Here is a 144,179-nt window from a genome sequence, read left to right on the forward strand (position 1 = left end):
AAAGCCAGAAACAAATTATTAAAAGCAGTAAGAACTGAATTACAAAATCAAAGAAAAAAAAGGATTGTATACAGATTCATTTATTCAAATAAACCCAAGATGGTTTAAATGACCTGAAATGGACACAATCTCTGAAAAGTAAAACTGTGGCAAAAGCAGTGACTTATAGCAGCTATAAAAATCACAGGCAACACCAAAGGAGTGCTTAGCCAGGACTTTGCCCGGGATGTAAAAGGCAAATGATAAATAATGACTAATATAATTTAGAGAAAATAACTCTGACGAGCTAGTTAAATTAGCACACTACCAAGAAAAATAAATCTCACAATATTACCAAAAAACGCTACCTCAAAGATAAGATGTCCAAATTTCCCCATCACAACTCTTACACAGCACAGTTCAAAATTATGAATACAAAACTTAGCAAGATCACTAAAGACACTGTGAAATAACTGACATATATTACAAGATTAATGGCAAAAAAAGAATACTTACACTGATTGATTGATACCAAAACTGCCAAAGGAAGCTCTTTAAAAATAACCAGCAGCAGCTGCAAAATATTTTGTCTCCAACTCCAAGTGGGGAAGAAATCACCAAGCTTGGCTGCACAGTCCCAGGAAAGCTGGGAAAGAGTGCAAAGGGCCAGGACTCTTGACATAGTTTATTTGGATGGGGAGGGGGCATGAAATTCATCAACATCATTGACTTTGGAATGCACAACACCCATACTGGTTCTAATCAATTTTATTCCAAACGAAACTCTCGTTTGGAACTTACCAGCAACTGCTGCAGAACGTCTAGTTTCCAGCAGCAAAGCGGGGAAAAGCCAGGAGGCTTGGCTGCGGAATTTCAGACCGACTGGGAAGGGAGTGCAATGGGCTGGGACTCTGCACAGAGTTTCTCAGGGGCACAACAAATAGTGACTGAAGTTATACCCTACTTACAGGGTGTTCATTTTGACCAGTGGGTTACAGTAGCATAATGTCAAGATACTAAAGGCTAGGAACTGGAGTCTTATTTCAGGGAGGTCACTCTGCCCAAATTACTAAAATGCCCCTAATCCCCCATGTACATCAAGGAGGAAGGCAACCTAGACCCGAGAGTTACAGGGTAATCAGTCAAATTTTCCAGCTAAAGGTTCACTAATGCCAAGTGAGAAGGGGCAGAGACCTTGCCCTCAATTACAGGGGGTCACACTGCTCAGGGTTCTAAAGAGCTCGATAGCCCCCATAAACCGCAGTCAAGTGATTTACAGCCTCCTTAGAGAATAGTCACTCTCACTAGCCAGCCACAAGACCTTAATATCAAGAGGCCAAAAGGGCCAATCTGAACCCTCGTTACAGGGCAGTCAAACAGCTCAAGGTACCAAAGAGCTCAATATTCCTCAGAAGTGAGGGGGAGGCAACATGCACCCTCATTACATGCTGGTTGCTCTCACTAGCCAGCCACAAGTGCATAATATTAAGAGGCCAAAAGTGCTGATCTGAACCATCATTACAGGGCGGTCATACAGCTCAAAGATATGTCCCCTGCCTAAGCAAGAGAATGGCAACTCTTACCCTAATTACAGGGTAGTCACTGTGACTAGCTGAACAAAGGAGCATAATTCCAAGACACAAAAGGAGAGAGACCTGAACCCTGGTTACAGGGTGGTCACACAGGACATGGTACAAAAGAGGCCCTACGCCCTCATTACCAGGAGATGTGACCTACACCCTAGTTACAGGGTTGTCATGCCGGCTAGAATGCCAACGGGGCACAATGCCAAAAGATCAAGAAGGTGGAGACCTGAACTCAAATTCAGGGCTGGCTCCAGGCACCAGCGCACCAAGCAGGTGCTTGGGGCGGCCAATGGGAAGGAGCGGCACGTCCAGGTCTTTGGCGACAGGTCCCTCAATCCCTCTCGGAGGGAAGGACCTGCCGCCAAATTGCCACCGAAGAATGAAGCGGCGGCGGTAGAGCTGCCGCCTAAGTGCCGATCGCGGCTTTTTTTTTTTTTTTTGCGCCATTTGGGGCGGCAAAAACGCTGGAGTCGGCCCTGCTCAAAATTACAGGCCCTGCTCAAAATTAGCAATGGCACTAAAATATCCCTAATCCCTTATAAACAAAAGGGATTTGACCAGCATCTCTATTACGGGCGCTCCGTTCAGATTAGCCGGCTACAGGGGCCTAAGGCCAAGAGACCAAAGGCAGACCTTCTCCTGAATTTCAGGGAGTTCACATACCTCAAGGTACCAAAGGCCTCAATCTGTCCCATAAAAGAGAAAGAGGCTTGTGAAATGCACCCTGGCTACAGGGTTGTCATGCTGACTAGACTGCCAACAAGGCATAATGCCAAAAGGGCAAGAGGGCAGAGACCTTACCCTGAATTACTGCTCAGGGGTCCAAAGAGCTCAATATTCCCCACATAAGCGACAGGAGCATGACTTGCACTCTAATTACAGGGTAATCATTCACACTAGCCAGTTAAAGGAGCACAATTCCAAGAGGCCATGAGAGCACAGAGCTGAACCCTAGCTAGAGGGTGGTCAGACTGCTCAAGGTATTAAAAGGCTCAATAGCCCCACACGACCCGAGCCTTAACTACGGGGAGCTCACTCTATCCGAAGTCCCTTTCCTTCTTCTCCACCTACAGTGACTTGCTTTCTTTCCTCCTATTTTCTCGCCGCTTCTTAAAGGTTTCCTTCTTCTCTTTCTTGGAGGTGTTGAAAAGAGAGCAAGAGAGAGAGAGGTTAAGACCACCTTGGGACAGGGCTCAGCAGGCTCCATGTCCCCAACACAACCTGAGTGTGAACAAGCAAGGTGGCCTTGTTTTCCCTGAGTCTGCACATAACCTGGAAATCTGGCTCCAAGAGAGTTCCATGGCACCCTCATACTCTGCACTGGGATTCCACCACCTCCCAAGCCTCCCCTGGTGAAAACACTACCTAATAAAGTACTACTTCAAAGATAAGATCTCCAGATCTTCCTTTGACAACTACTACACTAAGCTTCTCTAAATTGTTAATACAAAGTTAGTAGAGGTCAGGTGATTAAGGCAACTTTGAATTAACTGACATCTATAACTAAGTCAGTGACTAAAGCAATATTTATGCTTTCCAGCCTGAGCCTCCACTCCACTTCAGTGTTTTCTGAATTTTCCTGGTTCCCCATTCATCTCCTATGTCAGCATTTTCTCTCTTCAGCCTGGGATCCCCCCATTGCTGTTGTGTTAGCATTTCCTGCCCCTCGCCTGGGTCTCCATCCCTTCCCTCACCTTAGAACTTCCTAATCTGGCCCTCTGCCCCTTCCCCTCCCTCCTCACCACTAGCCTTGTTCCAATCTGCTTCAGTGTTTCCTGCCTCAGCGTTAACCCCATTCTCCCCAACCTAAATATGAGCCCTGTACTCCCTCACCTCTGCGCTTCCCACCTCATTGAGTCCATACATCCTTAGGGGATGAGGCAGGGGCTCCAGGCCTGGGCCCTGGGCCAGGGTGGGAGCAGGGATAGCCCTGTGCAGAGGTGTGAGGGCAAAGCTGATCCTGACCACCACATCTCTTCCTGCAGAGAACCAGGCCATCGCCTACTGCCCCAGCATAGCTGACCACCCCACCTCTTCCTTCGGGACTAGGCCATCCCGTGCTAGCCCAGCCTGCCTCTACTTACAAGGACTGGGCCATCACCCATGGTGTCCCGGCACTGAGCCCATCCTGCATCTTCCTTCAGGGCCATGCCATCCCCTGCTGTGTCCCTTGCAGTCCTTGATTCATTTGGGCAATGATGATGATGGATTCTGGAGAGTGTCCTTTGCTGGCTGTCCTCTGGGGTCAAGCTTGACAGCTATTGTAACTGTGCCCTGAAAAATCAAAAAGCTAAGTGTTGTACCCAAGGATAAAAGGTATCAAGTGAATTTAGGATATAGAGGTAAAATATAAGAATTAATGTTTTAACACAGGGCCTACAGGGCTCAGGCTTGTATAATATTTACCTTAGCCAAACTAGCATTTAGGATAAATTATCTATATTGCAAAGATAAATTAACATAAGTAAGTTAATAATTAAACTTGCTGCGCTTGTGTCTATGTCTGTGATATGCTGATGTTTTGAAAATATCAGCTATGTTTGGATAATAATGTCCATGAGAGATCAGTAGACACCACAACATGACTATTGGTTGCAGGGGTGAAATGTCAGAGACTGTTACTGTCGTGATAAGGTGACATAATTGTTAATGAGTAGAAGAGAAATAACAAGCTAGCCTATGAAAAATGGGGCACCCAAAAAGGAGTGAGGTGTGGAGGTTCAAATAAGGAAAAGGAGTTAAAACTTCATAAATATGGATGAGCCCCAGTTGGTGTCAGTGTAACACATTATAAAAGCTGTATCCTGGCCCGCATGCCTTGGTGGGGGAGACACCATGATGATGACCACTGGTGGTGCTGATCATGGTGAGAATAATGATGAATACGTCAGGTTTTTCCACAAGGCATGCCGTAAATAATGCAAACACAGTGGAACTTGGTTTATCTGATGTAATTGGGACCGGGGCCAGATCGCATAATCAAAAATTCAGATAATCAGCAGAATGAGCAAAGAGGTTATTTTAAACTGTGGAGTTGCTTTAAAACTAGCTGACCCCTTCCAGGCAGCAGGGCTCGGACTGCAGCTTGTAACTTGCCACAGGGGGCCATGAAGCTGTGGGGCCCTGGGCAATTACAACAAAAAGGATGAGAAACACTGTTCCTGTTTGTGCGCTGGTGGTTCGGTTAATACTGAGAGCCAGATAATGGAGGCTTGGATAAACGGGGTTCTACTGTACTAAAATAAAAGGGATAACTGGTGCAAACACACAGGTGGGGCTACAAATATACATCACAAGTGAAATCATAATTACACTTTCATCACAAATTTCAAGTAAGGGTGTGGAAAGAGTCTTTTCCCTTCTCCTCTCCAAATGTACATTATGGGCTAAATTTTGTTTTGGCCAGAATTAGCACATCTCCACAAACTCAGCCTGCTGGTCAGAAGGAATGAGGATTAGCCACACCCATACTAGCTGGCCTCACTTTATCCAATACAACTTTCAGAAGAAGAAGAATTCCAGATCTGAAATATTTTGATTCTACTTAGCTCTTCAAGATGGAAGCACAGCCTGGAACGCACTGAAGCCACTTTGAGGACACATGAAGAAAGTGACCAACTACCTCTCGTTTTTTAAGTGCTTCCTATGGTTTGCAGACATAAGGCCAGATTGTCCTCTACACTGGAAAAGTACAGGAGACGAGATTTTACATGCTGAGTTTTCCTATGACTTTTGCACAGCTTTGCCCCGTATGGGCAGAAATTTGGCTCCATACACCCTCAAATCTCCTGCACAACACTGCATTCTGGCATCACAGCCTTCATGATGACACAGTTCCTAAAGAACAATTTTTTCCCTTAGGAATGTACTAGACTTCACTGTGTTACTTATATTTTATAAAGCTTCCCCAGAGTAGACATTCAAGATACCCATAGATGGGCTTCATTCCCCATTTCTTCTACAAATTTCTCCATCTAAAGACCAATAAGAATAAGTTCTTTTGTGTGCAGAATAAATAGTGTCCTTTTCATTACCTACCAACTTAATTAAAAAAAATTCATAAAAGCTCTCCAATTCTCTTTTCATAGAAAATTTTCATAAAAATATAGATTACTAAAATACCATTCTGCTATTCATATAGCAGATATATCAATACAAATTTGTTCAAATTAGAAAATAGAGATTCAAATGACCAGATTGAAGTACTACAAACTTTACTAAAAACACATAGAGCAGTTATTGCTTTGATGAATTTGAGGAAATATTTTGCGCTGACAAGATCCTTTATTTCTAAAGACTGGATCTGTGGTCAGTATAAAAAGAGATTTCAAATTTCTGCAACACCAGCATGTTTAATATGCAGCTAAGTAGCTGATGCAGGCACTTACCCAATTTACTGTTTCCTCAAAACCTTGAAGTGTACTTTTGCCAGGGGGTGTTGTTGGAGTCAAGCTCTGAGTGAAAGAGAGATAATTCTGGAAACCCAGAGCTACATGAAAGTCTGTTTGTTTGGTAATAGAGAGCAATATATGAGGAAAAAATGAAGCAACATTTCCATTTGGCCAAACTATTAATAATCTGAATTACAGAAATTAACGATGAAAAAGAGCTGTTAAGGTGTTTAGTTTACCTCTTGTCAGGGCACGATTCTTCCCAATTGCCTTTAATGTAAGCAAACAAACAAAAGCAGCAGTAGAAAAATGTATTTGGTGGTTCTAGGTATCAGTATCTTGTGATAGTGCCAGATTTGCAAAAGCTGGCCTCCCTTTTTATGATGGCAAATATGGGGGCACTGGGTTGCAGACCTAATTTGTGCCATAATTATGCATGTGTGTAATTATTTGGGCACAATCATTGTCACATGGATGTCTGAGTACCTGACCTGCAGGAGCAATTAGATATTTAGACATCCAAGTAATGTTAATGCAGGTATAAATAACTATGCTGACAATTTTACAGGTGGGAAAAAAAAAAAGAGGCTGGTAAAAGCCAGGAAGAAAATGCTGGTGATTACTCTTTAAAACTAACTTAAATACAGCACTAGAAAATAATAGTCCCATATTAGGAGGAGGAGAGACTAACACGGTTTTAACAGGTCTTTTCCATCTCTAATATATCAGACACACCAATTGAACATATTTTTGGCAAATATTCATTCAAATTGTATTCTGTCTTGGTCAGTGGTGCAATTATTAATTGAATTATATTCATTTTTTTCTGTCACTACAGCTGCTAACAGACCAACTGAATTATACTTACTATACATTAAAAAAAACAAAAAACAAAAAACATTGGTCAGTCCAAAGGCCAAGCACCAGAAAGCCTTTTAAACTCTGAAATGTCATACACCATCCTAAATACATTGTCAGTGTCTTTTGGAAAAGGAAAAATGGTTGAAAGCCGACATTCTAATGCCACTGCTGGAACAGACACACAATTATCTTTATACCTGGAAGACAATATCGTCAGATAGAGATTCAGATGGACCATAATTTCAAATACTCATTTCAAGAGAATATTAAGAGTGCTAATGGTCCACTATATTTCCATTATAGACAAAAATTATGTAAGCAGCTATGTCATCAACTGGCACAAATAGCGGTGTGTCCTAGCTACTAGGGAGCACCTTAATTCAAGGCACTGATGCGCAATAATGAGTTGCAAGACAGAGCTTTATCAATCATCTGTACACGAAATGAGCATACACATGGCACTGAATCCATTCCCAAGCTCTTCTCCCATCATTCACTGGGCTCAATGCAACACCTGGAATAGATTTTCTGAGGGCAGACTCTTCTTTGGACTGGTCAGGAACTGGAAGGAGCTACCCCCAGGGCATTATGAGTAGACAAAACAGATTTGATTTATTCAGATGTTCTCAACTGGCTGAAAATCAAACAAAAATACTTCACTAAAACCAGTCCTTATAATCGTCTGCATTGATTATTGCTGTTTGGTAAATAATGCTCATAGCAGAAAGAACACTCACCAAAACATGCCATTTTCTCTGCTACTTTGCATAGGAAACTCTCTTACTCTCAATTTTTCAATTAGAATCTGTGGAACCAGAAATATCCCCAGCATATTTCTGGTATTTTTGCACGTAACCTACTCTTGTACAGTTCTATGGATCGCTTGACTGATCTATATACATTTCACTGACCTTCAATTGAGGTCCAGACTGTTAGGCTGAGGAAAACATTTTAATATTTATTCTGTGTTTTTTTTTAAACATTTTAAAAGATGTTTATTAAAGCCACTGTCTTGGAATGGGTCTCTGAAGAATGACCACTTATTTTTAAAGGAAAGTGACCTGTTTATCCGCAGCAAGACATTGATTTCTACCTTGAATTTCCAAAATCATTCTGTTCATTTAGGATTGATTTTGTTAGATCTTAGATGGCAGTCAGGCCTGTCAATATTTATTGGAGGCCTCCAAGGAAAGCCAAAGTTATTGTAGGAAGTAGTATTGGCAATTTAGAAGGTGTCATTCCCCTTCTAAATCAGGACTGTCCCAATGCCCAAACACACTATAAAGAAATATTATGATGCTAGAAGTGATGTCTTGCAGATGAGATGCAAACCCACAGTCCTGACTATTTTTGGTTATTAAAGAGCTTACCATTTTCACGAGAGGGTCTACAATGAGAATCAAGGGCTCTCAGCACCTCTCAAAAGTTGTTTGGTACCTTCCAGAATCAGTCCTCACACTAGATTTGATCTGAGGAAATACACATATTACATAAGACAAAGGAAAACTGAGGAAGTAATGGGCTTAGAAATTACATTTGGGGTTTAATTTTTAAAAAAATATTTGTTTTTATCTTGCTGTTCTTCCCTACTGTTATCTAAATTTATATTATCTTCAAATTCTCTAACTATTGTTATAGTTTGATACTTCAAGCTACTGTTTCTTTTTAACTCTCAGTTCAGCATCTGTTGATTATCACTCAATTTTAGTTCCCAGGAGAGAGGAAGCACGTGGAAAATGCAGAAGGGAAGGTCGGTAAATGGGAAGGAAGGTCAAGTGATTAATAGGAACATACTGAGAATGTGAAAAGAAAATTACACAAAAAGATGTATACATGATTCCGGTTGCATACCCTAATAAAAACTTTATGGACTATTAATATGCTTAACACATGCACGCACAGATTATTACTTACAAGCATTAGTGGTCTTCACAAAAGCTACTGATGTGGCTTGATAATTAGGTGGTTTCTGCCGAGCTTTTGCAGATGTGGTACGTTTGGGGCGAGGATGTGCTTTCATCTGTCTGGAACTGACACAGCCTACAGAAAGAAGGAAGGTTTGATAATATTATGGAAGTTAGAGGTATAAATTAACTATTAGATCATCAAATCCACCAACCCTACAGCTGATGCTACAGCTACAGGGCAAAATTCTCTGGTGGAACTCCCTGTGAATTAAGTTTAAGTATCTTTGGAGTCCATTGTATTAAATGCAAAGGTTATGTGTTAGTGGATCAAAGGACTATATTGAACAATGTGGTATACAAGATCTTTTGGGACAATACACATAAAGTGGATTTCCTGGGAAATATCGAGGAGGTGGTGAATGGAAATTCTCCACCCCAGGTTATGCAAAAAAACAACCTTTTTAAGCTATACTCTGAGGAGCGGGACTTTGTCTGCTGATGACATGTCACATGAGGTCAAGATCAAAGGCTCAAACTGCATAAAGAAAAGACTGATCTATTAATGTGTGTGCTTATTCTGAGCTAAGACTGTATGAATGAGTAACCACAGAAAAAACCCTATAAGGGGTTTGAAGGACTGATTCCCACCAGAGCCTTTGTGATCTCTGGTAAGTTGTAGGTTCTTTATTGTTTCAATATGTTTTTGCTGTAATTCTGTCACCTTAAGAATAAATGTGCTTGCTTTTAACAAGCTGTGTGGTAACTCATAACCATTGGCAATTGCATTGTTTCTAGCCTTCTGAAGAGAAAGCAAAGTGAAGACCTGGCCTGTTTAGGCAGTCTGACTTGCTGAGAATATCACAGTACAGGCAGGGATCTGTGCAGTTGTCCTGAACTGTGACACTCCCTACCACCAGAAATGAGGATGAGCCGATGGCTCAATTCTGTCAGACCAGGGGTTCTGAAACTTCATTGCACCATGATCCCCTTCTGACAAAAATTACTACACAACCCCAGGAATGGGGACCAAAGCCTGAGCCTGCACAAGCCCCACTGCCCTCGGTGGGGGGACCAAAACCCAAGTAGTAGGGCTCAAGCTTTGGCTTCAGCTCCAGACCTCAATAAGTCTAATGCCAGCCCTGGCGACCCCATTATAATGGGGTCACAACCTCCTTTGGGGTCCTGACCCACAGTTTAAGAACCGCTGCATTAGACCTTGATTAAGCAAGGTACTTAAACACATGCCTAATTTTAAGGAAACAAGTAGTTCTACTAAATTGAACCACGCTGACTAAAGACCTTACATTGCAATGCAAAGCACACCTCTTTGCACAGAAAACCTCCCAATAAAATAGCCTCAACATGGCCAGAGAACTTCCTTCACCCAAAGGTATCTTCCCCTAAAGCATTCTAAAGCATTGGGGGGAGGGATAGATCAGTGGTTTGAGCATTGGCCTGCTAAACTCAGGGTTGTGAGCTCAATCCTTGAGGGGGCCATTTAGGGATCTGGAGCTAAAATCTGTCTGGGGATTGGTCCTGCTTTGAGCAGGGGGTTGGACTAGATGACCTCCTGAGGTCCCTTCCAACCCTGAGATTCTATGATTCTATGAAAAAGATGCAAACTAATGGAAGGAGAGGAGACAAATCAGCTATGCTTTCTCTCTCCAACTAGGTTCTCAGTTGCACCCATCTTCATAGTGTCTGAGTGCCTGACTAGAGAGTAACTGTCTCTAGTCTTTGCCCAGATACTTCAGCAGGTTAAAAATATGTAGGTGATAGGCACAGAAGAAATACATAGTTAGACAGCTACTAAAAATAGGATGTGGGGAAAGGGCAAAGGAATGAGACCTTTTGATCCCAAACCTGTCAGCTTACTCCTCTTTCACATTAACTACATGAGAGTTATTAATATATTGGACAACTTAGATTATGATTTGCTAGGAAAGGAAGAAGCCAAATTTAAAGATCAGCCACAAGAAAAATATAGTTTAAGAATAGCACCACATGAAACCATATACTACAGCCAAAAACAACATAGCGGGACAAGGAGAAATGCAGTGAAATTTTAGGCCTCAGAAAATCTGTAAGTTCCTTACAGAAAGAAACACTGCTGTACTTCTTTAGACAACTGCTATTACTGAATCACTGTATGATGGCAACTGATTGCATTTCTTGAGCATTCATCCCTTAATGACCCTGCAACATTTCTAGTAAACACAGAGGTCTATTGAGAAATAGGTTGAGTGAGCATTTTTAGCATATCACCAGCATATTTGCATTGTTAATATGGGATGGATTTCTGACACCATACCAGGTTATGTAACTTATCTAAAGTGAAAGTCTAATTTGTGCACTCATCATGAGGCTATGCACTCTGTGTCCAAAAGCAAACTTTATGTAGGTATCTACCAATAGGAACATGTCGATCATAATCAGCTTTCCTGCAGACCAAAAGCCATGCAAGCAGAACAACAGGAAAGAAGTTTAACATGTAAATCCAGATATTATCATCTTAGTGAAATCTTTCACTGAGTTATTGAGATAACAAGAATTGATAGACTGGAGGAAAGCTAATGACTGGAGGAAAGCTAATGTGCCAATATTTTAAAAGGATAAATGGGCCTTTATAGTTATAGGCCTATCAGTCTGACATCAATCTGGGCAAGATAATAGAACAGCTGATACAGGACTCTATAATTGATTAATGCCAATCAACATTGGTTGATGGAAACCAGATCCTGTCAAACTAACAATCTTTTTTTGATGAGATTACAAGTTTGTGCAATAAAGGGAACGGTGCTGATGTAATATATTTAGACTTCTATACGGCATTTGACTTGGTACTGCACGACACTTTGATTAAAAAACTAGAAAGATATAAAATTAACATTGCACATTAACTGGATTAAAAGCTGGCTAACTGATAGGCCACAAACTAATTGTAAACAAGGAATCCTCATCGAACAGATTTGTTTCCAGGGGGGTCCTGCAAGGATCAGTTCTTGACCCTAACATTTTTATTAATGACCTGGAAGAAAACATAAAAAAGTTACAGCTAAAGTTTGCAGATGACACAAAAATTGGGGTGGTAAATCATGAAAGGGACAGGTCACCTATAAGAGTGATCTGGATCACTTGGTATGCTGAGTGCAAACAAACAATATGCATTTTAATAGGGCTAATATAAATGTATATCTAGGAAGAAAGAATGTAGGCCATACTTACAGGATGGGGGACTCTATCCTGGGAAACAGTGACTCTGAAAAAGAGTTGGAGGTGTGGTGGATAATCAGCTGAGCATGAGCTCCCAGTACGATGCTGTGGCCAAAAGGGCAATGTGAACTTTGGATGCATCAACAGGTGAATCTCAAATAGGAGAGAGGTTATTTTACCTCTGTACTTGGCACTGGTGCAACCACTACTGGAATAATATGTCTAGTTCTGGTGTCCACAATTCAAGAAGGATATTGATAAATTGGAAAGGGTTCAGAGGAGAGCCACCACAAGGATTAAATTATTAGAAAACATGCCTTATAGTGACAGACTCGGGGAGCTCAATCTATTTAGTTTAACAAAGAGAAGGTTAAAGAGTTAACTTGATTACAGTTTATAAGTACCTACATGGGGAACAAACGTTTAATAATGGGCTCTTCGATCTAGCAGAGAAACATGTAACAGCCAAATGGCTGGCCCCTGAAGCTAGACATGTTCAGACTGGAAATAAGGTGTAATTTTTTGAGAGAGAGAGTAATTAACTATTGGAACAATTTACCAGGGGTTGTGATGGATTCTCCATCACTGACCATTTTTAGATAAAGATTGGATATTTTTCTAGAAGTTCTGCTTTAGGAATTATCTTAAGTTCTATGGCCTGTGTTGTACAGATCAGACTAGATGATCACAATAGTCCCTCTTCTGACCTTGGAATCTAGGAACCCAAGCAAGAGCAGGAAGCAGCTGGAAGAGGAGCACTGTCCTTCTTGCTGACCAGAAGAGTGGAGGGGGGGAGTAATATCCCAGCAAGCCCCCAAGAACCCTCTCTTACCTGGACTGGGCTTGCACCCATGACATTTGCAAAGGGACCAGCTTTCCTCATGACCTACTGTGGACATTACCCTAGTCACCCCTTTCCCCTGAGGGTCCGGGAAGGACATTTTCCCCTTACAGTCAGATTGGTGGAGGCCGGGAGGAAAGAAAGGTTCACATTCCCCACAGAACGTCTTGGACTCAGGGGTTAGGTTCTAGCATTGCAACTTAGTATTTAAAACCCATGGCAGATGTCCAGTACAGGTACTCCTTGTGGAAGGGATATAGTTATCAGAGAAAGTGGATCAGAAAAGGATTTGAAAGAAAGCATTTCTTAAGGGAGTTGAGGGAAGTTGGGGGCCCTACATCTGGTACAGTGGGAAGCTGACTCCCTCCTTTTAGAGCCCCTTTTTAGCTCAGACAAAGGCAGAGCAGCAGGGCACCCGCATTGGGATGGCTGGGACCAGGTTTTGCAGATTATGTAAAAATGATTAAGGAATGATGATGCCCTGCACTGTAAAATTCATTGCCAGGTTTTCCCAGATATTTTAAGGGAATAAACTTGCAGCCTAATTAAACCACATCCATTGCCTACTGTCTTTCTTCCAGAGTGGTCAGACAAGGCTCTAGTTGTTCCTCCTTTGTTCATTTGTGCTCATCTCAGTGATGCACAGGGATAAAATCCTGGTGCTGAGTGATCCCACTGATAAATGGGATAAGAATAACATGTTTGTTATGTGAAATTTAAAAACCAAAAAGCACAAATCATAGCTCATTAATGGATAGGGCCTTCAGCAAGAGAATATGGTATATGCCAATGAAGGTGTCCCCAAGAAGATGGACAAGGTGGGGAGGATGGGGGAGAGAATGAATACATAGATGACACACAAGGTAGTAAATAAGTTATCCACATTTTTAATTGCCTTCTAAATTTTTCTTCCAAGGTGAAACTCCCCAGGTCTAGTATGGGGCCATGGAAAGCCCTGTGTGAGTGATCCCAAAAGAAAAAAATAAGCAGTGAGTTTTCGATATGATCATGGATATATCAAAACTGTCAAAAATATCCAGTCTGCAGCAGCCAAGCTCCATGGTGACTCTCCATATAAGTGGTAGGGGTCAGTGGCCACTGGCCACAAATCCTGCAGAGTGAGTGTGTAGAAAGCTATGTCTGCTACTAGATCACAGGATATAGTAATGGATACAGGCTGGCTAGGCAAGTGCTTCAAGTCCGGCCTCTGGGCTGGGAGAAGGGAGGATTCCAGCTCAGTCCCAATATTTGTCCTCCCTATGCAAAGCCTGTTTACTTGGGCTTCGGGGAGAGTCGTGATGGGTATCAGAATTTCAGCCCTACTGACTATTATCCATCTAACATCACTTTTCTCATAAGGAAGAGGAGAAGATGACAAAGAAAAAGGAAATGGCAGGGGAAGTCATTAAATCCCCATAATAGCAACCCATTTCTCCTTTTATTAAAGTCACCCTTTTCATGTGTTTTTAATTAAAATATAAAAAATTAGAAATAGATTTGATCCCTTAGAATAGTTACATATGCTATTTCAGAAGAAAGTTCAGATTCTGGAGTCTAGCTAAACTCCCCCTCCCATTCCACTATCAAAAGTTACATGCTATACACGCATATTTAAAATATTAATTTACTTGGCATATCGTAGATCTATCTTCCCTGTAGAATCTGCAGTGCATTTAGTCTGAGAGATGCAGTCACCACTTTACTGGTTATTGATTCATATACCTGAAGCTGAATATTTTGAGATATATAGACCATCTTCTTGCTCACATCAGCTGAGATTGGTTTTTGTACACATTGTGATCTAGATCAGGCAAGCAAAAATTGTTGGAATAGTATATTTTTTTATTTCCACTTACCCATCCTCAGAAGCTAATGTGATTTAATACTATGAACTGACAAACGTATCGCATAGGTTTGTCGTTACAGCTCCCAGTAAATGGAAGACAAACATTTAACTGAAATCATACCACTGATGTTTTATTAAACTTTTTAGACATTATTTAAATATATAATGTACTATATATGTGGAGACAATAGACATTCGATGAGCTGCAGAGCCCTATCAAAGAACATTGAACCACGGTGATAGCCACGTGATAAATGTTATGAACCAATTAAAAAGTTTGCAAAACCTATTACATATATCCAAGGAAGATTCTAAAAAACTCTGTCAGTTAGCTTCTCTGGGTTTAGAAATTTTGTTGTGGCTCTTAAAAAGATTGTACGCAGATTCCTGCCACTAAAGTATTATTAGGAGAATAGCTGAATTCTGTCATGTGTGGAATCATCCCTTTCATTATCAGACATTTACATCGCAAATTATTAATCAGATCACTTCCAGCTTTCTTTCGGGTAATTTGGCAAATGAAGGCAGACAGCTTGATTCAGATGTTCACACCTCCCGTGTGTGCACATAAACTCAGATAACATTAGCCTTATTTCAAGAGGAGACTATTATTTCTCATTCAGTTACTGTAGAGCAAATTAACACGCATACATGGAATTATACTGCAAGTGTGTATTGAATCTTTATTCCTTCAATGTTAGTATAAATGATTACTGCTTGTCCTTGATAAACTGGGGAAAAATACAGAGAGCCACACTGTATAAATAGATTTGTTTTAAAGTATTAATGTTCATTTAGAAGTCGATTAGGAAATACACACACACATTAAAATGCAGATTTTAATAAAGCATTTGATATACTCTCTCATGAGAGGTTATACACAAAGTTCATTCAAATTTGGGATTAGAGGACAGTCACATGGAATGAAAACAGACGGAAGGAACAAAAACAAAGGGTAAAGATAAACACTAAACTATTGAATGGAGGGATGCATCGAGTGGGATACAGTACTTTGTCCTGTCATATTTAAAATGTTCTCTAATGATCCAGAAAAGGGAGTAAATTGACATTAGTAAAATTACATTTGGAGACACTGTCAACATCAATTAGGACACAGGAAAACCACCTAGTTCTCAAGAAGACTAAACAAAATATGTGGCCAAAAAAACAAATATTAAAAGATTCAACTTAGAAAGATACAAATTAACATATTGGGTAAAATAATATGAAACATATGTTGAATGGGAGAGAGCAATATCAAAGAAAGTAATGCCAAGTAATATAGGATTTCAAATTTTTTTGTCTTCTAATAAGTCTACAATGTGACATGGCAGCACAAAAAGACCAAGGCAATTTTGAGCTGCCTACACAGAGGCAGAATATGAAAACAGAACCAAGACTCTCTCAGTATTACTCTGGCAAGACCACACCTGTAGTATAAACTTGGTATCACTATACCAGAAAGATATCGAATTCAAAAACTGCGTGGTAGGAAATTCAGAAAAGATTCATCAGAATTAATAGGAGCCAATAGGTTCTGATTTATAAGTAAGGCTGGATTTTAATTGTCACTATCAACCAATCCTTTATAAGGTGCTAGACATGTTTTCATTGCACACCTGAAGACACAAAGAACTTCTACTTACAATGTTAGCTTGTGGGAACTATACTTTGAACTATTTCAAAAGGCTACGTATAATTTGTGAATAACTTGCTTTTATTAAAATTGGCTGTATTTTGGAACCAGTTAAATGATCTGGAATGGCTTCTTCAGGAAAGTTTTTATTCACTTGGAAGTTCATTCAGTTCTAGCAATCTTCATAGACACAAATTGCCTGTTTTACATTCCTGCAGTTATCATTTAGCAATGCAGAATAACATGAGAAGAATATTCTTGCACTGTGGACTACCTATGTATAAAGGCACCTAAATGCAATACATTTCCAATCTGGACAATATTGCGCAAGAACCTGAGAAAATAATGTTTCTCTTTTCACTGAGTCCAGTTGAGCTATTTCTTGAATTTCTTGCATATCGATTCTAAGGTATGCTTTCCATAGGACACTGTCCTGAAAGGTTAATATGATAGAACAGATCTGATCCTCCAACTGTAAGTACACCTCTATCCCGATATAACGCAGTTTCACCTATAATGTGGTAAGATTTTTTGGCCCCGGAGGACAGCGTTATATCGGGGTAGAGATGTATATGAAGCCTTGGCAGAGTTAAAATCTCATTGCTTCAAAGAACTTTGCAGTTGGCAGATTAAAAACAACCATTCTGCTCCTGACTAAAGCTTATGGGCACAAATTATGAGGGTATTTTCTGGCTCTCTACTTTGAAGCCTTCCCTGTGATGGTTAGTAAAGCAGCAAAACCCAGTATCCTGTCATTCACAAGCTGAGCTTTCACTTGGTCTTCCTCATACTTCAGATGTATGCTGTGCTAACTCATTAATGATGTTTGATGTTGTTATAACTATAAAGGGAAGGGTAACAGCTGTTCTGTGTACAGTACTATAAAATCCCTCCTGGCCAGAAACTTTAATTTTTTTTCACTGTAAAGGGTTAAAAAGCTCAGGTAACCTGGCTGGCATCTAACCCAAAGAACCAATAAGGGAACAAGATACTTTCAAATCTTTGGGGGGGGAGGGGGGAGGCGAAGGCTTTTGTTTTTGTGCTCTTTGTTTTGGAAGGGCGTTCGCTCTTGGAACTAAAAGGGTCCAGACATCAATCCAGGTTCTCCACATCTTTCTAAACAAGTCTCTCCTATTTCAAACTTGTAAGTAAATAGCCAGCCAAGGCGTGTTAGTTTTCCTTTGTTTTCTCAACTTGTAAATGTACCTTTTACTAAAGTGTTTATCTTTGTTTGCTGTACTTTAAACCTAAGACTAAAGGAAAGTCCTCTAAGCTCTTTAAGTTTAATTACCCTGTAAGGTTAATTTCCATACTGATTTTACAAAAATAATTTTTACCTTTTTCTTTAATTAAAAGCCTTCTTTTTAAAAACCTAATTAATTTCTCCTTGTTTTAAGATCCAAGGGGTTTGAATCTGTATTCACCAGGAAATTGGTAAAAAGTTTCTCAAGGCTACCCAGGAAAGGAAATTAGCCTTGGGATGGTGGCAGCGAAGCAAAGCTAAGCTGGTAGTTAAGCTTAAAAGTTTTCATGCAGGCCCCTACATTTGTACCCTAAAGTTCAAAGTGGGGATACAGCCTTAACAGATGTGTTTTATGATAGGAACAATGTCACATTGTTGGATGCAGCAGTCTCTTGGCAAGAGATATACTCAAACTGGGGGAGGAGGGAGAGAGAGAGGAGGAATGTTGAGAGGGGCGCAGTGGAGCCCGAGCCGGCCCCCACTGGGGCAGGGAGGAAGCACCGGCCTGCCTGGCTCGTCCCCCAGTCCTGCTCCGGCCTCAGCCCCTGGCTCTGGTGCCAGCCGCAGCTCCGACCCCGGATCCCAGCCCCAGCTGTGGGCCCTGTTCCCTGCCACAGCTCTGCTCTCAGCCCCGGCTCCGGCCCAGGCTCCTGACCACATCTCCACTCCCAGCTGCTGACCTTGGCTCCCAGGAGGACGCGGACAGATTCCATTATGGGAAAGGAGGGACGCAACAGAAACATTTTGGGGATCACTGCTTTAAGAGGTACTGTTCAAATAGACATTACAAATATTTTACCTATGGATGCTAACACCTTGAATTACAATATGCTGAAGTGCTCAAAAAAGCATGCCCCATATCCCCTTTATAGTGTCGCAAACCGGGACCGGACTACAGCTGGAAGCTGAGCCATGGCTGGGAGCAGAGCTGGGGCCGGGAGCGGGGCCAGGGCCGGGGCAGAGCTGGGGGCATGTCAGGACTGGGTGGTGCTCCCTCCCTACCCCCTCTGGGGGCCATCCCAATCTTCCTTTACACTCCCTGTCGGGGTGCACCCCCAGTTTGGAGTCCACTGGTCTACAATAAAGGACAACCCAGAGAAAGCAGAACATGGCCTTGGCTGCGAGCCAGAATAGCAGCAGGAGAAAGTCCAGATGAATCTCCATACTGGAGCTCTTTGACAGGCTGCAAATTCAGAGCAAATGTACATAATGAAAAGGTTTTGGTCACTGAGGCAGTGGCACATACTAACCACTGAGGGAGAGAAGACTTGCCATTCGGCTACCACTACTCTAGAACTTTAATAAAAATAGTGAACAGCTAAGGACTGGAAAAAGCAGGAGACTAGAACAAAAATCCTGAGTGAGTCTAACTAGGCTTTCGTTGAAAGGGCCTTTTTTTCCCCCAATGAAGTAGTAAATACTGAAGTTTGGCCGAGGCTATGTATGACAAATGCACAAAACCACTGTGTATCCAAAAACTTGGGTGACATCCATATTAGAAAGTTTCTTACCTATGAAATAATCAGAAACAAGCTTCACATTTGTGATGTGCTCCACGCAACTTTTATTCTGATTCTTAGTGATTCCAATCCATAAGGCAATTCATTCAGTAAAAATCTGTGGAGAACACACATTTTAAATTAATACAAAAACCTCAACCTCCTGTCCTCTCCAGACCCCTTAGCTATCTCATCCAAATACTTAAATGGAAATTTTCATCCAGGCACCTAAGAGGACACCTGTCCATTTTTAAATGTCATTCCTTTAATTTGTGATCTTAATCTATAAAGCATTATAATATACTGTATTTTAAGGGAAAAGCTTGATCCTAAAATTGGACCAACATAATCTAAAAGGATCAAGTGTATGTAGATTGTTGACCAAGAGCTAACACGTTGAATAATTCTTTTAATGTGACATGTATATGCTGCACATGGAAAAAAACCAATATAAAAATAGATTTTCCAATAATTAAAAAGAGAATAGCCATATATATCTGCATCAAAAACCCTGCAATTTTTATTTGTATTGCATTGATTTAGTAGAGGGGCAAGTCAGCCTCCTCTAACTGCTAGTGGTAGGCATGAAAAATGGACATAATCAAAAGCAAAAAATGTTTAGGAATAGAGAGTACAAAAAGCAAAGAACCAATTAGGAATAAGAAGTGATGAGTTCAGTGAAAATAAACCCTAAATTGTCTCCAGAGAATATCCAAACAATATACAGAACAACATGGCTTATAATTACAACAAGGAGTCTGGTGGCACCTTAAAGACTAACAGATTTATTTGGGCATAAACTTTTGTGGGTAAAAACCTCACTTCTCCAGAGGTTTTTACCCACGAAAGCTTATGCCCAAATAAATCTGTTAGTCTTTAAGGTGCCATCAGACTCCTTGTTGTTTTTGTAGATACAGACTAACACGGCTACCCCCGATACATGGCTTATAATTGTTAACTCCATGCTGAAATTAACACTAAAGGCTTGGTCCAAAGCCTGAGACCCCCATTGACTTCGGTGGGCTTTAGATCAGGCCCTAAGTTTGTAACAATCAAAGGATCAGAGAAACCAGGCCGCCATTCGCAAATACAAATCAGTTATTGCGTCTTTTGTACAGCACTCCTTTGCACCTTTCTCAAGAGTGGCTTTGAAAGTGCCATTTAGGATCATTCTTTTATAAGAACGAAACATAAAAACTGCCATATTAGGTCAGACCAATGGTCTAAGTAGCCCAATATCTTGTCTTCCAACAGTGCAAATTGCCAGACGTTTAAAAGGGAGTGAGCAAAACAGGGCAATTTTCAAGTGATCCATCCTCTCTCTGTCCAGCCCCAGCATATGGCAATCAGAGGCTTAGGGACACCCAGAGCCTGGGGTTACATCCCTGACCATCTTAGCTAACAGTCTTTGATGGACCTATCCTCCATGAACTTAACTTGGACTCAGTTTTGGCTTTCAGAACATCCCCGGTAACGAGTTCAGCAGGTTGACTGTACATTTTTGGAAGTATACTTCCTTCTGTTTAAGCCTGCTGCTTATTAATTTCATTGGGTGATGCCTGGTTCTTGTGTTATGAGGAGTAAATAACACTTCCTTATTCACTTTGTTCACACCAGTCATAATTTTGTAGACCTCTGTCATATCCTCCCTTAGTCTCTTTTCCAAGCTGAATTGTACCAGTCTTTTTAATCTCTCCTCATATGGAAGCTGTTCCATACTCCCTTCTCTGTATCTTTTCCATTTCTTTTTTATATAGATCTCTCTCTCTATATATATATTTTGGACATAGCAGGCAGTATTCAAGGCATGGGCATACCATGGCTTTATAAAGCGACATTATGATATCTTTGGTCTTACTATCGCTCTTTCCTAATGGTTCATAACATTGTTCGCTTTTTTGATTGACACAGCACACAGAGAACACATTTTCAGAGAACTATCCACAATGACTCCAAGATCTTTCTTGAGTGGTAATAGCTAATTTAGCCCCCCTCATTTTGTATGTATATTTGAGATGATGTTTTTCAATGTGCATTACTTTGCATGTAAGAACACTGAATTTCATCTGCCATTTTGTTGCCCAGTCATCTAGTTTTATGAGATCCATTTGTAACTCTTCACAGTCTGCTTTGGATTTAACTACCTTCAGTAATTCTGTTTCATTTGCAAACTTATGATTCAGAAGTGATGCAGCATGTACTCCTTTAAGGCACTAAAGAGGTGAGTGTTCAGGTCCACACGTAACTTGACATTTTCAAACACAATAAAGCGCAGAATGGATTTTCTTCAAAATTTTATTTCAATTTAAATTATGGGGCCAGCCAGATTTTCTGGTAAGAAATGCATTTTTTCTCAGGAGAAATGAAATACTTTCATGGAAGTAGAATTACAACTGTATACATCAATATTTAAAAAAAAAAAAAAAAAAAAAAAAAAAAAAAAAAAACCACCTCACATTAAATAACTTTTAGTAATATCTTTAAGCCTTCACACAGATGAGAAGAAACTACTTCCAGTACAGCAGAATTTTTTAAATATGAATAGCATGTCAAATGATCTTAAATTTAAATACAACTTTTTTCTTGAACGCCAACATTCAAATGCTTTCATATGTTAAAAAAGTTATCATATCCACTGTTTCCCAGTCAGAGAGAGAAAAACCAATACCCCAATCCAAATTTCTTCACTTCTTTACATATATAAATTTTAGCATTTCTACATTTTTCTAAAGTGGAAGCCTTGTGTGTTATGGAGAATAACTTGGCAAATAATGTTTTCTTCCACTCAACTATGATAAACCAAAATATAAGACTGCTAGTGCTGAACTATAATACCATCTAATGGCCAATTTTGCCTGCCTACCGAAATGATTTTAAAAATAGAGATCTCTCATTTTCAGTAAGATTAATTTGCTATTTTCCAGGAGACAATATGAATCAGTTTGCAATGGACAGATTAAGAACCTTAAAGAGATCAATGACAATGTTAAGAGACATTTTATATTACCAGAGTGAAAACACCCAATTTTTTGGAGCTATTACCTGATTTCCCTCACAATGGCTTCAAAATTAGCTAAAATGTCAATCAGGGGTTTCATCTTGCTAACTGAAAATAATTTTAATTAGTAAGAGGACAGAAAGCAATGAGCAATTTTATGGCATTCTCAATCAGGTTCAGCCATGTAGAATTTGAACGTTCAAACTCCAACTCATAAGTTGGTTGTGATTTTAGCATAATTATAAGATGAACAGATACAATTTTAATAACATTGTTTACAAATATTTAGTAGATGTTTTTTGTTATGGTCAGAGTAACAAAAGCCAACATGGTGCAAAATCAGTTTGTTTGTTTTTTATAAATACTGATAGTTTGCAGCATTTAAGAACAGGACTTGACAAAATTAAATCATTTTGTTACAAGTAGGCCATCTATGAAATTATTTTTCTCGAAGTCAAGGGGAAATTATTCACTTTCACAACTATTGTACTGAGATATCTACTGCAAGAAAGCAAAGGTGGTCTCTGTAGACTCCCCAGAAGAAAAAGGAATCAATATTAGTTTATCATAATCTTGACCATTTACAGAACACAGCACTAATTTAAGTGAATAAGGCCAATATTAACCAGTAAGAATACAGATTAAAGGATTCCAGTTCTATATTTTAGCCTAACCTAATTGATGGCACCCCATTAGATAAGTGAATACATATAAATTGTTTTTTTCCTTTTGATGCTGCAGTATTTAAGAAATGTTAAATCAGCATTCTCAGATGATCTGAAGTATTCAGCTACATATGAGCATTCATTTTGCAGAACTCAATATTAAGTAATAGTTACAGACTAATACAATAACATTCCTCTGCTGTACAAATTAAATCATATTTTTAAAGAAATGAGCAGCCTAGGAGTTATATACAAAAGAAACCAGCAAGCATTGTTGAAATGAAATGCGAAGTGTCACTGCTAGCTCTACTGTTTGAAATACCTTCAAAGTAAAATTAACAAAACCCTTAGAACATATTTCCAAGTTTACAACTCAATTCTCAGAAAATCATATGTCAAAAAAAAATCTATAAAGCAGTGAAAGGCATATTATATACATTTCCTTATGAACCTCAAGATTTCACTCTTTTAAAAGTTGCTAAATTGAGTTTATTTGCAAGACAACTGTTTATCCCAATAAGCTCACATCTTAGATACATTTCCCCTTTGATTACAAGTAAAGCACTGCACTTTTTTTTTTAATCAAGGCATACAATTTTATATTATGGTGCCATGTATGCACAGGTCACATTGTGCTCATATCTCAAACAACGTAAGTGCAAACATATGATTTAATCAGATTTGCAAGCATGCAACCTGTTGCTTAACTACATTAATACCTTCTTTCCTAAATCAAACTATCATCTATGTTTGCTTTCATGAATCTAGTATCTTTTTTCCCCCAGGACTCCTAAAACAAGCAGTGTCTTTGAATTCTGAAATGACACAAATATCAAGAAAGTCCACATTGTGCAAGAAAGCAGCAGCTAGTTTTTCAACTTGGACTAAAAAAGAAGAGAGAAAACAAAAACCGTTCACTGAACAGCAGATTAGCAGTAATGTTCCTCATGAATTGATAAGAGTGCCTGATGCTGAATATCTAACAGCAAATGCGGAATTTGGGTTTAATATTTTAGGGGTTTACTGGAGATTAAGCTTCTTGCTGTGCTGGTCTCTTCAAATCCCTGATCTGTTTAACTAAATAGGTCTTCTCATCATTAAATTGTTCGTCCTCGGTCCTGTCATTCTGAAACTTGCTGAGGAACTCAATAAGTTTGGTCTGGTTCTTTAAGAGGATATCTAATATAGGCTGTGTCTTGTTAGGATTGGCTACAAACACCTGCAACAAAAGAAGAGGGATTTTAGCAGATACAGGAAACAGAAGGCTCAGTTAAAATTATACTTAGCTAATAAAAAGTGAGATGATAATGGTTTAAAATAGGGCTGTCAAATGATTAAAAAACTAATTGCAATTAGTCACAAGATTAAAATTACAATTAATCAGTTTTAATTTCACTGTTAAACAATAATAGAATACCAATTTAAATACATTATAAATATTTTTGGATATTTTTCTACATTTTCAAATATATTGATTTCAATTACAAAACAGAATACAAGGGGTACAGCATATTTTATATTATTTTTTATTACAGATATTTGTACAGTAAAACGACAAAGATAGTATTTTTCAGTTCACCTCAGACAAGTACTGTAGTGCAATCTTTTTACTGTGAAGGTGCAACTTACAAATGTAAAATTATTATTGTTGTTTTTTATATACCTGCACTCAAAAACAAAACTATTTCAAACTTTAAAGCCTACAAGTCAAAGTATGAAGGAGCATGTGAATGTTTAGCATATCTGGAACGTAAATACCTTGCAAAGCCAGCTACAACAACAATGCCATACAAACGCCTGTTCTCACTTTCAGGTGACATTGTAAATAAGTAGGCAGCATTATCTCCCGTAAATATAAATAAACTTGTTTGTTTTAGCGATTGGCTGAACAAGAAGTAGGACTGAATGGACTTGTAGGTTCTAAAGTTTTTTATTATTTTAGTTTTTAATGCAATTACGTAAGAAATAATAATTCTACATTTGTAAGTTACACCTTCACAATAAAAAGATTGCACTACAGTACTTCCATGAGTTGAACTGAAAAATACTATATTTTGTTCATTTTTTTACAGTGAAAATGTAATAAAAATATAAAGGGAGCACTGTACACTTTGTATTTGTGTTGTAATTGAAATCAATATGTTTAAAATGCAGAATCCAAAAATATTTATAATAAATTTAAGTTGGTACTCTATTATTGTTTAACAGTGCAATTAAAACTGATTAGTTGTGACTTTTTAAAATCTAGTTAATTTGTTTTGGGCTCATCACTTGAGTTAACTGCGATTGACAGCCCAAGTTTAAAATTATGAATGTTTTCTCTCCTAAATATCTGCACATGAAAAAAACAATTGGAATATCTGAGAAGATTAATCTGAAATGAAAACCAGTTTTATATGTTATTGAGGTAGAGACTGAGGGCTGAATTCTGAAGTTAATGGGAGCTGCCTGGTCATGACATCCTGCAGGAGGCACTCAGCACCTCATAGGATTGAGTTCTGTAGCAAGTGCACGATTTTATGTATCTAGCATCATCGTTAAGAGAGACTAGAGATGGTTTAAAACCTTTCTGCAGGGTTATTCCTGAATGGATCTAAGTCCCCAACCTATTACTAACCATTAGTTTATGTCTACTATTAATAAAAAGGGTAACTTGTTTTAACAGACAACCCTGATTTAGATTTTTCAAAACTGATTAGTTGATTTGAAATACTACACGTATCCTCCATAGTACTCTGTAGCATGACACAGACCTGTTTAGAATCCTCAGAATGATGTCAAGATATGCTCAGAAACCACAGCATGCATTCATCCCCTTCATCATTCTCAGTTCATACAGAATTTTAGAAGAGGAAGGTTATGCTAACAATAACCATACAAAACCATTTAGCATTTCCTGAATAAGTACTTTTCAGCAAAAGAAAGAATCAAGTAATTTTTCAGAGCAGACAGATCTGAGGTTTGTCATCATTATTGACTAACCTCACTACCTGTGTAAATGAGGCACACTACAGAAGCTATTCAATGGTTTTATGATTTTTGGTACCATACCTTAAAGACATGAAAGGCCTCAAACTGAATGTTGCGACTCTTGTCTCGTAGAAGGTTCATCATTAGTTTCAGATTTTCAGGTTTACTGATGTATTTTGTCATAATTGTAAAGTTGTGTCTGTCCAATAGCAATTCACCAAGCAACTAAGGGTGGAAAAATGTGACAGAACAATGAAGTATTACTGAAATTTTATGAGTTCAAATACAATTTTTATCATACGGGTTGTGAAGCACATTGAGTAATTGACATCTGTCAATAAAAGAGGTGTAACAAACTCGTGGTTCTCCTGACTCCCAGTCCAGGGTATTTTGATGTGGTTTTTCCATTCTCTCTCTCAGCCTGGCTGAAAAACTGCCTACCTTTCTGTTTCCCCTTAGCCTCAAACTGAAGTGACTCCACTACCACTTTTGTTGGTAAAACTTTTGTTGGTCAGGGGAGTGAAAAAACACACCCTCTGACCATCACAAGTTTCACCGACAAAAGTGCTGATGTGGACAGTGCTATGTCAGCAGAAGGAGCTCTCAGTACCCCCATAACGAATGCCCTTTGCTAGGTGATAACTAGCTACTGTACCATATCTATGCTCAACATGTCTGGTATCTGAAACGGATAATTCGATGTTGTCAGAAGTCAGCTACCCACAGTCAAGGTATCATCCTCCCTCCCAATTTTATAAATGAGGTAAGAGAGGATCTGAGAGGTTGCACAAGACCATTTCTACCAGAGGTGGTAATAAAAGCTCAATCTCTACTATAACAGCTATAAAAGAGTCATCCATGTAGCCATGCTACTTTGCACAAAGATCGGGCCAAATCTGTGTTCTTGGCTCTGCCGTCTGTAAAACAGGATTATCCCTACATGGCCATCTCTACAAAGCACTGACACAGACAGAAGAGTCTTTAATTATAAAACCTGATACGGTACATCATGGTTTTGTGGTTAAGGCATTAGGACTGGAATATAGGAGGAACCAGGCTCAATCCATGGCTCTACCATCCCTGCATCGTGATGTTGGGTAGGTACTTTTCAGGTGGTTACAGTCTTTGGCTATTTTTGCATCGTCTTAATTTAAAAGGTTACGTTTGCTTTTTAAAAAAGCAAACTTTAACCTAAAATAAAAAGAAAATGAAACAATATAAACAGTAATTAGCACTATCACAATTATATTAGTGTGTGATGAAATGGACCAGCTCTGCTTTTTAGTCCTTTGTTACACTTTTGAGGTTCCCAATGAACACTTAATCTTCAGAAATTGATCTTTTTTACTACATTTGTTCTTTTTACCACTCAGAAAAATATTAAAAATTCTCTAGTAAAACGATTACAAAATGAAAACACTGACTTGACCTTCTATACATATTCCAAGTCTGAAATTACCACCCGAACATGCAAGCATTTATAACAACATTGTGGGGGAAAAGGAACCTGTCTCTTATAATCTACTAACACCATACACAGTTAAAAAAGAAAATTCCAAAAGAGGAAAAAAATAAAAAACAGTTATGGTTGCTTAACAGGAAACCCCCCTACTCACAGTGGTGCTGGAACACTTAATAGTGGGGGTGCTGAAAGAAGTTTTTATTTTTTACCTCATGCCCCCCTTTATTCCTATCTATGCTGCCCCACCCTCCAGAGCTGGGGCTGGGAGTAGGGCCATGTCTCCGGGAGCGGGGGATCTGGCCAGGGCTAAGGGACCAAGGCTGGGGCCACAGCAGGGCATCTGGGACCCCGCATGTGGGGCCAGAAGTGGAGTCCCGGGCGTGGGGCTGGCAGCCGGGGCCCTGAGAGTAGAGCCCCTGCCACGGGGCCGGGAGCGGGAGCCTGGGAGTGGAGTCAGCAGATGGGACCCCAGGAACAGGGGGCTAGCAGACGGGGCCCCAGGCACAGGGACAGGGACCCAAGCCCTGGGCGCAGGGCCCCAGGAGGGTAGCTGGGGAGTGAAGTCCCGGGCACGGAACCAGCAGCTGGGACCCCACATAAAACCTGCAGCACCCCCGGCACTCCTAGTTCCCGCACCTATGCCAACTCAAACACTTAGAAGCAAGCATGTGTGCCCAGTTAACGTGTCTTTCTTTAACATATCAATCCCCACACACTGCACTCACCCATCTATAAGTAAGTCCCATACACCTCCAACACGCACTTGTAACTGATTCCTGACAACTGTGCAATACCTTCACTCCAACCTCATACTTCCCTATGGAAAATTAACACATCCCACAGCTGACCAGCACGGATGTTTAATAGATATCTATGCTGATGTTGCTGTGTTACCAATTATATCTATTTAAGTGTATTTTATTAAATTATGTACCTGGGCCCTGAGTTTTGCGGAAATAAGTCTAAAACTAATCAGTGCTTATGCTGGTACAACTATTCCCTCACGGAAAAGGGGATAAACTGTACCAGTATAAGGCGAAAGGCACCTTCACATTAGTGTAACGGCATCCACATTGCTTTACTGGTACTACGTCTTTATAAAAATCACACCCCGATGATATATATTATACCAGTGTAGAAACTGTGCGCAGACCAGTCTAAATCATTCCTTGGACAGTTTCACCCAATACCCTGACTGTAAGCTCTTTGGTACATGCACGGTCTTCGTGTGTGTTTGTACAGTGCTTTATCACAATGGGACCCTCATCCCATTTAGACCTTTGGGAGTTTCTGCAATATAAGAAGCTTGAATAATAGCCAGTCTTCATAAAAACCAATGAAAGATATCTTTTGCATCCTCAAACGGGAGAACTGTGGTTGGAGACAACTGGCTGACAGTTGTCTCTAGCTACAAAATTTTCAGTCAAGAAATATCACTCTGTACAGATACATACATGCCTATTTGTGGGGTAAATACTGGGGGAGCCCCACTGCTACCAAATCTGTGCCCTGGGATAGGTAAGGGAGCCCCTACTGCCACATCTGGGGGGGGAAATGGGGGCCCCCTACCACTGCTCCAGCCTCTTTGGTTCTCCCTGTTGTCCCTGCTTCCCTTGGGCTCCACCCCTGCAGCCCTAACCCGGCCACCATCACTCCAAGTGGAAGATAGGGCGATGCTGCAAGGGTGTGGCACAGGGGCCCCTGTGTTGCTGTGCGCCCCAGATTGCTTTGATTCAACCATGCTCCCACGTGATGAAAATAAACTCTTTGGCAAGTCCACAAATAAAATCTTATTAAAATAGTTATTGAAATCAACTATTTTTACTGTTTTAAATTGCGATTCAAACTAGTTATTTAAGTAATTGTGATTTAAATCAATTCATCCTGAAATTATCATAGAATGTCAGGGTTGGAAGGGACCTCAGGAAGTCATCTAGTCCAACCCCCTGCTCAAAGCAGGACCAATCTCCAGACAGATTTTTGCCCCCGATTCCCTAAATGGCCCCCTCAAGGATTGAACTGACAACCCTGGGTTTAGCAGCCAATGCTCAAACCACAAAGCTATCCCTCACCCTTGGAGAAAAAAAGGGCACTCAAAGTAAAACTACCTTACCTTAAGTGACTGCCTTTTCGTCACATAATTTTCTGAATGAAGTAACTTCTCATACTCACTGAAGAACTGAATGGAGAATGAAGAGAAAAATCAGGAACTTTCCAAGTGGCACAAGCCCTTCTTCTGAATGAATTTATTTAACTGGGGGGATCTTTAATAGGTATGTAAATAAAAACTTAGAATTCTACTGAAACAAGGTTTGCAGTATTACATTACAAGTGTTTAACATTTTAACAAGCTTTTTAAAAACTTAATTTCTTTGCTATTTTGGGAACTTTAAATATTTGGACTACCATATAATGAAGGAAGTTATTCTTTAAGCAATAAAATTTTGTAGACTATGAAATGATTTAAGCTTTTATTAATATCAGAATTGGCCAGCAGATGGAGCAAAACTATCAAACATACCTTTGTGACTAAGGCCTCATATAGACAACAGAAAAAATGGGAAAAGGTTCCCTCTAGTGGAAAATGCATTTTCACAAAGCTAGATTTTCATCTTTTCAAAATCTCAGTTTAAGTTTTTGATGTTGAAATGCTGAGAATTTTAAAACAAATTTCTATTTTAAAAACACTATGGTACAAAAATATGCAAACCTAACTTTGATTAATGCAATATATAAACTGTCCTTGGTAATTCTTAACTAAGAATCCAAGCAATACGATACAAAGAATGAAAAAGTATTTAACTTTTTCAGTCAAATGAAAATTATTCTGTATCAATCATCAAAAAGTTCTGAGGAATTATATTACTCACCCTATCATAATGCTGTTCCAAAAATTCTGCACTCAGCAACTTGTGTCTCGTAAGTAAATCCTGAAAAAGTATGTCATGTTTAAGCAATATTTTCAGATTAAAAAAAAAAGTATTTATTAAAATAATAAATATTCATTCTGGATGCCTCTGAAGAGTCTAATTAATCCAATGAAGGATTTTGATATACTATGGAAATAAAGAAAAAAAGTTGGAATATTGGTGTGGATTCTTGATTGTGGCTATGAAAACTCATAGCATAACTTAGGAAGGGGTCTGCTATATGCTGTACTGGTTCTCATAGAGAAATCAGAGCAACTTGAAGGCTCTTTTAACTTGTGTTGGCTTCCAACAGCTCCAAGATACAGCTGCTTGGATCACTGGGGCACAGGGAAACCCAGGCCTACTCTCTGCAACAGGAATGACACATAAGCTACTATATCACCAGAGCCCTACAGCACCAAAGGGTCCACTTACACTATTCATTATTTGTACAGTGTTAGCACCTAGATGTCCCAATCATGAATCAGCACCAATCATGCAAGGCACTACACAAATAAGACAGTCCCTCCCTGCCTTGAAGAGTTTACAATCTAAGTAAAATATTAAATTTTAGTTCTGGAATAAATGTTACCCTGAACATAGCACATGTATCTGAAGCAATATCTTAATTGCCATGTGCTTAGAAGGAAGCAATGTTCAATTGATCCAGCCCTTTTACAGAGAGTGTCACAAACTTTGTTCTCTGTCTCCATATGCTGACTCCATATGTGACTAACACCTGACATTTGGGATTATATATTTGAGATGCTGGAGAAATGTATGCTATTGTAACTATTTAGATATGGTATGCAAGTTACCTTGAATGTGGCAAACGCATCTGAAGCAATGTCAAACGTTGACATTTCCACATATCTGAAGAAATCATAGAACTGTTCTGACCACAAGATTATTTTAGCAAGTGGTTCATGTCTAATGCATTCTCTTAACATTATTCCACAATTTAGAGCAATTTCTGGAGATTCGTACCTGCAAAATGAGAAGTCTATATAAATACCTTTAAAATGTGGTACTGTAGTACTGCAACTTTATATATAATTAACTATACGCTATATTATGTTATCAAGTCAACTTAAACATTTCAATAATTAAAAGGCATTTATCTGCATATTAAGTTCCACTTTCAGATGTTCTACGAAATATTACCAAAATCAGATGATCAATCTGTTGCTTGTATGAATCACTTGTATACAATGGGAGCATAAGAAACATAACTTTATGTTCAGACTCAAAATCAATGCCCTCTTCTCATAACTGCAGGTGGAACGTGACTCATAGCAGGCTTTTCTAAATGTGCAGTAGGTGCTCTGCAGGTTGGGACAGCAGAAGTTTGCCCTCTAGTGGTATGGACAATTCACAACTCCCAGTATACTGCCAAACTTGTTCATTTTATATGGAATACTGAGTATGACTTTTTAGGTAAACTTCATAAGTGAACAAACAGACTGTTCCACATGGTCAAAAGAATAAGCATTTACACTGCAAGTACACGGTCAAAATTTGAAAGTAACGTCACCTGAAATCTATGGGTCTCTTGTAGCTCCACATATTTAAATCAACAGGATTCTGGCAAATCATATACCTTTTCAAAGCCTAGATCCTAATGGTTGGTTCACATTCACCGTAATATCTTAAAATTATGTAAATGTGGCTATACCAGATGCATCATATATAAGACATACAACAGATCAGTAAGTACTTCTATAAATTAAAACCAACATCTATTTCAAACATTTTTATTCATGCACACACAAAAATGTTTCATGGTGGCTGTCCTAGGTTATGCTGTCCTAAATATCAGCAACGTGGTCCACTGAACACGATCCTGGACTTGAAGTTAGGAGAAGATTCTGCCACTGACCAGTCTGACAGTTTGGGGAAGTTATTTCACCTCTCTGTGCCTCAGTTTCTATGCCTTCCTTTGTAAAGCACTTTGAGAAAGCACATATAAGAATTTAGTATCATTCATTTGTTCTTACTTTTATATTATACGATGGTTAATAATAATCTTGCCCTTTGAATTTTTCAGATATCTTGGGTTCTGTCAAAATGAGACTGTAGAATAGGAAAAATTAAAAGTACTCTGTGGAACACTGGATTTCTTTACAATTGCAAAGATACATTTTGTTGCTCCTCTAGACTGCTAGGGGGTTCTTAGTGTTCATGAGGAAGCCAGGGATTAAAATGTGCAAGTTCCTGCTCTTGTTGTAAAACAATTTTTCTATATGTATCAATACTCTGCTGGCTCAGACAAGTGGCACAGATAAAAAGAATGAAGAGACAATGTGACATAAGCATGATACCACACATTTGGTAGGTTTCAGACTTGGCAACATCTCTAATTACTATGGGTACATCTACACTACAGCGGGGAGTCGATTTAAGATACGCAAATTCAGCTACGTGCTGAATTTACACCAATATTTCCGATGGGACGCGATAAATCGATCCCCGAGAGGTCGATTTCTACCCGCCGATTCAGGCGGGTAGTATAGACCAGACCTATGTAATGCAAAAACTTTGAGGAAAAACTAAAGAGCAGATCTTTTGTTTAAACATCCAGAAAACAAAACCTGTTATTTTAACATCTTATTACTGTCGTCATGATGTGGCAAACAGCTATTCCAAGGAATTAACTATTTAATCTAATTCTTTATAATTTCTATAGAATCTTATACCATGCCAATCACTGTAGCATTTGAGTACAACTACAGTATACCCCCATTGACCCAAACCTCATTATCCAAATCCCTTTCTTGTCCCTGAGCACGAGATACGTGCCGTCTGCAGCACGTATCTCATGATGGGGAACAAGGAAGGGATTCGGCTAACGTGGAGATTTGTAAAATAGAGCAGAGACCTCTGGCCAGTACTGTGAGGAGCAAGACGAGCCCCCCGTTGTGGAGGAGGGAACCCCACTGCTCAATGGCTGAACGGTTCCTGCTATCCTGATTATCCGAACTCCCAATTATCCAAATAAAATCAGTGTCCCTCAGTCTATTTGGATAATCAGGAGTATACTGTACATCATGATGTATGACAGCTTATTTGAACAATATCCATCAGTATACATGCTACAGCTACTGATATAAAATTAGTGTTTGAAATGCATAAAACCATTTTTAAAATGTTAACAAGACATTAGTGAACTTTCCCACCCCAAAATGATAAAATTGGATTGCAACCTCTAATATTTTCTGTTATTCATGGCACAGAATAATAGAAATGTAACAGTCCATTTTGAGGTTGGGGGGATGTTTGTTCCCTAATTTAAAAAACAAAAGGCTTTTTACTTACATTTGTTTTCACGAATTTTGGTATGCAGCTGCAGACTTGCTACAGCATAATTGATATGGCATGATTCTCTGATGTAACAACACAGGTAATACAAGAATAGAGGTGGAAACAGCAATCTAGCATGCAGTGAATACACAATCATATCTAGAAAAGTTGGAGCTTCTTGATGTCTCTGTAGTTGTATTACCCAATAACTATGAAGCAGGAGCTGCACAGTAACTCAGAGGATGGGACAGCAAGTTCATTTAGCCAGAGGTTAGAACAATCATTCGAACACTCGGTAAATAACTAAGATCAGGAATAACAGTTTAAATTCTGGACAATGAAGTAAGTTCAGTGAAAAGGAACATTACATTACCCCAACAAGAATGTTTTTAGCGCAGTATTAGTTTTCAATTCTCACCCTGTCACCCTTCACATTAAAGGATTCATATTTTGATATTCTATTGCTTAAATTATCCATTTGACTTAAGTTACTTTAAGGGAAGTTACACGCCCTGTGGCAAAATTATTTAAACAAATTGCAAAGGAAGAAGGGACATTTCACCACTCTCACTATCCTGCTTTTACCTGAAAAAAACATTCCAATACTTCATATAAAACTATTTACACCAAATATTGTACATACCCTTTTAATAACATGAACAATATATTTTGTTGAGTGCAGATGTATTCCACTGTGGGAGTTCTTGTACCAATTTGCCTTCTGAGAATGTTGTTGAAAATTTGAGCGACATCTTTTTTGCCCTGTCAAAAACGTAACCAATTAAGCATATAAACATTTAGTACCAGAATGTATAGCAAGAGTTAATATATAAATATACATACACTTAAACATGACCATTTCACAAAAAAATTCCCCAAAAACTTTGTTTCTCTACACCCATTTCAAATCTGTCACAGCATTCAATACATCATTGTATCAACTTACATTTGGATAGCTTGAATAACCTACTGATAATGTTTAAAACAATAAAACCCTTTTATATTTTATCTGATATTCCTAGAGCTTCTCTGGATTCATTTTGTACCAAAATTATGTTAATACTATGCCTATTTTTAACAATGCCACAGTCCTGAGTAAGATGGAATATTTCAATGTTCCACTCTGTCATCTCTCATTTTCAGTGTGCATGTATTCAGGTCCTTCTACTAAGGAAAACTGAGACACATCTTGGGCTGCAGTACCAACAACATGCAGACTGCACTCCAATTTACAATTTTTTTATTGTGTTTTCTCATTTTATGATGGAAAACAACAACAATTATAATTAAAGTCAAAGGTAAGTATAACAAAGGCATATTCCTCATATCATATGATCTAGGATACCACAGTCCCCCAGTTTTCTCAATACTTGATAGAAGTGTGGATATGGGTAAGAGCACTATGCTCAAATTCAACCTAGATTATCTTAAATGAAGCTGGTTGATAGCTGTAAGCACTGGAAAGACAGGAGCTCTGCATGCACCCCATATTGGATGCATATATCTACCATTTGCCAATACTGCTTGTATCTTTGGAATCATACTCAGTTTATCATTACTTCGGGCCAGTTAGCAGGAGTGCCTAACAGTGCGTGCGAACATTACTTGGAATTAACCTTGAAGAGGACTTGGAAGTTATTTGTTTCTATATGCAGCTCAAGGAGCTGGTTACCACCTTGGGCAGAACAGGATCTAGCTACAGGTCCTGACCTGGCAGTAAAGATCTGTTAAGAAACTCTTAATCATGGTTATTTGAAGTTTATAATCTGAGACCAGAAGCAAACCATTATTATTGATGAACCTTGTTTGTGGAATGAACTTATTCTGGCACCATCTGAATCAGTGTGTAGCAAGTTTTAAGGTAAAGAAATAGACTTTACACTTTATGGAGACTTCCAACAAATATGACAGAACGATAGCTTATTATTTTAGATTTGTATTAATTATAGTATTGGACTCCTGACGCTGTGACAATGGATGCTGCATGAGTAAAAAATAAAACAATTTTTTAGAAAATCCTAGGAAGATCATAGTCTTTAAAAAATGACATTTTTGTTTGTTAATTAGCATGGAGAGTTTGCTGCAGTATTGTTGTCAGGATATAAGTGTTAGTTTGTTTTGTAAATGCTTGTTTTCTGATTTATAATTCTATTGAAAGCCTGCCCAAAGCAGCATCAGAACCCTTTGTTCTGGTAATGAGTAGAGCAGTGTTTTGAGAAATATAGCCATCAAGTCTCATCCACTAACACTGACAATTTTGCCCAGGATCTCATTATTCCCCCTATTTACCGACAGCAACAGCTCCCCCTCTTTATTCATATAATTGAGCTGGTGGTGGTACACAGTAATTCCAAATCTAGTTATTGTTAGAAGCATCTATTACTTCCAAGTGATGTAATAGTCTATTTAACAAGGACACATACAAATTCTCATGCCAACAGTCATGATTCTCAGAGGTGAAGTGTAAAAGTGTGCCAGCATTGTCTGATTCTACCTCCCTGATGCAAAAAGGTTTTTTGTTTTGTGTTTCTCTCTTTTTTTTTAAACTTTTCAAAGGCTGCAATTACTCCCACTGAAAGGTACTTTATTACAAGTCAGCAGGAAACTGATTGACAAGTTATTGCTCTTTGAACAGTTTTGTTGATTGCCTTACATGAAAAAAATGTTTCTACATATAGACACAATTCCAAACAAATGTTAATATTAGAGTAAGGATTGGATGTTTCAGGGCAATTTCTTAATGAGGATCTAAAATAATTTCATTTACGTTAGGGGGCCCATCACCGTGGTATTTAGATTCAAATCGATTGTAGACAGAGTACAACAGTCAGAAAAAAAATCCCTCTCTATCATCCCAATTTATAAAGATAACTCCCTCAGGAACGATCCATAGTCAAACAAATACTTAGTCAAAAATGTGCACTGATCCATGCACAAACGACTTCAGGTTCTGTCATACCACTAGAAGGAGCAAAGAAACATCAGCAAAAGCATCTCATCTATTTTCAGCTCCGGACATAGTTGTCTCAAAAAATAGTAAGGTCCAAGCCACACAGGGCTTAAAAGATTAAAACCAAGATCTTGAATTGTGCTCAGTAACTGATGGGAAGTTAGTGCAGGTGTGGTGCACAGGTGTGCTGACATCAGCCCACAACATTAGGTAAGCAAATTGCCACATTCTGCATTAAAGAGCATTGCTTTAGTCCAAGATGAATGGCTCTTAACATGACCTGAAAAAGAGCTCTGGAAAGCTTGTCTCTCTCACCAACAAAAGTTGGTCCAATAACAGGTATTACCTCACCCACCTTGTCTCGCTAATATTCATCTCAGCAAGGAAAAGCCACATCCTTCTCAGGTAACAGAGCAGTTGAGTGTCCAAAAATAGGAGGCTATTACCAACAATCAGCAGCCCCTTCTGTATCAAAGGTAGCTGTACATTTCAGTCTGAACAATCCTACGCAATTCCATGCCATTATAGATCTAATAAAATCAATTTGTCCACCACCATTTTCCATCACCAGAAGAATGCTTCCCAAATAACCAGAAAGATTAAAAACTGGACTGATAAAGATCTTGAAAGTCAGCAAAATCCAGATTTAATTTCTCAGCATCTTATCCTCAATAAGCAGGGACCATCTCAATTGCTTTCACTCTATATAACAAAAACCCAAGGAAATTCAAAGACATGTATGTGGTGAGAAAAAAAATTTCCATCGGTTTTTATTTTCAAAACCCTTTTTAAGACTCTTATAGCTTGAAAACTCGGGTTCAGGTTTCTGTAGGACATGTTCAGTTTTGTCTCTAGATTAATCTACTCTGGAACGTACCTTATAGGAAATTCAGTGTATGCCAGCTATAAAGGACCAAATGGTAACAGAATCAAACAATATTCTGGGGGGTTGGGGAAGAAAGTTAACTTAATTCTGGAATGTAACACTACAACATCCCTTTAGACTGTTGTGTTTGCTTCATGGCCAACTTTTTTATGAAGAGTGCAATTTTATAGCAACCTTAATTAGCAGGATAGCCTAGTCAAGACACAGAATTCTGGGCTCTGTTTCTAGCTCTGCCGTAGACTTCTTATGCAACTTGTAGGAAAGTTACTATGGGCTTGTCTACATAGCAGAGGGACGTGGGTGTGTCACCAGAAGGGTCTACATGGAGCAGTCAGAGCACAACACATTTGTGCACTCTACAATTCACATCCCATAGTCCACACTGCGCTACCACATAGACAAGCCCTAACTCGGACTGTGCCCCAGTTCCCTAGCCATAAAATGAGGATGATGATAATACTTCCACACCTCAGAGTGGTGTTGTGAAGACATTAATTACTGTGTATGAAGTACTCAAATAAATACTGTTGAGCAACAAATGAAAACTTACAGAAAGATAAAATTAATGTTCATATTTTGGAGTGATCAATAAAATCTGACTTTCCTGTCTAAACAGAAAAATTATTAGGGAGAATGTAAAACAATATACTTTTGTTTCCTATAAGGAGAAGAGTATTAAAGATTTTAAAATGGCTAATTAGTGGCAGCATTAAAACTTTTTAATGAGAATAGTCAGATGACTCAGTATTATACTGTAATAACTCAAAAGGGATTTAAATAAGACTATGGGCATTATGGCATTAATACAATCTAGGATTTTAATCTCTCTCTGAACACAGCAATTAAATTACATTAAAGATTAAGCAACACCTCTGTTAGAGTTCTGGGATAAAGATTTGAGCTATTCATCTACTTTTCATTTTTTATGTGATCTATCCTTCCAAACGCCTCAGAAATTTAATCTCACGCATCTGGTTAATTTACCAAGTAGTGCGTATTAATGTTTCCTAATTAAATCTTAAAATACAATTGCTATCATTAGCAGCATTGAAAAAATAAAAATTGTGTAGCTAGGAAGTGAACCTCTTACTTCAATTAAATAGGAATTCTGATGGTCAGAATGCAACTTACCATGTGTGTGGCTCATGAAGTTTTGTAACTACACTGCTACCTTGATATAACGCGACCCAATACAACACGAATTCGGATATAATGCGGTAAAGCAGTGCTCCGGGGGGGCGGGGCTAACGCGGTTTCACCTATAACGCGGTAAGATATTTTGGCTCCCGAGGACAGCGTTGTATCGAGATAGAGGTGTATTTTCTTACCTCAAAATCAATCAGTTGTAAGTCAGCTACTAGGGTGCTAAGAAGACCACTGTTGTAAAGTTCTTGAGCAAGCTGTGCCACAGCTTCTGTTTGTGGCTCTTTTTCATTTGTGCCATATAATATTTCCTTCATGGCAACCAGATTTTTCGAAACCTCTTCAGTGGCCTGAAGAAACAAAATAAAGAGTAGATACAGTGACTTTCAAAGCTAAAAGAATTCTGCTCGTCTTTGTAAACCACACAGCGTTTTGTTCTGATCAACTGCAAACTTTCATTAAAAAAAACAAATCACATCGCCACCTGTCCAACATCCTGATGGGTGGGTGGGTGGGTGGGTGGGTGTGTGTGTGTGTGTGTGTGTATAATCTGACACAGAGGCAAGATGCAAAAGACTCAGTTGACAATACAGTAATTATGTTATCTACAATGAAAACATCTTCCCTTTCCTCATCCTCTCAACCTTTCACTTACAGAAACCATTTCAGTAATAATATTGAGAAGATAAGGAAGAGCAAAATTGTTCCCAATCTGTAAAATGGATTTGTACATGTGATTAATCCAGAAAACGTTACCTGGAAACATTCCCATCACTAATAAATTGCTCAGGTAGATAAATTGCTCAGGTAAATACATTTCTATAAACTGTGTGCCTATCGAGTCTCCTTTATGCTGTTAGGCTTCCATTCCAGTCAATAGGAAAAGAACATGTCCATTTCTGTTGATGAGAGTCTGAAGAAGCAGAGTGCTTTCCTTCCAGCAGATTTCTTGCACTAGCAAATCTCATCACCAATATTCAGGGCAGTCCTCAAGTAACAGAGATGTCTTAAACTGCTGGGACACATGTCAGCTTGTGTCTTTGCAGTACAGCATGCCAGATTGCATCTCTGAGGTCTACAAGGATAGCTTTGAACCGTTTTCAAACTTAGCAAAGGTAGGGTAGGCAGGTTACCGTCTGTTCTCCAGTGGGTTCTACAGTCACTCAAGTGATGGAAGGACCTGACCAAAATGCATCAGGTATTGTTCAAGAGGGGGTCTTGACCCCAATCCCTAGGAGTTGCTTTTCTCATCTCATGGATGAAGGGTCTTTTGTATGTGTATCCACTGACACCATTACTGTTAAAGGTTCTCAACAAGATCAAACAAGAATTGGCCAGAGTACTACTGATTGCACCAACATGGCCAGGACGAGTTTGGTATCCTATCTAATCGGATTCTCTTCTCGCCCTCTGTGACGTCTTCTGATCAGTCCTCTTTTACTGATTCAAGATGCCAGTAGAATATGTCACCCCAACCTACATATTCTCAGGCTCCAAGCATGGTTCCTCAACAGTTGTCAGGACTAGAGATATCTTGTTTGTCAGAGGTACAACACGTTTTATGAAACAGTAGAAAAGAATCTACAAGAAATATCTCCTGAAATGCAAACATTATCATCTTTGGTGTAGCAGTTACCAGATTTTGCTGACTCACTCTCCTCTTCCTATGGTATTGGGTTACCTATTGGAATTGAAAACATTGGGTCTTTCTACGAATTTCATTAGGGTTCACTTAGTGGCAATAACAGCTCTTCACACCCGTATGAGGTTTTTCCACTCTTCTCTCGCCCAACTATGGCAAGATTCCTAAGAGGTTTGTCAAATCACTTCCCATAGATCAGAGACCCTACTCCTAGCTGGGACCTGAACCTAGTCCTTAATTGCCTTATGAAACTTCCTTTTGAGCCACTAGCTACATGGTCTTTAATAGATTTATCAATGAAGATAGCCTTCTGGATAGGCATCACTTCTACCCAAAGGGTTGGAGAACTGGAAGCTAGAAGTGGAGAATTGGGGGCTTTAATGTCAGACCCCTGCATTTGTAGTATTCACCACAGAGTAAGTGTCGCTGTGGGCCTATCCAAGATTTTTAGCTAAGGTGTCCCCAGAATTTCATGTTCTTTTCTTTGCCCACCCCCCAAAAAAACCAACATTGGACTAGTCAAGAAGCCATGTTCTATTCCCTAGATGTCAAGAGGGCATTAGCCTTTTGCCTAGATAGGAACAACCCATTTAGAAGCTCTCCTAGACTATTTGTATCCATTGCAGACAGAAACAAGGGTTCAGTAATTTTGAAACAAAAGGTTATAGGGCATGTCCAGTTGTATTTAGATAGATTACAACAGAACTTGGGGTTTGAGAGTAATAGCATTCTACAATAGCACTGTCTGCATCTATAACCTTACTTAAGGGAATATCAATTACAGACATCTGTAGAGTGCCAATTCGGTCCTCTGTTCATGCTTTTGCTAGTTATGTGTTGGTAGCTGTGGCAAGATCAGATGCTGCTGCAGGCAATGCAGTTCTCTCTTCTGAACACTGCTCTGCTGAACACTGCTCTGAACCTTCCACCTCCTTAGGTGGGTACTGCTCGGGAGTCACCCGATATGAAGCACCCACAGTGACACTACTCAAAGGAGCAGTTACTTACCTCTGCAGTAACTGGACTTCTTTGATATTCATGTCTCTGTGGGTGCTCCACTACCTGCTCTCCTTCTGCTCTGCTTCAGTGTCTCCCTTGTGGGACTTTGCGGTGGAGGAGCTGAGGCCAGTTCACCTGCGCAGCCCTATACAGCCTTGGTGCGGTGCACAAAGATGTGTGGGGACATGTGCAGGCCAAACAGACGCTGCTACCAAAAATCTCTGATCAAAAGTGCAGGGTGCTGACGCACCTGAAGTAGAGCATGCACAGGGGGACACACATTGAACTCCAGTTACTGCACAAGATGAGTTACCTCTTCATCAATGTACTACAATGTACTTCTCGGTGTTCTAAGGAGAGCCTTTCCCTAGGTTATGGTATACTTAATGATGATCTTAAGTCAGTCAGACCAACAAATTCTAGACCTTGCTGCTCACCAATCAGAGAGAAAACATGATTGCATTTGCTTGCAGACTGGAGCTGTTTGTTTTAGGGAGTGAGGGAAAATTAGGGACAGTCTTACAGACAGCTTTTGTATCACCAGAATTATATCTATAGAGAAACAGACATATTTAAAGCAGTACAACTCTCTAGTAAACTGATTTTTTCAGACAAAGGAAATGCAGGTCTAATCTACCTAGATTTCAGTAAGGCATCTGATAGAGTTCCACATGGGAAATTATTAGTTAAATTGGAGAAGATGGGGATTAATATGAGAACTGAAAGGTAGATAAACTGGTTAGAGAGGAGACGACAACGGGTCATACTGAGAGGTGAACTGTAGGCTGGAGGGCGGTTACCAGTGGAGTTCCTGAGGATCAGTCTTGGGACCAATCTTATTAAACGTTTTTATTACTGAACTTGGCACAAAATTTGGGAGTGTGCTAATAAAATTTGCGGATGACACAAAGTTGGGAGGTATTGCCAATACGGAGGAGGACCAAACTATCATACAAGATGATCTGCACGACCTTGTAAACTGGAGTAATAGAAATGGAATGAAATTTGATAGTCCCTACCCTGCATGACCCTCCTATTTTCACTAACAACAAGAATTTCTGCTATAAGCTGGGGACACATCAGTGACAGTAGATGAGAAAGACCTGGGTACATTGGTGTTAATCATAGGATGACCGAGCTGCCATGTGATGTGGCTGTGAAAAAGGCTAATGCAGTCCCAGGATGCATCAGGGGAGGTATTTCCAGTAGAGACCGAAAAGTGTTAGTACCACTATACAAGGCACTGGTGAGACCTCATCTAGAATACAGTGGGAAGTTCTGGTCTCCCATGTTTAAGAAAGATGAATTCAAACCGGAACAGGTGCAGAGAAGGGCTACTAGGAAAAAACCTACCTTATGGCAGGTGACTCAGAGTTTGGCCTGTTCAGCCTAACTAAAAGAAGGCTGAGGGGAGATATGATTGCTCTCTATAAATACATATTTATTTAGACATCTGAGGTCTAAAATTGGCCTCCACCCTCTATTCTTTTTGAGTGAATAGAATCCCCTTCCCCTGTGCTGTACAGGAACTGGTTCTATTTCTCCTATTGATCATGAAAGGGGTCCCTGAAAAGGGACGGGGAGGGAGAATGGGTAGAAGGGACAGATTTGAAATGGACAGCATAACCAGATGTTATGGCTTCCCAAACCTATTTGTCCAATGTTATGTTCTTCCATGCAGCCTAAAAATAAGAGAGGTGGCATCTAAAAGGACGAAGGGGGGTAAGGTGTTGCAGCTGTAAAACCTTATTGATTGGATGACTGAAACTCTTTACCCAGACATCAAAACTGTGGCTTGGAGGACACAGATAGCTGAGAAGATGTAGATGCAGCTGAAGTATTTTGAGTATTTTGTGCCATTTATGATGGGGTTCCTATGTAAATCTATCTGCCTGCTGCAGACACAAACATTTAGCCTAGTCTATCACAAGCCCTAGACACAGCAACTCAAGTTTGATACAGCTTGCTCAGGGTCATATCAGTATGCACTACTGGTGTTTGTGACAAATTATCAAAACAGAAACTGAACACTGGGACTGACTAAAGTCTGGATAAAGGATACTAAAGGATCCCTGAACAGAACCTGTCACGCGGTCTGGAGTGGCTCATTACTATGAGTGCCTATCGCAGGGCTGTCAGGAAAAAAGAGTAGAAACCACAAACTGATGGTATGTTCTGTAATTAAATTTCACCAAGCCAGTATCCAATGTGAACTCCTGGATCACTATACCAGTCTTACCACGGAGCCACAGACAGTCCTACAGTCCTTTTTGCCACCCAGACTGTCCTAACTATAAAGGGAGGGGTAACAGCCCTCCTGTGTACAATACTATAAAATCCCTACTGGCCAGAGACACCAAAATCCTTTTACCTGTAAAGGGTTAAGCAGCTCAGGTAACCTGGCTGACACCTGACCCAAAGGACCAATAAGGGGACAAGATACTTTCAAATCTTGGTGGGAAGAAGGGTTTTTTTGGTGCTCTTTGTTTTGGGGGTTGTTCGCTCTTGGGACTAAGAGGGACCAGACATTAATCCATGCTCTCCAAATCTTTCTGAACAAGTCTCTCATATTTCAAACCTGTAAGTAAAAGCCAGGCAAGGCATGTTAGTTTTATCTTTGTTTTCTCAAATTGTAAATGTTCCTTTTGCTAGAGGGTTTACCTGTTTGCTGTAACTTTGAACCTAAGGCTAGAGGGGGTTCCTCTGGCCTCTTTATATCTGATTACCCTGTAAAGTTATTTTCCATCCTGATTTTACAGAGATGATTTTTACCTTTCTTTCTTTAATTAAAAACCTTCTTTTTAAAAACCTGATTGATTTTTCCTTGTTTTAAGATCCAAGAGGGTTGGATCTGGACTCATCAGGAATTGGTGAGGAAAAGGAGGGGGATTGGGTAATTTCTCCTTGTTTTAAGATCCAAGGGTTTGGCTTGGTGTTCACCAGGAAATTGGTGGAGAAGTCTCTCAAGGCTACCCAGGGAACAGTTATAGTACTTGGGAGGGAGAAACAAAGTTTCCCAAATGACTCATAAATAATTTGGGTGGTGGCAGCAAAACCAGATCTAAGATGGTAGTTAAGCTTAGAGCTTCTCATGCAGGTCCCCACATCTGTACCCTAGAGTTTAGAGTGGGGAAGGAACCTTGACACAGACAAACTGAACTTTGTGATAAAAGGTTATTAAAACAAAAAAATCACACCACATCAGGTTTCTCCCAAGGGACTAGTCACTTATCCCAGATCTTACACCAAAGACAATGCTGGCAACCAAATCTATAATAAACTAACTTAAGATTTATTAGCAAAGAAAAGAGTTAATGAGAGGTTAAAGCAGGTAAAATATAACAGATAAATCATAGTTTGTAACTTCATATGATGGCAGAGATGTAAAACTGCCAGTTTCCCAAAGTCTTTCTGGGTCACCCAGAATAATCTGGGAATCTCCATCTTCTCGTTCACATATTCTGCCCTACTGGAATCCAAACAGTCCAGATATAAAGGATCTTTCTTTGAATCCATATTTACAGTATCTTTACACAGAAAGCAAACTGACAGTCTCTCTGCCCACATGGGCTTTTCCTTTGATGAGTGTGGAATGCACTTTGAGTCTTTGACCTCAGGTCCCCACCACAATGCCCATTTTCTTTGGAATTTGCACCTTTTCCGATAAAGGCCTTCATTAGCATTCCCAAGGCTTCTTTGATGTCTGATGAGTTATTTAGTTACAGGGGTATTTACAATGTAAATGTTAGCTATTACATTATGACAAGAACAGAGAAGTGAAAACAATGCAAAGAATGTTCCATTAGTTTTCATTAAGTTTAAACACCCAAACTTTTTGCACTGGCGACCCATTTCACAAAGCAAGCCTCTGAGTTCAATTCCCCTCCCGACACCCAGTTTGAAACCCCCTGCCCAATACCATACTCATACATGTAACCATTACTTTGATCTACACAAGCGAATTGACCTGAATATACTTTAGCATGACCTGGTCAGCCAGCGTCACAGAAGCTACAACCAATAAAATTGTGTCAATTAGAATCATTAGATATCTCCTGTAGATAGCTTCTTCACTGACAGTGAACAGAAAATAATTAGCTGGAATGTTCTGGGATGCCTGAGGCTGGTGCATGCTTAGTGAGACAGCCTTCGACTCAAGGTACAGATGCCACAAAAACATTGAGATTAATAACGTTTTTCACTACACTCAGAGACATAATGGACCCTCCTGCTTCCCAGGCACAAGACCTCTGAAGATGGTAGTTGCAGAGAGGATTTGTTTTCATTCATCATTATCTTTCCAGGGTATGCTTGCTCTCCAGAGTAGTGAGAGTCTCTTTACACAAATCGTTAGTGGCTACAATAAAAACAGAGTAGCCTACAAGGCTTTACATGACATTCTAAGACCAACCAGTTTGACATTTAAAAAACGAGGTGGAGAAGGTTTTGTGGGTTTTGTTCCTTCTGAAAAACAGAACAAAGGGTTTCAGAATTAAATTATTTTTAAAAATATTAAACCTGATGATTTAGGCTACATTTTAATTAGAAAAATCTAAATCCTGAGGAAAAACTGCCTATTATGGAATATATGGAAATATACCTCTCTCATAGAACTGGAAGGGACCCCGAAAGGTCATAGAGTCCAGCCCCCTGCTTCACTAGCAGGACCAAGTACTGATTCTGCCCCAGATCCCTAAGTGGCCCCCTCAAGGATTGAACTCACAATCCTGGGTTTAGCAGGCCAATGCTCAAACCACTGAGCTATCCTTTGAGCCACATAACTAAATACAAACACAACAACATGATTTTATAAAAGCTCACTGCCCTACTTACAAGTAGGAGGGATATTTTGTAGGACAATTACTGTTTTAAGCATGTTGAACTAGCATTAGCTTGCTGACAAATTACTAAAAAATGAACATTGTACAAAACCAGTTACAATCTAATTATTTGTACACACGGTTTGCCCGTAGGGTCTTCAACAAGCACAATGCTTCATAAGCACACCAATGCATAATGATTACCTGATCTGGGCCAATGATGTTCATGTACACTCCAGGTTTAATTACACTTGTATGATTGGTAGTACATGAAATAATAAAATAATACATTAATATAAAGGGGGGAATTATTGCTTTCAGAACACTATTTATCTAATAAGCAGTCTGTTAAGAGGGTTCCTTTTCGTGGCCTATAAAGCTGTAGAGAAGCCTAAAAGTCAGCAAAACCAATGTACAATTAAAGAGAAAGACAATCTAGTTTTGAAATAGGCAAAAAGCAGGGACTCCTGTGAACCATAAGGTCTCCATATTGGTTTTAGCTCTTCAGTTAGCTCTTTTATACTGCCTCAGATTCCCTTTGATTCTTGTTCCAAATCCCAGCTGTCTCCCTATTGATAAAAATTTCACAGTATTTGCAATGTGACCTTAGTATGGCAACAAGAAATATAGACTGGACATTAACTCTACAGGTGACAACTGAATATTCCAAATAAATATAGCACACAATAAACAATACACAACCATTTTATTCCTTTACATTGAAGGGGATGTAATTTTAGGGGGAAGAAAGTGGAAAAAAATTTCAAGCCCCCTACTGAGACTAGATTGCTGTTAGAAAATAAGGCTGGGCACACCAGGCCCAATGACAGGAAGATAGGAGAGAGCTGTTGCATCTCCCACTCAACTCAGAGGGTAGGTCTATACTTACCTCCCGGTCTGGCGGTAAGCAATCGATCTTCTGGAATTGATTTATCGCGTCTTGTCTAGACGTGATAAATTGATCCCGGAAGTGCTCGCCGTCGACGCTGGTACTCCTGCTTGGCGAGAGGAGTACGCGGCATCGACGGGGGAGCCTGCCTGCCGCATCTGGACCCGCGGTAAGTTCGAACTAAGGTACTTCGACTTCAGCTATGTTATTCACGTAGCTGAAGTTGCGTATCTTAGTTCGAAGTGGGGGGTTGGTGTGGATCAGGTCTAAATTGTGGAATGGGATAAGTACATTTCTTATAGTCCTTTAAACATGCAGAAATGTCTTCAGGAAAAATCCCGCTCAGTGGGGATTTCATTTTTTTTTTGAGGGGTGAATGTACAATGGCAGGAAGGAGGGAGAGAAGCTGCGCTAGCTATCAAGAGGAGGGTATTGACAGTTTCTCCTGAGACCACTGCTGGCACAGCCACTGAAGCCAAGTCCACGTATCAGAAAGGAGTAACCAACAATGAAGATTCAAACAGTGCCTGTCCTCCTTAAGGGTGATTTAGGGATAAGGGTGAAAAGGAAAAAGAGATACCAACAGCTTTGGGTGACCAAGGGCTAGTGGGTGCCATTTTGGGCAAGACTGCCGGTGATAAGAATGACTGGGGCTCTCATTTTTTTCCTCCTCCTTTGGGAAAAAACGTGAGAGGACCTTCCTAGCAATCAGGTATACTTGAAGGCTCTCTTGCAAGGAAGAGGACTAGAGATTTAAGCTATTACACACTACAAGAAAGAAGCTTGTGTTTCCACCAAACATTTAATACCTTTTAAAAAGCCTATGGAATTCTTGACAAGCCACTCTGATGTTAATATACACAAGTGAATAACTTCCCAAATAGGCCTTTCCATGACTTAAAATAGTTTTCCACGCTCTCAGAGCTTGCAGAAACCTTTTGAATAAGCCTCATTCGAAGTCTTTAGGAGAAGCTGTTTTTGAGATAAGACATGGCCAAAAAAACAAACAAAACCCCCCCAAAAAACCCTAAAAACAAACCTTAGAATTTTCAAAACATGTTAAATATCTAAGCGAAGGACCAATACATTGTCTTTGCACATCTATGCTATAAAATCATCACAAATGCTAACGAGCTGTAGCTGTGGATCTGCATTTACTACTGGTTCTCTCAAAAGAACGCGTTCTACACAGCAGCATCCAACTGGTAGAAAATACTGAGGTTACTTAATATTTTATTTTAGGTTCTTAATATTATAGTATTATAAATGCGTGCTTTGGAAATATTACTAAAATGTATGCATTTCTGCACAATATCCAATTACTACCACCAATCTGGATCAGCATTATTAATCTATATTTTAAGGTAAAAATTACACCAATTTTTCAGTAAAGACCCATTTGTAAAGGCAACATTAAAGAACCTGATTCCCTTAGTGTAGGTGCATACTCTCTAACTTATTACTTAAAACAATTTGTATAACGAACTTCTCCCTCTTACCAACAGCTCCATGAAACATACAAGGCAGAGAACCAATTAAGTAGTTAATCTTTAATTTTCCTTCAGCTGTGAACAGACTTTATACATCTGCATTACACAGTGATTCAGTGGAAAGTAAGAAGTTAGCTCACTGAATGAAATTACAATAAAAGCTTTATTTATGACTTGTAGTCAATTATATTTCACTCTGAAAATCAGAATACAATACAACAGCATCCTACATTGTACATATATACAGTACAGGCCATTTTAAGGAGTCATTAGCTGAAGAAGGGAAGGTTTTGATTTTAAGGTCTTCGATAGGAAGTTACATTCCCCCTCCCTCTTCTGTGATACGGACTACATATGCAGTGTAGTAGCGGTGTTGGTCCCAGGATATTGGAGACACAAGGTGGGTGGGGTAATATCTTTTATTGGACCAACTTCGGTTGGTGGGGGAAACAAGCTTTCGAACTCAATCAGAAGAGCTCTATGTAAGATCGAAAGCTTGTCTCTCTCACCAATAGAAGTTGGTCCAATAAAATATATTACCTCTTAATCAACAAGCTAGACAAACCGTTCCCAAATGACGAGTCAAGGCAAGCGGGAGGGCCAAGACTGGAGCCATAGAGTAGATTGATACAAAGTCAGAAGTAGGGAAGAGCAAGTCTAACAAGTTTATTGCATGAATAAATATTTACCTTCACAACAGCAATCATGTGTGCCACAAACCAAATAAATTGGCAGTATAAAAATAAATGCTGAGGCAAACCAAAGAGGAGGAATAGATGAAAATAAAATACAAATTAATGTTCTAGTTCAGAGTTAAGTCCAATTTATATTAGAGGAACTGTTTGAACATGGAACCAAACATATGGAAAAAGTTCTCTCCTCATCCAAACAGTAACGGAAGTAAAATCCTTTATCTACTGTTCTGAACATACATGGACAAGGGGAAACTATTAATAGCACATTGTGATGTACAAGGATTAGTCTAAATTTTAAAGTCATGAGTTAACAATTTTCTATCTTCTGAAGAGACTCTTTCCTCCCCGCCCTTCTCACCCCCTCCAATAACTATCAACATCAGCAAGCTGCTGCCTCTGACTGAAAGAAGTTTGTGGATTGCATTTCAGCAGAGTGGCACAAGCACATGAAATCAGAGTAGACGAAAACCAAATAAAGTGTCAAGACAGATAGTGTCAGCTTCCTTTTCAAAAGATTTAGTGTCCAATTAGCTAATTTTCAGTCTTCTAGTATGTACTGCAAATCTATAAAACATTCAGAAATAAACTATGGAGACATAAATTGTGTAACCTTAAAAAAAAACCATTGAACTCTGAGCTGTAATGAAACAGATTTTGTTCAGGTACTAGGGAGACTACTCTTGTATAACTGAAAAAGATGTGCCATAATCTCTAACATCTCATGTATTTGTATCTCACAAAATGTCTTCCATGCTGATCATGTAGCACGTGCTTTGTGTGAATGTGTGCATACACTGTCCAGCATCTTATAATCTGTCTCTTTCCATCTTCTGAGAGTGAAAGAAAGGCAAAGTGCGTAATAGAGATAAATCACCTTCCTAATGGAATGTCAGGGTTATCTTTTAAAGTTGAAAAAACTTCTATTCAAATTTTCTCTTTACAATTCTACATTCCAAGAGCAACAATTTATTAAATGGTGTATCAGAATAGTAACAGGATTATATGATGTCATAGTAACAGTAATATGATTTTCTGCTACTGCTCCATGGGAAATATTATAAGCTACATATCAAATACAAAAACTATGCTAATACAGTACTATATGCTAATACAGTACTATATCAGAAATGTTCAAACTTGTGTGTTTGGAGTCTCAGCCATAAGAGTTGAAGAGAATAAGTGCATTTACAGTGGAATTCCTTTGTACTGCAAAAACTTTTCTTCCACAAATTTTCCCTATAAGCATAGGTTCATTTTAACCAGAACTGAAATTTTCATACTGCAATTCATTAAAAAGGCAGGGCTACCCTTTGTCTTCACAATAAACCAGTTCTATTATACTGCACTGTGTAATCTTTAGATAACATTTTAAATTACACATGGCCAAGTGTAGGCAAAATATGAAATTGCATGTACTTAATTTTAAGAAAGGTAAACAAGCGCAGAAAAAGCAAGTATTTAAAAACAAACAAAAATTCACTTATCCTGGAGGGATAAGGATATCCTTTACATCACAAATAATCAACACTAATACAATGGACACACTGCTCAACCTGTGTTCATTATGGCTATTTGGCAGATTATTTATGCAGGTCCCTAAAAGGAGCAAGAAGAGTAAAAAGTGGAGCAAAAGAAAAGATAAACACAGAGAAAGAGGGTAAAAATAGTACTAGCTTGGAAATCTGGAAGAGATGTGATTTTGCTACCCCTTTGGTAGCATAGAATTAGGAACTATGATATGGTGAACTACCTTCCAGAAATAACTAAGGGGGAAAAAATAAGCCTTTTTCCCCCCCTCTTGAGAGGTCAATCTTCCATGATACGTGTTGAGATAACCAGCTTCCATTCATCTTGAGGTAGGGGTGTTGATCTTTTAAAAGGGTAATTGGAAGATTATGTTGCAGAGAGGATGAAAACTAGTGTCTAGGTCTTACAAATTAAGATGAATAAATATCAAGATGTAGATGTCCACAAACACTTTTTTCAATACAGGCTGAAATCGGCCAACACAAAAAAGAAGCATATTGTCCATATGTAGGTCTAGGTCAAAAGTTTTCCATCAAAACTGGTCTTCTATGGAAAACAGGGTTTCAACCAAATGATTTTTTTTCTACAAAAAGTAACTGCTTTCTGCAAAAAAATTCAATTTTTCAATGAAAACCAAAATATTTCCATTTGGAAATGCTGCTGTAGTGCTTTATGTCCCCAGTTCTCCTCTATAAGCATGATTCCCTAGCCAGACTACATCTCTTATGATGCATCATTGGAGTCCCTGGCAATGGTACACTGCCTTCGCTTCTCCAGGATGGCAGAGGAAACAGCTCTACAACTGTTTCCTTTTTGGGGATACAATTATTTGGGCAGTATAATCTAACAAATCCACAGGGACCTGACTCCTTAGATTTTCAAATGTCTTGTTTTCAAACCAAGCATGATTAGTCTCAGATTCAGAGGCGAGAGAGTGGGCTTTCAAGATCATTAGCCTATATGTTTGTCCCAGGTGGGCCCACAGGATAAAGCTAACCTATTCTGAAAAGTCTCTTGGTGAATGCTCTTGTCCCAGACATTTCAGACAGTAAATGTGCATTCATCAACTTTTTTCCACTGGACAGGAGGCATAATGTTTGAATACATATGGCATCTACAAGAAATCAACCAAACGGTGATGTTTGGGTTGTGCAACAAAATACCTACATGTTTATATGAGTCACCTATGTAACTTTAAAGTGTGCCCTCCACAGTTTCCTCCTACTGTTTGTTACCGGCCTTGTCTTACTTCATGAGGCAATTTCAGTTGTGATCCACCATGTTTCAGATCCATAAGTTAAACTATGATGATACTCAGTTAAACTACACAGTTACACTAAGCATATTGCCAATAAAATATTTTTGTTAAAAATAGACTAAATCATTAAAAAATTAAGCTAAAACTGCCAACAGGGAAAAGGCATAGTAATGAGAGAATAAGGAAAGGAATTAAGTGTGCTTATGACCTTGAGCCCTTTATATCCTCACTTTGAATATTTAGAAGTGAGTGAGTGACCCCAAGAACTACAGCAATACGTTGCAGGAGAAAAGTGTGTCTTGGTGTCACTGAGTCCAGAGAGGGAATTTTGCAGAGGGAGGACAATTATCTGTTTAGTATAATGTGGGTTTGAAAGCCAGTATTTTATATCCTGAAAAACATACAAAATTTAAAATAATCTGAGTGAATGAATGCCCCTTTGATTTGTATCCACAGATAACACCTACAGCTTATTTTTCAATTTTTTTTTTCAAATTCAGTGTACTACACATTCTATAATCAGGGATACAGTGTGTATGCATCAAGGCTTTGATTCTGTGAGCATTTAAGGAAGCATATATATAACTTTAAACATAAATATCTTTACACATCAGTCCCACTGAAGAGGCCCCAAGTTTCGAGTTTCACATCCAAACAATTTGTTGTTTCTACCTGAAAATGTTTATACTCTGGTTATAGAAAGTTTAAATAAACTCATAGTACTAGTGACTGAGGTAAACTGTAATCACATTATTTTCTTTAGGTTACCATTGAGAAATTAATGTACATCCATTATATGAGTTTAAAGGCTATGAATCATTCTAATGAAAGATCAGTCAGCATCTAACTCTACTATGTGTTTGAGGGACTTCCACTACCCAGAATACTATTTGTACACAGAACAAATTTACCTTTTTTTTTTTTTAATTAAAAGATCTGGAATTTGAAAGTATGGATGCTCTGAGCAAATATATTCTGAGATCTCTTAATCAACAAAAAATATCCAACCACTACATCCTCTGTGTAAAAATTTCCAGATTTACTTCACACTTCCCATCAAGAATGCGCCACAATATCCTGTATTAGCCACGATAACAAAATGTGTATTTTGATGTACAGAGCAGTAAAAACTGCATGCTGATTTACACCTTTGTTTGCAAGCTGGCTTGCAGAACATTTTAAATGTCATCTTGGCTTTGGGATTTGTGAGTTTTACCGTTTTTAAATGCTGGTTCCCCCTGCAGAATATTACCCACTCACTTACTGCCTCTTTCAAGTTAAGGTCTTTGCAGATGAACTTCTTGCACCAGCATTATATAGGGAAGGCCAAATGGTTCTTGTACCTTCCTTGAGAGTATTTCCTTAAGCAGTTATATTTAGGTGGCTGATGGCTTATCCATATTTTCCCAGGTAGCCTTGTCCTTCGGCAGTTGTTTTGGAAAAAAGAAAATTCTCAAACCATGCAGGCTGAACACTAATTAGGAAAACACACTAATCCTTCTCTTACACTATGATGAAATTTTTAATTAACACTTCATTCCATCCACTATTGAACTGTATGTGCCTCCTATGCTATTCATCTCACCAAGAGACCTGCAGATACTTTTTACCATTGTTTATTATTAACTTATTGCCACTGAAGTAGCACCCCAAAGGCTCCAAAAATAAGGATTAGAAACCCACTGTGTTTGGTGTTGTACAAACACATGGTTCCTGCATCAAAATGTTCACAATATAATCTGTAACAAGATGTAATAAGAGAAACAGGGAAAGAGGACAAGAGTAATGATAAAGATCAGGTCACTACATGGGTCAGAGTTATTACATAACCTGATCAGTCCTGGCAGTTCTAAATCATAAACTTTATTTGAAACAAATAAAATACACTACTGCAGATTGATGCACAACATAACCATTACTTGTTGGCTGGTTTCTTGTAGGAGACATGGCTCTTAGGGAGGATCTTCCACAGGAGTCATTTAATAAAGAAGATGCAATGAAACTTGTCTTATGTGATAAGTTCAAAGAACTGACAACAACTGGTTGCTTAATGAAGGTAATATTATAAAATTTATAAAATTGTAGAATTGCATTTCATATGGGGGGTACTTTGGAACAGTTTCTTAACACAGAAGGTTGCCTAACAAAGATTCTCATGTAGAGGTATTGGTGTACTTCTAGACTAAACATTCACTACTTCAAATGAAGTTTTCTTTAATATCCAGGCCATTATTATTTGTATTCTGGTACTATATGCGTATTCCTCGAGTGGCTTCAGGGTAATGGTCTTTGCTCAATGTCCGCGGGCGTTAGGTCACCAATATGGAATTTTCCCCTTATGTGCAAGGGTTGCTATTGATAGTCAACAGCTGTATATCTTTTTTCCATTAAAATTAGATCCATAGAGAATTAATTCCTTCTAAGTTGTTTGCTTACAGAGAAGTTAATTCTAAACATATCAGTGGCCAAAGGCAGAAGAATCCAAGGTCAACAAAGATCAAAGCACCAGTTTAACAAAATATACAACTTTTCTTCATCTTTAGTGTGTGAAGGGAAATCAAAATATTTCTATTTAGTTCACATATGTTAATTTATAAATCCTGTAAATTCTGTTTTCCCTCCCAAAATTAAAGTTTAATATTTCACTAGCAAAAGATTAAACCCCATAAAAAGTATCATAAATATACCTTTTCTGCCTTTTTGTCAGAGATATCTTGCTTTTCTAAAACTGCCATACTCTCCTTCAGATTCTTCACTATGTCTGCAGGAGACTTGTGGGACTTGCCAAAGGGGAATGGCATTATTGCAAGCTATACTGGTCTTCTTCTGCAGCTCTTACTTCACCTGGAAACAGAAAATAAAAGAATATCAAAGGTGGAAATAGTGGGTCAACAGTGATAGCATATACGAAGAGCTAGAAAGCATTATAAAGGCATCAGTATAGTATGCAGTCTAATTCAGTTAAACTAGAACACAAAACCATCTCTAAATTGTACATTATTTGAGTTCCTAATTTTCTAGAACACGGAACAAAGAATCCAAGAAATCAAACCGAAATCATTATCTAGCTTTTCAGACAGATATTAAAAATTATACCCAGGATCACGGTACTGTACAAATAGCACAGTTCAAAGTCACATGCTAGCAAGTTAAAAATATACAGGTTATTCCAATTTATGCTGGCAAGAAAAATCAAATCACTAACAATAGGATTTGTCCTGGCATATTGTTGCTCAGTACTGAAACTTAATTTTAAATGACTGCATAGATGGCTGCTGGCAACAGAATTTTATTACCAGTACCAAGGATTAAACAAAGCATTTAGGGTCATAATGTGATCTTCAGTCTGACAGAGTAACAGACACAGTTCTTTCAAAGATGAGGTATGCCCTCTGCCCTAAATTAGCAGACTTTTCCAAGGGATAGTTAGCGCTTGCATTGAATATATTCATACCTTTGTCTAAATTAAATAGGAAGTCGGAAGATTTTCTAGTGCACAAATAAACAACTTTTACCAGTATAAATGCTCAAATACCAGAGCTTTAGTTCCTAAACTTGTTTATCTTCATTCACACAATAATAGTTTCTCCTGAAATGATTTCACAAATTGCACTTCTAGAACTCTAAACCAGCTACAAGTGAACAGAAAATCCCACACCGAAAAATGCTGATGGGTTACTTCTGCAGGAGACAAAAGACATTTGAAGCTGACAAAGCAGAGGTTACAATGTCATGACAAAAAAAAGGATGTCACCCTGAACTTCGGTTATTTTCTATCTCCACCTGCCAATGAGAACGATAACCAGTCAGCATGGATCAGTATAAAAAAACAACTAGCATCTAATTTACAGCAAAGCTTCTCATCTAATATAATACAAATACTTGTTACATGTCACTTAAATAAAAGTTCCTCCCATAGGTCACTGAGCTAGAATACTGAAATTTTGTAGTGTCACTCATTATGGACTCCAAACATTTTAGTTTGATCTTTCCATCACGTCACAAAGTTTTTCAGTTTTAAGATTTCAACCATTCAAGTGCCTTTAGGTGTAAATGAGAAGTATTAATTTGCAAAAGTTTAGCTTTTTACATGAGCTAGTTATGTCAGGTATGAGGCCAACAATTTGTAGAACTGAATGTCATAGGATACCAGATTTAAGATTTTAGCCAAGAAAATTCCCATAAATATGTAAATCGGGTATGTGATTATAAAACTTACTATAACAGTTGCATGCTGCTGTATAAGAAATAATATAGCTGCTTATGAGGAGATGCATTCCTGCTGTAAGTATTTAAATCAGTCTACTCTTGAAGAGAAAGTAGCAAAACATCAGTAAATTGGAAGTAACCAGATCTCTCACACTTCCAAATACAGTATTTTCACTTTTTAATTTATGCAATCAATATGCCCAATATTTAGATGTGGTGAAATTACTCCTTTTCCACCGTATCTCAAAACATCTTAATCAGCACTGATAAAAGGCTGAAAAATTGAGTATCTATGAATAGAGAATTGATAACTTAAGAGATAACAGCATACCCGTTATTGATGAAAAATTACTTTAAGACAATAAAATTAAATATTGTCTCAATATTTTGCCAAATGTGAGTGCAATGCAGTACCATCTTCAGCGAAAACATGACTATTGACTATTATTTAATAAAAATGATGCTATTTTCAAACAGTTAGGGATTTACAGGTATTCCAGGATTTTTTATTGAAAAGAGGGGCAGGATGACACTCCTTTTAGAAATTGCATGTGGCATTTGAAGTGTTCCCATAAGGTATGATTCCACTCTGAAAACTGCTTCTGTACAAGTGGCATCATAGCTTTCCATATCTGTCTCAATCACCTCCAGACAGAGTCTGCTCAGTTTACCAGTTTAAAAGATTTCCCCCCCAAATCACTAGCCCTGCCAACACAAACTGGGATCTAAAAATCAAGCTGAATTTTGTATGGTTTGTGTATCACTATTGGTAATAAATACAATAAAAGCCAAATTGTCCACCTGTTACACCTATATAACCCCTTTATCTTCAATTAAGGTTGAACAGGTGTAAATGAAGGTAAAATTTGGTCCAAATTGTTTTGTTGAAGATGTGAGAGCAAGAGTAGAAATCAAGCTCCAGAACCAAGAGAGCTATGGGAAATAAATGCAGAGTAGAAAAAAATATTTTATCATGAAAGAAGCAGCTATGACAGAACACAATGTAGGGAGCAGATCTATTGAATCAAAAGGTGATATTGTTATACACTCATTTTTCTGCCCACAATTACACTGCTTTCAGAATAAAAATTCTCGCAAAGAATTACACTAACTCATTTAACTGTAGGCAATCAGATAAATCCAATTTCTAGGTTTACAAAATGAGTGGGTTTCATAAACTTTCCTCTAGAGGATAGTGCCTTCACCTATTTAAAATTGTCTAGCCTCTACATTTGCAGGAAGGCCTGTGATTTGATTTACCTGTCATAGTTTTATGAGCTCCATCTGACTAATACCATACATGGACACGGACATGATTTGGGGGTATATTTGCAAGAATTTTAATTCGAAGATTTGAGGATAAAAAATTAATAGAATTCAATAAATTCCCCAAAATGTAGCATATTCTTATTTGAATATACTCTATCAGTAAACAGAGAAGTTTCATTATGAGTTTTTGATAAGCAATTTATAAAAATAAGCCAACTGGCAATAGCAAGCGAATCCAAGTCCTGAGTCGCAGCAGGTGCCGGGAGAGATCACTGCTGCCAGGTGCTTTATGTATTGTATAAAACTAAGCAAATGAGTTATTTGTGCTTTTTCTGTTGCAGAAATAGAGTGACACTAGTGGGAACCTCACTTGTGTCTCCTGAGACTGAAATTCCTACTAAAAAGCCAGTGCTGCAGCTTGCTAAAGAAGCTGGGGTATCCCTCTATATTCTAGAAACATAATGGATACAACTGGGCAGTACAAGATGCACATTTCTGGGGACAAGACTGGAACTGGGAATTTGCTGGTGCCACTGCAATGTAATTTAGAAGTGGCTGGCTAGAAGTACTCATACCATTTAGTTGGGAGTGATTTTGCATGTGATAGGCTATGTGTGACTAGGCCGTGTGTGAATGAACAGGCCAGGAGTGGCTGTTCTCACAGCAAAGCAGTGTGAAAGTTGGAGGGTTGAAGGGACATAGCTGTTCAGTTGTCCAGATTGTACTCTGGGGAATGTCACACTTCCATTTCTGGTTACTTATCAGATCAGAAATCCCAGACTGCTCTGCTCTAGGGGGAAAAAAGTTCTCTCAAACTTGAGACATTTCCCTGTGACTTCTAGAAATCAATTTCATTAAGATATAGTTGCACAGAATTCCTACTTTCACACATCTGGCAAGTACAATAGTCTAAAATTCTAATGCTGCCTACAACTTTATTCTTTCAATTGGAGGGCTTCTAATTTAACAATGTCTTTTTTGTCTGTCACTTTTTAAAAATGTACCATAGACCAAAACAGTGTCAAATATCAAATTTATGTTGACTCATTTAGAGGTAAAGAAGTTGAGGTGAAATGGTCGTATTCCATTTAATATGTAATTAATGAGGGAAGCAGGCCAAGAAAAACAAGTTATCTCTTGGTAGCTATAATGAAAAAGCACCTTTTGATAACAATTGCACAGATATGTTAAGACCGAACGCCTAATGAGTAAGCACAGAAAATGTTTTGCTATTGTGTGAGCAGATAAGAGGTAGCAACTTGTTAAAAATTAAAATCAGCATAATTTAAATAAGGCAGAACTACTAATATCAAGTCAACTATTTAGAAACAATGTTAAAAATGTACAGATTGACTTAACCACAAGAAAAGATGACAATAATGAGTCTAAAAGGATAAAATACATGTGCACAACAGACAATTTTTGGACTTTTCAATAAGATGCTGCATATGTTGCCAGTGATAGGCTGATGAATTCTCTCATTAAAATCTGCACTTAGGGATATTAATGAAGAGAAGGGATATTAATTTACTACCAACATGGGATTGTAATGTAAATTAGTTTCTATCCACTATAAAATTGATCAAAAGTATCTATTACTTTATATATGTATTTATTAATTGTTTTATTGTTAAGCCAATATTAAAAACAAAACAATCATTTACAATCTTGCATCTAATCACTCCAGTTTCAATTATTTTGGGAATTTATTTCAAAATACCCGTCAGCAAGTATGTCTGTAATAATACAGAGACACACAAAAACTTCCCTGGAAGAAGAGAGTTTAAGAAATCCCTACGACAAACCAGTTCCTGTTTCTCTGCCCCTCCCCACAAAGCCCAGCCGTGGGGGCACCGCCCCCATCCAGACAAACGCTACCACTACCTTCCAAGAGGCCAGTTATGGCCCCCTGCCAGCCCAGACACTCGCATCCTCTCCCCCCCTACAGCCAAGGGATCCAGAGGGAGACACAGCCTGATGTTGGGTGCCAGGTTTGTGAGGAATTTCCTGCATGCCAGCTTCTTTCTTCAGGGCATGCTGGGAAATGGAACCCTCCCTGCTCCACCCACCTCCTCCCGGCAGTCTCTTCTATTTGCGATCTGTGCTATGCTGGGTCCAGCAGCTCTGCAGCCCGTTTCTGGGCAGGAAAAAGGAAATTCCACACTCAACATTAATTTCTGCACAAATTTTGCATTGCGCAGTGGCACAGAATTCCCCAAGGAGTAACAGACCTTATGGCCAGAAGGGACCATTAGACCATCTTGTCTGACCTGTGTAAGACAGACCATAGGATTTCACCCAATTACTCCTGTATGGAGCCCAATAACTTATGTTTGACTAAATCCCATATGTACCAGAAAGGCATCCAGCCTTGAGCTGAAGATATCAAGAGATAGAGGATCCACCACATCTTCTGGTACTTGATCTCAGTAGTTAATCACCTACACTATTAAAAATTTGTGCTGGATGTTTAATTTGACTTTGTCTGGCTTTAACTTGCAGCCGTTGGTACTTGTTACATCTTTCTCCACTAGAGTAAAGAGCCCTTTGGTACCCAGTATTTTCTCCCCTGGAACGTTTTATAAACAAGTTATCAAGTCACCTCTCAATCTTTTGATAAGCAAAATTGATTAAACTCTTTAAAGCACTCACTGTAATACAACAGGAGGATTTTGTGACTATAGTTATATTTGCAAACCCCGATAGTGTGGAGTATAAGTACTGTTATATTGGTATAATTGCATCTACATTAGGGCTTTTACCAGCATCGCTATGTCAATAACAAGAAAGTCATACGCACACCCCCGATAGATGTACACCTCTACCTCGATATAACGCTACCCGATATAACACGAATTCGGATATAACGTGGTAAAGCAATGCTCCGGGGGGGCGGGACTGCGCACTCCGGTAGATCAAAGTGTAACTTGTGTGTCTAGATCATGCAGAGGCCATTTTTTTCTAAACCTCAAATAATTTTTGTGGCTTTTCTCTGTACCCTCCCCAGTCTTTCAGTAGTCTTTAAATATTGTCACCAGACTATACACAGTATTTCAGAACGCCTTGCCAATGCCTTATGTAGATAAAATCACCTCCTTTCCTCGTCTCTTTTCTCCCCGTCTATACATCCAAATATTGCACTGACCCTTTTTGCCACAGCATCACACTGGGCATTCATGTTGAGTTACTATGACCCTTAAATCTTTTTCAGATTTACTGACCTGAAGAGCTCTGTGTAAGCTCGACAGCTTGTCTCTCTCACTAACAAAAGTTGGTCCAATAAAAGATACTACCTCACTTGACTTTATCCTGGATAGCAGAGAGAAAAGGTTCCAATTCTGTAATTAAAGACTATGTTCTTTGTTCCTAGATGTACAAGCTTGCATTTAGCTGCATTAAAATGCATTTTTGAACGAACCCAGTTTATCAAGCAATCCAGATCACTGTGTATGAAACTGCCCTATCCTCATCATTTGTCAATATGCCAATCTTTGGGATCCACAAATTTTATCAGCAGTGATTTTATATTTACTTCCAGATCACAGATAAAAATATTGAACAGCATCAGACATAGAACCGATCTGTGCAGAAACACTAGCATGCAAAAGTAAACAACATTAAAATCAGCAAATACTCCACTATAATGCTCGGCATGAATTAACTGTATACAGATAACAGTATACAGTTTATAAATGATACTTCTTATAAGTCACTACAAATCTTTTCATCCATAATCAGTCAAGAAAGGCATGTAGAATGGCTGTTAGGGCTGGAAGTGCCTACTTTCCTCATCAAGATGATTGTACTCCATCCAATGTGCAATATTAGCATCCTGCTTGTAAGGTAGAAACACTAATATCAATTATTGATCATGCAGTAGCACCCAAAGGTCTCGATCAGGACTTTTTAAAAAAAAAAACTGTTCCAGCTATTATTGTTTACCGCTTTGCTTCATGCAGCAATGAATTATTTGCAGTGTTACTGATTTAAAGGTGGTAAATTTAAAAAAAATTCCTCTTTTCTAACAAAGAACAGAATTGTAAATGAAAAATGGTAAGTGACAGCTATTAAGGGCTTTTCTACACAACAAAATTGGTTGACTTAATTTAGGTTGACCTACAGACACTATAGTAATTCAGTCGGCTGTTGGTGTCCACACTATCCTCCTTCTGCCGGTGCAGTGTGTCCTCACCAGGAGCGATTGCAACAACTGAAGCGGGGCATTGACAGCTCAGTGTGGGGGCACTGACAGCCACCCAGGGCTCACAACTGGAGCCCCCCATCTACCCCAGGGTGACAGCCCCAGCTATGAGCCCCACGCAGGCTCAATTTCACAGCACAGAGCCTAACAGTCTCTAAGGTGCCACAAGTACTCCTGTTCTTTTAGCAGTGAAACTGACATTCTTTTCATTTTCACACTGCTATTGTTTCTGTTCAGGGGAGCTGGGGCTCTCAATGCCAGCAGCCAGGCTCGGAGCAGGGAGCTCAGGCAGCAGCCTGCTGGGAGCTAGGAGCCCCTGGGGCAGCAGGGTTCCCAGCAAGGTGAAGGGAGCCCAGGCAGCAACCCGCTGGGAGCAGGTAGCCGAGAGCCCGAGGGCAGCCAGGCACTAGCTGGAGCCTCCCACTCACCCTGGGGTGACAGCCTTAGCTGTGAGCCAGGCACAGCGTTCACAGTAGGGAACCTACCAGCCTTTCTTGTCAATTTCATGGCTCCACCAGGGAACCATGAAATTGACAAGAATTTTAGCCACTAGCCAATGTAAGTAATGCAGTGTCTACAGGGACACATCATCCTAACTACACCAACATAAGCCCTATGCCTCTCATGGAGATGGAGTTATTATGTCAGTGTAGTACGGCACTTACATCAGCAGGAGCAAGGTTGTAGTGTAGACACTGACATAGTTAGGTCGACATCAGCTGCGTTATGTCGACCTAACTCTGTAGTGTAAACCAAGCCTAAGAAAGCCATTGTACTGGACAGAATGTGAAGTGGAACTGAAGAGATGGGTTCAAAGTGATCTTAATGTTTTAATAACTAAGTTGAGTGTCCAGGTTAACAGAAGACTTAAAAGGAGGTAGGATACAAAGGCAAGTGATGGCTTTCAGGAATCTGCTACTATTAGATTTCAAGCATAAACCCTGTTTGCGAACAGATTGTCAAATTAGAAACTGAGTTTTGATTTGACTGTTCAGACTTGTTTTATTATTTGCTGTCACTAACATATTATGATCTAACTTTTGTTTGTAACAATGTTCACATCCAGCCAGTTTCTGGTCCACAGCAGAAATTTAATAAAGAGCCGGTGAAAGCTGATGTAGTTTATACAGGTTAGCTCATCATCAAGGGAGCAGAAAGACCATTATGTAACTCAGGTGATAGTCAGTACTAGTTCCACATATTGACTATTGCAATACTGAACAAACAACCAAATAATCCATACAAATAGTCTGCTAACCCTCCAGAGCTCAAATGTGTTCTGAAAAATTATTGATTCCAACACAATCTTATGATTTTCTTTAATTAGAAAGCAAACTTTTTAGTTAAAAAAACAAAAGTTTTAGATTTTTAAATGAAACAATATATATTATGCAATTCCGTTAGTAAGTATATTAATTCCTCAAACACAGAAATGTGCAAAACTGTGTATTGTTCAAAATAATTAACTTGCTGAGCTCTATGTAATTCCCAAATACTTCAATCACTCCAGTCTACTAATTACTTAGACCTATCATTTTTTCATATTCTCTCTCAAATACCAATACCCTTATCAATATTTATGCTTTTATTTATTTATTTATAAACACCTACCCTAGAAAGAAGTTTCAAACAAAACAATAAGAATGGGCTAAAACACTGATTCTGAGCTGGATGGACCAGAGTGTAGGTCTTTTAAAAAATAATTAAATTCTCACCTTCCATGATTATACTTGCACAATATTCTAGCAGTGAACTATGACAACCCCATTTCCTTAAAGTGCTCATCTTGTGCTACATAGAAGATGATGTTAAAGTCAAAGGATGCAATTTTGTCAAATTTCAGTCTTTGCTTTTCAGCTAATTGAACAACAATCACCAACTCATCTTTGCCATTTTTGGGATAACAGAGATTGCTCCTGCATGAAACTCATGTTGAAGAGTATAATCACAGGTACATTTTGGTGCTAATCACTGAAAATGTCTCATAGGATCAAATTCATCAATGTTCTTCTATTCTACTTTTATAGTGAAAGTTTTGTTCAATGGCATATTTGATCTCTGAGAACCAAATCAAATGCTTTCTGTACTTGTTGAGATGAGCATAAATCCTTTTTTTCATACTAACTTGCTTGACAATGATTACATTTCACTTTAGAACAATCTGTTTTCATTACTTTAATCTAGTCTATAGTTTCCTACCTCTTCCATCTATTTTAGGCATGTTGAGTGAGATGAATTCATACTCAGATGTTTGACAACTACTAATCACCTACTTGCATTATTTACCAATATATTTCACATTTACTACAGTCAGTCTAAAAAACAACATAGTAAATTCAACACAAGACTGAATAATCAGATTAGCAATGCAGCTCCCAAGCATATCTACACTTCCCACTAGTCACACTCCTCTCTCCAATCACCAAAGACTCTAAGATTCTACTTGTCTGACAGATGAGGAACAAGATCACCTACACCATGACGCAGAAAATTCACAGATTTTTATTAGGCTTCATTAGCTCAGTGTCAGAGATTCCCCTACCTAACAAATATAACCCACATTTTGCCCATAGCAATTGAATACACACACAAGCACATTTTTATAGACACTTCGTTCAGTAAAAAGATAGATCACAACTTTTGAGGCATTTTATGGATGAATTTCATACTCAAATGCCACTATTATTCTTAATATTTAAAAACCAAATCCCAAATCTTTGTAAACATTCAAGAAAAATATCACAGATTTATGACTTAGCTTCTCTTCCTGGTGTGCAGTTTAAAGTCACTCCACCCATTCTTATTTGCCCAAAAACCTTTATGCTGTACTACATAAGGTATACAGACAGGCACATAAAGGCCTCACCCATTCCCTGGTAAATATAAGAACATAAGAAAGGCCGTACCGGGTCAGACCAAAGGTCCATCTAGCCCAGTATCCTGTCTACCGACAGTGGCCAATGCCAGGTGCCCCAGAGGGAGTGAACCTAACAGGCAATGATCAAGTGATCTCTCTCCTGCCATCCATCTCCACCCTCTGACAGACAGAGGCTAGGGACACCATTTCTTACCCGTCCTGGCTAATAGCCATTAATGGACTTAACCACCATGAATTTATCCAGTTCTCTTTTAAACTCTGTTATAGTCCTAGCCTTCACAACCTCCTCAGGTAAGGAGTTCCACAAGTTGACTGTGCGCTGCGTGAAGAAGAACTTCCTTTTATTTGTTTTAAACCTGCTGCCTATTAATTTCATTTGATGACCCCCAGTTCTTGTATTATGGGAATAAGTAAATAACTTTTCCTTATCCACTTTCTCCACATCACTCATGATTTTATATACCTCTATCATATCCCCCCTTTGTCTCCTCTTTTCCAAGCTGAAGAGTCCTAGCCTCTTTAATCTCTCCTCATATGGGACCCGTTCCAAACCCTTAATCATTTTAGTTGCCCTTTTCTGAACCTTTTCTAGTGCCAGTATATCTTTTTTGAGATGAGGAGACCACATCTGTACACAGTATTCGAGATGAGGGCGTACCATTGATTTATATAAGGGCAATAATATATTCTCAGCCTTATTCTCTATCCCCTTTTTAATGATTCCTAACATCCTGTTTGCTTTTTTGACTGCCTCTGCACACTGCGTGGACATTTTCAGAGAACTATCCACGATGACTCCAAGATCTTTTTCCTGACTTGTTGTAGCTAAATTAGCCCCCATCATATTGAATGAATAGTTGGGATTATTTTTTCCAATGTGCATTACTTTACATTTATCCACATTAAATTTCATTTGCCATTTTGTTGCCCAATCACTTAGTTTTGTGAGATCTTTTTGAAGTTCTTCACAGTCTGCTTTGGACTTAACTATCTTTAGCAGTTTAGTATCATCTGCAAACTTTGCCACCTCACTGTTTACCCCTTTCTCCAGATCATTTATGAATAAGTTGAATAGGATCAGTCCGAGGACTGATCCTTGGGGAACACCACTAGTTACCCCTCTCCATTCTGAGAATTTACCATTAATTCCTACCCTTTGTTCCCTATCTTTTAACCAGTTCTCAATCCATGAAAGGACCTTCCCTTTTATCCCATGGCAGCTTAATTTACATAAGAGCCTTTGGTGAGGGACCTTGTCAAAGGCTTTCTGGAAATCTAAGTACACTATGTCCACTGGATCCCCCTTGCCCACATGTTTGTTGACCCCTTCAAAGAATTCTAATAGATTAGTAAGACATGATTTCCCTTTACAGAAACCATGTTGACTATTGCTCAACAGTTTATGTTTTTCTATGTGTCGGACAATTTTATTCTTAACTATTGTTTCGACTAATTTGCCCAGAACAGACGTTAGACTTACCGGTCTGTAATTGCCGGGATCACCTCTAGAGCCCTTTTTAAATATTGGCATTACATTAGCTAACTTCCAGTCATTGGGTACAGAAGCCGATTTAAAGGACAGGTTACAAACCTTAGTTAACAGTTCCGCAACTTCACATTTGAGTTCTTTCAGAACTCTTGGGTGAATGCCATCTGGTCCCGGTGACTTGTTAATGTTAAGTTTATCAATTAATTCCAAAACCTCCTCTCGTGACACTTCAATCCGTGACAGTTCCTCAGATTTGTCACCTACAAAAGCCAGCTCAGGTTTGGGAATCTCCCTAACATTCTGAGCCATAAAGACTGAAGCAAAGAATCCATTTAGTTTTTCCGCCATGACTTTATCGTCTTTAAGTGCTCCTTTTGTATCTCGATCATCAAGGGGCCCCACTGGTTGTTTAGCAGGCTTCCTGCTTCTGATGTACTTAAAAAACATTTTGTTATTACCTTTGGAGTTTTTGGCTAGCCGTTCTTCAAACTCCTCTTTGGAGTTTCTTATTACATTCTTGCACTTAATTTGGCAGCATTTATGCTCCTTTCTATTTGCCTCACTAGGATTTGACTTCCACTTTTTAAAGGAAGTCTTTTTATCTCTCACTGCTTCTTTTACATGGTTGTTAAGCCACGGTGGCTCTTTTTTAGTTCTTTTACTGTGTTTCTTAATTTGGGGTATACATTGAAGTTGGGCCTCTATTATGGTGTCTTTAAAAAGCGCCCATGCAGCTTGCAGGGATTTCACTTTAGTCACTGTACCTTTTAACTTCTGTTTAACTAACCCCCTCATTTTTGCATAGTTCCCCCTTTTGAAATTAAATGCCACAGTGTTGGGCTGTTGAGATGTTCTTCCCACCGCAGGGATGTTGAATGCTATTGTATTATGGTCACTATTTCCAAGCGGTCCTGCTATAGTTACCTCTTGGACCAGCTCCTGCGCTCCACTCAGGACTAAATCTAGAGTTGCCTCTCCCCTTGTGGGTTCCCATACCAGCTGCTCCATGAAGCAGTCATTTAAAGTATCAAGAAATTTTATCTCTGCATTTCGTCCTGAGGCGACATGTTCCCAGTCAATATGGGGATAATTGAAATCCCCCACTATTATTGAGTTCTTAATTTTGATAGCATTTCATCATCACTATCACATATGAAAAGCAAACTGGCAATTCAAAAATCTCAACATGAAAGATGACCAACATCTACAATACACCATGCAATTTGAAAAGTTTACTTCAAAACTTTAATACTGTAATGCAAGTCACAGTAAAAGAAACTGGAAATTAGCCTTTCCAGGCAATTTATAATCTTGAAGATCTTTAATTTAGAAAATGTATCTGATTGTATCAGGAAAAAGCTTTGAGAATCAAAGGTCCCAATCTAAGAAAGAAAGTATTAAGAATAAAACCTTCCTCAAATGTGTTCTGTTTTTTTATGATGTTTGGGAGCTTATAAACTAGTAAGAGCAGCTTCTTTTAGCTACAGTAACCAAAGACTAGTCCTAGAAGCCTTCACAATTCCCTTAAGACGGGAGTCACAAAATCAGTGACATTAGGAATGGAAAAGATGTAGTAGACATCTTAGCCCATCCCATTGCCAAATACAGGTATCTACCTACAGTTAGGGGTTCCATTTTTGCTATTCTTTTCCTTGAATTATATGTTTATTTTAGGCACATTTTCAAGATGTATGTTCTGGGTATTATTGGTTAATTTTCTTTTTAAGAATTCCACAGCATTTCAATCAACATTTTCCTTTCAGATATAATTTTAATTTCAAAGACTGCTCTTTCACTAACACAGGAAAAGCTATATGCAACAAAACATGTTCAGTTCCTGTCTTTAAGTAAGAGGCATACTACTATAGCCAAAGTTGAAAAAAGGAAATTAAAAAAAAAGTTACTGTGAAAACTGACTTTGTGGTTATCAGTTAAATCCTAAACCCAGAAATTCTATACGTAGTGCTTTCTCCTTTCTAGTTGTCCACCACTTTCTTCAGGACAGGGTTCTCAATGCGCAGCCAAATCAGCACACAGCTGCATCTCATGTGACATCCTCATGGCTATACGGTAGTATATATTGTGTGGATACAGCCCACATAACACACACAGCTGCATGTGCGGCCAACAATGGTAAATAGGTTGAGAACCAATGCTTCAGGGAGACTATTTGACAGCCTGTAGCTCTCACAGTAAAGGAATTTTTCCCAACATTCAACCTAAATTTTCTTAAGTTCATCCCAATATAGTTCTCCACACAGCTCATCTGAAAAATGACAGGGTCATTACTAGTATTTAAGAGAAGTAGGGTCACTTCAAGGAACAAACCAGATTAAGGCATGAAGCCTGAAAACCAACACGCTGGAGTGCTTAGGTCTTTGCAAGTTCGCAACTGTGAAAATAATCTAAAAGAAAAAATATTGTATCAAAAGGGCTTGTCTACACTTACAACAGTGGAGCTGTATCACTGTAGCACTTAGTGAAGATGCTACCTACACCAACAGGAGACCTTCTCCTGTCAGCATAGGTACTCCACCTCCCCGAGAGGCAGTAGCTATGTCAACAGGAGAAGCCCTCCCATCAACATAGCGCTGTCTATACCGATGCTCAGAGGTGTGGATTTTCCACACCCCTGAGTGACACAGTTATACCAAAGTACGTTTGTAGTATAGACCAGGGCTTTGTATCAACATGTAAGTGAGACAACTCTGTGGCAAACCAGTCATGAAAAAAATTAACACTATAGAGCTGAAGATGCAGCTACTATATGACTAACACTGAACTAAGACTAGCTGAGGCAGCAGATATGTTACAGCTGATATGTTAAAGCATAGTTTAATGCCTCCAGTTCTAACTACTTTTGTGCTTTTGCAAGAAAACACAGTCCCAGGGTATGTCTATTCTACAGTGGCATAGACAGACATGTGAAAATATAATGTAAAAATTAAAATAGCCATTCTGCGATTAACTTTTTCTCATCAACCCAAGATGTAGTTGACACTTGTAAAATGAAATTGACAAACTGACTGAGCTTAGTACATAATTTAAGGATGACATATTTCCACATATTTCCTTTGAAAGGAACATTTCATTGGAAGTAATATACTGATTCATATAGGAAGCAAGAGACAGTAGTTGACGTACAAGTTTCTATTCTCAGACTTGGAGTCATGGCCCTGTCAATACCATGAAATCCTTCTATCCACTTGTCATTGCCCTTGCTCAGTGAAGAGAACAGAAATGGCAAACTGGTCAATTAAATTTTGCTTTGTTTTTAAGCAGAGTCCCTTATCCAAAATTAGGAGTGGCTGTACAGACACTGCTTGCTGAATCTACCCTTGGGATCATATGATATCTCAGGTAGCAGCTTTGCTTTCCAGCAAATGTTGTATTTTTGCCTCACACCCTAGATCCAAAAACATAGTATCCCACATATTCCATAAACCAGTTACTAGCGGATCCATTATATTATGAAAATGGAGTTATCCATCTGGCTCGTCATCAAATAGAAATACCAATTCCTCATCAAATTCTAGAGGAAGGACGCAAGAACAATGAAGGAGGCAGGAGGAAAATTTCCAACAGGTGAGAAGACATGATGAGATCAACTTTCTGCTCAGATCAGCAGAGCTCAGACACTGGTAATGGGTAACTGTTCCTCTGCCCTGAGACTTCTTACAGATAAGGTCCTAAAAGATACTTTACTTCCCCCTATTCATCAGAATCTACACCATGAGAGAGTATGACACTCACAAAAGCCACTGCCAACAATATGCCTATGACATTTGGTTCTGTATCTCATTTTCCAAAGATGCAACTAATGCCATTAAAATGTTATAATACTTACAAGAAATCACCTCCTGGATGAAAAGCAGCTGTTTCAAATGGAATCCAAACAAGACTGAAGTGATACTGATCAGATGGAAGAACACACACCAAACAACTAGCCAGGAGGCTACCCCACTTCTTCCACTAAAGCTCTGTGCCTGGCTTGCCTCATCACTGAGCCTAGACCCCTTAGACAATTAGCAGGCTAAGAAGAATACCAGGACTGTAAAAAGGAGGGTGAACCCCTGACTGGGGGGGGAGGCCATCCCACTGCTGAACAGTTCCTGCCCAGGGATGGCTTCCACACTTCTGGCTAGTGAGTGAGCGAGCGGGGCCATGATAGCAAAGCTGCAGAGGGCTCCTTGCATAGCTGAAGGGCCAATGATATCCAATCCCTGCAGGTGCAACATGTGAGAAAGGTTGCAGACCTGGTGGGACAAAGCAGAGATCTCTGGCACCCTTAGTTGATGCGTGACAGAGTGGGGTCTGCGACCGTGGGGCTGAAAAGGGCTTCCTGCACAGCCAGTGACACCTGATCCCTGCAGGAAGGACAACTATTACCAAATGGGTCCCGTCCCCCCACCCCATTTCAGTGTGTCAGCTGAAATCTATGTTTACAGGCAGTTACTGATTAAACTCAAATCCTGCCAAGCCTACTTATCAGCTAGTGTGCCAATGACAAAAAAAAATGCCTTCTTTCACCTCCATTTTGCTAAGAAACTTTGCTCTTTTTTCCCATATTAGGACCTGGCCACAGTGATCCATATCTTTGTCACCTGCAGGCTAGATTACTGTAATTCTCTGTATCTAAAGGTGATATGAAAACAATGCAAAAACACCAACTTGTACAGAATGTGCCCTATATTCTAGTCCCTCAACTGTCTCGCAGTCTGCTTCCACTATCATTTCAAATCCTTCTCTTCAAAGACATTGCAACGGGGCCAATTGCCTCCCAAGAACCCTCCTGTGGACAGGGTACCCTGCCTCAGTTTCCTCTTTTCAATTCAAAAACTCACAAAAGGCTTTCATGAGTTCAGAATAATTCAAGCAGCCGCTCCTAGGCCTTGTAGGCCTCTCCTAGCTGGATTCTGCAAGATCTATCTTTTGTAGTAAATGTTCTGGTCATGTTAAAAAAAAAAAAAAAATCCTAACCAAAGCAGAGCTTCCTGTAACCAGGGCCAGGAAAAAAGCTGAAGACTTCACAAAGTCCACTAGGGACCTTGTTACGCCAATCAATCTGGAAGTCACTCAGATACTCACTGATTGACCACTACAAACACTTGAAATGGACTGATAGTGTAAACTTTCTGGAATGCCAGATATTTTACTAAAACCACAAAAGAAAAATTTTCTTTTCTTCTGACAAAATCTGTTGGAGACTGAATCTCTTCCTCACAGAGTCTTTTACTGGAAAAAGCTCCCTTTCATATTCTTCTGAGCACTATGGCTCCAGTCCAGTTGAGAAATGGTTGTATTACAATTTAGTAGAAAGAGTTTGTTAAATTGCCATTTTGGCTGGCGTGTGGATCCGCACCAACAACCTATTCAGAGTGGCTCATGAAAGATTAAAGTTACTCCACTGGGATTCAGAAGAGAGAGTTTCACAAGTTACATTATCTTACCTTCTAGAATACTGAATATCATCAGAGTCAGAACTGAAATGAATCAGCCAACTCTATGGTGGAAGGGGAGAGAAAATATTATTTGATTCTATTGTAAATTCTCAAGGTAAGTGAAATGGAAGCAGGAAAGGCACAGCAAAGGTAGAGATGGCTATGGTGGGCTGTATACACATCAGTAATTCTAAATCTGTTCTACCCTTGCACCACTCTTTTCTCTTCTGAGACCAATAGACTTCCTTGCTATGAACCACCATCACTGGAAAAGATGCTGCTCTGTCTCTGATAAAGACAGAAACATTTAGGAAAGACCAAAAGGGTGGATCTTAGAAAAATGTCACACACCAAAAGTTGAGAACTCCAACTTCATGTCAGATCACCCTAGCGTTCCCAAAAAGTTCACTATACCCAAGTATTTACTGCAAAATAACTGCACACCTTGCATTTTAAAGAGCATTCCGTTCTATGTAGAATGGTAGTTTGAGGGAAGGACTGACATCAACAGATAATGTAAAAAAATTGCCTTTCAACTGATTACTTATATCAGGGGTCACAAACCTTTCAGAAGTGGTGTGCTGAGTCTTCATTTATTCACTCTAATTTAAGGTTTCACATGCCAGTAATACATTTTAACATTTTTAGAAGGTCTCTATCAGTCTATAATATATAACTAAACTATTGTTGTATGTAAAGTAAATAAGGTTTTTAAAATGTTTAAGAAGCTTCATTAAAAATTAAACTAAAATACGGACCGGTGGCCAGGACCTAGGTAGTGTGAGTGCCACTGAAAATCAGCTCGAATGCCGCCTTTGGCATTTGTGCCATAGGTTGCCTACCGCTGACTTATAAACACACACATATCCGGCATCATGAAAGGACTTCAGCAACTCACTGTCTCGCCAATCTCTTAGTTTTCTTAGGGCCATATTTCTTTCTTCAAATCCTTTAAGCAGAATTACCTGAGACAAGTACAAGTTGGCAAAAGTGGCCTTTTGTCCTGTTTGCTCTTGCCAACTGATGATCCGTTGGCAAGAACAAATGGTACAAATGCCCAGTTTTGCCAAAAAAGTTGGGACATCCAGGGCAGGGCTTAAAAATGGGACATATAGTCACCCCAGGTTGTTTCAAGAGCCGCCCTGGCAGCTCTTACCACAGCTCAGCTTCCAGCCAGACCAGGCAGCAGAGCCTTGGGGGGGAAGGGGAGGAGCAGGGGGCAAATGTTCCACCTCTCGAAGTTAATCAGTCTTGGAACTCCGGTAACTTCCCAGCTGCTGATGAAGCTGGCTCATTACAGTAGAAGGTCTACAATAACTTCTCCCCCATTTAACAGCATACATTTTCCAAAATTTACTTCTCTTCTGCAATGATGTGCAGAAAATTTGAGGTCTATCAGGATTCTCTCTCTTATGGAAGAGGGTTTTTTTTGTTGTTGTTTTTTAAATGGAGATATCCCATCTCCTAGAACTGGAAGGGATCTTGAAAGGTCATTGAGTCCAGCCCCCTGCCTTCACTAGCAGGACCAAGTACTGATTTTGCCCCAGATCCCTAAGTGGCCCCCTCAAGAATTGAACTCACAACCGTGGGTTTAGCAGGCCAATGCTCAAACCACTGAGCTATCTCCCCCATGCCCTCCCTGGGTTGCAGGGAAAAGGATACTCAAAGCCTTAAAATCTCAAATTGTGATTTTTTTTTCCAGTTTATACTTAATTTCTAGGCATAGCTTAACTTCACCAAACTACCTAAACAATCTTTGTGTTTATTAGAGTGGTTTTAAAGTCATAACAAATGGAAACTGGATGCAATGTTAACTATAAAGTGCTTGCATGGCTCTAATATAGCTTCCACTTACAAAATTTAATACATTTTAAATATTACTCAATTTCAATTATAGGTTAATATTGGATATTGATGTTTCAATGTAGTGCTTTTCTAAGAGATTATAAATATGAATAATTTTTAGAGCAACACCTGTTTACAAAGCTCTAGCATATTTTTAAGAAGGTACTTCAAGTTTAGGTCAGTAGAAGTGATAGATCAGTGCTGTGTTTGAAAGGTACAAATTTAGGATCTTGAGTCCAACAATTGCTATCATTTCTTCACTCGCCACCATCTCTGTCCCTGAAGGCTTACCTCAGTTCTCTCAATTCACTAAAAGAGCTTTCATTTGATAATTTGCACAGTATGCCTCAAAATACATTCTAGAAATAAGTCTTCTCAAAACCCATTTTTAAAGAATTTCACAAGCCTTATTCTATTCTGCTTACAGATTTCATGATGGAATTGTATCTGTGCAAATACTTATGTAGTATGCAACTAATAGTTTATTCTCCCTAAAAGAAATTCCATATCTGACAGACAGCTTTCATTGTAATTTGAGGAAAAGGTAACTCATGGAAAGGAAAATAGTTAAATACAATGGTAGCCATTAGTTTTAATAAACATGTCTTGCTTAGAATGGAGCCTGCAGATTCTTGTGTGATAGGACAAGTTATCTAAATAGTTAGGACTAACTGTAAGATAGACATGTATCGCCTATACATTTAGAAGGGTGTCTATGCATTTAAAAATCATCAGTAAACAGAAGCATGGAGCTTTAATTTCAGTTTGGTCCATCAATTTCTTGTCTGACTGTAAATTTCATTCTGTTTCTGCCACTAAAAATAAGCTTGGGTAAGAGCAGAGACAATATTGCACTAATAAGGATTTTGCATGACTTTCTTGCTAAGGCAAGGCCGCATGTATGGAATACCACATGAAAGTGCAAGTTTAGAGGAATCTTACACTTATTTGAATACTCACAAAATCGAGGAGAACTGAGAGAACCAGAAAGTGACATGCACTACCTAATCTATAAACCTTCAATCTAAAATATTAACCTCAACCTTCATTTCCAGCAATCACCCTACCACAGAAAGATATTTTGATCAGCTCCAACATTCCAGACAGATAAACATGAAAAACTAGCAGCATTTTTGTTAGCTGCATCTCCAAACGTCTTCTGTTCTATCACATCATTTGAAATCTGCTATTGCAATTATTTGATAGGCAATTTTCAACCAAGTTTTATTATATTATAGTGAAGGTTGGCTGTAAGACTTTCTGTAAGACTATGTTTTCACTGGAGACAGTTTCAGGCTGAAAAAGCACAAGGGGGGTTGAATTAAGATTGTACCGGCAATACCACTTCTGCCATTTGCTAACTTCTGAGTGCTTGCCTTTGCATTCCTAATGTTCTTTTAATGCAGCTCTGTGTGTCAAGTACAAAATGCAATAGTCTAGATCATATCCCCTATGGACATTACCTACAGCTCCCCATACACAATTCTGAATTATTGCCAAGCTCTGCTCGAGAAAAATTTAGGACTGGAATGGCAGGTGTTGCAGGTTTGGAGTGCAATGCATTGGTAAGGTGTGTTGAAAAGCTTCTCAGTGCCAGTTTGTGTTTTACTCAGTTTAAGACAATGTTAATTCTTTACTTAAAAGCAGAGGTGATGCTTGGGGGGTGGGGGGAAATGCAGGGTCACGTGCCCCACCTCATCCCAGATTTGCTGCTTGGCTTGTACTGAGCATGCTCAGTAACACTGCTGAAGCTGGCTGTCCTCACTCTGCCCTGCCCTTCCTCCTCCCCCTCCCCCCCCCCCGCCCAGTATCAGAAGACTTGGGCTGTCTCTGCTTAAAAGAGAAAGAAAATCACTCACATTTTAGAAACAAATCTGAATTATATTCTGTAAGTGAAGCATATTTTATTAAGGATGATATTCCATAAGGTACAGATATTAAATACAGGTATATTTTATAAGCTATAGCAGGTTATTAGCTTTTCCTTACTGTAGGCTTTGATGCCTTCCTTTAAAAGGAAAGAGAACTAGTACGTGGAGGGGTGCATGTACTGTTTTCATCTGATTATGTCATTGCATTTTAGTTCCTATATACAATTGCAGCAGCAACTATATAGAAACTGCTTAGTCACATCTACAGTCAGAGATTCCATCGCAGCAGGATGTACTGAAGTACTGTCAGCACACGTATCTACATAGTAATCACTGTATGAAAACTTACTAATAGTTCCATTTCAGGGGGTTTTGGCGGGGGAATGATGGGGGGCGAGGGAGGGGATTTTTTGTGTCTCCTCTGCACTTCCAAACACGAATACTAGAAAGAACCTATCAGCCGGAGGACCAGAGCTTGAAAAATCCATTCATCTATAGAAAGTAGCAAGCATTCTCAGGTGAGCTATTGGATCAAATTAGTAAAGAAAAAAGCAATACTGAAGATGACTGAAGCCTCGGGAAGACAGGAAAGTATCCTTTTATATTTGAAAGGTTCTCTATAGTTATAAAGACTAAAATACATTTTTCTTTTAAAAAGTGTAAACAAGTTCTGCAGAAATTTATTTTGTTAGATTTAAATTGATTGTGTAGGCCCCACTACTGGCCAGAGAAAGATTTCTACTCACCAATGGCAATTGGAGATTTCATGCTCTACATTTCCAAGAATATCTGTTTTCATAATTTTTATGAAATAAATAATAATCATAATAATCAGTTTTGATAATTTGCCTTAATATAGGTATCAATAGAGATTTACATATCTACCCACTAAACAAATCTGTGAAGATGTGAAACTGGTTGAACTTGTATGGAAATAAATGTATTATTCCCCCACAAATATTCATCCTCAACACACTAGAAAAGTAGACATTTTAAGCCCTTTATTGAGTCTCAGTTCTACTGTTTCCTAAGTACGCTCCTTTATTAAGAGTTTGAAATCTATTTTTCCATTAGTTAACTAACAAACTGGTCACACTTCCTTTAGTAACAAAATGAACTACTTTAATATTTGTTAGCATTGCTGATAAGAAGTGATATACAACAGGGCAGTAACCAAAAGCACTAAAGTTACCCTTTATTTTACATATGGAGTAATTTGTGTACAGAACACAAAGAAAAATGCACTCAAAAACATTTTAAGATTAATTTTAAAAATTCAATCTAGCCAAAGAAGGTAGTTTTTTTACACTTAGAAAAATCTCTTACTACTCCGTTCTCTGAGTCCCACTGCTCTCAACTGATATGTTTAAATATCTTTGTACTAAATATAAGTTTTCAGTTTTCTGAAACAACTAAAAAATGCTAAATTAAACTTTTCAGCAGAGACTTTAATGGGGGGAAAAACAACATAACACACTTAATGTGCTTTTAAAAATAACTTGCCATCAAAGCTGACATTTTATTGGAAGATTATAATGTTACCATTACATGGACAGGTGAGCTACAGTGTTAGGTATTTCCTCAAAAAAATGTCATTCCCCTTTTTACAGGTTTTCAAGAGGTAACTAAGTTTGAATTATATCCAAAGACCACACACTTTTTTGCATGTTTAAAATCTATCGGTCAGGACACTTTTATAATGCTCTATGAACACATAGGGTACTAGCTAAAACACTCAAAACTGTGGAATCTGAATGTAGGTTGAAGTACTTCCTGAATTGAGGTTGCTTTAAAAAAAAAAAGTTGCAATTGTTTCTGAGGAATGAAAATGGTTATTCCTGGACACACTGAATGTGTATCTGCTTCCTGTTTGGTTCATTCCTAATTCATCTCTTTATACAAGATATTTGAATAGGTGATAAGTTAATAGGTTATTTAATTATGAGGTAATATAGGGAGAGAGTGCAAATTTGTTTAGATACAGAGGTACCCAACTCAAATGACTCCAATTTAAGTTATTGGAATCTCAATAACTTTTTAAATTTAGGCCATTTATTTAGGTATCCAAATACAGCAAACTAACTTTAGGCACCCATGTATTAAACAGTTGGCCCAGGTTATTAAGGCAAGCCAATACAACATCACCTTACTCACCTTTATTTTTGGTGTGTTTCTTATTATGCTCTCCTCCTTCCTATTAGAGTAGAACTAAGTTTCATTAACACAGAGACAACTCTTAGTGTACAACAGGTACAACGTAAGTGTTACTATGAGGTTTGAAGAGATAGTGGGGGCAATTAAAACATTCATAATATTGTGCACAGAGAGTTAGGTGCCTAACCAAATAGGTAATTTTCAAAAATAATTCTCTTACTCAAATAGTGCATGCTCTGGTGCATCTAAGAAAAATATCAAGCTTTGCATGCATATATGTATGTGTGTGTGTTTTAGCCACAGCAATGTATGGCGGAAGATAATATAGCAGGGGAAAATTAGGTGGTTTTATGGATTCAAGTTAGATACAAAGGACACCCACACTAAAATCAAACCAAGCTTTCACTCCTGGATAGCAAATCCTGTAGTCAGGATTGCTATTATATCTGGTATTAAAATGTAAATTAGTGAGAAGAGTGATTAAACATGACATCACTTGGTCCATATTCATTCTGCAATTTCCTTATAGAAATTTGCAAGATGTTTTTAACTACTGTATATACTCGATCATAAGGCGATTCGTTTATAAGCTGACACCCCCAAGAGGGATAAGTAAAAATGGAAATTTTTTTATGACCCGTTCATAAGCCGACCCTATAGTTCAGGGGTGAGCAAACTTTGACAGAACCAGGGGGTCAGGGGAGTAACCCCTGTGACCACCCCCCAGATGACCCCACCCCTAGCCTGGGACCCCCACACTCTCCCCATCCCTTCCCACCTTATCTGGGGAGGGCTAGGGGAGGATGTCTCTGGCCTGGCTGGAGCTGCTCCGGCAGGCTGGGCAACGCGGTCACAGCCTGCTCCAGTGGGCCAGACCAGGCAGTGCGGCCGCAGCATGTTCCAGCGTGCTCCGGCGGGCCGGGCAGCACGGCCAGAGCCTGCTCTTGGGAGCAGGGCCGAGTGGCCCGACTGCAGCCTGCCAGCCCTGGAGCTGCAGCTGCTTCGGAGGCTGGGGGGGAGAACAGCGTGCCCAGAAGTGGAGAGATTCTGGCCCCGCCTCTTCCCTTCTGGCAGTGCTGCCTCTCCTTGCTCCCTCTGTTGGGGGAAGGGCTGTGTCCCACCTCTCCTTCTCTATACCCGTTCATAAGCCGACCCCCTTCTCTGGTGCTTCCCTTTTTTACTAAAAAAAAAATCGGCTTATGAACGAGTACATATGATATTCTATATTTGAAAGTCAAGATGTGATTTTGCTTTGTACATACACCATGCAAAATAAAAGTTCTGGAGTCTGAGCACAGCTGACAGTGTTACTGGCTGCTCTGCAACTATTACTATTAATTTTTTAGTGCAGACAATGATAAAACCTTATTCTTGTTAGTAAAAACAGCAGAGAAGTCTTGGAAAAGATCTTCAGAATAAATATGTGCAATCATAACGTGTTCTCAATAATCACTTTTAACCTTAACCACATTAAAATATCATTACCAGAATTCTACTTATGGCAGAAAATTCTCTTAATTTACCTACATTTTATGAAACCCAGAAGTGTACTACAGAGCTTACTAAGTTTTAAAGAGAGGATCCTAAATAAAAGTTTAGCTGTAAGTCCTCGATATGCTTAAAACATAAGTTATTCGGCTCTGGATCTAATTCTATTATACATAAATAGTAATCTCTTCCCCCCCACCATCCCAAAAAAAAACCAAAACACCCTTTCATGATTTAGAATGACCTCTGTGGAGGGGTTACAGCCTACTAATTTTAGCCTTCAAAAAGATCTTGAAGAACCAAACAGACAGTGCACAATACACAGCACCATAAAACTAAGGTCTAGTTTGACTAGCACCAGTTACTTAATGAGAAGCTACAGAATAACTTTGATGACAATGGGAAAGATCAATGTCATTCCCCTCCTGAATAAACATTTTACAATAGCAATCAGGGAATTCCAAGCGGTGGAGTTTTCTTGACATATTTACACCCCATTCGGAATACACTTTTGTCTGGGCCTAGTTTATAATGTTACCAGAAATGTAAGATAAGATACAATCTCATCTTATGCTGGGGTACTTTATCTACTAAGAGAGAAATCCTAAACTATCATCATGCTACCAACAAGATTACAGTACAGTTCACCAAAAAAAAAAAAAAATCTTAAGAACAACTGTATGCTGGCTGATAGGCTCAATCACTTCTCATGTCACAAGACTATTACTGAACTAAATGTAAAAAACAATTATCTTATAATAGCAAGTCAGTGACAGACAATCTTACAAGCACAAGTAGGGCTGTGGGACTTTTTTTTGTGATTTTTATTTTTAAAGATCAGGTAAGTTTTGTACTATTATACAGGAAGTCTAAATAAATTGTCAAATGGTACTTCTGATACTAATAACTAATTTGTTTATTCTAATTTACACATTATTATTTTGTTAAACCCCTCTAACTAGAAAAGCCATACATAAATACACATCAATATGTATTATAAAGAAAATATACATTGTTTCGATCCCATCTGTTAAATGAGAAACTTTCTGTATTTAAAAGTGAACTAAAGTATATTTTTGGCTCTGAATAGCTCAGAGTATTATTGCATTTCTTCTGTAACAGTTTATGACCTCATAAACACCTAAACACTATAAAGAGATGCATTTCCTGATGATACGCTAAACTGCTGTAAGGAAAAACATAGGACTCTGCGTTGGAGTTTTTGAAAAGTAAGTAAAAATATTAATAATTTTCAAATATTTTGTTGTAAATGGCATAGTTCCTTTTTAGATCCACATTTTACATAATTATTTTTAAAAGATTATATGTCTCTTGCCTTAAAGAAGTTGAAAAGTGGCAAAGCCACAGTTTAATCTTTTTCCTTGCACTGGCTGTGCTAATTAATTAATGTCATTTTCTTAAGGTAAAATACAGGTTTTAAATAAATTTCCAACTAGGTTACCATTTTTTCACAGAAATAAAGATTAGTTAAAAAAGCCAAAATGTACCCTTAGACAAAACTAGATGAAAAAAATGCCCTTCCACAAAAATGTTAGGTCACATTAGATTTTAGGGGAGCACTTTGCAAAGTAAAGGCCCAGTCCTGCCAAGTTACTCTCACACCCCAGAGTTATTCCTGCATAGAGTCCTACTACGACTATAGGATCAGGCCCTAGTGCTGGAAATTGTCACATTAGAAGATTTTACTATAATATATATATATATATATATATATACATATGTATACACATACACACACACACACACGAGTCAGTCTCCTGTAATATAAAGATATAAATAAATATCAAAAAGCATGTAACCAAATTAGAGGTGAATACTGTGGTGTCCTAACCAAATTCTAACTTAGGTAATTAGTTTGCCTACCTAAAATTCTCCCTGTGGTTTCATTTGGAAACAGTATTCTTCTTCAGTTCCATCCTAAAATGTTGTGCAGTGTTGCTGTGCGTTGTTAAACAGTAGCCGTTTTACATCCCAGAAGTGGCTCCATTTCAGTGATGGATGAAGTGGTCCCTGTTATAGTTTGTATAGCAATTCGTTAAGTTTGTAAAGCATTTGAGGAACCTTCAGGATGAAAGGCACCATACAAATTAAATATAAACAACATTAGTTCTCATTCAACCTCTTCAGAATAGGCCTAAAACCAATCCACACATACAAAGCAATTCGAGATGTGCACAGAGCTAGATCACCGGTAAAAGCTAAAAACCTCTCAATTAATAACTGCTAAAATCTAAAACAAATTTGTAATCAAATGTCCTAGATTCAGATCTGTTAATCTGAAAGGGACTGAGCATTCCAAGTAAAGGTGATTATCAGCCTCAATCATGGGTTCCACTTGGGGCTGAACTCTTAAAAAATTACCAAACATTTCCCTAAATTTTACTGAATAATATCAGCTTTGTGAGCTAACAAACAGCAATTCTGCAGCCTACAAAGTGATAAAACAAGCAAATAATTACTTTAAATGTATTGACTGAAAGTGTTAATGGAAATTTGCTGTGATTTCATGGCACTTAATTTTTCATTTATTTTCTCTGTGTCCAAGAAGTCAACTAAGTCAGTTCACAAGCAGGAAGGAGCAAACAGTCCTATCAGCCCAGGAAAAAATTTTTACCCAATGTGTCAGGATGCGAGGGGGCTTTGCCCCTTTCTATCACCTGCCCTTGCAGCATTCCCGAGCTCAACCCCACTATTTACTGTTTCAGTACAAAGCAACTAAAAAAAAATAGGCCCTGGCCTTGTTAGCTATACATATTAGAACAGCCCAGCTACTGAAAGGCCTCATTTATCTTTTGTATATTGGCCTACTCTGGGCCTCTGTGTGGTGCACTTTTGCAAAGGTGAGGTCACTTATACTATTCTTTTTCCTCATCATTACTGCCCTGGGAGATCAACTCACTAACAAGACCACTAATTTCCCCTCATTTAGACAACAATTCATACTCCTAATTAATTCATACTCCACAGCTAAAAACGTGAAGCATATCCTTGTCTCATTAAGACAGATCATTTTCTCACAAGACACTGACAAGCAGATTTTTGTCTCCACTGGTTTTGTAACAGGAAGTTTGTTCAAACCCCAGATCCGAAGAGGAAACAATGCGTGTCAACATCAAGCCACGACAGAAGGAGCAGCAGCTAGTGAGGCATGGAGACCCTCCCCGCGATATTTGTCCTCAAACTGAAGACACAGAACTGGCTCTCTGGGCCTGCCCCTACAGAGGCTGAGTTGGGGGAGACGAGAGGAGAGCCCGTGCCCAGATCACCTGGCTCTGCCCAAAGGAGAAGTTCCTCACTCAGATACTCAGGAAGGAAAAGACCAGAGAGACCTTCACACCAGCCTCCCCCACTCCCCACCACGGGGCCTAGGGTGGGGAGAAGTAGATCTTCACAGGAGCCTCCCCCTTTCCCCAATCCCCGCAGGGCCTAAGGGGGGGGGCCTCCACATCAGCCCCCCGCCCCTCCGCGGGGCCTCAGGGGCGGAGAAGAGGCGCCAGACACTCCTGTCCTCAGGGGCTCCAACAGCCCCACTCCGCCGCCTCTCCCGGCCCGGGCCCGCGCTCGGCGGCAGAGCCCAGCCGGAGCGGAGGAGCTACGGCGGCGGCGCGTCGGTACCTTCGCTCGGCTGCCGATGAGGCGGCGCGGACGGGGCCTGGCGGCAGCTGCCTCCCTCCTATCAGGGTCGGGTCCGCGGCCGGGCGGCGGGTCGCTAGCGTCTCCGGCTGTGCCCGCTCCCACCCTGGCGCTCTGGAGAAGGCGCACGACGCGAGACGCTGCCTGACGGTCTCTCGCTCGCCCCCTCCCCCGCCCCGCGGTGCTGCGCAGCGGCCCTTCCCCGCCCTGCAGCTGCGGCGGCGGCGGCGGCCTGGGCGCAGCTCCCCGCTTCAGCCGCTCTGCTGCCCCCGGCGGCGCGGCGGGATCAGCACCGCCACCGCCCTCCCGGCTCCTGCGGCCGCTCCCAGCTTCCACCCCCGCCCCGCGGCTGCTCTGCTCGGCGCTCGGCAACAGGAACGGGCCACTCCAGCCCAGCGCCCTCATATCCCCCAGCACCGCCCCATACCGCCAGCCACAGCACACACTGACCCCCCAGCACCGCCCTCACAGCCCCCAGCACCGCCCCATACCGCCAGCCACAGCACACACTAACCCCCAGCACCGCCCTCACAGCCCCCAGCACCACCCCATACCGCCAGCCACAGCACACACTAACCCCCCAGCACCGCCCTCACAGCCCCCAGCACCACCCCATACCGCCAGCCACAGCACACACTAACCCCCCAGCACCGCCCTCACAGCCCCCAGCACCGCCCCATACCGCCAGCCACAGCACACACTAACCCCCAGCACCGCCCTCACAGCCCCCAGCACCGCCCCATACCGCCAGCCACAGCACACACTAACCCCCAGCACCGCCCTCACAGCCCCCAGCACCCCCCCATACCGCCAGCCACTGCACACACTGACCCCCCAGCACCGCCCTCACAGCCCCCAGCACCGCCCCGATGCCCCCCAGCCACAGCACACACTAACCCCCAGCACCGGCCTCATAGCCCCCAGCACCGCCCCATTACGCCAGCCACAGCACACACTGACCCCCAGCACCACCCTCACAGCCCCCAGCACCGCCCCATACCGCCAGCCACAGCACACACTGACCCCCAGCACCACCCTCACAGCCCCCAGCACCGCCCCATACCGCCAGCCACAGCACACACTAACCCCCCAGCACCGCCCTCACAGCCCCCAGCACCGCCCCGATGCCCCCCAGCCACAGCACACACTAACCCCCCAGCACCGCCCTCATTGCCCCCAGCACCGCCCCGATGCCCCCCAGCCACAGCACACACTAACCCCCCAGCACCGCCCTCATTGCCCCCAGCACCGCCCCGATGCCCCCCAGCCACAGCACACACTAACCCCCCAGCACCACCCTCATAGCCCCCAGAACCGCCCCGATGCCCCCCAGCCACAGCACACACTAACCCCCCAGCACCACCCTCATAGCCCCCAGAACCGCCCCATACCGCCAGCCACAGCACACACTGACCCCCAGCACCGCCCTCACAGCCCCCAGCACCGCCCCATACCGCCAGCCACAGCACACACTAACCCCCCAGCACCGCCCTCACAGCCCCCAGCACCGCCCCATACCGCCAGCCACAGCACACACTGACCCCCAGCACCGCCCTCACAGCCCCCAGCACCGCCCCATACCGCAAGCCACAGCACACACTAACCCCCAGCACCGCCCTAATAGCCCCCAGCACCGCCCCGATGCCCCCAGCCACAGCACACACTAACCCCCAGCACCGCCCTCACAGCCCCCAGCACCGCCCCATACCGCCAGCCACAGCACACACTGACCCCCAGCACCACCCTCATAGCCCCCAGCACCGCCCCATACCGCCAGCCACAGCACACATTGACCCCCAGCACCGCCCTCACAGCCCCCAGCACCGCCCCATACCGCCAGCCACAGAACACATTAACCCCCCAGCACCGCCCTCACATCCCCCAGCACCGCCCCATACCGCCAGCCACAGCACACACTAACCCCCCAGCACCGCCCTCACAGCCCCCAGCACCGCCCCATACCGCCAGCCACAGCACACACTAACCCCCAGCACCGCCCTCACAGCCCCCAGCACCGCCCCATACCGCCAGCCACAGCACACACTAACCCCCCAGCACCGCCCTCACAGCCCCCAGCACCGCCCCATACCGCCAGCCACAGCACACACTAACCCCCCAGCACCGCCCTCACAGCCCCCAGCACCGCCCCATACCGCCAGCCACTGCACACCCTAACCCCCAGCTCCGCCCTCACAGCCCCCAGCACCGCCCCATACCGCCAGCCACTGCACACACTAACCCCCAGCACCGCCCTCACAGCCCCCAGCACCGCCCCATACCGCCAGCCACAGCACACACTAACCCCCCAGCACCGCCCTCACAGCCCCCAGCACCGCCCCATACCGCCAGCCACAGCACACACTAACCCCCCAGCACCGCCCTCACAGCCCCCAGCACCGCCCCATACCGCCAGCCACAGCACACACTGACCCCCCAGCACCGCCCTCACAGCCCCCAGCACCGCCCCATACCGCCAGCCACTGCACACACTGACCCCCCAGCACCGCCCTCACAGCCCCCAGCACCGCCCCATACCGCCAGCCACTGCACACACTGACCCCCCAGCACCGCCCTCACAGCCCCCAGCACCGCCCCATACCGCCAGCCACTGCACACACTAACCCCCCAGCACCGCCCTCACAGCCCCCAGCACCCCCCCATACCGCCAGCCACTGCACACACTAACCCCCCAGCACCGCCCTCACAACCCCCAGCACCGCCCCATACCGCCAGCCACAGCACACACTAACCCCCCAGCACCGCCCTCACAGCCCCCAGCACCGCCCCATACCGCCAGCCACTGCACACACTAACCCCCCAGCACCGGCCTCACAGCCCCCAGCACCGCCCCATACCGCCAGCCACTGCACACACTAACCCCCCAGCACCGGCCTCACAGCCCCCAGCACCGCCCCATACCGCCAGCCACTGCACACACTAACCCCCCAGCACCGGCCTCACAGCCCCCAGCACCGCCCCATACCGCCAGCCACTGCACACACTAACCCCCCAGCACCGGCCTCACAGCCCCCAGCACCGCCCCATACCGCCAGCCACTGCACACACTAACCCCCCAGCACCGGCCTCACAGCCCCCAGCACCGCCCCATACCGCCAGCCAAAGCACACACTAACCCCCCAGCACCGCCCTCACAGCCCCCAGCACCGCCCCATACCGCCAGCCACAGCACACACTAACCCCCCAGCACCGCCCTCACAGCCCCCAGCACCGCCCCATACCGCCAGCCACAGCACACACTAACCCCCCAGCACCGCCCTCACAGCCCCCAGCACCGCCCCATACCGCCAGCCACAGCACACAGTAACCCCCCAGCACCGCCCTCACAGCCCCCAGCACCGCCCCATACCGCCAGCCACTGCACACACTAACCCCCCAGCACCGCCCTCACAGCCCCCAGCACCGCCCCATACCGCCAGCCACTGCACACACTAACCCCCCAGCACCGCCCTCACAGCCCCCAGCACCGCCCCATACCGCCAGCCACAGCACACACTAACCCCCAGCACCGCCCTCACAGCCCCCAGCACCGCCCCGATGCCCCCCAGCCACAGCACACACTAACCCCCCAGCACCGCCCTCATAGCCCCCAGAACCGCCCCGATGCCCCCCAGCCACAGCACACACTAACCCCCCAGCACCACCCTCATAGCCCCCAGAACCGCCCCGATGCCCCCCAGCCACAGCACACACTAACCCCCCAGCACCGCCCTCATTGCCCCCAGCACCGCCCCGATGCCCCCCAGCCACAGCACACACTAACCCCCCAGCACCGCCCTCATTGCCCCCAGCACCGCCCCGATGCCCCCCAGCCACAGCACACACTAACCCCCCAGCACCGCCCTCATAGCCCCCAGAACCGCCCCGATGCCCCCCAGCCACAGCACACACTAACCCCCCAGCACCGCCCTCATAGCCCCCAGCACCGCCCCATACCGCCAGCCACAGCACACACTAACCCCCCAGCACCGCCCTCACAGCCCCCAGCACCGCCCCATACCGCCAGCCACAGCACACACTAACCCCCCAGCACCGCCCTCACAGCCCCCAGCACCGCCCCATACCGCCAGCCACAGCACACACTGACCCCCAGCACCACCCTCACAGCCCCCAGCACCGCCCCATACCGCCAGCCACAGCACACACTAACCCCCCAGCACCGCCCTCACAGCCCCCAGCACCGCCCCGATGCCCCCCAGCCACAGCACACACTAACCCCCCAGCACCGCCCTCATTGCCCCCAGCACCGCCCCGATGCCCCCCAGCCACAGCACACACTAACCCCCCAGCACCGCCCTCATTGCCCCCAGCACCGCCCCGATGCCCCCCAGCCACAGCACACACTAACCCCCCAGCACCGCCCTCATAGCCCCCAGAACCGCCCCGATGCCCCCCAGCCACAGCACACACTAACCCCCCAGCACCACCCTCATAGCCCCCAGAACCGCCCCATACCGCCAGCCACAGCACACACTGACCCCCAGCACCGCCCTCACAGCCCCCAGCACCGCCCCATACCGCCAGCCACTGCACACACTAACCCCCCAGCACCGCCCTCACAGCCCCCAGCACCGCCCCATACCGCCAGCCACAGCACACACTGACCCCCAGCACCGCCCTCACAGCCCCCAGCACCGCCCCATACCGCAAGCCACAGCACACACTAACCCCCAGCACCGCCCTAATAACCCCCAGCACCGCCCCGATGCCCCCAGCCACAGCACACACTAACCCCCAGCACCGCCCTCACAGCCCCCAGCACCGCCCCATACCGCCAGCCACAGCACACACTGACCCCCAGCACCACCCTCATAGCCCCCAGCACCGCCCCATACCGCCAGCCACAGCACACATTGACCCCCAGCACCGCCCTCACAGCCCCCAGCACCGCCCCATACCGCCAGCCACAGAACACATTAACCCCCCAGCACCGCCCTCACATCCCCCAGCACCGCCCCATACCGCCAGCCACAGCACACACTAACCCCCCAGCACCGCCCTCACAGCCCCCAGCACCGCCCCATACCGCCAGCCACAGCACACACTAACCCCCAGCACCGCCCTCACAGCCCCCAGCACCGCCCCATACCGCCAGCCACAGCACACACTAACCCCCCAGCACCGCCCTCACAGCCCCCAGCACCGCCCCATACCGCCAGCCACAGCACACACTAACCCCCCAGCACCGCCCTCACAGCCCCCAGCACCGCCCCATACCGCCAGCCACTGCACACCCTAACCCCCAGCTCCGCCCTCACAGCCCCCAGCACCGCCCCATACCGCCAGCCACTGCACACACTAACCCCCAGCACCGCCCTCACAGCCCCCAGCACCGCCCCATACCGCCAGCCACAGCACACACTAACCCCCCAGCACCGCCCTCACAGCCCCCAGCACCGCCCCATACCGCCAGCCACAGCACACACTAACCCCCCAGCACCGCCCTCACAGCCCCCAGCACCGCCCCATACCGCCAGCCACAGCACACACTGACCCCCCAGCACCGCCCTCACAGCCCCCAGCACCGCCCCATACCGCCAGCCACTGCACACACTGACCCCCCAGCACCGCCCTCACAGCCCCCAGCACCGCCCCATACCGCCAGCCACTGCACACACTGACCCCCCAGCACCGCCCTCACAGCCCCCAGCACCGCCCCATACCGCCAGCCACAGCACACACTGACCCCCAGCACCGCCCTCACAGCCCCCAGCACCGCCCCATACCGCCAGCCACAGCACACACTGACCCCCAGCACCGCCCTCACAGCCCCCAGCACCGCCCCATACCGCCAGCCACTGCACACACTAACCCCCCAGCACCGCCCTCACAGCCCCCAGCACCCCCCCATACCGCCAGCCACTGCACACACTAACCCCCCAGCACCGCCCTCACAACCCCCAGCACCGCCCCATACCGCCAGCCACAGCACACACTAACCCCCCAGCACCGCCCTCACAGCCCCCAGCACCGCCCCATACCGCCAGCCACAGCACACACTAACCCCCCAGCACCGCCCTCACAGCCCCCAGCACCGCCCCATACCGCCAGCCACAGCACACACTAACCCCCCAGCACCGCCCTCACAGCCCCCAGCACCGCCCCATACCGCCAGCCACTGCACACACTAACCCCCCAGCACCGGCCTCACAGCCCCCAGCACCGCCCCATACCGCCAGCCACTGCACACACTAACCCCCCAGCACCGGCCTCACAGCCCCCAGCACCGCCCCATACCGCCAGCCACTGCACACACTAACCCCCCAGCACCGGCCTCACAGCCCCCAGCACCGCCCCATACCGCCAGCCAAAGCACACACTAACCCCCCAGCACCGCCCTCACAGCCCCCAGCACCGCCCCATACCGCCAGCCACAGCACACACTAACCCCCCAGCACCGCCCTCACAGCCCCCAGCACCGCCCCATACCGCCAGCCACAGCACACACTAACCCCCCAGCACCGCCCTCACAGCCCCCAGCACCGCCCCATACCGCCAGCCACTGCACACACTAACCCCCCAGCACCGCCCTCACAGCCCCCAGCACCGCCCCATACCGCCAGCCACAGCACACACTAACCCCCAGCACCGCCCTCACAGCCCCCAGCACCGCCCCATACCGCCAGCCACAGCACACACTAACCCCCCAGCACCGCCCTCACAGCCCCCAGCACCGCCCCATACCGCCAGCCACAGCACACACTAACCCCCCAGCACCGCCCTCACAGCCCCCAGCACCGCCCCATACCGCCAGCCACTGCACACCCTAACCCCCAGCTCCGCCCTCACAGCCCCCAGCACCGCCCCATACCGCCAGCCACTGCACACACTAACCCCCAGCACCGCCCTCACAGCCCCCAGCACCGCCCCATACCGCCAGCCACAGCACACACTAACCCCCCAGCACCGCCCTCACAGCCCCCAGCACCGCCCCATACCGCCAGCCACAGCACACACTAACCCCCCAGCACCGCCCTCACAGCCCCCAGCACCGCCCCATACCGCCAGCCACAGCACACACTGACCCCCCAGCACCGCCCTCACAGCCCCCAGCACCGCCCCATACCGCCAGCCACTGCACACACTGACCCCCCAGCACCGCCCTCACAGCCCCCAGCACCGCCCCATACCGCCAGCCACTGCACACACTGACCCCCCAGCACCGCCCTCACAGCCCCCAGCACCGCCCCATACCGCCAGCCACAGCACACACTGACCCCCAGCACCGCCCTCACAGCCCCCAGCACCGCCCCATACCGCCAGCCACAGCACACACTGACCCCCAGCACCGCCCTCACAGCCCCCAGCACCGCCCCATACCGCCAGCCACTGCACACACTAACCCCCCAGCACCGCCCTCACAGCCCCCAGCACCCCCCCATACCGCCAGCCACTGCACACACTAACCCCCCAGCACCGCCCTCACAACCCCCAGCACCGCCCCATACCGCCAGCCACAGCACACACTAACCCCCCAGCACCGCCCTCACAGCCCCCAGCACCGCCCCATACCGCCAGCCACAGCACACACTAACCCCCCAGCACCGCCCTCACAGCCCCCAGCACCGCCCCATACCGCCAGCCACAGCACACACTAACCCCCCAGCACCGCCCTCACAGCCCCCAGCACCGCCCCATACCGCCAGCCACTGCACACACTAACCCCCCAGCACCGGCCTCACAGCCCCCAGCACCGCCCCATACCGCCAGCCACTGCACACACTAACCCCCCAGCACCGGCCTCACAGCCCCCAGCACCGCCCCATACCGCCAGCCACTGCACACACTAACCCCCCAGCACCGGCCTCACAGCCCCCAGCACCGCCCCATACCGCCAGCCAAAGCACACACTAACCCCCCAGCACCGCCCTCACAGCCCCCAGCACCGCCCCATACCGCCAGCCACAGCACACACTAACCCCCCAGCACCGCCCTCACAGCCCCCAGCACCGCCCCATACCGCCAGCCACAGCACACACTAACCCCCCAGCACCGCCCTCACAGCCCCCAGCACCGCCCCATACCGCCAGCCACTGCACACACTAACCCCCCAGCACCGCCCTCACAGCCCCCAGCACCGCCCCATACCGCCAGCCACAGCACACAGTAACCCCCCAGCACCGCCCTCACAGCCCCCAGCACCGCCCCATACCGCCAGCCACTGCACACACTAACCCCCCAGCACCGCCCTCACAGCCCCCAGCACCGCCCCATACCGCCAGCCACTGCACACACTAACCCCCCAGCACCGCCCTCACAGCCCCCAGCACCGCCCCGATGCCCCCCAGCCACAGCACACACTAACCCCCCAGCACCACCCTCATAGCCCCCAGAACCGCCCCGATGCCCCCAGCCACAGCACACACTAACCCCCAGAACCGCCCTCACAGCCCCCAGCACCGCCCCATACCGCCAGCCACAGCACACACTGACCCCCAGCACCACCCTCATAGCCCCCAGCACCGCCCCATACCGCCAGCCACAGCACACACTGACCCCCAGCACCGCCCTCACAGCCCCCAGCACCGCTCTCACAGCCCCCAGCACCGCCCCATACCGCCAGCCACAGCACACACTAACCCCCCAGCACCGCCCTCACAGCCCCCAGCACCGCCCCATACCGCCAGCCACAGCACACACTAACCCCCCAGCACCGCCCTCACAGCCCCCAGCACCGCCCCATACCGCCAGCCACAGCACACACTAACCCCCCAGCACCGCCCTCACAGCCCCCAGCACCGCCCCATACCGCCAGCCACAGCACACACTAACCCCCCAGCACCGCCCTCACAGCCCCCAGCACCGCCCCATACCGCCAGCCACTGCACACACTAAGCCCCCAGCACCGCCCTCACAGCCCCCAGCACCGCCCCATACCGCCAGCCACTGCACACACTAACCCCCCAGCACCGCCCTCACAGCCCCCAGCACCGCCCCATACCGCCAGCCACAGCACACCCTAACCCCCCAGAACCGCCCTCACAGCCCCCAGCACCGCCCCATACCGCCAGCCACTGCACACACTAACCCCCCAGCACCGCCCTCACAGCCCCCAGCACCGCCCCATACCGCCAGCCACAGCACACACTAACCCCCAGCACCGCCCTCACAGCCCCCAGCACCGCCCCATACCGCCAGCCACAGCACACACTAACCCCCAGCACCGCCCTCACAGCCCCCAGCACCGCCCCATACCGCCAGCCACAGCACACACTAACCCCCAGCACCGCCCTCACAGCCCCCAGCACCCCCCCATACCGCCAGCCTCTGCACACACTAACCCCCCAGCACCGCCCTCACAGCCCCCAGCACCCCCCCATACCGCCAGCCACAGCACACACTAACCCCCCAGCACCGCCCTCACAGCCCCCAGCACCGCCCCATACCGCCAGCCACTTCACACACTAACCCCCCAGCACCTCCCTCACAGCCCCCAGCACCGCCCCATACCGCCAGCCACTTCACACACTAACCCCCCAGCACTGCCCTCACAGCCCCCAGCACCGCCCCATACCGCCAGCCACAGCACACACTAACCCCCCAGCACCGCCCTCACAGCCCCCAGCACCGCCCCATACCGCCAGCCACAGCACACACTAACCCCCCAGCACCGCCCTCACAGCCCCCAGCACCGCCCCATACCGCCAGCCACTGCACACACTAACCCCCCAGCACCGCCCTCACAGCCCCCAGCACCGCCCCATACCGCCAGCCACAGCACACACTAACCCCCAGCACCGCCCTTACAGCCCCCAGCACCGCCCCATACCGCCAGCCACAGCACACACTAACCCCCCAGCACCGCCCTCACAGCCCCCAGCACCGCCCCATACCGCCAGCCACAGCACACACTAACCCCCCAGCACCGCCCTCATAGCCCCCAGCACCGCCCCGATGCCCCCAGCCACAGCACACACTAACCCCCAGCACCGCCCTCACAGCCCCCAGCACCGACCCATACCGCCAGCCACAGCACACACTGACCCTCAGCACCACCCTCATAGCCCGCAGCACCGCCCCATACCGCCAGCCACAGCACACACTGACCCCCAGCACCGCCCTCACAGCCCCCAGCACCGCCCTCACAGCCCCCAGCACCGCCCCATACCGCCAGCCACAGCACACACTAACCCCCAGCACCGCCCCATACCGCCAGCCACAGCACACACTAACCCCCCAGCACCGCCCTCAGAGCCCCCAGCACCGCCCCATACCGCCAGCCACAGCACACACTAACCCCCCAGCACCGCCCTCACACCCCCAGCACCGCCCCATACCGCCAGCCACTGCACACACTAACCCCCAGCACCGCCCTCACAGCCCCCAGCACCGCCCCATACCGCCAGCCACTGCACACACTAACCCCCAGCACCGCCCTCACAGCCCCCAGCACCGCCCCATACCGCCAGCCACAGCACACACTGACCCCCCAGCACCGCCCTCACAGCCCCCAGCACCGCCCCATACCGCCAGCCACTGCACACACTGACCCCCCAGCACCGCCCTCACAGCCCCCAGCACCGCCCCATACCGCCAGCCACAGCACACACTAACCCCCAGCACCGCCCTCACAGCCCCCAGCACCGCCCCATACCGCCAGCCACAGCACACACTAACCCCCAGCACCGCCCTCACAGCCCCCAGCACCGCCCCATACCGCCAGCCACTGCACACACTAACCCCCCAGCACCGCCCTCACAGCCCCCAGCACCGCCCCATACCGCCAGCCACTGCACACACTAACCCCCCAGAACCGCCCTCACAGCCCCCAGCACCCCCCCATACCTCCAGCCACTGCACACACTAACCCCCCAGCACCGCCCTCACAGCCCCCAGCACCGCCCCATACCTCCAGCCACTGCACACACTAACCCCCCAGCACCGCCCTCACAGCCCCCAGCACCGCCCCATACCGCCAGCCACTGCACACACTAACCCCCCAGCACCGCCCTCACAGCCCCCAGCACCGCCCCATACCGCCAGCCACAGCACACACTAACCCCCCAGCACCGCGCTCACAGCCCCCAGCACCGCCCCATACCGCCAGCCACAGCACACACTAACCCCCCAGCACCGCCCTCACAGCCCCCAGCACCGCCCCATACCGCCAGCCACAGCACACACTAACCCCCCAGCACCGCCCTCACAGCCCCCAGCACCGCCCCATACCGCCAGCCACAGCACACACTAATCCCCCAGCACCGCCCTCACAGCCCCCAGCACCGCCCCATACCGCCAGCCACTGCACACACTAACCCCCCAGCACCGCCCTCACAGCCCCCAGCACCGCCCCATACCGCCGGCCACAGCACACACTAACCCCCCAGCACCGCCCTCACAGCCCCCAGCACCGCCCCCTACCGCCGGCCACAGCACACACTAACCCCCCAGCACCGCCCTCACAGCCCCCAGCACCGCCCCATACCGCCGGCCACAGCACACACTAACCCCCCAGCACGGCCCTCACAGCCCCCAGCACCGCCCCATACCGCCGGCCACAGCACACACTAACCCCCCAGCACGGCCCTCACAGCCCCCAGCACCGCCCCATACCGCCGGCCACAGCACACACTAACCCCCCAGCACCGCCCTCACAGCCCCCAGCACCGCCCCATACCGCCAGCCACAGCACACACTAACCCCCAGCACCGCCCTCACAGCCCCCAGCACCGCCCCGATGCCCCCCAGCCACAGCACACACTAACCCCCAGCACCGCCCTCACAGCCCCCAGCACCGCCCCGATGCCCCCCAGCCACAGCACACACTAACCCCCCAGCACCACCCTCATAGCCCCCAGAACCGCCCCGATGCCCCCAGCCACAGCACACACTAACCCCCAGAACCGTCCTCACAGCCCCCAGCACCGCCCAATACCGCCAGCCACAGCACACACTGACCCCCAGCACCACCCTCATAGCCCCCAGCACCGCCCCAAACTGCCAGCCACAGCACACACTGACCCCCAGCACCGCCCTCACAGCCCCCAGCACCGCCCCATACGGCCAGCCACAGCACACACTAACCCCCCAGCACCGCCCTCACAGCCCCCAGCACCGCCCCATACCGCCAGCCACAGCACACCCTAACCCCCCAGAACCGCCCTCACAGCCCCCAGCACCGCCCCATACCGCCAGCCACTGCACACACTAACCCCCCAGCACCGCCCTCACAGCCCCCAGCACCGCCCCATACCGCCAGCCACAGCACACACTAACCCCCAGCACCGCCCTCACAGCCCCCAGCACCGCCCCATACCGCCAGCCACAGCACACACTAACCCCCAGCACCGCCCTCACAGCCCCCAGCACCGCCCCATACCGCCAGCCACAGCACACACTAACCCCCAGCACCGCCCTCACAGCCCCCAGCACCGCCCCATACCGCCAGCCACAGCACACACTAACCCCCAGCACCGCCCTCACAGCCCCCAGCACCGCCCCATACCGCCAGCCACTGCACACACTAACCCCCCAGCACCGCCCTCACAGCCCCCAGCACCCCCCCATACCGCCAGCCTCTGCACACACTAACCCCCCAGCACCGCCCTCACAGCCCCCAGCACCCCCGCATACCGCCAGCCACAGCACACACTAACCCCCCAGCACCGCCCTCACAGCCCCCAGCACCGCCCCATACCGCCAGCCACAGCACACACTAACCCCCCAGCACCGCCCTCACAGCCCCCAGCACCCCCCCATACCGCCAGCCACTTCACACACTAACCCCCCAGCACCTCCCTCACAGCCCCCAGCACCGCCCCATACCGCCAGCCACTTCACACACTAACCCCCCAGCACCGCCCTCACAGCCCCCAGCACCGCCCCATACCGCCAGCCACAGCACACACTAACCCCCCAGCACCGCCCTCACAGCCCCCAGCACCGCCCCATACCGCCAGCCACAGCACACACTAACCCCCCAGCACCGCCCTCACAGCCCCCAGCACCGCCCCATACCGCCAGCCACTGCACACACTAACCCCCCAGCACCGCCCTCACAGCCCCCAGCACCGCCCCATACCGCCAGCCACAGCACACACTAACCCCCAGCACCGCCCTTACAGCCCCCAGCACCGCCCCATACCGCCAGCCACAGCACACACTAACCCCCCAGCACCGCCCTCACAGCCCCCAGCACCGCCCCATACCGCCAGCCACAGCACACACTAACCCCCCAGCACCGCCCTCATAGCCCCCAGCACCGCCCCGATGCCCCCAGCCACAGCACACACTAACCCCCAGCACCGCCCTCACAGCCCCCAGCACCGACCCATACCGCCAGCCACAGCACACACTGACCCTCAGCACCACCCTCATAGCCCGCAGCACCGCCCCATACCGCCAGCCACAGCACACACTGACCCCCAGCACCGCCCTCACAGCCCCCAGCACCGCCCTCACAGCCCCCAGCACCGCCCCATACCGCCAGCCACAGCACACACTAACCCCCAGCACCGCCCCATACCGCCAGCCACAGCACACACTAACCCCCCAGCACCGCCCTCAGAGCCCCCAGCACCGCCCCATACCGCCAGCCACAGCACACACTAACCCCCCAGCACCGCCCTCACACCCCCAGCACCGCCCCATACCGCCAGCCACTGCACACACTAACCCCCAGCACCGCCCTCACAGCCCCCAGCACCGCCCCATACCGCCAGCCACTGCACACACTAACCCCCAGCACCGCCCTCACAGCCCCCAGCACCGCCCCATACCGCCAGCCACAGCACACACTGACCCCCCAGCACCGCCCTCACAGCCCCCAGCACCGCCCCATACCGCCAGCCACTGCACACACTGACCCCCCAGCACCGCCCTCACAGCCCCCAGCACCGCCCCATACCGCCAGCCACAGCACACACTAACCCCCAGCACCGCCCTCACAGCCCCCAGCACCGCCCCATACCGCCAGCCACAGCACACACTAACCCCCAGCACCGCCCTCACAGCCCCCAGCACCGCCCCATACCGCCAGCCACTGCACACACTAACCCCCCAGCACCGCCCTCACAGCCCCCAGCACCGCCCCATACCGCCAGCCACTGCACACACTAACCCCCCAGAACCGCCCTCACAGCCCCCAGCACCCCCCCATACCTCCAGCCACTGCACACACTAACCCCCCAGCACCGCCCTCACAGCCCCCAGCACCGCCCCATACCTCCAGCCACTGCACACACTAACCCCCCAGCACCGCCCTCACAGCCCCCAGCACCGCCCCATACCGCCAGCCACTGCACACACTAACCCCCCAGCACCGCCCTCACAGCCCCCAGCACCGCCCCATACCGCCAGCCACAGCACACACTAACCCCCCAGCACCGCGCTCACAGCCCCCAGCACCGCCCCATACCGCCAGCCACAGCACACACTAACCCCCCAGCACCGCCCTCACAGCCCCCAGCACCGCCCCATACCGCCAGCCACAGCACACACTAACCCCCCAGCACCGCCCTCACAGCCCCCAGCACCGCCCCATACCGCCAGCCACAGCACACACTAATCCCCCAGCACCGCCCTCACAGCCCCCAGCACCGCCCCATACCGCCGGCCACTGCACACACTAACCCCCCAGCACCGCCCTCACAGCCCCCAGCACCGCCCCATACCGCCGGCCACAGCACACACTAACCCCCCAGCACCGCCCTCACAGCCCCCAGCACCGCCCCCTACCGCCGGCCACAGCACACACTAACCCCCCAGCACCGCCCTCACAGCCCCCAGCACCGCCCCATACCGCCGGCCACAGCACACACTAACCCCCCAGCACGGCCCTCACAGCCCCCAGCACCGCCCCATACCGCCGGCCACAGCACACACTAACCCCCCAGCACCGCCCTCACAGCCCCCAGCACCGCCCCATACCGCCAGCCACAGCACACACTAACCCCCAGCACCGCCCTCACAGCCCCCAGCACCGCCCCGATGCCCCCCAGCCACAGCACACACTAACCCCCAGCACCGCCCTCACAGCCCCCAGCACCGCCCCGATGCCCCCCAGCCACAGCACACACTAACCCCCCAGCACCACCCTCATAGCCCCCAGAACCGCCCCGATGCCCCCAGCCACAGCACACACTAACCCCCAGAACCGTCCTCACAGCCCCCAGCACCGCCCAATACCGCCAGCCACAGCACACACTGACCCCCAGCACCACCCTCATAGCCCCCAGCACCGCCCCAAACTGCCAGCCACAGCACACACTGACCCCCAGCACCGCCCTCACAGCCCCCAGCACCGCCCCATACGGCCAGCCACAGCACACACTAACCCCCCAGCACCGCCCTCACAGCCCCCAGCACCGCCCCATACCGCCAGCCACAGCACACACTAACCCCCCAGCACCGCCCTCATAGCCCCCAGCACCGCCCCGATGCCCCCAGCCACAGCACACACTAACCCCCAGCACCGCCCTCACAGCCCCCAGCACCGCCCCATACCGCCAGCCACAGCACACACTGACCCCCAGCACCACCCTCATAGCCCCCAGCACCGCCCCATACCTCCAGCCACAGAACACACTGACCCCCAGCACCGCCCTCACAGCCCCCAGCACCGCCCTCACAGCCCCCAGCACCGCCCCATACCGCCAGCCACAGCACACACTAACCCCCCAGCACCGCCCTCACAGCCCCCAGCACCGCCCCATACCGCCAGCCACTGCACACACTAAGCCCCCAGCACCGCCCTCACAGCCCCCAGCACCGCCCCATACCGCCAGCCACTGCACACACTAACCCCCCAGCACCGCCCTCACAGCCCCCAGCACCGCCCCATACCGCCAGCCACAGCACACACTAACCCCCAGCACCGCCCTCACAGCCCCCAGCACCGCCCCATACCGCCAGCCACAGCACACACTAACCCCCAGCACCGCCCTCACAGCCCCCAGCACCGCCCCATACCGCCAGCCACAGCACACACTAACCCCCAGCACCGCCCTCACAGCCCCCAGCACCGCCCCATACCGCCAGCCACTGCACACACTAACCCCCCAGCACCGCCCTCACAGCCCCCAGCACCCCCCCATACCGCCAGCCACAGCACACACTAACCCCCCAGCACCGCCCTCACAGCCCCCAGCACCGCCCCATACCGCCAGCCACAGCACACACTAACCCCCCAGCACCGCCCTCACAGCCCCCAGCACCCCCCCATACCGCCAGCCACTTCACACACTAACCCCCCAGCACCGCCCTCACAGCCCCCAGCACCCCCCCATACCGCCAGCCACTTCACACACTAACCCCCCAGCACCGCCCTCACAGCCCCCAGCACCCCCCCATACCGCCAGCCACTTCACACACTAACCCCCCAGCACCGCCCTCACAGCCCCCAGCACCGCCCCATACCGCCAGCCACAGCACACACTAACCCCCAGCACCGCCCTCACAGCCCCCAGCACCGCCCCATACCGCCAGCCACTGCACACACTGACCCCCCAGCACCGCCCTCACAGCCCCCAGCACCGCCCCATACCGCCAGCCACAGCACACACTGACCCCCCAGCACCGCCCTCACAGCCCCCAGCACCGCCCCATACCGCCAGCCACTGCACACACTGACCCCCCAGCACCGCCCTCACAGCCCCCAGCACCGCCCCATACCGCCAGCCACAGCACACACTAACCCCCAGCACCGCCCTCACAGCCCCCAGCACCGCCCCATACCGCCAGCCACTGCACACACTAACCCCCAGCACCGCCCTCACAGCCCCCAGCACCGCCCCATACCGCCAGCCACTGCACACACTAACCCCCCAGCACCGCCCTCACAGCCCCCAGCACCGCCCCATACCGCCAGCCACTGCACACACTAACCCCCCAGCACCGCCCTCACAGCCCCCAGCACCGCCCCATACCTCCAGCCACTGCACACACTAACCCCCCAGCACCGCCCTCACAGCCCCCAGCACCGCCCCATACCGCCAGCCACTGCACACACTAACCCCCCAGCACCGCCCTCACAGCCCCCAGCACCGCCCCATACCGCCAGCCACTGCACACACTAACCCCCCAGCACCGCCCTCACAGCCCCCAGCACCGCCCCATACCTCCAGCCACTGCACACACTAACCCCCCAGCACCGCCCTCACAGCCCCCAGCACCGCCCCATACCGCCAGCCACTGCACACACTAACCCCCCAGCACCGCCCTCACAGCCCCCAGCACCGCCCCATACCGCCAGCCACAGCACACACTAACCCCCCAGCACCGCCCTCACAGCCCCCAGCACCGCCCCATACCGCCAGCCACAGCACACACTAACCCCCCAGCACCGCCCTCACAGCCCCAAGCACCGCCCCATACCGCCAGCCACAGCACACACTAACCCCCCAGCACCGCCCTCACAGCCCCCAGCACCGCCCCATACCGCCAGCCACAGCACACACTAATCCCCCAGCACCGCCCTCACAGCCCCCAGCACCGCCCCATACCGCCGGCCACTGCACACACTAACCCCCCAGCACCGCCCTCACAGCCCCCAGCACCGCCCCATACCGCCGGCCACAGCACACACTAACCCCCCAGCACCGCCCTCACAGCCCCCAGCACCGCCCCCTACCGCCGGCCACAGCACACACTAACCCCCCAGCACCGCCCTCACAGCCCCCAGCACCGCCCCATACCGCCGGCCACAGCACACACTAACCCCCCAGCACGGCCCTCACAGCCCCCAGCACCGCCCCATACCGCCGGCCACAGCACACACTAACCCCCCAGCACCGCCCTCACAGCCCCCAGCACCGCCCCATACCGCCAGCCACAGCACACACTAACCCCCAGCACCGCCCTCACAGCCCCCAGCACCGCCCCGATGCCCCCCAGCCACAGCACACACTAACCCCCAGCACCGCCCTCACAGCCCCCAGCACCGCCCCGATGCCCCCCAGCCACAGCACACACTAACCCCCCAGCACCACCCTCATAGCCCCCAGAACCGCCCCGATGCCCCCAGCCACAGCACACACTAACCCCCAGAACCGTCCTCACAGCCCCCAGCACCGCCCCATACCGCCAGCCACAGCACACACTGACCCCCAGCACCACCCTCATAGCCCCCAGCACCGCCCCAAACTGCCAGCCACAGCACACACTGACCCCCAGCACCGCCCTCACAGCCCCCAGCACCGCCCCATACGGCCAGCCACAGCACACACTAACCCCCCAGCACCGCGCTCACAGCCCCCAGCACCGCCCCATACCGCCAGCCACAGCACACACTAACCCCCCAGCACCGCCCTCACAGCCCCCAGCACCGCCCCATACCGCCAGCCACAGCACACACTAACCCCCCAGCACCGCCCTCACAGCCCCCAGCACCGCCCCATACCGCCAGCCACAGCACACACTAATCCCCCAGCACCGCCCTCACAGCCCCCAGCACCGCCCCATACCGCCAGCCACTGCACACACTAACCCCCCAGCACCGCCCTCACAGCCCCCAGCACCGCCCCATACCGCCGGCCACAGCACACACTAACCCCCCAGCACTGCCCTCACAGCCCCCAGCACCGCCCCATACCGCCGGCCACAGCACACACTAACCCCCCAGCACCGCGCTCACAGCCCCCAGCACCGCCCCATACCGCCAGCCACAGCACACACTAACCCCCCAGCACCGCCCTCACAGCCCCCAGCACCGCCCCATACCGCCAGCCACAGCACACACTAACCCCCCAGCACCGCCCTCACAGCCCCCAGCACCGCCCCATACCGCCAGCCACAGCACACACTAACCCCCCAGCACCGCCCTCACAGCCCCCAGCACCGCCCCATACCGCCGGCCACTGCACACACTAACCCCCCAGCACCGCCCTCACAGCCCCCAGCACCGCCCCATACCGCCGGCCACAGCACACACTAACCCCCCAGCACCGCCCTCACAGCCCCCAGCACCGCCCCCTACCGCCGGCCACAGCACACACTAACCCCCCAGCACCGCCCTCACAGCCCCCAGCACCGCCCCATACCGCCGGCCACAGCACACACTAACCCCCCAGCACGGCCCTCACAGCCCCCAGCACCGCCCCATACCGCCGGCCACAGCACACACTAACCCCCCAGCACCGCCCTCACAGCCCCCAGCACCGCCCCATACCGCCAGCCACAGCACACACTAACCCCCAGCACCGCCCTCACAGCCCCCAGCACCGCCCCGATGCCCCCCAGCCACAGCACACACTAACCCCCAGCACCGCCCTCACAGCCCCCAGCACCGCCCCGATGCCCCCCAGCCACAGCACACACTAACCCCCCAGCACCACCCTCATAGCCCCCAGAACCGCCCCGATGCCCCCAGCCACAGCACACACTAACCCCCAGAACCGTCCTCACAGCCCCCAGCACCGCCCAATACCGCCAGCCACAGCACACACTGACCCCCAGCACCACCCTCATAGCCCCCAGCACCGCCCCAAACTGCCAGCCACAGCACACACTGACCCCCAGCACCGCCCTCACAGCCCCCAGCACCGCCCCATACGGCCAGCCACAGCACACACTAACCCCCCAGCACCGCCCTCACAGCCCCCAGCACCGCCCCATACCGCCAGCCACAGCACACACTAACCCCCCAGCACCGCCCTCATAGCCCCCAGCACCGCCCCGATGCCCCCAGCCACAGCACACACTAACCCCCAGCACCGCCCTCACAGCCCCCAGCACCGCCCCATACCGCCAGCCACAGCACACACTGACCCCCAGCACCACCCTCATAGCCCCCAGCACCGCCCCATACCTCCAGCCACAGAACACACTGACCCCCAGCACCGCCCTCACAGCCCCCAGCACCGCCCTCACAGCCCCCAGCACCGCCCCATACCGCCAGCCACAGCACACACTAACCCCCCAGCACCGCCCTCACAGCCCCCAGCACCGCCCCATACCGCCAGCCACTGCACACACTAAGCCCCCAGCACCGCCCTCACAGCCCCCAGCACCGCCCCATACCGCCAGCCACTGCACACACTAACCCCCCAGCACCGCCCTCACAGCCCCCAGCACCGCCCCATACCGCCAGCCACAGCACACACTAACCCCCAGCACCGCCCTCACAGCCCCCAGCACCGCCCCATACCGCCAGCCACAGCACACACTAACCCCCAGCACCGCCCTCACAGCCCCCAGCACCGCCCCATACCGCCAGCCACAGCACACACTAACCCCCAGCACCGCCCTCACAGCCCCCAGCACCCCCCCATACCGCCAGCCACAGCACACACTAACCCCCCAGCACCGCCCTCACAGCCCCCAGCACCGCCCCATACCGCCAGCCACAGCACACACTAACCCCCCAGCACCGCCCTCACAGCCCCCAGCACCCCCCCATACCGCCAGCCACTTCACACACTAACCCCCCAGCACCGCCCTCACAGCCCCCAGCACCCCCCCATACCGCCAGCCACTTCACACACTAACCCCCCAGCACCGCCCTCACAGCCCCCAGCACCCCCCCATACCGCCAGCCACTTCACACACTAACCCCCCAGCACCGCCCTCACAGCCCCCAGCACCGCCCCATACCGCCAGCCACAGCACACACTAACCCCCAGCACCGCCCTCACAGCCCCCAGCACCGCCCCATACCGCCAGCCACAGCACACACTGACCCCCCAGCACCGCCCTCACAGCCCCCAGCACCGCCCCATACCGCCAGCCACTGCACACACTAACCCCCCAGCACCGCCCTCACAGCCCCCAGCACCGCCCCATACCGCCAGCCACTGCACACACTAACCCCCCAGCACCGCCCTCACAGCCCCCAGCACCGCCCCATACCTCCAGCCACTGCACACACTAACCCCCCAGCACCGCCCTCACAGCCCCCAGCACCGCCCCATACCGCCAGCCACTGCACACACTAACCCCCCAGCACCGCCCTCACAGCCCCCAGCACCGCCCCATACCGCCAGCCACAGCACACACTAACCCCCCAGCACCGCCCTCACAGCCCCCAGCACCGCCCCATACCGCCAGCCACAGCACACACTAACCCCCCAGCACCGCCCTCACAGCCCCAAGCACCGCCCCATACCGCCAGCCACAGCACACACTAACCCCCCAGCACCGCCCTCACAGCCCCCAGCACCGCCCCATACCGCCAGCCACAGCACACACTAATCCCCCAGCACCGCCCTCACAGCCCCCAGCACCGCCCCATACCGCCGGCCACTGCACACACTAACCCCCCAGCACCGCCCTCACAGCCCCCAGCACCGCCCCATACCGCCGGCCACAGCACACACTAACCCCCCAGCACCGCCCTCACAGCCCCCAGCACCGCCCCCTACCGCCGGCCACAGCACACACTAACCCCCCAGCACCGCCCTCACAGCCCCCAGCACCGCCCCATACCGCCGGCCACAGCACACACTAACCCCCCAGCACGGCCCTCACAGCCCCCAGCACCGCCCCATACCGCCGGCCACAGCACACACTAACCCCCCAGCACCGCCCTCACAGCCCCCAGCACCGCCCCATACCGCCAGCCACAGCACACACTAACCCCCAGCACCGCCCTCACAGCCCCCAGCACCGCCCCGATGCCCCCCAGCCACAGCACACACTAACCCCCAGCACCGCCCTCACAGCCCCCAGCACCGCCCCGATGCCCCCCAGCCACAGCACACACTAACCCCCCAGCACCACCCTCATAGCCCCCAGAACCGCCCCGATGCCCCCAGCCACAGCACACACTAACCCCCAGAACCGTCCTCACAGCCCCCAGCACCGCCCCATACCGCCAGCCACAGCACACACTGACCCCCAGCACCACCCTCATAGCCCCCAGCACCGCCCCAAACTGCCAGCCACAGCACACACTGACCCCCAGCACCGCCCTCACAGCCCCCAGCACCGCCCCATACGGCCAGCCACAGCACACACTAACCCCCCAGCACCGCGCTCACAGCCCCCAGCACCGCCCCATACCGCCAGCCACAGCACACACTAACCCCCCAGCACCGCCCTCACAGCCCCCAGCACCGCCCCATACCGCCAGCCACAGCACACACTAACCCCCCAGCACCGCCCTCACAGCCCCCAGCACCGCCCCATACCGCCAGCCACAGCACACACTAATCCCCCAGCACCGCCCTCACAGCCCCCAGCACCGCCCCATACCGCCAGCCACTGCACACACTAACCCCCCAGCACCGCCCTCACAGCCCCCAGCACCGCCCCATACCGCCGGCCACAGCACACACTAACCCCCCAGCACCGCCCTCACAGCCCCCAGCACCGCCCCCTACCGCCGGCCACAGCACACACTAACCCCCCAGCACCGCCCTCACAGCCCCCAGCACCGCCCCATACCGCCGGCCACAGCACACACTAACCCCCCAGCACCGCGCTCACAGCCCCCAGCACCGCCCCATACCGCCAGCCACAGCACACACTAACCGCCCAGCACCGCCCTCACAGCCCCCAGCACCGCCCCATACCGCCAGCCACAGCACACACTAACCCCCCAGCACCGCCCTCACAGCCCCCAGCACCGCCCCATACCGCCAGCCACAGCACACACTAATCCCCCAGCACCGCCCTCACAGCCCCCAGCACCGCCCCATACCGCCGGCCACTGCACACACTAACCCCCCAGCACCGCCCTCACAGCCCCCAGCACCGCCCCATACCGCCGGCCACAGCACACACTAACCCCCCAGCACCGCCCTCACAGCCCCCAGCACCGCCCCCTACCGCCGGCCACAGCACACACTAACCCCCCAGCACCGCCCTCACAGCCCCCAGCACCGCCCCATACCGCCGGCCACAGCACACACTAACCCCCCAGCACGGCCCTCACAGCCCCCAGCACCGCCCCATACCGCCGGCCACAGCACACACTAACCCCCCAGCACCGCCCTCACAGCCCCCAGCACCGCCCCATACCGCCAGCCACAGCACACACTAACCCCCAGCACCGCCCTCACAGCCCCCAGCACCGCCCCGATGCCCCCCAGCCACAGCACACACTAACCCCCAGCACCGCCCTCACAGCCCCCAGCACCGCCCCGATGCCCCCCAGCCACAGCACACACTAACCCCCCAGCACCACCCTCATAGCCCCCAGAACCGCCCCGATGCCCCCAGCCACAGCACACACTAACCCCCAGAACCGTCCTCACAGCCCCCAGCACCGCCCAATACCGCCAGCCACAGCACACACTGACCCCCAGCACCACCCTCATAGCCCCCAGCACCGCCCCAAACTGCCAGCCACAGCACACACTGACCCCCAGCACCGCCCTCACAGCCCCCAGCACCGCCCCATACGGCCAGCCACAGCACACACTAACCCCCCAGCACCGCCCTCACAGCCCCCAGCACCGCCCCATACCGCCAGCCACAGCACACACTAACCCCCCAGCACCGCCCTCATAGCCCCCAGCACCGCCCCGATGCCCCCAGCCACAGCACACACTAACCCCCAGCACCGCCCTCACAGCCCCCAGCACCGCCCCATACCGCCAGCCACAGCACACACTGACCCCCAGCACCACCCTCATAGCCCCCAGCACCGCCCCATACCTCCAGCCACAGAACACACTGACCCCCAGCACCGCCCTCACAGCCCCCAGCACCGCCCTCACAGCCCCCAGCACCGCCCCATACCGCCAGCCACAGCACACACTAACCCCCCAGCACCGCCCTCACAGCCCCCAGCACCGCCCCATACCGCCAGCCACTGCACACACTAAGCCCCCAGCACCGCCCTCACAGCCCCCAGCACCGCCCCATACCGCCAGCCACTGCACACACTAACCCCCCAGCACCGCCCTCACAGCCCCCAGCACCGCCCCATACCGCCAGCCACAGCACACACTAACCCCCAGCACCGCCCTCACAGCCCCCAGCACCGCCCCATACCGCCAGCCACAGCACACACTAACCCCCAGCACCGCCCTCACAGCCCCCAGCACCGCCCCATACCGCCAGCCACAGCACACACTAACCCCCAGCACCGCCCTCACAGCCCCCAGCACCGCCCCATACCGCCAGCCACTGCACACACTAACCCCCCAGCACCGCCCTCACAGCCCCCAGCACCGCCCCATACCGCCAGCCACTGCACACACTAACCCCCCAGCACCGCCCTCACAGCCCCCAGCACCCCCCCATACCGCCAGCCTCTGCACACACTAACCCCCCAGCACCGCCCTCACAGCCCCCAGCACCCCCCCATACCGCCAGCCACAGCACACACTAACCCCCCAGCACCGCCCTCACAGCCCCCAGCACCGCCCCATACCGCCAGCCACAGCACACACTAACCCCCCAGCACCGCCCTCACAGCCCCCAGCACCCCCCCATACCGCCAGCCACTTCACACACTAACCCCCCAGCACCGCCCTCACAGCCCCCAGCACCCCCCCATACCGCCAGCCACTTCACACACTAACCCCCCAGCACCGCCCTCACAGCCCCCAGCACCCCCCCATACCGCCAGCCACTTCACACACTAACCCCCCAGCACCGCCCTCACAGCCCCCAGCACCGCCCCATACCGCCAGCCACAGCACACACTAACCCCCAGCACCGCCCTCACAGCCCCCAGCACCGCCCCATACCGCCAGCCACAGCACACACTGACCCCCCAGCACCGCCCTCACAGCCCCCAGCACCGCCCCATACCGCCAGCCACTGCACACACTGACCCCCCAGCACCGCCCTCACAGCCCCCAGCACCGCCCCATACCGCCAGCCACAGCACACACTGACCCCCCAGCACCGCCCTCACAGCCCCCAGCACCGCCCCATACCGCCAGCCACTGCACACACTGACCCCCCAGCACCGCCCTCACAGCCCCCAGCACCGCCCCATACCGCCAGCCACAGCACACACTAACCCCCAGCACCGCCCTCACAGCCCCCAGCACCGCCCCATACCGCCAGCCACTGCACACACTAACCCCCAGCACCGCCCTCACAGCCCCCAGCACCGCCCCATACCGCCAGCCACTGCACACACTAACCCCCCAGCACCGCCCTCACAGCCCCCAGCACCGCCCCATACCGCCAGCCACTGCACACACTAACCCCCCAGCACCGCCCTCACAGCCCCCAGCACCGCCCCATACCTCCAGCCACTGCACACACTAACCCCCCAGCACCGCCCTCACAGCCCCCAGCACCGCCCCATACCGCCAGCCACTGCACACACTAACCCCCCAGCACCGCCCTCACAGCCCCCAGCACCGCCCCATACCGCCAGCCACTGCACACACTAACCCCCCAGCACCGCCCTCACAGCCCCCAGCACCGCCCCATACCTCCAGCCACTGCACACACTAACCCCCCAGCACCGCCCTCACAGCCCCCAGCACCGCCCCATACCGCCAGCCACTGCACACACTAACCCCCCAGCACCGCCCTCACAGCCCCCAGCACCGCCCCATACCGCCAGCCACAGCACACACTAACCCCCCAGCACCGCCCTCACAGCCCCCAGCACCGCCCCATACCGCCAGCCACAGCACACACTAACCCCCCAGCACCGCCCTCACAGCCCCAAGCACCGCCCCATACCGCCAGCCACAGCACACACTAACCCCCCAGCACCGCCCTCACAGCCCCCAGCACCGCCCCATACCGCCAGCCACAGCACACACTAATCCCCCAGCACCGCCCTCACAGCCCCCAGCACCGCCCCATACCGCCGGCCACTGCACACACTAACCCCCCAGCACCGCCCTCACAGCCCCCAGCACCGCCCCATACCGCCGGCCACAGCACACACTAACCCCCCAGCACCGCCCTCACAGCCCCCAGCACCGCCCCCTACCGCCGGCCACAGCACACACTAACCCCCCAGCACCGCCCTCACAGCCCCCAGCACCGCCCCATACCGCCGGCCACAGCACACACTAACCCCCCAGCACGGCCCTCACAGCCCCCAGCACCGCCCCATACCGCCGGCCACAGCACACACTAACCCCCCAGCACCGCCCTCACAGCCCCCAGCACCGCCCCATACCGCCAGCCACAGCACACACTAACCCCCAGCACCGCCCTCACAGCCCCCAGCACCGCCCCGATGCCCCCCAGCCACAGCACACACTAACCCCCAGCACCGCCCTCACAGCCCCCAGCACCGCCCCGATGCCCCCCAGCCACAGCACACACTAACCCCCCAGCACCACCCTCATAGCCCCCAGAACCGCCCCGATGCCCCCAGCCACAGCACACACTAACCCCCAGAACCGTCCTCACAGCCCCCAGCACCGCCCCATACCGCCAGCCACAGCACACACTGACCCCCAGCACCACCCTCATAGCCCCCAGCACCGCCCCAAACTGCCAGCCACAGCACACACTGACCCCCAGCACCGCCCTCACAGCCCCCAGCACCGCCCCATACGGCCAGCCACAGCACACACTAACCCCCCAGCACCGCGCTCACAGCCCCCAGCACCGCCCCATACCGCCAGCCACAGCACACACTAACCCCCCAGCACCGCCCTCACAGCCCCCAGCACCGCCCCATACCGCCAGCCACAGCACACACTAACCCCCCAGCACCGCCCTCACAGCCCCCAGCACCGCCCCATACCGCCAGCCACAGCACACACTAATCCCCCAGCACCGCCCTCACAGCCCCCAGCACCGCCCCATACCGCCAGCCACTGCACACACTAACCCCCCAGCACCGCCCTCACAGCCCCCAGCACCGCCCCATACCGCCGGCCACAGCACACACTAACCCCCCAGCACCGCCCTCACAGCCCCCAGCACCGCCCCCTACCGCCGGCCACAGCACACACTAACCCCCCAGCACCGCCCTCACAGCCCCCAGCACCGCCCCATACCGCCGGCCACAGCACACACTAACCCCCCAGCACGGCCCTCACAGCCCCCAGCACCGCCCCATACCGCCGGCCACAGCACACACTAACCCCCCAGCACGGCCCTCACAGCCCCCAGCACCGCCCCATACCGCCGGCCACAGCACACACTAACCCCCCAGCACCGCCCTCACAGCCCCCAGCACCGCCCCATACCGCCAGCCACAGCACACACTAACCCCCAGCACCGCCCTCACAGCCCCCAGCACCGCCCCGATGCCCCCCAGCCACAGCACACACTAACCCCCAGCACCGCCCTCACAGCCCCCAGCACCGCCCCGATGCCCCCCAGCCACAGCACACACTAACCCCCCAGCACCACCCTCATAGCCCCCAGAACCGCCCCGATGCCCCCAGCCACAGCACACACTAACCCCCAGAACCGTCCTCACAGCCCCCAGCACCGCCCAATACCGCCAGCCACAGCACACACTGACCCCCAGCACCACCCTCATAGCCCCCAGCACCGCCCCAAACTGCCAGCCACAGCACACACTGACCCCCAGCACCGCCCTCACAGCCCCCAGCACCGCCCCATACGGCCAGCCACAGCACACACTAACCCCCCAGCACCGCCCTCACAGCCCCCAGCACCGCCCCATACCGCCAGCCACAGCACACCCTAACCCCCCAGAACCGCCCTCACAGCCCCCAGCACCGCCCCATACCGCCAGCCACTGCACACACTAACCCCCCAGCACCGCCCTCACAGCCCCCAGCACCGCCCCATACCGCCAGCCACAGCACACACTAACCCCCAGCACCGCCCTCACAGCCCCCAGCACCGCCCCATACCGCCAGCCACAGCACACACTAACCCCCAGCACCGCCCTCACAGCCCCCAGCACCGCCCCATACCGCCAGCCACAGCACACACTAACCCCCAGCACCGCCCTCACAGCCCCCAGCACCGCCCCATACCGCCAGCCACTGCACACACTAACCCCCCAGCACCGCCCTCACAGCCCCCAGCCCCCCCCATACCGCCAGCCTCTGCACACACTAACCCCCCAGCACCGCCCTCACAGCCCCCAGCACCCCCCCATACCGCCAGCCACAGCACACACTAACCCCCCAGCACCGCCCTCACAGCCCCCAGCACCGCCCCATACCGCCAGCCACAGCACACACTAACCCCCCAGCACCGCCCTCACAGCCCCCAGCACCCCCCCATACCGCCAGCCACTTCACACACTAACCCCCCAGCACCTCCCTCACAGCCCCCAGCACCGCCCCATACCGCCAGCCACTTCACACACTAACCCCCCAGCACCGCCCTCACAGCCCCCAGCACCGCCCCATACCGCCAGCCACAGCACACACTAACCCCCCAGCACCGCCCTCACAGCCCCCAGCACCGCCCCATACCGCCAGCCACAGCACACACTAACCCCCCAGCACCGCCCTCACAGCCCCCAGCACCGCCCCATACCGCCAGCCACTGCACACACTAACCCCCCAGCACCGCCCTCACAGCCCCCAGCACCGCCCCATACCGCCAGCCACAGCACACACTAACCCCCAGCACCGCCCTTACAGCCCCCAGCACCGCCCCATACCGCCAGCCACAGCACACACTAACCCCCCAGCACCGCCCTCACAGCCCCCAGCACCGCCCCATACCGCCAGCCACAGCACACACTAACCCCCCAGCACCGCCCTCATAGCCCCCAGCACCGCCCCGATGCCCCCAGCCACAGCACACACTAACCCCCAGCACCGCCCTCACAGCCCCCAGCACCGACCCATACCGCCAGCCACAGCACACACTGACCCTCAGCACCACCCTCATAGCCCGCAGCACCGCCCCATACCGCCAGCCACAGCACACACTGACCCCCAGCACCGCCCTCACAGCCCCCAGCACCGCCCTCACAGCCCCCAGCACCGCCCCATACCGCCAGCCACAGCACACACTAACCCCCAGCACCGCCCCATACCGCCAGCCACAGCACACACTAACCCCCCAGCACCGCCCTCAGAGCCCCCAGCACCGCCCCATACCGCCAGCCACAGCACACACTAACCCCCCAGCACCGCCCTCACACCCCCAGCACCGCCCCATACCGCCAGCCACTGCACACACTAACCCCCAGCACCGCCCTCACAGCCCCCAGCACCGCCCCATACCGCCAGCCACTGCACACACTAACCCCCAGCACCGCCCTCACAGCCCCCAGCACCGCCCCATACCGCCAGCCACAGCACACACTGACCCCCCAGCACCGCCCTCACAGCCCCCAGCACCGCCCCATACCGCCAGCCACTGCACACACTGACCCCCCAGCACCGCCCTCACAGCCCCCAGCACCGCCCCATACCGCCAGCCACAGCACACACTAACCCCCAGCACCGCCCTCACAGCCCCCAGCACCGCCCCATACCGCCAGCCACAGCACACACTAACCCCCAGCACCGCCCTCACAGCCCCCAGCACCGCCCCATACCGCCAGCCACTGCACACACTAACCCCCCAGCACCGCCCTCACAGCCCCCAGCACCGCCCCATACCGCCAGCCACTGCACACACTAACCCCCCAGAACCGCCCTCACAGCCCCCAGCACCCCCCCATACCTCCAGCCACTGCACACACTAACCCCCCAGCACCGCCCTCACAGCCCCCAGCACCGCCCCATACCTCCAGCCACTGCACACACTAACCCCCCAGCACCGCCCTCACAGCCCCCAGCACCGCCCCATACCGCCAGCCACTGCACACACTAACCCCCCAGCACCGCCCTCACAGCCCCCAGCACCGCCCCATACCGCCAGCCACAGCACACACTAATCCCCCAGCACCGCCCTCACAGCCCCCAGCACCGCCCCATACCGCCAGCCACTGCACACACTAACCCCCCAGCACCGCCCTCACAGCCCCCAGCACCGCCCCATACCGCCGGCCACAGCACACACTAACCCCCCAGCACCGCCCTCACAGCCCCCAGCACCGCCCCCTACCGCCGGCCACAGCACACACTAACCCCCCAGCACCGCCCTCACAGCCCCCAGCACCGCCCCATACCGCCGGCCACAGCACACACTAACCCCCCAGCACGGCCCTCACAGCCCCCAGCACCGCCCCATACCGCCGGCCACAGCACACACTAACCCCCCAGCACGGCCCTCACAGCCCCCAGCACCGCCCCATACCGCCGGCCACAGCACACACTAACCCCCCAGCACCGCCCTCACAGCCCCCAGCACCGCCCCATACCGCCAGCCACAGCACACACTAACCCCCAGCACCGCCCTCACAGCCCCCAGCACCGCCCCGATGCCCCCCAGCCACAGCACACACTAACCCCCAGCACCGCCCTCACAGCCCCCAGCACCGCCCCGATGCCCCCCAGCCACAGCACACACTAACCCCCCAGCACCACCCTCATAGCCCCCAGAACCGCCCCAATGCCCCCAGCCACAGCACACACTAACCCCCAGAACCGTCCTCACAGCCCCCAGCACCGCCCAATACCGCCAGCCACAGCACACACTGACCCCCAGCACCACCCTCATAGCCCCCAGCACCGCCCCAAACTGCCAGCCACAGCACACACTGACCCCCAGCACCGCCCTCACAGCCCCCAGCACCGCCCCATACGGCCAGCCACAGCACACACTAACCCCCCAGCACCGCCCTCACAGCCCCCAGCACCGCCCCATACCGCCAGCCACAGCACACACTAACCCCCCAGCACCGCCCTCATAGCCCCCAGCACCGCCCCGATGCCCCCAGCCACAGCACACACTAACCCCCAGCACCGCCCTCACAGCCCCCAGCACCGCCCCATACCGCCAGCCACAGCACACACTGACCCCCAGCACCACCCTCATAGCCCCCAGCACCGCCCCATACCTCCAGCCACAGAACACACTGACCCCCAGCACCGCCCTCACAGCCCCCAGCACCGCCCTCACAGCCCCCAGCACCGCCCCATACCGCCAGCCACAGCACACACTAACCCCCCAGCACCGCCCTCACAGCCCCCAGCACCGCCCCATACCGCCAGCCACTGCACACACTAAGCCCCCAGCACCGCCCTCACAGCCCCCAGCACCGCCCCATACCGCCAGCCACTGCACACACTAACCCCCCAGCACCGCCCTCACAGCCCCCAGCACCGCCCCATACCGCCAGCCACAGCACACACTAACCCCCAGCACCGCCCTCACAGCCCCCAGCACCGCCCCATACCGCCAGCCACAGCACACACTAACCCCCAGCACCGCCCTCACAGCCCCCAGCACCGCCCCATACCGCCAGCCACAGCACACACTAACCCCCAGCACCGCCCTCACAGCCCCCAGCACCGCCCCATACCGCCAGCCACTGCACACACTAACCCCCCAGCACCGCCCTCACAGCCCCCAGCACCGCCCCATACCGCCAGCCACTGCACACACTAACCCCCCAGCACCGCCCTCACAGCCCCCAGCACCCCCCCATACCGCCAGCCTCTGCACACACTAACCCCCCAGCACCGCCCTCACAGCCCCCAGCACCCCCCCATACCGCCAGCCACAGCACACACTAACCCCCCAGCACCGCCCTCACAGCCCCCAGCACCGCCCCATACCGCCAGCCACAGCACACACTAACCCCCCAGCACCGCCCTCACAGCCCCCAGCACCCCCCCATACCGCCAGCCACTTCACACACTAACCCCCCAGCACCGCCCTCACAGCCCCCAGCACCCCCCCATACCGCCAGCCACTTCACACACTAACCCCCCAGCACCGCCCTCACAGCCCCCAGCACCGCCCCATACCGCCAGCCACAGCACACACTAACCCCCAGCACCGCCCTCACAGCCCCCAGCACCGCCCCATACCGCCAGCCACAGCACACACTGACCCCCCAGCACCGCCCTCACAGCCCCCAGCACCGCCCCATACCGCCAGCCACTGCACACACTGACCCCCCAGCACCGCCCTCACAGCCCCCAGCACCGCCCCATACCGCCAGCCACAGCACACACTGACCCCCCAGCACCGCCCTCACAGCCCCCAGCACCGCCCCATACCGCCAGCCACTGCACACACTGACCCCCCAGCACCGCCCTCACAGCCCCCAGCACCGCCCCATACCGCCAGCCACAGCACACACTAACCCCCAGCACCGCCCTCACAGCCCCCAGCACCGCCCCATACCGCCAGCCACTGCACACACTAACCCCCAGCACCGCCCTCACAGCCCCCAGCACCGCCCCATACCGCCAGCCACTGCACACACTAACCCCCCAGCACCGCCCTCACAGCCCCCAGCACCGCCCCATACCGCCAGCCACTGCACACACTAACCCCCCAGCACCGCCCTCACAGCCCCCAGCACCGCCCCATACCGCCAGCCACTGCACACACTAACCCCCCAGCACCGCCCTCACAGCCCCCAGCACCGCCCCATACCTCCAGCCACTGCACACACTAACCCCCCAGCACCGCCCTCACAGCCCCCAGCACCGCCCCATACCGCCAGCCACTGCACACACTAACCCCCCAGCACCGCCCTCACAGCCCCCAGCACCGCCCCATACCGCCAGCCACAGCACACACTAACCCCCCAGCACCGCCCTCACAGCCCCCAGCACCGCCCCATACCGCCAGCCACAGCACACACTAACCCCCCAGCACCGCCCTCACAGCCCCAAGCACCGCCCCATACCGCCAGCCACAGCACACACTAACCCCCCAGCACCGCCCTCACAGCCCCCAGCACCGCCCCATACCGCCAGCCACAGCACACACTAATCCCCCAGCACCGCCCTCACAGCCCCCAGCACCGCCCCATACCGCCGGCCACTGCACACACTAACCCCCCAGCACCGCCCTCACAGCCCCCAGCACCGCCCCATACCGCCGGCCACAGCACACACTAACCCCCCAGCACCGCCCTCACAGCCCCCAGCACCGCCCCCTACCGCCGGCCACAGCACACACTAACCCCCCAGCACCGCCCTCACAGCCCCCAGCACCGCCCCATACCGCCGGCCACAGCACACACTAACCCCCCAGCACGGCCCTCACAGCCCCCAGCACCGCCCCATACCGCCGGCCACAGCACACACTAACCCCCCAGCACCGCCCTCACAGCCCCCAGCACCGCCCCATACCGCCGGCCACAGCACACACTAACCCCCAGCACCGCCCTCACAGCCCCCAGCACCGCCCCGATGCCCCCCAGCCACAGCACACACTAACCCCCAGCACCGCCCTCACAGCCCCCAGCACCGCCCCGATGCCCCCCAGCCACAGCACACACTAACCCCCCAGCACCACCCTCATAGCCCCCAGAACCGCCCCGATGCCCCCAGCCACAGCACACACTAACCCCCAGAACCGTCCTCACAGCCCCCAGCACCGCCCCGATGCCCCCCAGCCACAGCACACACTAACCCCCCAGCACCACCCTCATAGCCCCCAGCACCGCCCCGATGCCCCCCAGCCACAGCACACACTAACCCCCCAGCACCACCCTCATAGCCCCCAGAACCGCCCCGATGCCCCCAGCCACAGCACACACTAACCCCCAGAACCGTCCTCACAGCCCCCAGCACCGCCCCATACCGCCAGCCACAGCACACACTGACCCCCAGCACCACCCTCATAGCCCCCAGCACCGCCCCAAACTGCCAGCCACAGCACACACTGACCCCCAGCACCGCCCTCACAGCCCCCAGCACCGCCCCATACGGCCAGCCACAGCACACACTAACCCCCCAGCACCGCCCTCACAGCCCCCAGCACCGCCCCATACCGCCAGCCACAGCACACACTAACCCCCCAGCACCGCCCTCATAGCCCCCAGCACCGCCCCGATGCCCCCAGCCACAGCACACACTAACCCCCAGCACCGCCCTCACAGCCCCCAGCACCGCCCCATACCGCCAGCCACAGCACACACTGACCCCCAGCACCACCCTCATAGCCCCCAGCACCGCCCCATACCTCCAGCCACAGAACACACTGACCCCCAGCACCGCCCTCACAGCCCCCAGCACCGCCCTCACAGCCCCCAGCACCGCCCCATACCGCCAGCCACAGCACACACTAACCCCCCAGCACCGCCCTCACAGCCCCCAGCACCGCCCCATACCGCCAGCCACTGCACACACTAAGCCCCCAGCACCGCCCTCACAGCCCCCAGCACCACCCCATACCGCCAGCCACTGCACACACTAACCCCCCAGCACCGCCCTCACAGCCCCCAGCACCGCCCCATACCGCCAGCCACAGCACACCCTAACCCCCCAGCACCGCCCTCACAGCCCCCAGCACCGCCCCATACCGCCAGCCACAGCACACACTAACCCCCAGCACCGCCCTCACAGCCCCCAGCACCGCCCCATACCGCCAGCCACAGCACACACTAACCCCCAGCACCGCCCTCACAGCCCCCAGCACCGCCCCATACCGCCAGCCACAGCACACACTAACCCCCAGCACCGCCCTCACAGCCCCCAGCACCGCCCCATACCGCCAGCCACTGCACACACTAACCCCCCAGCACCGCCCTCACAGCCCCCAGCACCGCCCCATACCGCCAGCCACTGCACACACTAACCCCCCAGCACCGCCCTCACAGCCCCCAGCACCCCCCCATACCGCCAGCCTCTGCACACACTAACCCCCAGCACCGCCCTCACAGCCCCCAGCACCGCCCCATACCGCCAGCCACAGCACACACTAACCCCCAGCACCGCCCTCACAGCCCCCAGCACCGCCCCATACCGCCAGCCACTGCACACACTAACCCCCCAGCACCGCCCTCACAGCCCCCAGCACCGCCCCATACCGCCAGCCACTGCACACACTAACCCCCCAGCACCGCCCTCACAGCCCCCAGCACCCCCCCATACCGCCAGCCTCTGCACACACTAACCCCCCAGCATCGCCCTCACAGCCCCCAGCACCCGCCCATACCGCCAGCCACAGCACACACTAACCCCCCAGCACCGCCCTCACAGCCCCCAGCACCGCCCCATACCGCCAGCCACAGCACACACTAACCCCCCAGCACCGCCCTCACAGCCCCCAGCACCCCCCCATACCGCCAGCCACTTCACACACTAACCCCCCAGCACCTCCCTCACAGCCCCCAGCACCGCCCCATACCGCCAGCCACTTCACACACTAACCCCCCAGCACCGCCCTCACAGCCCCCAGCACCGCCCCATACCGCCAGCCACAGCACACACTAACCCCCCAGCACCGCCCTCACAGCCCCCAGCACCGCCCCATACCGCCAGCCACAGCACACACTAACCCCCCAGCACCGCCCTCACAGCCCCCAGCACCGCCCCAAACTGCCAGCCACAGCACACACTGACCCCCAGCACCGCCCTCACAGCCCCCAGCACCGCCCCATACGGCCAGCCACAGCACACACTAACCCCCCAGCACCGCCCTCACAGCCCCCAGCACCGCCCCATACCGCCAGCCACAGCACACACTAACCCCCCAGCACCGCCCTCATAGCCCCCAGCACCGCCCCGATGCCCCCAGCCACAGCACACACTAACCCCCAGCACCGCCCTCACAGCCCCCAGCACCGCCCCATACCGCCAGCCACAGCACACACTGACCCCCAGCACCACCCTCATAGCCCCCAGTACCGCCCCATACCTCCAGCCACAGAACACACTGACCCCCAGCACCGCCCTCACAGCCCCCAGCACCGCCCTCACAGCCCCCAGCACCGCCCCATACCGCCAGCCACAGCACACACTAACCCCCCAGCACCGCCCTCACAGCCCCCAGCACCGCCCCATACCGCCAGCCACTGCACACACTAACCCCCCAGCACCGCCCTCACAGCCCCCAGCACCGCCCCATACCGCCAGCCACTTCACACACTAACCCCCCAGCACCGCCCTCACAGCCCCCAGCACCGCCCCATACCGCCAGCCACAGCACACCCTAACCCCCCAGCACCGCCCTCACAGCCCCCAGCACCGCCCCATACCGCCAGCCACAGCACACACTAACCCCCAGCACCGCCCTCACAGCCCCCAGCACCGCCCCATACCGCCAGCCACAGCACACACTAACCCCCAGCACCGCCCTCACAGCCCCCAGCACCGCCCCATACCGCCAGCCACTGCACACACTAACCCCCCAGCACCGCCCTCACAGCCCCCAGCACCGCCCCATACCGCCAGCCACTGCACACACTAACCCCCCAGCACCGCCCTCACAGCCCCCAGCACCCCCCCATACCGCCAGCCTCTGCACACACTAACCCCCCAGCACCGCCCTCACAGCCCCCAGCACCCCCCCATACCGCCAGCCACAGCACACACTAACCCCCCAGCACCGCCCTCACAGCCCCCAGCACCGCCCCATACCGCCAGCCACAGCACACACTAACCCCCCAGCACCGCCCTCACAGCCCCCAGCACCGCCCCATACCGCCAGCCACTGCACACACTAACCCCCCAGCACCTCCCTCACAGCCCCCAGCACCCCCCCATACCGCCAGCCACAGCACACACTAACCCCCCAGCACCGCCCTCACAGCGCCCAGCACCCCCCCATACCGCCAGCCACTTCACACACTAACCCCCCAGCACCGCCCTCACAGCCCCCAGCACCCCCCCATACCGCCAGCCACAGCACACACTAACCCCCCAGCACCGCCCTCACAGCCCCCAGCACCCCCCCATACCGCCAGCCACAGCACACACTAACCCCCCAGCACCGCCCTCACAGCCCCCAGCACCGCCCCATACCGCCAGCCACAGCACACACTAACCCCCAGCACCGCCCTCATAGCCCCCAGCACCGCCCCATACCGCCAGCCACAGCACACACTAACCCCCCAGCACCGCCCTCACAGCCCCCAGCACCGCCCCATACCGCCAGCCACAGCACACACTAACCCCCAGCACCGCCCTCACAGCCCCCAGCACCGCCCCATACCGCCAGCCACAGCACACACTAACCCCCCAGCACCACCCTCACAGCCCCCAGCACCGCCCTCACAGCCCCCAGCACCGCCCCATACCGCCAGCCACAGCACACACTAACCCCCCAGCACCGCCCTCATAGCCCCCAGCACCGCCCCATACCGCCAGCCACAGCACACACTAACCCCCCAGCACCTCCCTCACAGCCCCCAGCACCGCCCCATACCGCCAGCCACTTCACACACTAACCCCCCAGCACCGCCCTCACAGCCCCCAGCACCGCCCCATACCGCCAGCCACAGCACACACTAACCCCCCAGCACCGCCCTCACAGCCCCCAGCACCGCCCCATACCGCCAGCCACAGCACACACTAACCCCCCAGCACCGCCCTCACAGCCCCCAGCACCGCCCCATACCGCCAGCCACAGCACACACTAACCCCCCAGCACCGCCCTCACAGCCCCCAGCACCGCCCCATACCGCCAGCCACTGCACACACTAACCCCCCAGCACCTCCCTCACAGCCCCCAGCACCCCCCCATACCGCCAGCCACAGCACACACTAACCCCCCAGCACCGCCCTCACAGCGCCCAGCACCCCCCCATACCGCCAGCCACTTCACACACTAACCCCCCAGCACCGCCCTCACAGCCCCCAGCACCCCCCCATACCGCCAGCCACAGCACACACTAACCCCCCAGCACCGCCCTCACAGCCCCCAGCACCCCCCCATACCGCCAGCCACAGCACACACTAACCCCCCAGCACCGCCCTCACAGCCCCCAGCACCGCCCCATACCGCCAGCCACAGCACACACTAACCCCCAGCACCGCCCTCATAGCCCCCAGCACCGCCCCATACCGCCAGCCACAGCACACACTAACCCCCCAGCACCGCCCTCACAGCCCCCAGCACCGCCCCATACCGCCAGCCACAGCACACACTAACCCCCAGCACCGCCCTCACAGCCCCCAGCACCGCCCCATACCGCCAGCCACAGCACACACTAACCCCCCAGCACCACCCTCACAGCCCCCAGCACCGCCCTCACAGCCCCCAGCACCGCCCCATACCGCCAGCCACAGCACACACTAACCCCCCAGCACCGCCCTCATAGCCCCCAGCACCGCCCCATACCGCCAGCCACAGCACACACTAACCCCCAGCACCGCCCTCATAGCCCCCAGCACCGCCCCATACCGCCAGCCACAGCACACACTAACCCCCCAGCACCGCCCTCACAGCCCCCAGCACCCCCCCATACCGCCAGCCACAGCACACACTAACCCCCCAGCACCGCCCTCACAGCGCCCAGCACCCCCCCATACCGCCAGCCACTTCACACACTAACCCCCCAGCACCGCCCTCACAGCCCCCAGCACCCCCCCATACCGCCAGCCACAGCACACACTAACCCCCCAGCACCGCCCTCACAGCCCCCAGCACCCCCCCATACCGCCAGCCACAGCACACACTAACCCCCCAGCACCGCCCTCACAGCCCCCAGCACCGCCCCATACCGCCAGCCACAGCACACACTAACCCCCAGCACCGCCCTCATAGCCCCCAGCACCGCCCCATACCGCCAGCCGCAGCACACACTAACCCCCCAGCACCGCCCTCACAGCCCCCAGCACCGCCCCATACCGCCAGCCACAGCACACACTAACCCCCAGCACCGCCCTCACAGCCCCCAGCACCGCCCCATACCGCCAGCCACAGCACACACTAACCCCCCAGCACCACCCTCACAGCCCCCAGCACCGCCCTCACAGCCCCCAGCACCGCCCCATACCGCCAGCCACAGCACACACTAACCCCCCAGCACCGCCCTCATAGCCCCCAGCACCGCCCCATACCGCCAGCCACAGCACACACTAACCCCCAGCACCGCCCTCATAGCCCCCAGCACCGCCCCATACCGCCAGCCACAGCACACACTAACCCCCCAGCACCACCCTCATAGCCCCCAGCACCGCCCCGATGCCCCCAGCCACAGCACACACTAACCCCCAGCACCACCCTCATAGCCCCCAGCACCGCCCCATACCGCCAGCCACAGCACACACTAACCCCCAGCACCACCCTCATAGCCCCGATGCTCCCCAGCCACAGCACACACTAACCCCCAGCACCACCCTCATAGCCCCAATGCCCCCAGCCACAGCACACACTAACCCCCAGCACCACCCTCATAGCCCCCAGCACTGTCCCGATGCCCCCCAGCCACAGCACACACTGTCCCCCAGCACCACCCTCATAGCCCCCAGCACCGCCCCGATGCCCCCCAGCCACAGCACACACTAACCCCCAGCACCACCCTCATAGCCCCGATGCCCCCAGCCACAGCACACACTAACCCCCAGCATCACCCTCATAGCCCCCAGTGCCGCCGCATACCAGATGGAGGGGAAGCAGGAGGAACAGCGGTTGGAGAGCCCAGGGCAAACTTAGGGTTACCATACATCCAGATTTTCCCGGACATGTCTGGCTTTTTGGGCCTCAAATCCCCGTCCGGGGGGAAATCCCAAAAAGCCGAACATGTCCGGGAAAATCGGGACATGCGGGGCCGGGGTTGCTGGGACAGGGGCCGGGTCGGGGCCGGGGTTGCTGGGCCGGGGCCGGGCCGACACCCCAGGGCCCGAGCCGAGTCAGGCTGGAGACGCCGTGGGGGCCAGATTGGGCCGCTCCACCTCCCCCAGTTTACCTGCTGCCTGCTTCAGGCTTCCCGCGAATCAAATGTTCGCGGTAAGCAGGGGAGGGGGTGGAGTTGGGGCGGGGACTTTGGGGAAGGGGTGGAGTTGGGGCGGGGACTTTGGGGAAGGGGTGGAGTTGGGGCTGGGGGCGGGCCGGGGCCCCGTGGAGTGTCCTTTTTTTGGACACTCAAAATATGGTAACCCTAGCAAACTGCCCCTTTTACCCTGCTGCCTCCATCTTTTGGGGTGGTGCTGGTTAGTAGCAACATCAGCAAACTATTTTGTAGCATCCTCAGTATGTCCCTAATATACTATCTGATCAGCAGTAATGTAACCCTTTAAAGTAAAATTTGATTCCTGTCTTAGAAATGAACTGTGAACCACACCATTGCCTTACAGTTTCTTGGTAACAAGTACCGGTATATAAAAAACAAAACACAGGGCAAGATAGCATCCTGCTCTATGGATTTTTTTTTTTTTAATCCCACCAACTTTTTGAATCTATTTGGCAGCCAGGACTTACCTTTACATTGCTACAAAATGGAATTGGGCAGAAAACATTTGACTCATTTGAACCCATGTACTAATCCACGAATGCACAGTAAAAATAAACAACATACAAACCAAAATCTTCAAGTAAGAAAGGGGAGTAAAACAAAGATATAACGTCAGTTGACTCTTTTCATCATACATCAGTAACCTGCTGTATCAATCCTATTGGAGTACTCTCCAACCCCAGGATTCTTACTAAACTACTTTGAGATAAAGTGCATACTGCATATTGATAAGCTAGTCATATTATCACTTACATAAAATAATCTTGACAGGAATTTTCACCTGTTAGAGTACATGGGCCCTACAGGGGAAGCCTGAAAACCACCAAACCATGATATTTTTTAAAAATCACCCTTGAACACTAAAATCTTATTGCAGAGATATAGATATGGAATATGACCTAAATTATACATACCTGAGCCTCAAAATAAATGCATCAGGAAGGTTCAGATTGAAGAAAAAGCTCTGTGAACCTTCTGTGCCATAAATAAACCATAGATTCCAAGGCCAGAAGATACCATTGTGATCATCTAGTCTGACCTGTATAACATAGGCCATAGACCTTCTGCATAATAATTGCTAGAGCACATCTTTTCCCAAAACATCCAATCTTGATTTGAAAATTGTCAGTGATAGAGAAACCACTAGATAAATACAATCCTCCAATAAAACTCCTGTTAAGTTATTCAAGTTATCACATTTCGCTATGTGGGAGGGAAGTCTGGTCCAAACATAAAAGCCAGTTTTAACTTTTAGAACAAAATCTCACATCTGGAGTTCTGCTAACAAACACTCCATGTGCCCAGAACTCCAGCAACAATGGAGAGGCAGAACTGTCATTTCCTCCTATTCAACCCATACCATCCCACTAAACTCCTGGTGCCATCTCACCCAAAGCAGCTAACACAACCTTCACTGTAATGCACTAAGGGATCAAAAATTAAATCCAACTGAAAGCCTGATTCGCTCCTATTTATCAGCATTCCCTGAATTCAGCAACACTAACCTTCCAATCTATGCAGCAAGTAATTTTCCTAAAGGGGCTCAGCTTTCAAAAGTTTTGGAAATGCTGCTCTAGGCTAACACCTGAAACACCCGATGTATGAATCCCTGGGACGAACAATTAAAAAACAACACCCTAGACCACTACAGAACGCTGCACAGAAGTATCACACTAACAGATTCCTTCACTACTATGGCTAAGGCAGACTTTCACCCAATGCAGCATCAACAATGACCATAAACTAGAGGTGGAGACTAAAGACAGACCAAGCAGAGTTCAAGCCCTGAGAGAAGAATCTGGAAAAAAGAGCGAGACTTTCTATTTTGATGTCCAAACCACACAAGAAAATGTAACAAAGATATTTCCTTAGATGATCAGGAATAATAAGAGACTTTTCATCAAAAATCAATGAATGCCTAACCCACACAAAATTGTATCTGTGTACTAAATATTTGATTATATCCCACTGACACCACTCATGTTTTTTGATTGTAAGGTCTTTGGGCTAGATAAAGACTGCCTTAGTTTATGTTTGAACAGGATCATGCATAAGGCGATCCTGACCATGATTGGAGCCACTTGGCATTACTGTAATAAAAAATAATAATCATAACGGGGAAAGGAGAGATGCCAGTGATGGCATCACACTACTTCGCAATCTACCATCTGATCAGGAAGGGACGTTGATGATAGTTGAATATGGCATAAAACCTTGATTACAGGATGAAGAATTGTCTCATCCTTTTGATTACACTACTACAAGTTGCCATATCAATAAGTATTGAACTTAACTGATACCCATCCCACAAACTGCATCACATATGCATACCTTATACACAAAGTGCTTGGGTGTTTGGCTCGGGGATTTGGTTCAGGTTAATCTCTGCTTCTTAAACATGAGCTGTGTCTAAACAAGCCTTTTTTTACAGAAATCTCCCACCTTGGTTATAAGTGCAGTTCCGCTGGCCATCAGCATTTTAATCAGTGAAGTCATCTTATGCTGTTCAGGGGAAGTCAGGATAACATAGTGGTTAAAATGTCACAACCCCAAGGGCCTTATCTACATTGGGATTACTACCACAGTTGGAACTGCACTGAAGGTGGCAATACACTTTTCAGCCAACATATGCAAAGCTCTTATCAAACAATCAACATTTCCCCCTGGTTTTTGAATTCTCTGGTGAAAACATGCTCTTTCATAAACCACATTTCTCTGTGATATAAAGTATGCATTAAACATAACCAGAATCCTTTCATGGTCACCTTTGTCCTGTCTTCAGTAAAGTCAAAGAATGTAAAGATATGTTCTGCTTGCTTCCCCATACCATAAATTAAAGAAGGTCTCTGTATAATATCAGTTTCCTTGTGGAGCTTGGTAGGACTGTGAAATCTTGCAAAATATTGTTCCGGTCTGTCCACTCTGAAGCTTTGTCAAAGCTGAAGTTCGCTGGGGCATTGAAGAGTGGCAAGTTGATGAGATCCTGCAACCTTTATTGCTTTGTTCCTTCTGTGTGCAACCTTTGTTGCTGTTTCCCTTCTATTTCTATTTCTCCTGACACCATTAGATGTTCCTGTACCAGATAGGGACTGGCTACCGAGCTTGCTTATACACACCAACGTGTTCCTTATAGGATCCTTTAATGCTCTGCTAGGCATGGCTGAGGTTTGTTTCAATAAGGTATTTTTCACACAGTGTCACCTAGTGGCTGAACAGTATAATACATTGGTGGTGTCTAAGGCCTGGTCCCCACTAAGCCCCCACTTCGGACTAAGGTAGGCAAATTAAGCTACGTTAATAACGTAGCTGAATTCGAAGTACCTTAGTCCGAACTTACCGCGGTCCAGACACGGCAGGAAGGCTCCCCCATCGATGCCGCGTACTCCTCTCGGCGAGCTGGAGTACCGGCGTCGACGGCGAGCACTTCCGGGATCGATCCGGGATCGATTTATTGCGTCTTAACCAGACGCGATAAATCGATCCCAGAACATCGATTGCCTGCTGACGGACCCTCCGGTAAGTGAAGACGTACCCTGATACTGAGAACCCCCCACACCCACTGAAGTCAGGATCTGGCCCTGACTACCCAACTGGTGACATCCTACAAGCTTTGTGTCCATCCCCTGTGGTCCCTGCTCCTGCCCCTGCCCTCATGATGGGCTCTTTCCATCCATGTATCTCAATAGCTCTGTTCCTGTCCCCTCACGAGCTGGCTGCCCTGTGGGTGGGCTATTTCCCTGGGCTGGGGGACAGAGCCGGGCTCTGAAATAAAGCAGCCAATTTCCCTGGCACTTTCACACTCATCTCCCTAATTCAGAGAGAGGGGAAGAGAAAGAGCCATCATCTAAGGTGGGATCGGTCTCAGAGGAGGGGGCTTCTTTCTGTAGGGTCCCATTGCCCAGCAGAGGGAGTCTCTAAGAAGGGGCCTTGTTTCTATTGGGGTTCCGCTTCCCTGCTACAGTGGGTCTAAACAGAGAGACCTTAGTTCTATAGGCGTCCCAATGGCCAGCTGGAACTAGTCTCCAAGAGGCTTGTTTCCATGGGGTCCCATAGTCCAGCTGGCTTTCTTACCCCTCTTTTGCACCAGGAGCCTGTGCAGCCAATATATCCCACCCCTGGCTTGCCGACCGATGTTGTTGGCTGGGTGGGATACATGGAGACCCAGCTGCAGCACGAAGTCGCCTGCCTTGGAGAAGTCGGAGGAGGTCTGGTGGAAGGAGGAAGAGAGGGGAATCCATTAACATTCTCCCTTCAGGTCTCCAGCACCCCTGGGCCAGAGCTCTGCTCCCACCTCTCTGTAGGAGGCGCTGGTGGAGAGAAGCGAGAGCCCTCTTCCTCTCTGCCCCCAAAGGAGCTTGGAGGAAAGGGACCAGGGCAAGGGCGCTCTATGAGCATTCGCTGCCTAGCTGCTCCAGAATAACAAGGGCTCTGAGGCCAGGCACAAATCTGCCAGCCAGTGGCCTATGGAACGCAGTCCCTTATAGACCCAGTGGGGACCAATTAGTCAGGGGATGAGGAACTTGACTCAAGCCCTGACTCTGCAGGATGCTGGGGTCAAAGGTCACTTACGTCAAATCCAGGCAGGGAGCTGGCAAATTTAAGCAGGGCAGTGCTGCTTTGTATGGCCCTAGCTCTCTCCTGGGCCTTTTTTGAATGGAGCCAGACATGGACGTCCTGCGAGAGAAGGAGGCAGGGGAGGGTCAGCGGGCAGACGTACATGCTCCACAAATGAGCCTCTCCCCCTCCCCAAGGGGTTGAGACTTTGTGCTCAGGGTGGAATAGCTGAGCCCTGGTCACAGAGCTTGAAAAGGCAGTCCATGACACTGCCCACGTCTTGCTGCGCACAAGCTCATTGTCTCTCCAGTCTGGGACAATGGTCAGTCTTGGGGCTGGTCTATTTGCCCTGAACCCCTGATCCATGAACAGCACGACAGGATCAAGGCACGTGCCCTGGACCCCAGACCCCAGCTACAGAGGCCTTGGTAGGATGGATGGAACGGCCGTGAGAACAATCCCTCCGGGAACTGCAGTGTCCCTAGGACAGAAGAGCTGATTCCCTGAGGCTCCTCCTGTATCTCAGGGTCTCCCTAGAGAGGAGCCAGTGACTTTTCTCAGAGGCCCATGTCCTGCATCTCACAGGGGTTTCAGTCTCTCAGTCCCTGGCCAGGCCTGGTGCTCACTGTTAGTGCTTAATGCAACCGGGCAGAGCTCTGGCTGACAGTCCCAGCTCCTTCCCCCTGCACTGGCAGCTCTGGGAAAGTGTGGCCGGCTGGGTCCCAGCTGGAAGGACACAATGGAAATGTGGCTCTTCTAATCTCTCCTTCGCTGCCCTCCCCCAGGCTTCAGGGGCAATTCCACCCCAGACCGTCCCCTTCTACTCACCTCCAAGAGGTGCTGCAGCTTCTCCAAGGTGGGGTTCTCGCTCAGCAGGCCCCTGAGCATGCTGTCCAGGCTCTGTAAATAGCTCTTGTGCAGAGCCTGCAAGAGGAGGAAGCACCCGCCAGTCAAGGGACATGGGGCTACACCAGTCAAGGGACAATTATGAGGATTCTCCAGGAGCCCTGGCAAGACTCAAAAGGCACGACCTGGCCTCTCCCATTCACATCACTCCAGGGACACTAAGCAAAAGTTCATAACCGGATGCCTGCTCCAGCCCCTTAATCATTTTTGTTGCCCTCCTCTGGACTCTTTCCAATTTTTCCACATCCTTCTTGTAGTGTGGGGCCCAAAATTGGACACAGTACTCCAGATGAGGCCTCACCAATGTCAAATAGAGGGGAATGATCACATCCCTCGATCTGCTGGCAATGCCCCTACTTATACAGCCCAAAATACTGTTAGCCTTCTTGGCTACAAGGGCACACTGTTGACTCATATCCAGTTTCTCGTCCACTGTAACCCCTAGGTCCTTTTCTGCAGAACTGCTTCCTAGCCATTCGGTCCTTAGTCTGTAACAGTGCATGGGATTCTTCCGTCCTAAGTGCAGGACTCTGCACTTATCCTTGTTGAACCTCATCAGGTTTCTTTTGGCCCAATCCTCTAATTTGTCTAGGTTCCTCTGTATCCTATCCCTACCCTCCAGCGTATCTACCACTCCTCCCAGTTTAGTGTCATCTGCAAACTTGCTGAGAGTGCAGTCCACGCCATCCTCCAGATCATTAATGAAGATATTGAACAAAACCAGCCCCAGGACCAACCCCTGGGGCACTCCAATTGAAACCGGCTGCCAACTAGACATGGAGCCGTTGATCACTACCCATTGAGCCCGACGATCTAGCCAGCTTTCTATCCACCTTATAGTCCATTCATCCAGCCCATACCTCTTTAACTTGCTGGCAAGAATACTGTGGGAGACCGTATCAAAAGCTTTGCTCAAGTCAAGGAATAACACATCCACTGCTTTCCCCTCATCCACAGATCCACTTATCTTCTCATAGAAGGCAATTAGGTTAGTCAGGCATGACTTGCCCTTGGTGAATCCATGCTGACTGTTCCTGATCACTTTCCTCTCCTCTAAGTGCTTCAGAATTGAATCCTTGAGGACCTGCTTCATGATTTTTCCAGGGACTGAGGTGAGGCTGACAGGCCTGTAGTTCCCTGGATCCTCCTTCTTCCCCTTTTTAAAGATGGGCACCACATTAGCCTTTTTTCCAGTCATCTGGGACCTCCCCCGATCGCCATGAGTTTTCAAAGATAATGGCCCATAGCTCTGTAATCACATCCACCAACTCCTTTAGCACCCTCGGATGCAGCGCATCCGGCCCCATGGACATGTGCTCGTCCAGTTTTTCTAAATAGTCTCCAACCACTTCTTTCTCCACAGAGTGCTGGTCACCCTCTTCCCATACTGTGCTGCCCAGCGGGAGCTGACCAGTCTGGGAGCTGACCTTGTTCGTGAAGACAGAGGCAAAAAAATCATTTAATACATTAGCTTTTTCCACATCTTCTGTCACTAGGTTGCCTCCCTCATTCAGTAAGGGCCCACACTTTCCTTGACTTTCTTCTTGTTGCTAACATACCTGAAGAAACCCTTCTTGTTGCTTTTAACATCTCTTGCTAGCTGCAACTCCAAGTGTGATTTGGCCTTCCTGATTTCACTCCTGCATGCCTGAGCAATATTTTTACACTCCTCCCTGGTCATTTGTCCAATCTTCCACTTCTTGTAAGCTTCTTTTTTGCATTTAAGGTCAGCAAGGATTTTACTGTTAAGCCAAGCTGGTCACCTGCCATATTTACTGTTCTTTCTACGCATTGGGATGGTTTGTTCCTGTAACCTCAATAAGGATTCTTTAAAATACAACCAGCTCTCCTGGACTCCTTTCCCCCTCATGTTATTCTTCCCGGGGATCCTGCCCATCAGTTCCCTGAGGGAGACAAAGTCTGCTTTTCTGAAGTCCAGGGTCCGTATTCTGCTGCTCTCCTTTCTTCCTTGTGTCAGGATCCTGAACTCGACCATCTCATGGTCACTGCCTCCCAGGTTCCCATCCACTTTTGCTCCCCTCCTAATTCTTCCCGGTTTGTGAGCAGCAGGTCAAGAAGAGCTCTGCCCCTAGTTGGTTCCTCCAGCACTTGCACCAGGAAATTGTCCCCTACACTTTCCAAAAACTTCCTGGATTGTCTGTGCACCGCTGTATTGCTCTCCCAGCAGATATCAGGGCGATTAAAGTCTCCCATGAGAACCAGGGCCTGCGATCTAGTAACTTCTGCTAGTTGCCGGAAGAAAGCCTGGTCCACTTCATCCCCCTGGTCTGGTGGTCTATAGCAGACTCCCACCACAACATCACTGTCAAGGCTGGATCCCCACTTTGAACTTTAGGGTACAAATGTAGGGGCCTACATGAAAACTTCTAAGCTTAACTACCAGCTTAGTTCTGGTTCCGCTGCCACCATTTCAATTTTTCCCTCCCTGGGAAGCCTTGAAAAACCTTCACCAATTCCCTGGTGAATACAGATCCAAACCCCTTGGATTTTAAAACAAGGAGAAATTAACCATTCCCCCTCCTTCCTCCCACCAACTCCTGGTGAATACAGTTCCAACCCCCCTGGGATCTACAACAGGGAGAAATTAACCATCCCCCCTCCTTCCTCCCACCAACTCCTGGTGAATCAAGATCCAAACCCCTTGGATCTTAAAACAAGGAAAAATCAATCAGGTTCTAAAAAGAAAGCTTTTAATTAAAGAAAAAAAGGTAAAAATCATCTCTGTAAAATCAGTATGGAAATTAACCTTACAGGGTAATCAAACTTAAAGAGCTTAGAGGACTCCCCTCTAGTCTCAGGTTCAAAGTACAGCAAACAAAGATAAACACTCTAGTAAAAGGTACATTTACAAGTTGAGAAAACAAAGGAAAACTAACACGCCTTGCCTGGCTATTTACTTACAAGTTTGAAATAGGAGAGACTTGTTTAGAAAGATGTGGAGAACCTGGATTGATGTCTGGTCCCTCTCAGTCCCGAGAACGAACACACTCCCAAACAAAGAACACAAACAGAAGCCTTCCCCCCCAAGATTTGAAAGTATCTTGTCCCCTTATTGGTCCTTTAGGTCAGATGCCAGCCAGGTTACCTGAGCTTCTTAACCCTTTACAGGGAAAAGGATTTAGGAGTCTCTGGCCAGGAGGGATTTTATAGTACTGTACACAGGACAGCTGTTACCCTTCCCTTTATAGTTATGACACGCCCCCCAAATCACAGATAGTGTTGGACGTTCGGTTCCACACTGGCTGTGATTTCTTCCTGGAGTTCTGTGTCAATTAAGTGGTATGCCCGTTCGGTCCATCCTGAAGTGGCTGAGAAAATTGGTGCAAAGCTTGTGCACAGCTCCTTGATCTGCTGTCGCTGCAGACGTCCAAGGGTCGTGGAGAGGTTCACCTCTTCCACGCCACCATCCTTTTTTCCTTCGTAGTAGACACCTTCAGGCCACTCCGCGTCATCTGTTTCCTGGGCTGTAAACTGGCAAACGTTTAATTCTCTGGAATAAAAAGGCTTAAGAGAATTAACATGGTATACCTTAGGCTTTATGTTGGAGGTGGGGGAGGCTATGAGATAGTTAACAGCTCCTAGGCGCTCCTGGACCGTGAATGGTCCTTCCCACAATGCTTCCATTTTATGGGCCTGGAGCGCCTTTAAGACCATGACTTGGTCTCCTACTTTGAAGGACCGTTCTCTGGAATGTTTATCATACCAGGCCTTTTGCTCTTCCTGAGCATTCTTTAGGTTTTCTTTAGCAAGGGCTAAAGAGTGTCAGAGGGTGCTTTGTAGGTTGCTTACAAAGTCTAGAATGTTAGTTCCTGGAGAAGGCGTAAACCCCTCCCATTGCTGCTTCACCAACTGTAATGGCCCCTTAACCTCGCGGCCATACACAAGTTCAAATGGTGAAAACCCTAAACTGGGATGTGGTACAGCCCTGTAGGCAAAAAGCAACTGCTGCAACACTAGGTCCCAATCATTGGAGTGTTCATTTACAAATTTACGTATCATGGCCCCCAAAGTTCCATTAAACCTCTCCACCAGGCCCTTGGTTTCATGGTGGTAAGGGGTGGCAACCAAGTGATTCACCCCATGAGCTTCCCACAGGTTTTCCATGGTCCCTGCCAGGAAATTAGTTCCCGAATCTGTAAGGATGTCGGAGGGCCAACCTACCCTGGCAAAAATGTCTGTTAATGCCTGGCACACACTTTTAGCCCTGGTGTTTTTTAAGGGTACTGCTTCCGGCCATTGGGTAGCAAAATCCATGAAAGTCAGTACGTACTGCTTTCCTCTGGGTGTCTTCTTTGGGAAAGGACCCAGAATATCCACAGCTACGTGCTGAAATGGGACCTCAATTATGGGTAGTGGCTGGAGAGGGGCTTTAACCTGGTCTTGGGGCTTTCCCACTCGTTGGCACACCTCACAAGACCGGACATATGTAGCAATGTCCTTGCCCATTCCCTCCCAGTGGAAGGACTTCCCCAACCAGTCTTTGGTTCTGTTCACCCCAGAATGGCCACAGGGATGATCATGGGCTAAGCCCAAGAGCTTTACCCGATACTTAGTGGGAACTACCAACTGTCTTTGAGGATGCCAGTCTTCCTGGTGCCCACCAGAAAGAGTCTCCTTGTATAAAAGTCCTTGTTCTACAACAAACCGGGATCGGTTAGAAGAGCTGAGAGGCGGTGGGGTGCGCCGCGCCGCCGCCCAAGCTTTCTGAAGGCTGTCATCTGCTTCCTGCTCGGCCTGGAACTGTTCCCTTGATGCTGGAGACATCAGTTCCTCCTTGGACTGTGGACTGGGGCTTGGTCCCTCTGGAAGCGATGCAGGTGCTGGGGCTGTTTCCATTGACTGTGATCCACTGTCCGCTGGTGCACTATGTGGTATCTCAGGCTCTGGCTGAGCCTCTTGGGTAGGGTTATCTGCTGTTTCTGCCAGGTCAGGCTCGCTGGTGCCCTCTGGCATTGGAGTTGTAGACGGGTTTGCAAGCGCTGGACTCAGGGCTCGCAATGGTTCTGGTGCTGGTTGCGTTGCCAGTTCCGGTTCTGGGACTGGCTTTGGCTGGGTCTCTGGGATTGGATCCACTGCGGCTGTTGCAGTCGTTGGCAGGGGATCTGGTTCCACCACCGTTGTTTGGGTCTCTGGTAACACAGACGGGGCCCTGGTGGAAGGCTCAGGAACAGGGATGGGGGTGAAAGCTTGCTTAGCCTGGCTGCGGGTGACTATTCCCACCCTCTTGGCTAGTTTCACATGGTTGGCCAAATCTTCCCCCAGCAGCATGGGAATGGGATAATTGTCATAGACGGCAAAAGTCCACACTCCTGACCAGCAATTGTACTGGACATGCAACGTGGCTGTAGGCAAGGTTACAGACTGTGACACGAAGGATTGAATTGTCACTGTAGCCTCCGGGTTGATGAGTTTGGGGTCCACTAGGGATTGGTGGATAGTTGACACTTGAGCCCCAGTGTCCCTCCAAGCGGTAACCTTCTTTCCGCCCACTCTCAAGGTTTCCCTTCGCTCCGAGGGTATGAGAGAGGCATCTGGGTTTGGGGATCTTTGGTGTGATTGGGGTATAATGAACTGTAATCGGTTGGGGTTCTTGGGGCAGTGAGCCTTTATATGTCCCAGTTCATTACATTTAAAACATCGCCCTGCTAAGGTATCACCGGGATGATGTTGGTTGGTGGAGACTGGTGTGGTGGGGTGAGAAGGCGTCTGGGGTTTCCCTTGGGATGTGGGTGGGGCCTTGGGTTGTAAGGTTTTGTTTCGGCTTGCCCCTTCTGATATTCGCTCCAACTGCTACTAGTTTTTTTCTTTTCTGCCACCTCCACCCATTGGGCTCCAATCTCCCCCGCCTCAGTTACAGTTTTGGGCTTCCTATCTAGGATGTACCTTTCTATTTCCTCAGGAACACCCTCTAAAAACTGCTCCATTTTTACTAGGGAAAGCAGATCTTCCAGAGATTTAACATTTGCTCCTGATACCCAGGCATCACAATTTTTGTCAATGTGGTAGGCATGACGGGTAAATGACACATCGGGTTTCCACTTTAGGGCTCTGAACCGCCGACGGGCATGCTCGGGTGTTAGCCCCATTCTGAGTCTGGCCTTGTTTTTAAAAAGTTCATAACTGTTCATGTGTTCCTTAGGCATTTCAGCCACCACCTCTGCTAAGGGTCCACTGAGCTGCGGCCTCAGCTCTACCATGTACTGGTCTGCAGCGATGCTGTATCCAAGGCAGGCCCTTTCAAAATTTTCTAAGAAGGCTTCAGTATCATCGCCTGCCTTGTAGGTGGGGAATTTTCTGGGATGGGAAGTGGTACCTGGAGGGGGGTTGTTAGCATTGGCTGGTGCATCCTGCTTAGCCTTTGCTACTTCCAGTTCATGCTTCCTTTCTTTTTCTCTCTCCTCCATCTCTTTTTCTTTCAGCTCCATAGTTCTCTTGTGAGCCTCCTCTTTGGCTTTTTCCAGCTCCATCTCTCTTTCATGGGCCTCCTTTTTGGCTTTTTCTTCTCTTTCTTTTAGCTCCATCTCTCTCTTGTGGGCCCCCTCTTTGGCTTTCTCTTCTCTGTCTCTCAGGTCTATCTCTTTTTCTTTCAGCTCCATAGCTCTCTTGTGGGCCTCCTCTTTGGCTTTTTCTTCTTTTGTAGTCATTTTCCTGTTTTCTTGTGCTGGGTCACCCCCTCTGCAGTTGACTGAAACTGGGAAGCTCTCAGCTCTGGCTGCTGCTGAGTTAACAGAGACTTTCTAACTAGCTACTCCCGAGGATATAAAAAGAAAAAAAAAAACAATTCAGCTTGTAAATTCCCTTTACCTTTGTTTGCCCATTGAACCCTTCTCTTAACAAAGGACCTTGTTAAAAAAAACTTAACACCTCTGCCTTCAGGCAAGGAGAGATAAGATATGCATCTATCTACCTCCAGCTCGGCTTTCCAAGCAGCTAGAAGGAAAAAAAATCTCACTGGCTTTTGGGTTTAAAATGATCCCACCGCTCTACCACCATGTCAAGGCTGGATCCCCACTTTGAACTTTAGGGTACAAATGTAGGGGCCTGCATGAAAACTTCTAAGCTTAACTACCAGCTTAGCTCTGGTTCTGCTGCCACCATTTCAATTTTTCCCTCCCTGGGAAGCCTTGAAAAACCTTCACCAATTCCCTGGTGAATACAGATCCAAACCCCTTGGATCTACAACAGGGAGAAATTAACCATCCCCCCTCCTTCCTCCCACCAACTCCTGGTGAATCAAGATCCAAACCCCTTGGATCTTAAAACAAGGAAAAATCAATCAGGTTCTAAAAAGAAAGCTTTTAATTAAAGAAAAAAAGGTAAAAATCATCTCTGTAAAATCAGTATGGAAATTAACCTTACAGGGTAATCAAACTTAAAGAGCTTAGAGGACTCCCCTCTAGTCTCAGGTTCAAAGTACAGCAAACAGAGATAAACACTCTAGTAAAAGGTATATTTACAAGTTGAGAAAACAAAGGAAAACTAACACGCCTTGCCTGGCTATTTACTTACAAGTTTGAAATAGGAGAGACTTGTTTAGAAAGATGTGGAGAACCTGGATTGATGTCTAGTCCCTCTCAGTCCCGAGAACGAACACACACAACAACCTTCCCCCCCCCCCCAAGATTTCAAAGTATCTTGTCCCCTTATTGGTCCTTTAGGTCAGATGCCAGCCAGGTTACCTGAGCTTCTTAACCCTTTACAGGGAAAAGGATTTTGGAGTCTCTGGCCAGGAGGGATTTTATAGTACTGTACACAGGACAGCTGTTACCCTTCCCTTTATAGTTATGACAGCCTATACACAAATGCAAGAAGCCGGGGAAACAAGCAGGGAGAACTGGAAGTCCTGGCACAGTCAGGGAACTATGATGTGATTGGAATAACAGAGACTTGATGGGATAACTCACATGACTGGAGTACTGTCATGGATGGATATAAACTGTTCAGGAAGGACAGGCAGGGCAGAAAAGGTGGGGGAGTTGCATTGTATGTAAGAGAGGAGTATGACTGCTCAGAGCTCCGGTATGAAACTGCAGAAAAACCTGAGAGTCTCTGGATAAAGTGTGAGCAACAAGGGTGATGTTGAGGTGGGAGTCTGCTATAGACCACCAGACCAGGGGGACGAAGTGGACCAGGCTTTCTTCTGGCAACTAGCAGAAGTTGCTAGATCACAGGCCCTGGTTCTCATGGGAGACTTTAATCACCCTGATATCTGCTGGGAGAGCAATACAGCAGTGCACAGACTATCCAGGAAGTTTTTGGACAATTTCCTGGTGCAAGTGCTGGAGGAACCAACTAGGGGCAGAGCTTTTCTTGACCTGCTGCTCACAAACAGGGAAGAATTAGTAGGGGAAGCGAAAGTGGATGGGAACCTGGGAGGCAGTGACCATGAGATGGTCGAGTTCAGGATCCTGACACAAGGAAGAAAGGAGAGCAGCAGAATACGGACCCTGGACTTCAGAAAAGCAGACTTTGTCTCCCTCAGGGAACTGATGGGCAGGATCCCCTGGGAGAATAACATGAAGGGCAAAGGGGTCCAGGAGAGCTGGCTGTATTTTAAAGAAACCTTATTGCGGTTGCAGGAACAAACCATCCTGATGTGTAGAAACAATAGTAAATATGGCAGGCGACCAGCTTGGCTAAACAGTGAAATCCTTGCTGATCTTAAACGCAAAAAAGAAGCTTACAAGAAGTGGAAGATTGGACAAATGACCAGGGAGGAGTGTAAAAATATTGCTCAGGCATGCAGGAGTGAAATCAGGAAGGCCAAATCACACTTGGAGTTGCAGCTAGCAAGAGATGTTAAGAGTAACAAGAAGGGTTTCTTCAGGTATGTTAGCAACAAGAAGAAAGTCAAGGAAAGTGTGGGCCCCTTACTGAATGAGGGAGGCAACCTAGTGACCGAGGATGTGGAAAAAGCTAATGTACTCAATACTTTTTTGCCTCTGTCTTCATGAACAAGGTCAGCTCCCAGACTGCTGCACTGGGCAGCACAATATGGGGAGAAGGTGACCAGCCCTCTGTGGAGAAAGATGTGGTTCGCGACTATTTAGAAAAACTGGACGTGCACAAGTCCATGGGGCCGGATGCGCTGCATCTGAGGGTGCTAAAGGAGTTAGCAGATGAGATTGCAGAGCCATTAGCCATTGTTTTTGAAAACTCATGGCGATCGGGGGAGGTCCCAGATGACTGGAAAAAGGCTAATGTAGTGCCCATCTTTAAAAAAGGGAAGAAGGAGGATCCGGGGAACTACAGGCCAGGCAGCCTCACCTCAGTCCCTGGAAAAATCATGGAGCAGGTCCTCAAGGAATCAATTATGAAACACTTAGAGGAGAGGAAAGTGATCAGGAACAGTCAGCATGGATTCACCTAGGGGAAGTCGTGCCTGACTAACCTAATTGCCTTCTATGATGAGATAACTGGCTCTGTGGATGAGGGGAAAGCAGTGGATGTGTTATTCCTTGACTTTAGCAAAGCTTTTGATACGGTCTCCCACAGTATTCTTGCCGCCAAGTTAAAGAAGTACAGGCTGGATGAATGGACTGTACGGTGGATAGAAAGCTGGCTAGATCGTCGGGCTCAACGGGTAGTAATCAATGGCTCCATGTCTAGTTGGCAGCCGGTTTCAAGCAGAATGCCCCAAGGGTCGGTCCTGGGGCCGGTTTTGTTTAATATCTTTATTAATGATCTGGAGGATGGTGTGGACTGCACTCTCAGCAAGTTTGCAGATGACACTAAACTAGGAGGCGTGGTAGATACACTAGAGGGTAGGGATCGGATACAGAGGGACCTAGACAAATTAGAGGATTGGGCCAAAGAAAACCTGATGAGGTTCAACAAGGACAAGTGCAGAGTCCTGCACTTAGGATGGAAGAATCCCATGCACTGCTACAGACTAGGGACCGAATGGCTAGGTAGCAGTTCTGCAGAAAAGGACCTAGGGGTCACAGTTGCCAAGAAGGCTAACAGCATTTTCGGCTGTATAAGTAGGGGCATTGCCAGCAGATTGAGGAATGTGGTCGTTCCCCTTTATTCGACATTGGTGAGGCCTCATCTAGAATACTGTGTCCAGTTTTGGGCCCCACACTACAAGAAGGATGTGGAAAAATTGGAAAGAGTCCAGTGGAGGGCAACAAAAATTATTAGGGGTCTGGAGCACATGACTTATGAGGAAAGGCTGAGGGAACTGGGATTGTTTAGTCTCCAGAAGAAAAGAATGAGGGGGGATTTGATAGCAGCCTTCAGCTACCTGAAGAGAGGTTCCAAAGAGGATGGAGCTCGGCTGTTCTCAGTGGTGGCAGATGACAGAACAAGGAGCAATGGTCTCAAGTTGCAGTGGGGGAGGTCCAGGTTGGATATTAGGAAACACTATTTCACTAGGAGGGTGGTGAAGCACTGGAATGCGTTACCTAGGGAGGTGGTGGAGTCTCCTTCCTTGGAGATTTTTAAGGCCCGGCTTGACAAAGCCCTGGCTGGGATGATTTAGTTGGGAATTGGTCCTGCTTTGAGCAGGGGGTTGGACTAGATGACCTCTTGAGGTCCCTTCCAACCCTGATATTCTATGATTCTATGATTCTATGAAATGTTTCTTGGAAACATATTGGTTTGACAATTTTTTTTTGTCATATGTGACTCAAGATGGATATTCCCATTGTCTAACCATTCCTGCTTCTTTTTGAAAAATGCCCCGAGGCCACATTTAACTGAGGTATCATTTTATGTGTCTGTTTTATAAAGAGGAACTGCACATCTTGAATTACATTCATACCATCTATCTCTGAATGGCCTCCCAAGCTTTCCTTCTGCACAGACGTGAGCGAGGTCTCCATATTTCACTCTGTGAGCAGTGATCTCTGGTGAGATGCTAATGCCTATAGTAACTCTCTCTTTATTGTGTTTCTAAGGGAGGGGAAATTTCTGGGAAACAGTGCCTCTGATCAAAAAGTAGACACGCTTAGCTCACAGAGCGCAGACCACAGTTCTTGAGGAAAAGGGAACAGGGAAGGACTCAGTGCTGGGAGAGGGAAACACAGGGTTACAACCCCCAAACTGGATTGCATAGGTACAGTCCTGGGGTTGGGAGACAGCTCCCCAAAGGACCAGCAACATGCAGAGTCATTGGTGAGCAAATGCAGCCTGAATCAAAAAGTAACAAGAGGTTGCCCTAGAGAGGCAGTTTGACACATATCCCAGGAGAAATGAGAGAATATTCATGCACATACACCTCTACTCTGATATAATGTGACCTGATATAACACGAATTTGGATATAACGTGGTAAAGCAGTGCTCCGGGGGGCGGGGCTGTGCACTCTGGCGGATCAAAGCAAGTTCGATATAACACGGTTTCACCTATAACGCGGTAAGATTTTTTGGCTCCTGAGGACAGTGTTATATTGGGGTAGAGGTGTATATTGTTCAGAATGTATTTTTTTTATTTGTTAAAGACTTAAAACAAAATAGACACTTGAAGTATTAAAGTGCTTGATTTACAGATCCTCAAGCTAGTCCAGTTTATACCATCTCAGGATCTAGCTCCACCAGTCCTGATTACAAGAGATGTACATGTTTTGCAGGAGGCCAGGTGAGGGTATGTTTGTGTCCAGATGTGTTTTGTATTGGCTGAGTTGGCCACTGCACTTGCTTTTCCTGTTTTGTTGTGGATTGTGTTTCTACTCATCTGTAGATCTGTGTTTCTACTCATCTAAAGCTGGCACAGATGTCTTTTAGGTCTTCAAAGTCTAAAGACAATGAATAACGTATGGAAGGCACAGGAAACTGCAGTGGAAGAAACCTAAACTAGGACGGGGATATACAGAGGAGGGTAAGGGAGTCAGGCATAAGGATGTTCCCATGGCTGAGGGGCTAATCCTAGATTTGGTAGCAGGCCGGCTCTAGGATTTTTGTCGCCCAAAGCAAAAACAATTTTGGCCGCCCCCCTCCCCCATTCTTTAATTACCCCACTCCCGGCCCCGCCTCAACTCCGCCCCTTCCCCAAATCCCCAGCCCTGCCTCCTCCCCCCAGGCTCTCAAGTCTGGGAAGGAGGGGGAGCAGCGGCACGCGAAACAGCCGTTTCGCACGCCGAGGCCGCTCGGGATCTCCCCCCCTCCTTCCCAGGTTTGAGAGCCTGGGAGGGAGGGGGAGACTCCGAGTGGCTGCGGCGCAGGCGCCGCTTCTCCCCCTCCCTCCCAGGCTCTCAAGCCTGGGAGGGAGGGGGAGCAGCGGTGCGCGAAACGGCCGCTCGGGATCTACCCCTCCCTCCCAGGTTTGAGAGCCTGGGAGGGAGGGCGAGTAGTGGCGCGCGAATCAGCTGTTTCGCGCGCCGTGGCAGCAGCAACGGAGATGAGCTAGGGCGGCCGGGGCACATTTTTAGGGGCGGCATTCTGGCGCCGGCCATGCCACCCCTAAAAATGTGCCGCCCCAAGCACCAGCTTGTTTTGCTGGTGCCTAGAGCCGTCCCTGTTTGGTAGACCCAGATTCAAGTACTTATTCTGTCAAAGACTTCTTGAGTTATCTTCACAACTTGCTTTATCCCATTGTGCCTCAGTCCCCCATTAGTGGAATGGGGACAGTCATAATTCCCGACCTCACAGGGGTGTAGTGAGGCTAAATACATGCAAGGTTGTGAGGTGGGCAATTGTCATGCTACTGAGGAGTATGTGAAGGCAATGGATCAGTACATCGAACTTTACAAAATTTCTTTGAAAAGCCCAGATTAGCTGTTTCAAACAGCAACTCCCAGGGTGGCCTGAATGCACTGGCTTTTATCTAGGGTTTAAACACAAAGCATACCTGGACGTGGACAGAGGTTGGCTTATTAGTTAATATAAACACTTTATTATTACAAGATCACCTCCGGTTTCATTTGCGGGTCGTTCTGCAGTCCAATAGGCCCTTAGTTATCCAACACTGGGTAATGTGATGTGTCATTGCACAGTGAGTTAAATCCAGGCAAAAGCACGGCCATTTCTTACACTGCCTCATCTGGGAAGTTGTGAAAACGTGGCTGAACTGGGTATGGCTTTTGAGTTAAAAATCCATCTTTTCCCTATAATGATTTGTGCGCATGCTAGCTCTGATCTTCAGACTGACTGGAACAAGGGGGCTCTCCAGTAGCTAGATATCTGGCTTCCTATAATTGCAAACATGAAAACCGCAGAGAAAAGAGGGAGGACGGGTTTTTAACTATTTGGACCATTGCATCTATCATATTCCACTTTTGCATGCTAGGTTGCTGCGTGAGCACACTGAGCACTGATCCCATGGCAGGGCTGGTCCACAACATTTTGGCACCTGAGGCGGGGAGCTCAAATGACACACCCATACCTCCTAGCTTTGGCCAAAACCTTGAAAGGTCTCGATTCTGCCTTCTTCCTGTTCTGCTCCTCTCATGGTGCTGCTCTGCTACCTACCCCAGTAAAGGAGAACTAATCACTTAAAATGTCTTGTTCAAAAATTTTAAGTAACACAACTTTCAAATGCTTGACCAGCAACTGTCACTTTTCTTGTCTGCATAGTAAACACTGGCATTTTTATCTCTTTGAATAATCAAAGTGGTGCTTTCTGCGCCTTCTTGGTTGCAAAGATATGAACTGCTTGCTGCAGAAGGTTCACAGTCTGGGCCAGCTCATGCTCTATTGAGATGGTTGCAAGGCCGACCAGCCTCTCCTGTGTCATTGTCAATAAAAATGATGTGTTTTTATTAACTTCAGCTTGGAGAAGCTGCGATCTCCACTGGCAACTGTTACAGGAAGTGTTCGAAGTATGCGCAGACCAACAAAAGCATTTGGAAAGAGTCTGGTCATCTTATTTGTGCACATATATTCCAGAACAGCCTTTGGGGTTGATCCTGCTGAAATGTAACTTGAAAGGGCTTTCAGTTTGGGGTCTCTTATGGGATTATCCCGTGCCTCGTAATCAAAATGTCTTCTTCTTTGGTGACTCTCGTATTTTTTGATGGGTGGTAAAATAGCTTTGGTGTGAAGTTCCTCTGCCAACTTCTGTGCACTCTTCAGAACATTTTGAAATCCCTCATCTGGCCGGTAAGACTGTAGGTATGACTTTGCTTTGTCCATTTGTTCCATTGCTCCAGATATATCAAGGTCAACACCTTAAAGTCTCTTGCTTACAACATTTATTTCAAACAGTATGTCATGCCACAACACTAAGCCACACAGAAATTTGAAGTTATGTATGTTTCTGGTGATTCCATTTCCCTCTGCCACTGTTTTCCCACAAACAGTTCCTGTCATAGTATTATCCTCGATAATGGCAACTATGGCATCAAACTCAGCCATCAGCTCCACAATTTTAAGGAATTTCTATTGTTTGGCACATGCAGCTGTTCTGAAGTGCCACACAGTGCTAGGATTTGGGTAGCAAGCATTCTCACAAAGGCAATGAGCCTTTTCAGAACATTTTGCCAGTAAAGATACTCGGATGCAATCTTCTCTTGATGATGATCATCTGTGGTGGCCTTTAAACTTAGTATCATCTCAAGTTCTTTCCACCTATGGAATAGTCTCTGGTGAATTGCTGTCATCTAATTGCATGCCAGATTTCTAGCCAGATTTTTCCAGTCCTTTGTTCCTGTAGAACCCAATGTGGCTGGAACATTAGCCTGGAAGAGTTTGCAACAAAAACAGTATGCAACATTCTGGGTTTTTGAGTACATACGCCATGGCCTCTCCACTTTGTCACCATTGGGGATTTCACATCAGGAATGTGTTGGATGGAAACTTCTATTTTCATTCTCTTAGGAGGACATGAAGTTTTTTATTTGCTGTGGCCCATGCAGTACAAGGAAGTCCCTCAGGCTACTGCTCAACTGGGTCCACAGTCCTGGATCATCTAGATTTAAGGAACTAAACTCAGCAGCAGCTGTTTCTTGCGCGTCCACCACACTCTTCCCTGATCTAGACTTTTCTTCAGGAATGTGCATGGTTACACCCATTTGAGATGGAGATATGGATGCTGCAGTAGCTGCCAGGTCACCTGCACTCTGACTAACTGGAAGATCAGGCATCTCCTCACCACTCACATCCTCACTGGGGCCGGAAGGCTCACCGTGAACATTTGTGTCTGTGTATCTCAGGAGAGCTCCGTCCTGCTTAGATAGAAAAGCTTCCTTTGCTTTCTTTCTTTTCCTGAATGCTGCCCCAGAGGGGCGTTTTCTTCTTTCACTCATGACTGCTGTTCTGTGCCAGCTATAGTGGCTCTCAACACTCAGTTGAAGGGGACAAATAAGCAGGCTGGTAGCAGGGCCTGAGTGAGGGAAGAAATCAGCCTCTTAAGGGCCTAACTGGCTCCTACTATTTCAGTTGACCACCTGTTCTCCTCAAGTGGGTTCAGAAAAGCAGCAGGAAACAGGAAGCTCCCTGACAAGCTGATGTTAATCAGTCCAGGCTCCTGCAGGTACTAGAGAGGTGCATAAGAGGCTCCTCCTCCTTTCTCTCCCTGCAACTCCTGTTACTTTCCGTTATTCTCCTCTCACCTTTTCTCCTGACTGCCTGCACGGTGCAACCTAGGGCGCCAAGATTTGGGGGCGCCGCTGCCAATCAAGACGCTGGCTGCAGATCGCAGACTATAGGAAGGGATGACGTATATGATAAGAACCACGCTCCTAGTGAATTGCTCTCCTGCCCTTTAGAAAGCCAGCGAAGGCCTTTGCTTGTGAATCAATACAGATAGGTACATTTACACAGTAATGGCTCCTTTCCCTTCTGGCCCCTGCTGGGGCTGAGCTGTGCTGTCAGTACGGTGCAGCTGGGGCCGGCTTGCATGGCATGTTCGGATAGCGGGGGGGCTGCAGGATTTGCAGGCAGAGGATGCTCTGCTCCCTGGGGACAGAAGGGAGGGATGGCCCCTTCCTCCAGCCCAGCACGCCACCATCTCTGTGCATCTTGAGCAGGGAGAATACATATGCACCAGCAGCAGACACCATTTTCTACACTCTGGGTCCTAGTGGTGGCCCCCCACAGTCTGTCACCTGAGGCGGCCACCTCAGTTCGCCTCATGATAAGGCCAGCCCTGTCCTGTGGGCACAGAGAACCTAACTTCCATTGAGGTCAGCCAGGGAGGCTGGATGTGCACATTACAGGAAATAGACACTCAGGACAGCATAATCCACTGAAAAAAACCCCGTATTGCTAATTGCGACCCAGGTTCTCACTGGGTGGCTCTTTGTCCTGCCTCTCTTGGCTAGAGCGTGAGCAGAGCTTGGTGAGACAGCTGCTGCGGCTGTGGCAGCCATCTAAGCGCGTTTCCCGTCGTCTCTCTTCTGGCTGTGGATGCTCAACTGCAGCAGCTCCACAGAGGTCCCAGCCTCGCTCTCGAATGTCCATTCTCCCCTTGCTTGCATGGCGCTTCATGGACCATTGAGTAGCCTCATGAAAACATCCCAGTTGTGGACACAGGCACCAGCCACCGATTCCCCAAACCAAAGTCCCCTTCGCAATCCAGGGAAACAGCCTGGGTTGTCTGGGGCGCAGGGTTTGGCCCATGGTGACTGCAGACACTGCACCTGCTGCACAGCGACTCCTGGGACCCCTCTAGCCCATCAGCACTCGGCTCTCTCGCATTCTGCTGAGCGGCTGAGATCTGGGGGAACAGAAACCCTTTGTTAGAGATGGAAAAATCTCCTCACAGGAACACTCTGTCAATGGCTGCCAGAGGCCTTCCCTGTGAAACCCAAAAGCACAGCGCCTTGGATTCCCACAGGGGAGATCTCAGCTCATTCACTTGTCACCCGTGGCTGCAGTCTCTGATAGGGGGAATGAAGAGGGTTTTTTTGACAATGGTCCCTTCTACAGTGCCCATAATGGGAGGAGGTTTGGCCTTGTGATGTGAGGCCCGGGTCTGAGAATCAGGGCTCCTGGGTTCAGTAGCTCTGGAAGGGGGCGCGGTCTAATGGCTGGAGCTGGATTGGTTGACACTGAGTGAGAGGGGCTTGTGCTGAAGGACCCTGGTTCAATCCCCACCATTTCCTGTGATGTTTACATGTGGCCATGAATGTAGTTACCTATCAGTGTAGGTTGTTTAGCCTATTCCTGGACACATGTGTTACATCTGCT

The 144,179-nt window shown here is 48.9% G+C and overlaps 1 protein-coding gene across 3 annotated transcripts; it reads right to left on the reverse strand.

Moving 5' to 3' along the window:
* Positions 1 to 21,281: 21,281 nt before the first annotated feature.
* On the reverse strand, positions 21,282 to 82,331 carry CAB39 (calcium binding protein 39). Of its 3 annotated transcripts, none has more exons than XM_054039065.1 (10): positions 82,087 to 82,331; positions 80,335 to 80,481; positions 54,293 to 54,449; positions 38,471 to 38,635; positions 33,950 to 34,068; positions 30,825 to 30,993; positions 29,968 to 30,027; positions 29,211 to 29,276; positions 25,717 to 25,860; positions 21,282 to 23,884 (listed from the first exon to the last, which is right to left on the reverse strand). In XM_054039065.1, exons 3-10 carry the CDS (start codon positions 54,404 to 54,406, stop codon positions 23,696 to 23,698), a joined length of 1,026 nt encoding a protein of 341 aa, XP_053895040.1. In that variant the 5' UTR covers positions 54,407 to 54,449; positions 80,335 to 80,481; positions 82,087 to 82,331; the 3' UTR covers positions 21,282 to 23,695. The 3 variants fall into 3 exon arrangements, with proteins under 3 accessions (XP_053895040.1, XP_053895042.1, XP_053895041.1); XM_054039067.1 differs by lacking the exon at positions 82,087 to 82,331 and adding an exon at positions 81,738 to 81,798; XM_054039066.1 differs by lacking the exon at positions 80,335 to 80,481.
* Between the last annotated feature and the right edge of the window lie 61,848 nt (positions 82,332 to 144,179).

This window comes from Malaclemys terrapin, chromosome 9 (assembly GCF_027887155.1).
Source record: "Malaclemys terrapin pileata isolate rMalTer1 chromosome 9, rMalTer1.hap1, whole genome shotgun sequence".
Taxonomy (NCBI): domain Eukaryota; kingdom Metazoa; phylum Chordata; order Testudines; family Emydidae; genus Malaclemys; species Malaclemys terrapin.

What these genes read in the sequence shown, in the direction of transcription:
- CAB39 (XM_054039066.1), bottom strand. Translation starts at nt 54,406, where the DNA reads ATGCCATTCCCCTTTGGCAAGTCCCACAAGTCTCCTGCAGACATAGTG. An exon ending in TACAACTGATTGATTTTGAG is followed by an intron (nt 34,069 to 38,470) that starts GTAAGAAAATAC and finishes CGTTTTTGACAG; the next exon opens with GGCAAAAAAGATGTCGCTCA. An exon ending in CGAAAAGGCAGTCACTTAAG is followed by an intron (nt 25,861 to 29,210) that starts GTAAGGTAGTTT and finishes TTCCACCCTTAG; the next exon opens with TTGCTTGGTGAATTGCTATT.